The 121896-nt window shown below is 50.5% G+C and overlaps 1 protein-coding gene across 1 annotated transcript; it reads right to left on the bottom strand.

Annotated features, from left to right (window-relative positions):
- Positions 1-59650: 59650 nt before the first annotated feature.
- MDGA1 (MAM domain containing glycosylphosphatidylinositol anchor 1) lies at positions 59651-114175 on the bottom strand. The gene is made up of 17 exons (XM_090282334.1): positions 113178-114175; positions 86057-86196; positions 81414-81588; positions 79650-79846; positions 78714-78846; positions 78191-78460; positions 76042-76371; positions 73021-73317; positions 72217-72501; positions 70458-70609; positions 69120-69297; positions 68848-68871; positions 67724-67876; positions 67283-67417; positions 61027-61157; positions 60693-60801; positions 59651-60001 (listed from the first exon to the last, which is right to left on the bottom strand). The coding sequence occupies exons 1-17, from the start codon at positions 113242-113244 to the stop codon at positions 59910-59912; spliced, it is 2868 nt and encodes a 955-aa protein (XP_090138460.1). The 5' UTR covers positions 113245-114175; the 3' UTR covers positions 59651-59909.
- Positions 114176-121896: the final 7721 nt, after the last annotated feature.

Here is a 121896-nt window from a genome sequence, read left to right on the forward strand (position 1 = left end):
AAGCCTGGACACAGATGCAGGGCAGCAGTTGGGTTGTGGGGAGGCAGCTACAGATATGATGCTACAGGGGTGGGATGAGCAGAGCGTGGGGTCAGCAACCCCTCCCGTGGGAGGGAGGTGGACACCACAGTCACATAGCACTCCTTGCCCTCAGCTCCTCCGTGGCTACTAGGGCTCCTGGGTCTGGCCGCCATCCACTGTTGGCGACGTGTGTCACCCTGAGGTAGGCTGCCCACACAGCTGAGGACTGGTTCTTACAATCCGGAATTGGTTGTCAATGTTTCCTTGCCTGGGGGCACCACTTGGCCGCTGGCAAACTGTGGGGACCCATGAGGAGTATGAGTGTGTATATGTGCATGCATGCGTGTTGCTTCTGCCCTTCATCCTGGACAGTTTTATTCACCCCGGACCTCACCTTATTGCACTCAGGGAAACGTCTCAATAGTCTCAGGATACCGATCCTGTAGGTCCCCAGTACTTCCTGAAGAAGAAACAGGTTTCTAATTCCTCACACTCAGAGCTATGCAGCATCTGCCCAGCTGCCAGGGAGGAATCTTGGGCCCAGTCTGCATCCAGATGGGCAAGTGGGGTCATAAACAGACCACAAATGGGAGATCGAGAAGGAACAATGTTTATTGTACAACTAGTCAGTGCTGCCTTTGGACAAGGTGCTTCTCATGTTTCATCTCATTGGATCCTCACAGCATCTTTGAGAAAGAAATAATTCACATCACTTCTCCATGGGGGAAACTGGGCTCAGACAGCTCAGAATTTTTCCAGAGGTTTTGCACTACTAGGTCAGGGGCTGGGCTCAGATTTGAAACTGGGTCTCGAAGCCTGTGGTCTTTCCCCTACACTTCGCTGGTGGACAGGTCTATCCCAGATTAGCATCGAAGCCCATACTGTAAACTGGGTTCTCCCAGAAGCTGACCCTGCCATGAGGATTCGTGCCCAAGCGATATGTTACAGGAACGCTCACTTGGGAATCTGGCAAGGGGCGGGTGGGTGAAGCAGCACAGGAGAGAGGAAGAAGCCAAGCCCAGGGAGATTTCCGGCAGGGTCCTAACCGCAGCCAGAGCCCACGGAGCACTCTGGAGTGAAAATCACACCGTCGGGCTGGTCCTGCTTCACGGCTCAGGTGTTGGTCTTCTTAGTCTCCCCGCGGTCACTGGCTACAGGCTGCCTGGACATGTGTGGAGGGGAAGAAATGTACACACTGACACTCCCAGCTCTCCTCACAGGCCAGGAGGCTCCAGCCACCCAAGGGAAATGCTGGAAAAAGCCACAAGGCCAGACATTAGCTACAAAGCACACGAAGCTGGGGATGGACACACAGACCAGTTACAGGGCTTGGAGGAGGTCACGGCAGGGCCCCAGCAGTGTCTGCCACACTCGGCTCAACAAGCACGGAAGGGCAGGAGCACTGCACTGTGAGTCCAGAGGTGCTTGGTCTGATCCTGGGTCCTGTCACTGATTTTCTTTGCGTGACCTAGGAACACTGCCCCCGACCAACCTGCCCCCCACCATCCTGCCCCCGGGTCTTTGTTTCCTCATCTGTGAAATGAGAGGCTGGATTAGACTCATTCGTTCATTCATTCCATGAATATGCCCTGTGCACCTACTGTGTGCCAGGGATCATCAGAACACTGGGGAGACATCAGTGAACAAAAAAGACAACTATCCCTGCCCTTGGGGAGCTCACATTTTAGTGGAAAAAAGCTGATAGAGACAAAAGGAATATCTATGTTATATAATACATGAAAGGTTATGAGTGCTGAAAAATAAAGCAGGGTAAGAGGGAAAAGAAATTCTGGATTAGGGTGCAGTTACAATTTTACATAAGGTCATGAGGGTGACATTGGATGAAAGGCTGAAGGAGGCGAGGGCGCTATCTGGGGGAAGAGCATCCAGGTGGGGGTAACAGCCAGTGCAAAGGCCCTGAGGTAGGAGAGTGTCTATGTTTTTGAGGAGCCATGGAGAGGCCAGGGCAGCTGGAGTAGAGTGAGCTAGGGGAAGAGTGGTAGGACATAAAGTCAGAGAGGTAACGATGGGCCGGACGGTGGATCTGGTAGCTCATTGTGAGGGCTTGCATTTTCACTCTGAGTGAGATGAGCAGCCCTTCTGAGCAGAGGAGTGACATGACCTAATTCATGTTTTTAAAGAATATCTTTGGTAGCTGTGTTGAGAGTAGACCATAGGAAGTCATGGGCAGAATCAGGGATACCGGTGAGGAGGCTTCTACAGTCCTCTGGGGCAGAGGTGATGAGGCTGGACCAGGGAAAGGGCAGCGCTAGAGGTGTGAGAAGTGGGTGGATTCTGGATAGATGCTGAAGGTAGAGCCTGTGGGATTTGCTGATGGAACTGGCAAGGGTGTGAGAGACAGAGCGGAGTCAAGGATGCTCTGAGCATTGGGAAGGATGCTGTTGCCATTTACCGAGTAGGGGAAGATTCTGGGTGTGAAAAGTTTGTGGAGGAAAGACCAGGGGCTCAGTCTTGGACACACTGGGTTTGAAATGTCCATTAGACATCCTAGTGGAGACGTTGAGTCGGCAGACATACATATGAACTTGGAGTTCAGGAGCAAGGTCTGGGTGGTGGCAGTAAATCTGAGTCATTGACAAGCAGATGGCATTTCTAGCAGGAGACTGCTGGGGTCCCCAAGGGAGTGGGTGTAGGCAGAGAACAGAAAGGCATCAGTGACTGAGCCCAGTGCTGGAATGTTCAGAGGTCTAGGAGAGGGGAGGAGGGGACGCAGGAGGCCTAGAGGGGGAGTCTGGGAGGCAGGAACAGTGGAGGGAAGGGAGTAGAACCCTCTGGGCCCCTGAGCCTCTGAGCCTTGCTTTCTCATTGGCCGTGGGCCCCTCCCCACCTCTGATGGGCTCCTGACCTGGCCTCCAGGAGTCAGGTTAGAACTGCCCCTCTTTAAACCACAGCTGGTGTCTCAGACGCTTAGGGTCAGCATAAACTCCTTCCCTTCCTTTTACCTACCCATTAAGTGGGACCCACCCCCAACCTTCACTTAAGGTCAAATGCACAAGCTCTGGTTCTCTGTCCTCTCAGGCCTCATCCTCCAGCTCCTCAACCCTTCGGACCTGCTCAATAAAACACATTCCCATTTCCATATTCACATGCACACACCCACACAAACATCAACACACATATTCACACAGTACACACTCGCACACACACACACACACATGCACACTCATATACACATTCACCTAAGTACACCCAGAGCTTTTCCTTCAACTGGCATTTCTATCAGTGCTCTAGTCCACCTGTCCTTCTAGTCATGGCTTTCCGTGCTAGCTCCGCGTCCTGCCCCAGCTCTCCTGAGCCCACTCAGCTGTCCCGTCCCCTCGAAGTGTTTGTATAAAGTTTGCTGTTCATACAGCCTCAGCTGTGGAATGGGGGACTTTCCGATTTGGGAGCCCAGGCCTAGCTCCTTCATACTAAGTGGGGCCATTTAACCCACTCACCTCAGTTTCTTCAGCTGTACAATTGGGAATAAGGCAGGCCCCTCACCTTATAAGGTAGTGGATTAAGTGAAATCAGTTAGGTGTGAGGTCTTGTCAACTGAATCGAGGCGGGGAAAAGCTGGCCACTGACTTCACAGTGCCACCTTCCAAGGCCACCAGCCTCAGTGATCTGGAGCATTTGGGAGACATTTTGTCCTGTGAGAATATCACCAAGGGCTGCAGCTGGACGTCAGGCCAGGGTCCTGGCCTTCAGCTCACCCCAGATCCTTCAGTAACTTGTCTTGTCTTGTCCAAGGGTGACAGAAAGAGTGGCAACCTCTAGTCCCAATGCTCGGTCCTCACTGGTGCATCCAAGGTAGACTGTGCATGTCTACCCTCCACCCAGACACAAGACTCGAGACAAACACAGGGACAGTACAGTGCATGCATGCACTGACGGGGCAGGGACCAGATGGCTCCAGCCCACCCCTTTCTGAGGCCCTTCCACCTTCCCCAAGCCCCTGGGAGTCAGTGCTCCCCACTTCCCACCCGCCCGCATTTGTTATTGCACTTCCTACCCAGAGCTAGGAGGGGCCCTACAGGGGGTTTCCTCACCCTCCTCTCCTCTGCTTATAGGAAACCTGCGGAGCCCAGAGAGAGGACGCCGCTTGCACAAAGCCATGGGAGTTCATTAGTCAGATAAACTTCATCTAGGGAGGCTGCAATTCCCCACTCGGGGATTTCCCGCTGCACCTCAGCATCCACCACAGCCCTGCTTTCCTGTTTAAACGGGTTCTTTTTATAGGGGCACCGGGCCAGTAGTCAGAACTGGGCTCCAGTCCTGGCTCTGCCATAAGTGGCATGTGACTGTAGCCTCAAGGTCTCAGTTTTCTCAGCTTGAAAATGGACTTTTAAATTTCATTGCAGTTGAAAAAACAAACAGTTGCTCTTAGTGAAAATGCAGATTATAAACCAGCCTAGTCCCAAACCTCAGCTCGCTGCTAATTAATGAATGACATAAAAACTAAAATATCCTTTAACAATACCTCTACTAAATAAGTAAAAACAAAACCAAATGGCGCAAGCTGATGTTGGCTGGGCTGAGAGGAAACAGAAACATTGGCTAATAAATCTTCATGGTTCTGTTGTTTGGGCTGATGTTTGGAAGCCCAGTCCAGCAAAATGTAACAGGAGCTGCTGCCAGAGAGAACATTCTAGTCATACTCTTCAACCTGGCGGGTTATCACACATTGGGAAATAAATCTCATGGAAATAACACAAATGGAGAAAAGCAATTTGCACTAATATGGAATGTGAAAAAAATTAGGAAAGGTCCAAGCTGGTCACTAAATTATGGAACCTGTATGTGAAGGAATAGCACCCTGTATTGTGGCAGTGACTGTCGGGCGCTTCCCTAAAACCATCTCTCTTTCTGCCTCAGAAAAACTAGCAGGGTACATGGCTGCCTAGAATAAATATTTCCTTGTCCAACCTCCCTTGCAACTAGATGTGGCCTTGTGACCAAGTTCTGGCCAACGGGATGTAAGCAGAACAGTCAAATGTGACAGGTCATTACAGAGAGGGAATGTACTCCTCCACTGCCACCCCCACCATCCTCCTTCCTTCAGGATGGGATGCAGAAGGGATGGTTTGAGTCTCTGCAAACATCTTAAGGTATCTGGGGGAAGCAGTCTGTGGAGAATTGCAGAGTAACAGGAAAAAAGGAGCCTGGATTTCTCATTATCACTGAATCACCATATCAGCCCAGACCTCTTATTTCTAGAGTTTTTGCTTGAGAGATTGAAGGAAGCTTGGGTGTTTAAGTCATTGCTAATTTGGGTTTTCTGTCAGTAGTAGCCAAACTACATTCTCACTGATGCATACACAGAGGGAGAACATACTAAGCAGAAAAGATGAACGTAAGAGTGGATGTTCTTCATGGATTACTATGTAAGACATATGTTGATGCAGAGACCATGGTTGAGTGGACAATCATTCATAATAGTGTGATGGTGTTGATTGGATTTTTCCTGTAAAATACTTTAGTTGCTAAATTAGTCAGAAGAAGTTAGGTTATGCTGAAGTGACAAGTAACTCCTAAATCGTAAGGGATTACAACAATCAGGTTTAGTTCTCACTTGCTCTTCATGTCCGTCGTGGGTGTGCAGGAGGCTCTGCTCACCACGGCATCTCAGGGGATCAGGCTGGAAGAGAAGCTGTGCCAGAGGGAGAGAGAAAATTTTGAAGGGTCTTGCACCAGAAGTGAAAAGCACAGGCCTGGAAGTGATGCTTTCCCTTCTGCTCACAACTCATTGGCCAAGATCAGGCCCAGGACCTGGCACATTCACTCACCCACCCACCTGCTCACCCTCAGTGAGTCCTGAGAGTGCAATTCAACCACATGCCCAGAAGGTGGAGAGCTGGAAAAACTTGGCCAGTTGCACTAATGACTATCAGGGATGTGTAATGAAGAAACTTAAATAACACAACAATTTGTGAGATAATTTTTAGACATTGTTCTTCTAGGAAAAAACAAGTTCTGTTTCTACAAGCCTTTGTATTCCTGATTAGCACACGAGTTCCTTGAGTACAAGCAGTGTTCCTTTCTCCCTCATTCGCCATCGTAGGGCTGGGCCTGCTGAAAGCACAGTAACAGGCATTATCATCATAGCAATGGCACTGAGGTGCTCGCAGTGTGCTGGGCACTGTGCATTCTGACCACAACACTTACTAACATGCCAGGCAAGGTTTTCTTCACCTTTTATGGATTTATGCATTGAATCCTCACAAAAACAAAAAAATAAACAAGAACTTTGAGGTAGGTACTGTCATTATCCCTATCTTAAAGATAAAGACACTGAGGCACAGAGAGGTTAAGTGGCTTGCCTGGATCACCGCTAAGCAGAGGCAGAGCCAGGATGAACCTAGTGGCTCCAGAAGCTGTGCTATCCTGTGATTCTGCCCAATTCTGGAGGACAGGAATAAGGGTGGGAAAAGACAGGCTTCCCATCTCAGGGGCCTCACAGTCCACCGCCTGCAGAAGGACACCCTCAGTGGAGCCTCTGTGGTGAGCTAAATAATGTGTCCATGTCTTAATCCCTGGAACCTGTAAATGTTACCTTACTTGGCAAAAGGGACCCTACAGATGTGATTAAATTAAGGATATTGAGGTAGGGAGATTATCCTAAATTATCCAGGCAGGCCCAATGTCATCTGTAGCATCCTTATAAAGGAAAGAGAGAGACAGGAGAGTCAGAGATGTGATGATGGAAGCAGGGGCTGGAATGATGTGCCACAAGCCAAGGAATGTTGGTAGCCTCTAGAAGCTGCAGCAGACAAGGAATGGATTCTCCCTTGAGCCTCCAGAAGGAAGCAGCCCTGCTGACACCTTGATTTTAATTCTTTGGATCTCACTTTGAACTCTTGACCTTTAGAAATGTAAAAGATTAATTACGTATTGTCAAGCCTCTGAAGTTGTGGTGATTTGTTACAGTTGCAGCGAGAAAATACCCCTCCCCCCAACTCCACCATATCTCTCTTTACAGACACGGAAACTCCTGCATGCCCACTCATTCCAGCCTCCCATGTCTCCCTGGGCTGAAGGCTGAGAAAGAGATGGGAAGGACTGTCCCATCCCAGTTACCTTGGGATGCAACCTACATTGCCTCCCCTATTCCTGGGGTCCTGAGAAAAATCTTGACTCTGTCTCTAGAACAGGTCTTCCTGCCCACAGTTTTCCACATCATTCTTCCCCACCTGCTGGTTTCTCCTTTCTCCCACATCCAGCCTGGTTATCCATGACTCCCTGAGGCTGGTGTGCTGCCATGTCCTCACTGGCCAGGTTCCCGTTCTCTTTGCTGAGCCACCAGGGGAAGGGGAGCATGTGCCAGATGGGGACAGAGTCACAGAGAGACATGGCAGATGCCAGGCTGAGAGGTCAGCAGAGGTAAGGAGCAAGGGAGACAGGAATAGGCAAGGGCAGAGATACAGTGAGTCAGAGCCAGGAGAGGGGTGGCAGGAGGAAGAACTAGGCAGCAGAAGCACACAGCGAGCACATCCGTTTCCTTTATCCACAGCAAAAATGGTGGCACATACAAGCAAAGAGTAAGCAGACAACTGGTTTATCAGAATGGTCTCAGGCACTAATTCCTGGTCCAGTCACCTGTGTCAATGGCCAGGGCTCCACTTCGCAGCATAAAACACGTGCTCCTTCCCGTGGGCTGCAAGGCCTAGCATGCTTTGGCCTCTGGGTACACGCAGACCTCATCTCATATTCCCACCCCTGCCCCAGCCCCCAGTGTTCCAGCCTCTGTGGCCTCAGAGACTGCTGACTTCCGCAAGCACATTCCCACCTCATGGCCTAGCACGCCCTTCCCTTCTTCCACTTAGGTCTCTTTTCAGGTCACCTCCTTAGAGGGGCCTTCCCTGGCCATCCTTCCTAGAATGGCAGCTCACTACATCACTCCACAACTCAGGTTTTCTCCATGGCGTTTATCACCACCCGACACTAGACCACGTAGTGTCTGCCCAATTGGAACTTAATATCACTGATGTGTCCTGGTGTCTACATATTGTGTTGTATAATCTAGTAGCCATGGCCCTGGCTGGTTTAGCTCAGTGGATTGAGCGTCGGCCTGCGAGCTAAGTGTCGCTGGTTCGATCTTCCAGTCAGGGTACATCAGAGAAGGAAAACTCTGACTCCAAAAAACCTCCGCTGCCTTGCGGCATACCTCTTCAGGGGAAAGGCTAAGGGAGTAAACCCCGACAGAAAATCCGGAGCCGGAGTCCCTAAGGCGGTTTGACGTTGTAGTCAACACCGGCAACTCCTGCGGCGCACCTGAAGCCAAGCTGTATTGACTCCGTCTTTCCCTTGGACCCTTCAGCTGCGAAGAGAGGGGGGGTCTGCTGCATGGGCAACAGCAGACCCTCCATATCACCCTGCCCAGGCTCTGTAGCTTCAGCGTCATCGCAAGATGTCGATTCAACACGGGAGGAGACAGATACCGTGTCACTCCCGAGTCGGACTGCACAGCCATTCTCGGCGGTGCAGATAGACTCTTAAGAAGCTACACCATCGTCTCTCGAGACGGACGGCTGCCGACGACGAATCTAGTAGCCAGGAAGCCTGGTGACTATTTGGATTTGCATTTATATTAATTACAGAATTAAATAGAACGCAGAGCTCAGCTCCTCAGTGGCACTAACCACATTTCCAGGGCTCAGGAGCCACGTGTGGCTAGTGGCTACCAGACTGTGCAGACACGAAACATTCTCATCATCCTAATTTGGTGTCAAGTATCAACAAGTGTAAAGCAAGTGGAAGCACTGTGTAAGGTGTTTTGCCAACACAAGTAGCTTCCTACTGAGCAGGTCTAATTATGAGGCCCTGACCTTCCTTGCCTTCCGAGGCTCATAGCTTTGTCTCTGCCCTCCCTCTGTTGGGCAGGCTGTCTCCTGGACGCTACCACCCTACTGTGCTCACCTTCCTAAATTCACTTACTGGATTCTAACGGCCTCTCTCTGTGCCTTCCTGCAGCTGGGTGTACCTTTTATTTCTTTTGCCAGAGACGCCACAAAGGCTTCAGTCAATGTTGGGTCCCAGGGGAGTTTTCATCCTTGTCTGCTCTCCGTTCCCCTGGCATTCACAGTTTCCGTGCCTGGTCAGAGGACCTACATCTCCAAGCTGGTGGAGCCAGGTGACTGTGCCCTGTGGTTGCTGGGGCAGCAGGCCAGAAAAAAGAACACCTCTGTGTCTCTTGGTTTTACTGTCACATGGCTTTTTCATGCAGTCTTAACAATACAAGTCAACATGTAACCTTTAAAATTGTGGAAAAGACTCTGCTTTGGGGGATGCATATATATGCTCAGGGGAAGCCTTATGCTGCCCCATAGTACATTGCCCCCCTCCTTGGAGAGGCACTGCTGCCCTCCCTTCCTACCTCCATCTCTGTGGTCCTGGCCCAGGCAGCGGGACTCCAGGTGGGATGGAGGAGCAGGGCCCAGGCCAAATGAAGATAGAAGAGAAGGCACCAAGTGGGCTATGTATCTCCCCACAACCCCTACCCTAGTCTGCTTTGGATTCTGGCCATCTGGTCCATTCTCTAGGACTGTGCAGGAAGACACTCCTAGCTGTTCCCCTTGCCTTCAACCTCCCAGACACTTCTCCCCAGAGCTGTTGGGGAGTGGGCTCCTTCCACCCCCGGTGATGCCGGTAGGGAGAGCAAGTCCTTTGACAGTTTCTGGACTGCGCAAGGTGCTCAAGGAGGGCCAGGAACGTGTATGTACACTTACCGTGTCCAAGTCCGGAACTCTCCCTCCCTGAGGCTCCTTGCATGAGCTTGAACCAGAAATTGCTTTTTCCCAGGGAGGGCATCACCCACAGTCTTTGGGAAGCTCCTGATTGGAAATCAAACTCAGCTCCCGCCCCAGACACAGGTAGAATTGGTGGAGGTTGGTGTGAGCCAGTGGAGGAGTGCTGGGGGGTGGACGGCCTTCTCTCCCTGATGCCCTGAGACACTGAGAGTTGGAGTGTGTGAGGCCCAGTGCTGGGCATCCTCCACTCCCTTGGACAGGGCCTGGGGAAGCACCCGCCTCCAACCCCTTCCTCCCAGAGAAGCACCAGCACACTGGCTCATAGGACAATCCTATGGCTGCCATTGGCTGGAACGGGGAATGGCCTTCCTGTCACCAGAGCTTTGGCAGAAAAGCGCTCCTTTCAGACAGGTCCTCTGGGGAGTTTCTCCGTGACATGTGGTAACTCTCTCCACCCCACTGCAGTCCAGGACAGTGGCAGAACAGGATCGCACCAGGAACCCAGGCTGCAGCTCCTTTAATTCTCAAGTGTCTTTGCTCAGCACGCCATAGCTGCACTGCAAGGTCAAGAAGCCCTGGAGGCTTATCCTTCCACAGAGGAGGTGCTTAGCTCAGAGGGTACAGGGTTGTATCTGAGCTCATGCAGTAAATTAGGGCTAAGGTTTCCCGCTGATCAAACCAGCAACTTGGGTTTTATAAGCATGCGCTGGATCCGGAGTGTGTGCCCTTGCTCTGGCATTTGCACGTGTGGTGCGCACGATTGTTTGAATGGGCGCCTGGGTTCTCCTGTGGCTTCGGGTCAGCAGCCTGGCCTCTCCCTCCCCTCTGTCAGGAGCTGCTGGTCTGGCTGAAGCGGGGCCTTCCCAGCGCTCACATTTCTTCAGACGCTCCAAGCACCCAAATGCTTGCCTGGGGAAGTAGATGTCTGCCCATCTGCTGGCCTCCCAGCACCCAAACTCCCTACTTCTTCATGGCATCTCCCGGCGTGTGAGCCTGGTCAAATGGTGGAGTCCCAGCTCATTCTGGGAGCCAAGTGGGTACAGACAGCCCCCCTCCCCTGGCCCAGAAACTGGACTACGAGTACAGAAACCATCTTGCCAGAGAGTATTTTTGCCCGGGATTTTACTTTTTACATTAACAAAGAGTAGAGTTGATTAATTTTTTTTTGGGGGGGGGGGTACACAATCTTACAGATTTTAACACATGTGTAGATTCATGCAACCACCACCACCACAACCAGGACATGGAACAGTTCCATCACCCAACAGCCTCTCTCGCACTCTCCCTTTGCCCAGGGTCTTGACCTGGAGGGAGTGACACAGAGAAGTGGGGACCATTATAAATTGTTCACATTGCCAGTGTTCAGACATGCTGGTCTCCACGGGTGTCCGGTGTCCAGAGGCAGCAGCGTCCCTTGCCCTAGCATGACCGCCTCTGGGGTGACCTGGCTGCCCCCCACCCCAGCCTTTCTTTCTCCTGGCCAGTTTTTCCAGCCTGCTTCTCTAGCTGTCTCATCAATGCAAAGAGCTATGATGCATCCTTCCTATAAATCCCTTCCTTACTTGAGTTAGACAGAGCTTTTTTGTTTTTTACAGTTTACAGTGTGATCCCTGATGAATTCAGGTGGGCCTGGAGCCTGAGGAGACAACTCTCCAGAGATGTACAAGGCCAGAGAGATGTGGGATATTTTGGGGTTTCCTGGGAAAGAGGTGCTCTGTGTGTGTGTGTGGGGGGGGTGATGCCCCCAGATAGAGCTTTCACTAGAAGCCATGCACCTCCACCCCATACAGTAGCCCCATGTCTCTCTTGCCTGGGTCTTCCATCCCCCCTCCAACTAAGCCAGAGGCCAGAGACAAAACCCCTCAGTGAGGAAGAGGAGCCCCTGCTGGGAAAATCTGGGGGAGGGAATTATTTCCAACTTGGGGCCCCTCTGCAGGCTGGTGCAGGGGCGGCGTGGGGGGCTGTCCAGCTCCTCCTTCCCGGGGTTGGTGGGGGAAGGTTTCCATGGAAACAGCAGTTCTGGCATCTCCAGAGATTTGGGGAAAAACTGACTCTAAAAAATCACCATCTTCGTTTCAGGGGGGAGGGCAGCATAGCTCCGTGGAGAGGAGGGGAGCTTCAGGGTGAGAGGGTGCTGGAAGAAGAGCTGGTGTCCCCGCAGGCCCAGGCCTGCCCCCATCCGTTCCCGGAGCCCCCTCATGGGCGCTCAAGCTCTGCATTTTCTTCTGCCCCATCTACCTCGCTGCCAGCTCACACGCCTCCCGCTCTCTCTCCACTCGGCCCCCCTCCCTGTACTCCTGGCGGGATAGAGCCCTGGCCCAGGTCCCACTGTGCTCCTCAGCTCCCCATCCCCTGGCGAGCCTCACCCCCTCCAACACACACACACCCAGGCCCCAGCCCCCAGCGCACGGCCCCCTCCCCGGTACAGCCTTGGGGAGAGAAGGAGACGCAGGTGAAGCGACTCTTGCTGGGGAGTTAATCAAAGTGTCCGCAGCTTCTCCTGTTCCTGTCCCCTCCCCGGGGAGAGTTCGAAGGGGGGCGGGGACCAATCTATGTGTGACCGGCGGAGGGGCAGCATCGAGCATGCCAGCTTCAAGGCGTGCACAGACATGAAATCGACTGGAACACTTGCTTTTAAAATGACTTTTCCAGCAGTTTTCTTCCCTGGCCAGCATTCCCCATCTCTGTCAAGAATCTTCCTGAATTTCTGATGCTACGGTGGGCCTTTGCTAGCCTGTTCTGGAAAAAGAACTCACCCCTGTCCTTTCCATAGCCAGACCCCATCCCATACAAATAACCATTCGTTCATTCAATAGTTATTAACTGCTTCTTTTGTGCCAGGTACTGTTCTGGTGCTGCAGGCGCAGATAAGATGGGGGGTGGAGCGGGGAAGAAACAGACAAAAATCCCAGCCCTTGTGGAGCTTATACTTTGAAGGGGGGGGTGCAGGAAAGAGAGAGGGAGAGAGAGATAGAACAGATAAATAAGTAAAACACATCATATGTTAAATAAGATGAAATGATCTGGGAAAAATTAAGCAAGAAGAGTGATGCAGAACGTGTGTGTCAGGGCAAGGAGTGGGTGGGTTGCAATTTTTAAAATTATTCTTTAACTTTTCAATTATAGTTGACATTCAATATTATGTTAGTTCCAGGTGTATAACATAGTGGTTAGACATTTATGTAACTTACAAAGTGATCCCCCAATACGTCTATTACAGGTGGGTTGCCATTTTAAATAAGATGCTCAGGGAGGGTCTTACTGAAAGGAGAGGCTTGATAATGGCCAGTAGAGGATGATAGTGAGCCATACAGATTTCTGAGGAAGAAACACTCTCTGCAGAAGGAATAGCACATGCAAAGGCCCTGGAGGGGTGGGGGTGTGCCTGGCCTTTGCAGAGTAGCAAGGAGACCAGTGTGGTCAGAGTGGAGTGAGCAAAGGGGATAGCAGTCGGAGATGAGGTGAGGGGCAAAGGGCAGGGTGTGTGGGACAGGTGCTCTGGGCTTTGTGGGCCATTTTTGCTAGAGTAAGGTAAGGGAGGGGTTTTTTTTTTTTTTTTGGCTAGAATATCAAAGACCCTTTATCACCCAACCATAATTTGTGCATGTGATGGGCTCTTCAGCTCAGGTGGGAAGGACTATAAGGATGGTCTGAGCCTTTCCACGTTCTGATCACCCCAGATGATGAAGCAAAGCATGGCCTGCGCACCTGTGGTTACAACCCTGCTTAATTAATTCCCTTTGTCCCCCTCCGCATTTGAACTTGGACTCTGAAAGCACTATAGGCATGTGTCTGTTGATCACAATCCAGAGAGGCCCAGGGGCTGTTCTAAGGCCACACAGACAGGCTTCCTGCCCACCAACGGGCCTCTGCCCTTCCTTCTCTCCCTGCCCCCACTGGCACCTGCAGCATTGCGATGCTGGGCAATGCGGCAGCCTCTGTGTAATTACGGTGATGATTTCACAACACAGGGCTTTCCCTTTTCTTATCACCTCCCAGTGTGAAATAAACCGTTCAATAATTAATTGACAAAGATGAACTTGTTGTCCTCAGCCCAGCTGGGAGGGTGGGGGTTAGCCACAGCCTCTGCAGACAAATGATGTGAGAAGTAATTGCCCTAAAAGAGGAGGGAGAGGTATTAAGATCAGATTTGTAAGGTCCCTTCCAAGAGCCAGTGGGCACCAGACGTCAGCAACTGCTGGGATTTACGTTGCTAATTCATCACTAATTAATGCTCCAATTGGGCCTGACAGGGGGAGAAATAAATGCTGGGGCTTCTTCAGGGATAGACAGAGGCTGGGAGGAGAGAGAGACAAGGAGGGGAAGAGACACACAATGAAACACTCAAGAGGCAGAGAGATATGGGGACAAGAATGTGGGGTGGCCATGCAAAGACAGGGTTCCAGGGCCAACGTCCCAACTGTGTGTGTGGCCTGGATAGGCCACATCCCCTCTCTGGGCCTCAGTTCTGTACAGGAGCCTCCCCTTACCTTCGGGAGATGCATTCTGAGAACCCAGAGGGTACCTGAAACCACAGGTAGTACCCAACCCTACATATGCTGTTTTTCCTATACATACACACCTATGATAAGGTTTAATTTATACATTAGGCACAGCAAGAGGTTAACAGCAATAACGAATAATAAATTAGAATAATTATAACAATATACTGTAATAAAAGTTATGCAAATGTGGTCTCTCTCTCTCTCTCAAAATACCACCTCCGTGTGCTGTGCTCACCCTACTCGTGATGACATGAGATGATACTGTGCTGACGTGATGCGATGCAGTGCAGGGTGCCCTTGGCTGCTGTAAGGGGGACTTGAACACACTCACTGGGATACCGTGACAGTCAGTCTCGTAACGGAGACAACTACCAAGTGACTTATAGGCCAGGAACATATACAGTGTGGCTACTACACTGGACAAAGGGATGATTCATGTCCCGGGTGGGACAGAGCAGAAAGGCGTGAGATTTCATCATGCTACCTGGAACAGTGTGCAATCTAAAACTTACAAATTATTTATTCCTGGAATTTTTAATTTAGTATTTTCAGACTGAAATTGACCACAGGTAACTGAAACTGCTGAGAGTGAAGCAGTGGGTAAGGGGTAACTACTATAGTCTGTAGAATGGGGTTGGAAAATGAGCCCTGAAGTTCTTCCAGATCTGATATGCTACCAGCCTTAATTTCAGAATAGGCCATGTGCATGCGTGTGTATGTGTGCATGTGTGGGGGTATATGTGTGCATACGTGTGTGTGTGTGTGTGTGTGTGTGTGTGTACAAATGCTTAATTGCTACCACCCTGGTAGAGGCCATCATGGTCTCTTGCCTGGATTATTATATCTGCTTCTCCCTGTCCTCCCCACGGTTGTCTCTCCACACAGCAGCCAGAGGCATCTTTTAAAATAAGCCAGTTCAAGCGCCAAATCTGTGCAAACCTTTTCATCTCACTGGCAGTAAAAGTCAAAGCTGAAGCCCTGTGCCATGTGGCCATTCTTGCTCACCCTCTGCAGCCCTACGGGCCTCCTTGCTATTTCCAGAACATGGCAGCCTCTCTCACCTCAAGACCTCTGCACTCACTACTCTCATGGCCCGGAAAGTTTCTCCTCCACACGACCACATGGGTCACACTTCTTCGCTCAGGTCTCCGCTTATCTCCTCACAGAGGCCTTCCTGGACCACCCCATTGAAATGACCAGCCCCTCCCCCCATTATTATAGTGCTCATCACCACCTGACTTCCCTCTCTGTTTCGCATCCATCTCTCCACTCTGGAATGTCAGCTCCATGAGCAGAGACATTGTCTCTTTTGTCCACGGCCCAATCCCTAGCAGCTGGGTCAGTGCTGGGTCGCAGGTGGGATATTATTTCAGTGAATATCACTGAATTCCAGGATTCTATTTCAGAGAGGGTTTGGAAGATGTAAGACACAGAGAAGGCAAGCATGGGGGACGGAGTAAGACAGGACAGAGTTGAGGGTAGGTCACACGGGAGCTCTGTCTTTTGTTCCCTTGAAGGGGTCAGCAAAGGTGAGCAGGGACTCAGGACACGACTCAAAAATGATTGGGGGCAAAGCGACACCACCTGAATCCCGGGATGGTCCAGGCCTGTCCCCAAACATTGAGCCAGCTGGCTGCTGCTTTTCGTGGCACAGAAATGCTCTTCCAGGGCTGGGTCCTTCAGAAGGCACCCCACCACAGCTAGGGTGTTCCTGGCACCTCCCCCTAGTTTAAGAAGGGATGAAAAACCATCCAATTGCTACACAATAGGGGCCAGTTAAGTAAAATGAAGTCTGTCAATAGACTGGAAAATTAGGCAGGCACTTAGCAGGCTGATGAGGATTCTGTCGATACTTGTATGAAATGCTGTCATGAGATACGAGGAGGCCGCTGCATGGGAGACACGCATGGATTCACCTTCCCGCGGCATTTATGGTACACCTGCTGTGTGCTCGGCCCCCTGCTGGGCCCTGGGGCCCAGAGGTGGGGATGACTAACCCTGGCCCTCTCAGGACACACGCAGCAGGGCCTGCAAACAGATGTGCCCACCATCGTAGAGCGGCATACAGTCTGTCTCGAGGAGGGGGAGGCCCCATAGATCAAATCCTGGGCTGCCTCTTTCTGTCAAGGCAGCCTCACTCTGAGAAACCACCCAGAGACCACGGTGGGGTTAGGCAATGGGTTTATTGAGGGAAAAGGTGGGGAAGGGGGTAGGGGAAAGGCAGCTCCTGGACCAACTCAAGGGCCCGCAGGAGCAAGGGGAATGGGGAATGGGGAACGGGGAATGGGGACTCCTGGTCCTCCTTGTGGTCCCGGAGGAGTCCCACTGCACTTCTGCAGGCACCTTTCTTACACTTGTCAACCACACATTTTGGTGAGGATGAGTTTGCTTATCAACATATTCATCTGATTGCTCACCAACCCCCACCACCAGGTTAGTTAACATATTGGGCTAGGTCCATTACCATTTCCCCTGGGAATGGTTTCAGTCCATCAGCATATCTTTTGGGAACTGCTAAGCCTATCACCATATCTTTGGGAACGGCTGAGTCCAGGGCCAGGTTGATTCCCGTATACCAAAAGTCCAGGTGTGCATTCTAGCTGCCTCCATGTTCTGACAGCTAGGAGGCTGGGCAAGTTCCCAACAGCGCTGGAAACCCTTCCCCCTCATGGTGCCGTGGGAGTCATCAGCGGAATCCAGAGCCTGCAGTAATGCTGTGGGTCTTCCTTCAGTAATACTGCTGGTTACTACTGTCAGAACATACAGGCCGGTGGTTCGAAACAGGCTCTGGAGTCAGACGGCCTGAGTCCATATCTTGGCTCTCCCATTTAACCAGCTTTAAGCCTCTCAGTTTCCCAAAGTGTAGATAAGTGTGAACGTACCCGGCCTGTGGCGTCCCCGGAATGCCTTGGCTCATCCTTGCAAGGAGCTTAGTCCTGGCCCGCGCACCCTGAGAGCCCAGGGGGTGCCTTCGCCTCCTGGGGCCGCCCTGACAAGTACCACGGGCTGGGAGGCTGCGCTGCAGAAGTATATTCCCTCACGCTCTGGGGGCTGGCGGTCTAAGATCAGGCTTGGTTCCTTCTGAGGGCCGCGAGGGGGCATCTGTTCCAGGCTTGTCCCCTAGGGTCGGGGGTTGGCTGACAACCTTTGGCTTTTCTGGTAGATGGTATTTTTACACCTTCTTCCCTCTGAACATGTCTCTTTCTCTTCACGTGGCATTTTTTATGAAGACACTAGACATATTGGATTTAGGGCTCACCCTACTTCAGCATGACCTCATCTTAACTAATTATAACTGCAGCAACCATTTCTAAATGTCACATTCTGAGGTATTAGGAGGTTATGGCTTTAATATATAAATTTGGGGGGACATAGTTGAACTCCTAACAATGAGTGTCAGCAGTGGTTATTGAGTTTGGTGAAGGGGGAGCACACTTCTCTGGGAAGATGGGGAAGAGCTTCCTAAAGCAGCTGGTGCCTGGGTGAGGATGCGTCCACAAGGTGGAGGTGTGGGCCAGAGGGCAAGGCCATTCCAGGCTGAGGGCATGTGTCCACACACAGCTGTCAGGGTCTGGGAGTAAGTCGGGCTGTTATGAATGGTTAGGAAGGTGGTGTTTTGTACAGTCTAAAAGTCAGGGATTTGAGTAGCTTTGGGAGAGGTTGCACATGGCCCTAATGTTAGTCTGAATGACTTTCTCTTGGGTGTCTGACAGCTTAGAGTGGTGGGGGAAGGCCAGGAAAGGAGGGCAAGGGCCGGGCCGGGCCAGGCTGGGCTGTCTGGGGACATCAGAGAAGGGCAGGGCCCTAACTAGAAGGTCCTGTGAACACAGCGTTCCCCTGACCTCCAGCTGCAGCCCCGCAAAGTTGGAAAGCCCTTTGGCAGTGTCGTGGAGTGATGATGCTGTGATTGGCTGTGGCAGAGAGGGGCTGTCAGCACGGATCTGGGGTGAGAGGCAGTACTGAGAAGCGAGAGGGTGTGGGGTCTGCTTGCCCTCCTTTCTGAGTAGCAGTGAGCTTGGACCTTAGAGCTTGACCTTCTGGGGTTGGGCTTCCCAGACAGCCCGGGAAAGTCTCCCAGGCTGTTCCCTGCCCCCCACCCACACCAGGGTGTGGAACCTTGCTTCAGGGTAGAATTAGGAAACCTTCGCTGACCCACGTCTCTGAGGTTTCAGACGTTCCGTTTGTTCGCACAGCCCTTCACAGAAGGCAGGCTACGACAGGCACAGGCACACACGTGGAAGAGGGAAATGTTTTCTTTCCTCTTTCCTCCTCCCCCTCTATTTCTGAACTCAGATTCTTGCCCTTGAGAAGTCCCTTCAGCCACTTGCTCTTTCAATTCTGAGAGATGGAAGCCCCAGAGGTCCCAGGAGCACTGACAGGGATGACATCGTGGCCACTTCTAGGACCATCCCCACAGTGATGTGGGTTCTCCAGCTGCACCCTGTATTTATGCGTATTTTCCCTGCAGTTCCCTCCCTTTTCTCCTGTCCCTGGAAGAGGCAAACATCTCAGCACCCTCATGTCTGATATAAACCAGGATGATCTGCCTCTGGAGTGCCTGCTGTGACATCTTGGCCAAGCAGCTCCCTACCAGCCCATCCTCTGCAACTCCACAGTGTCCAGTTATCTGTCCTGTCTCCTGCAGAGAGACACCGGGAAATCCTATGTGACCACCTGCACAATAGCACCTTCTCCCCTGGGTCCAGTGAAAGAGCTCCATTCAGGAGACTACATGCCAGTTGCATGCATGTTCTGTTGTTCTACCCTTTGAAAACATGTTGAAATCTACCCACATTACGAGCACATTGGTTCTTCAATTCTCTAGCAAGGAATTTATCTTACAAACAGCTTCTCTGTCTTTGATTGGGTTCTCTGGAAAGAGTCTCTGAGGCAGAGGTTTGCATGCAGGACACTAACTGGGGGAGGTTCCTGAGAGCAGCACCTGTCCAGGAGTGAGGGAGGCAGGGTGGCCCGAAGGAGGAATGGAATGGCCACACAGACCCCACAGGAGCTCTGGGCTGGGATGGGGCTGCAGGGATGCCCCAAATTGGGGTAAGGGGATGTTTGTGGACTAGGCAGTGGAGGTTTATGCCCTAGAGAGGGTGTAGCTCTGAGCGAGGGTCAGGGGAGGGCAGTGCCTGAAGAGGTTTACAGCTGTGAGCTGTTGGCAGCCAGTGTTCCAGCAGCTGAGGAATGAGTGCCCGGTCCTGAAGGAGTCTGAGCAGTGCGTCATAATAGACACTCCACTTGCCTACATGACAAGGGTCACATGCACAGTGATGAGCATTGTAGCAATTTATTTAGCAAAAGGCTGGACAACGTCCATCCATAGGGACTTAGTTAAATAAATGATGATACATCTACAAAATGGAATACTATGCAGCCATAAAGAAAGTCAAAAGTATTAGGATACTGATGTGGAACAAGTCCCCAGACGCAGTCTGATGTGATGAAAGTAATGTGTAAAACAGCATAAAAAGAATGCTAGCATTTGCATGAAATCAGGGAAGGGTGGGAACATTATGTAAACATACTTTTGTGTAAGGATAAAATATCTCAGGTAAGGTTCATAAATACTAATAACAGTGGGTGTTTCCAGGTTGGGGAACCTGGTGGCTGGGGTCGGCAGAGAGGAAGACTTCACTGTAAACCCTTTTATATCTTCTGAATATTGAAACATGCAATCATATTACCTATTTACATAAAGTAAATTATTTACCTAATTATATGTATACATATTCAATTAAAAAAAATTCAATAAAGAGGTTTTAAAGAAGGGATGGAGCCTTTTAGAAGCCAAATGCTAGGGTAGATGGGGTATCTTGGAGACCAGTGGTGGCCCTGGGGGGACCTTCCCCTTGCAGGGAGCAGGTGGGTCAGTGGACCCAGGGAGAAGAGAAAATGAGCATCTCTCTCTGAATCGGTGAAAGAAGAGAGGCCTACTGTGAAGGTTTTGACCAAAGCCAGCTCCTTACAGGCTATGTGACCTTGGGCAAGGTCACCTAGGCTCTCTGAGCCTCAGTTGTCTCACTTGTTAGGTGGGGACACTATAAAATGCCAAGCTCCAATGAAAAAACAACACACTAGATGTGCAGTCAGTGGGGGTGTGGGGAGGGAAACAGAATTAAGTTCTGTAGCACAATGTCATTTATGGAAATTCGAAACATGTTCTCAGGCAAACCAACACCACGTGTTTAACAAAGATAGATATACATGTTGAAGAACATACAGCAAGTGCGTCAGAATGTGTGCTGGTGTCAGGGCGAGAATGCAAGTGGGGGTCAGGGATACAGGAGAGGAAAGAAAATGAAGACAGAGGGGCCTTGCACAGACCAATGAGAGTACATGGTAAGTCAAGGAGAATGATTTTCTCATGCTTGGCCCCTGAGGTCCCCTCTGCAAATGATGACTTTACAGGGATGTCTCAAGGGCTCCCTGAGAGGATCTTTGAGCCATGTCTGAGGACAGAGTGGGTACTTAAGTAAATCTTTTAAAAGTCAGAATCCTTACATGGGTGTTTTGTTACCTTGCTCTTCATTCTTTTCCACTTCAACAGCAACACACAAGTCAATGACTATGTGTTGAGCACTGGCACTGGAAAAACAAAAGTGACCACAGCAGTGTGTAGCAACACCAGAATTAATCCCAGGCCTGCCTGTCTACAAAGCCAAGATTCTTTCCTACCACACTGCAACATGTCCTTCAAACTTTTACCAGTGAAAATCCAGACACTCAGGTTAGTAATGTACCTGAGGGCTTACAGATGATAGAGGCTTGGGCCTAAAGGGACTTGGATATGGCTGGAGAGATTGGGCATGCTCATCTTTAGGGTGCTGGCATTAGAATAAACCATAATACCAGACCTGTCTTTTCTTTTTGGCTACTGTTAGGATTTTCTCTTTTTGTTTGATATTCTGCACAATGAGTTTCTCTTAATAGCCAAGGGCCGTCTTTAGGAAGCCCGTTAGAAACCACTGGTCTCTGAACCCACAAAGTTTAGACAGCCTGGCCAGGTGGTCTATATGAGACCTTTTTGTATTTATCCTGCTTTTCACTTGCTTCCTGTCACTGTGGATTGACATTTTTAAATCAAAATGGAAAGTTTCCAATCATTATTGCTTCAAATAATTCCTCTTCTCTGTTTCTCTTCTGAGACTCCAATTCATCCAGGACACCATTTTATCCTTCTTTCATATTTTATGTCCTTGACTTGCTGTGCTGCAATCAAAGTGCAATTTGCAGCTCTGGTCTCCACTTCATTAATTCTTTCTTCATCTATATCTAATCTCCTCTTTGACCCAGTCATTGGTTTTATTATGAGTTTATTCTGTCCTTTTAAAAAATCTGCCTTGACACAAAATAGGACTTCTGGCCAAAATGGAGGCCTACACAGACACATTGCATCTCCCTTCACAACTAAGAAGGAATACAACTACCTCAAAACTAGAGACAACCAGAAGTTCCAGAAAAATCAAGCTGCATGGAAGTCCAACAAAGATATAAAGAAGAAATACTCAACCTGACAGGTAGGAGGGGCGGAGCCAGGCAGAGAGGATGTGGTGTGGTGGCAGCAGCAGCAGCGGCAGTGGCAGGTAAGTGCAAGTGCAGTCAAACATTTAAAAAAAATCGAGCGGGACACCTGGGGAGCGCTCCCAGCACCAGACCGGACTGCACAGCTCACGGTCCGAAATAAAGCCTCATTGCTTCTAACTGTGCAACCAGTAGGGGTTGGGGTGGAGGAAGAAACTGCCAGTCTCTCAGCAGAGTCTGCTTGTTTAAAGGGCTTCCACGGTCCTAGAATACCCGCAGACCCACCCACTCTTGAAACAACAGCCAGGGAAACAGCTAGAGAGGCGCCAGTCCCATATGGAAGTGGGAGAAGTGCCTGGAAAAGGGGTGAGTTCTGAGCAAGCTGCATTGTTCCCTTTCATACCCCTCTCCCACACACAGCGCCACAAAGTGGCAAAGCAGGTCGCCCTGTACTGACGAATACCTAAGGCTCTGCGCCTTACAACATAACAGAAGCGACAGCTCTATCTAAGACACAGAGGCAAACAAACACAGGAGCCTGTCAAGATGAAGGGACAGAGAAGTATGGCCGAAAAGGGAAAACAGATCAAGGTTCCAGTAGGAGGACTAAGTGATGAGGAGATAGCCAACCTAACAGATGAGGAGATAGCCAACCTAACAGACACACAGTTCAAAACACTGGTGATAAAGATGCTCACAGACTTGACAGATATGCTTGAGTACAGCAAACATATAAGGGAAGAAGTGAAGGCTATGCTAAATGAAATGAAGGAAAATCCACACAAAACCAGTGGTGAAGGGAAGGAAAGTGGAGTTCAAATCAATGATTTGGAACATAAGGAAGAAAAAAACAGTCATCCAGTACAGAATGAGGAAACAAGAATTGAAAAAAACGAGGACTTAGAAACCTCTGGGACAGCTTTAAACATCCCAACATCCGAATCATAGGGGTGCCAGAAGGAAAAGAGGGAGAGCAAGAAATGGAAAGCTTATGTGAAAAATTAATGAATGAAAACTTCCCAAATTTGTGAAGGAAATAGACATAGAAGTCCAAGAAGCACAGAGAGTCCTCAAAAAGCTAGACCCAAAGAGGACCACACCAAGACACATCATCATTAAAATGCCAAAGCTTCAAGATAAAGAGAGAATCTTAAAAGCAGCAAAGGGAAAAGCAGAGAGTTACCTACGAAGGGGTGCCTATAAGGCTATCAGCTGATTTCTCAAAAGAAACTTTGCAGACAAAAGGGACTGGCAAGAAGTATTCAAAGTAATAAAAAGCAAGGACCTCTAACCAAGACTACTCCATCCAGCAAAGCTACCATTTAGAATGGAAGGGCAGATGAAGTGCTTCCCAGACAAGGTAAAGCTAAAGGAGTTCATCATCATCAAGTCATTATTATGTGAAATGTCAAAGGACTTATTTAAGAAAAATATGATCAACACTATGAACATTAAAATGACAACAAACTCATAACTATCAACAACTGACTCTAAAAAATAAAAACAAAACAAACTAATCAAACAACCAGAACAGGAACAGAATCATGGGTATGGGGATCATTTGGAGGGTTATCAGCTGGAGGTGGGAGGGGAGAAATGGGAAAATGGTGCAGGGACTAAGAAGCATAATTGGTTGGTACAAAATAGACAGGGGAAAATTAAGAATAATATAGGAAATGGTGAAGCTGAAGAACTTGTATGCACGACCCACAGACATGAACTAAGGGGGGTGGGATTGCTGGAGGGAAGTGGGATACTGGGCAGAGGGGAGTAAAGAGAAAAAAAATTGGGACAAGTGTAACAACATAATCAATAAAATGTACTTTAAAAATCTGCCTTGTTATTTTTCAGACCTTTGTTGCATGATTATCTTTGCCATTCTATTTTTAATTTTAAAAACATTTTATGCATAATTATTTTGTACAGTGTCTAATTATCCTAGTATATGAACTCCTATGGAATTCACATCTGTTGCCTATGGTTTTTGCTGACTCTCACTTACAGTGGCTCATTTTCATGAGTGTTTAGTGAACTTTGATCATGATTGTTTTTTGTTGTTATTGTTGGCCTTTTTATTTTCCTCATGTTTTCCTCCAGAGAGGCTTTGCAGTAGCTTTTGTTGGAAGCCAGGGAACACTGGCCACCTGAGTTCCTGCTTAAAGCAGGAGTGTCAGGTCAGTATCTCTGCCGTCCCTGAAGTTTTCCTGTTGTAGAGCTAATAACAGTATTGAGGATTCCCCTAACTGCTCCCAAGCCCCACATTATTAAATATGCTTTATTATCCTGCTCTCTGAACTAGGATCTGAGTGTTTTACATAGAGAAAGTGATTTGTAGTGTCTAGTCCATCACATTCTTGCCTGTGATGTGCCTAGACGAGAGGCCCAGGTTCAAGTGCTACTACAGGGGTTCAGAGCAGGACAGCCAGTTATCAAGGACTGGGGCATAATGGGGTGGGGAGGTGGGTTGCCAGATGAGCAAAGTCCCAGACATTTTCGCCCCTCAGGTAGTCTGGTCCAAAAGATCTGGGCGGGGCTCATGAGTTTTGACCGCTGCCACTGCCCCCCCCCCCCCAATCATATGTTTTCGATGCTGATGCTGCAAGTCTACTTCAAGAAACTCTGGGCTACAGCAATCAAAGAAGGCTTCATGGAGGAAGCTGGGTTTGGCCAGAATCTTAAAGGGGCTCAGTTGAAGGAAGCAGACAAGAACAGGGAATAGACAGCCTAGTTTGTCCAGAATGTAGAGTCCTGTCAGCAAGGCATGAAGTAGGAAGGGCCCAGATGGTGGAGATCCTGAAATCTCAGACCTAGGATTTGGGACTTTATCCCACACAACCTTGGGAACCACTGAAAGCTCCCAAGGGAGGAGATGCAGTGACAAGGGCAAAGCAGAATTTTAGGAAACAAAATCAAACATTAGGAACCTGAATGAACTGTATTCCTACAGTTACTGATTTACTATGGAGAATAATTAACTAAATCACACTGTTATTTTAATAGAGTCATGTTTATTTTGGTTTTGGTTTTGGTTTTCTTTTTTTAGAAAGAGGAACAGTGACTAGCTAATGCTCAGTGTTCTGGGCTGTCAGCTCCTGGAGCCTGGGGGAGGGAACTGAACAGGCAGACCAACGTGGCTTCCATGGCCTTACGACCTGCCACGGGCTGCATGCATTTTGTGGGTGTGGGCCCAGCAGGTCCTAATGGGACTCCTGAGGATGGGCCTTGGCTATTAAGAGGAACACATGCACCAAGGCCCATGTTCCTGCCTTAGACTCTGCAACCCCAGAGGGCAGGCAGCTGAGCTGTCATGTCACCTGATGGAGGACCTGAAATACTGCTGCCACAGTAAGGTACATGATAACAGTTAAACTGTAGTAATAGCTCACCATGCATATGAGATAGCTTACAGCTTACCAGCTGTTTCACCAACAGTACCACGTTTAACCCCACAATAATCCCAAGTGTTGGGCTCTCTTTCCTCTGACGAATGAGACTCAGAGAGGTTCACTGACTTGCCAGGGGTCACACAGCAAATGAGAAGCAGGGCTAGGGCTTGAACCCAAGTCTCCTGGTGGCAGTGAGAGTTCTGGCCGTTGTGCTTCCGGTAGTGGAGGAAATGGGGAGGGGAATTCTCACTTAGGGTACTACAGATGAGGCTAGCCATGTCCAGTTGAAGCTGTTTTTCCTGTACACTTGGGAAGTGTTTCTTGCTAGGTCCTGTTCATTTTCAAGGACAGCGCTTTCTCAGTACGAAAGCTTGGAAGGTGGTCTGGCCCTCTTCCTGACTCCACGCGGATGACACCTGATCCTCATGGGACAAGCGTTCAACAAGGGGAGAGATCCTGCCTCTTGAGCACATCCCTCCCTGTAGTCCTAGTGTGTTCATTTCTCACAAAGGGGAAGCCCTTTCTGCTGTCTGTCACCACAATCTGATTTTTTTGGTGTGGTGTGTGATCTCAAGTTCATCCATTTGCCTCCCTGGGCCCCTGAGCCTCAAAGAGTGGCTCACCAACCAGCAATATCAACATTGCCCGGGACTGGTTAGAAATATAGGATCCCAGGCCTTACACCAGACTCACTAGATCATGTGCACATTCAAACGGGCGAAGCCCTGGACTCTATCGTCTTGAAGTCCCTCCCAATTCTCCTGATAGAAGTTTTCAGAAGCTGGCTTCAGCACCTATTATGAAGAAAGTTCCCAGATTTCTCTATCTGGTTCCAGCAAACTCTCATTTGGGTTGGAAAAGAGCTATAAACTGGGAAAGAGCCAGAGTTTGAGCCCAGGGTGAGGGCTTAGGTCTGGAGTGGCAGGAAGCGCCCCTGACGCATAAAATGCCAGAGGCGAGTGTCCTGCCAGGCAGTGGCTGTGTTTCCAGGATCCTGCAGCTCCCTCCTTCCCAGACGTTCACTGGCTGCCTTTCTCTGACCCACCTCCCACAGTAGCAGCCCAGGGCTGACCAGAAAGGCAGAGAAGGGCCCTTTTGCTTGGTCACAAGGGGAGCTAGGTGGATGGTGACCCAGATAGCTAGAGACAGAGCTCACCCCCCCATGCTAGCTCAGAGTGCCTCAGCATCTTTGTGGCAGCAAGAGACTGAGATGTGTGTGTGTGCATGCATGCATGTGTGTGTGTGTGTGTGTGTGTGTGTGTGTGTGTGTGTGTGAGGGGTGAATCGCTGCCTCCTGAGAGGTCTTAATCCCCACCCCCAGCAGCACTGTGGGCATCATTGCCAGCAACTGCAGCCTCTCTTCAGAGAGCTGGCCCTGCAGCACTCTGCCCTCAGCTCACTGTAGGAGACCCCACCGCAGAAGAAGTCTCTGGGCTCAGAGGTTTCTTTCTGCTCCTCTGCGGGAACGCTGGGGAACCTTCATTCATGAGTTCATCACCCCTGGAGGCCACCTTCCCACCCCCGCCCCAACTACTATGTCTGCTTGTCCTTCCCAGGGACCCATGGGAGCCAGTGAAATGAGACGGGTGCCCTCGTAGGAGCAGCAAAATCCTGTGTCCCAGGAGCAGGAGTGTGTAGGGCAGCACCCCTCCTCCCAGGTCCACCATCCAGCCCCCCTCACTAACCTCCACAATAAGCACATACTGAGCTCTCCTGTGTGCACCCAACCCAGTACTGGCCCCAAACATATCAGACAGGGCTGCAGCCACCCAGAAGACAGGACAGACCGAAGAAGAAAGTTAGGCATGAGTACCAGAGGATGGGAAACAACCTCAATATGCAGAAATAGTGTGATGCTTATGTAAAGCATGATACATCCATGTTCTAGCTAACTATTGCTGTGTAATAAACCACTCCCAAAACTTAGTGGCTTAGGACAATGGCAATCATTTATTTTTCCCACATATCTACAATTTGGGCAGGGCTTAGCAAGGCAGCTGTATGCTCTCCGTGGCACCAGTCGGGACAGCTCAATTCAGGATGGAGGAGTCACTTAAAGGCAACTTCCTCACCTGGTGAGTTGGCACTGGCCTTCAGCTGGAGCTCAGTTGGGGTAGGGGCCTTGGACCTCTGCTCCTCTCCACATGAGCCTCCTCATGACTGCATGGGCTTCCGCACAGCATGGTGGCTAGGTCCCAAGAGGACAAGTCGTAGTTTTTGTGATTAGTCACGTAGTGTTTGGTGGAAGTCATAAAGGCCAGCCCAGGTTCCAGGATAAGGGACACTGCTATCGAGGTGGGGAAGAGAGGTCCTACAAGAGCTTATGAGGTGGGAACTACTGTTCAGCCATCTTCGAAAAATAAAACCTTCCACAAGCCATAATATGGAATACTATATGATCATTAAGAGATTTATATTATTGAATGATAAAGTAGTTATGAGACATTTGTGAAAAAGAGAAATTCTTGTGCATATTTATGAGAAATAATCTTGGAAGAATATACATCAAATAGCTAGCAATAGTTTTTCCTTTGCGCTTTTTGCTTTGTTCTTTCTCTCTAATTCATTGTCTAACTTTTTTTTGGAACAGGCATGCATTAATTTTCTAATTAAAAAATACTATCTATTTCTATGTTGAACAACAAATAACAACACAAAAGACATAATTAGGAAGTAAATGATATGAAACAAGTGAAGGGTCCGAAACAGAAGGAAGAGAAACTTCTTTCTTGCTGGACTTCTTGAAGGTTTTGATATTCTGATGTGCACCAGGAATCTACAAGGCGAGATTAGGTGATAAATCATTTTCCGCTTTTATTTGATCAAGAAAGAGTGTGAGCAGTGTGTGCATGGGTACACACGTGGAGTGTGTGGGTGTTGCATGTGCATTGCAATGTGCACGGGTGTTTTCTAGAACGCACCGGTGTGTGCGGGCATGGTGTTGTAAATCGTGTGCGTGTTGTTGTGAGTGTGCATGGGGTGTGGCATCTCCCAGAGCCCGCGATGCTCACGTAAACTTCGGGCACTCCCAGTCCAGACAGAGGTGCTCGTGAGCGCTGTGGAGGAAGAGGCAATTTCCCTCACCTGCAAACCCCTTCCCTCTGTTTCTGCCTCTTTTTTTCTCTCCCTGTGGTCTTCCACCTCTTTACTCTGCCCAGCTCACTAGCAGCCCTCAGCTCCTCACTCATGGCAGAGATTGGAGAGGTGAGTCTCCTTCCCCTCCCCTCCTGTTCCCTCATGCCTTCTCATAAGCCCATGACAAAAGTTGCAGGGCTTGGGTAGGGAAAGTAAGTTGAGAGAGAAACTACACTGGCAAAGCAGGAAATCAAGAGAGAGCTGGAAATTCCCAGAAAATTTGACAAATGGCATTTAAATCCCCCTCAACAGAGTTGTTCTATAGTAAGTACTTCAGCTGCTTGGTTCAGGTACATAGACAGGGGCCAGTGACTTGCGGTCATCGTTCTTTGTTGTTTTGTCATGACTCTTCCTCGCCAACCCTCTCACACATACAGGCCACGTCACGCACACCCACACTCAGCTCGGATTGTGACCACTTCCATATGAGCTCTGGGAGAAAAGAAGCCTTAACACCCAAGGATCAGACCAAGCTTTCCCCTCCCTAGAAAAATTCCCACACAGTTACACACAGAGACGTGGACAGGTAGGTTCCCAGCAACACTGGGAAAACAAGAAGTTTGAAAACATTAAATGTCCATGAATAGAAGAATGGATAATTTGCGGCACAGTTCCACAGAGAGATACTGTACAGCTGTAAGGATAAGTGAACAAGATCTACACACCTAACATGGACAAATCTCAATATAATAATATTAAAGAGAATAAGTAACAGAAGAATTGCACACAATGTGATATCATTTTATATAAAAATTTAAAACATGTAGAATATACCATGTGTGGTTTGGGGATGTAGGCATATAGAATAAAAGTATCTTTTTTTAAGCAGGGGAAAGATAAACAATACATTCGGGTTAGTGGTCACCTAAGAGTTATCAAAATATTTTCTCTGTGAACATAAGATGGGTGGTGAGAAATATACAGGAGAAATAGAAGGGCTATCAAGAGTGTTGCTAATATTAATTATCTATTGCTGAGTATCAGATTACCACAAAACTTATCAGCTTAAAGCAGTATACATTTATTATCTCAGTTTGATATGATCATGTGGCTTTTCTTCTTTGATCTGTTAATATGAAGGATTACACTGGCTGATTTTTGAATACTGCACCAGTCTGGCATTCCTGGGATAAAATCCCTTTGGCCATGATGTATTCTTCTTTTCATATACGTTGCATATTCAGTCTTTTGTATGTTGTTTAAGATTTTTGTTTCTATGTTCATGAGGGATATATTGGTCTGTAGTGTTTTTTTCTTCTACTGTCTTCCTCTGCTTTGGGCATTTGGGTAGCGCTAGTCTTATAAAATGAGTTGGGATGTTTTCCCTTCTCTTTTATTTTCTGGAAGAGATTGTGTAAAATTGGTGTTATTTCTCTTTTAAATGTTTATTAGACTTCACTAGAGGAACCAGCCAAGCCAGGAGATTTCTTTCTTTCTTTCTTTCTTTTTTTTTTAAGTTTTTAAACTATGAATTGAATTTCTGTAATGGATACAGGATTATTCTAGTTATTCCTAGTTGTTTATTTTTCTTGGGTGCATTTTGGTAGTTTGTGGCCTTTAAGGACTTGGTTTATTTTATGTAAGTCAAGGGTCATCAAATATTTTCTGTAAAGAGACAGAAAATACGGTAAGCATTATGGTCACACAGTCTCTGTTGCAGTTATTCGCCCCCGCCTTTGTGGTGTAAACGCTATGACTGAATGACTGCGGCTATTGTATTAGTTTGCTGGGACTGCCATAACAAATTACTAGACCTTGGGTGGCTTAAAATAACAGAAGTTTGTTCTCTCTCAGTTCAGGGGGCTAGAAGTCCAAAATTAAGGAGTCAGCAGGGCCATGATTCCTCTGAAGTCTCCAGGGGAGAATCCTTCCTGTTTCTTCCAGCTCCAGACAGTGTAAGTCCCATCTTTACTTCAGTCTTCGCATGGACTTCTTCCCTCTGTATCTCTCTCTATCTCTGTATCTAGACCTTCCACTCCTCTTCTTATAGGAACACCAGTCACATTAGATTTAGGGCCTATGCTAAACCCATGTAACCTCATTTTAACTAATTACACTTGCAAAAACCCTGTTTCCAAGTAAGGTCACATTGTGAGGAGTTTCTAGGTGAATATGAATTTGGGGGTGAGGGTGGGGACTATTTAAACCAGTACAGCCATGTTAAAATATGTTACAAAAACAGGGGGTGGGTCATATTTAGTCCAAGGCCATAGTTTGCTGACCTTTGCTCTATCTAAATTGTTAAATTTATGGACATCGAGATGGTTGTAGTGTTCTCTCATTATGATAAATTCTATGGGGTTAACAGTGACGTTCCTTCTTTCATTCCTGATATTGATAATTTGTGTCTTTTCTCTTTTTCTCGTTGTGAGTCTAGCTATAGGTTTGTCAATTTCATTGATTTTTTCAAAGGACCAGATTTTAATTTAACTGATTCTTCTCTATTGTTTTCCTATTTCCAATTTTATTGATTTCTGCTTTGATCTTTATTTACTCCTTCAGCTTACTTTGAGTTTATTTTACACTTTTTTTTCTAGTTTGGTAAGGAAGAAGCTTAGACTGATTTGAGACCTTTCTTCTTTTTTAATATAAGATCTTTAATTTTATAAATTTTGCTCTAAGCACTGCTTTAATTGTATACCATATGTTTTAATTTTTTTTTCAGTTTCATTCAGTTCAAAATATTTTTTCTTTCCATTAACCTCTTTAATCCATGAATTACTTAGAAGTGTGTGGTTTAATTTGCAAGTGTTTAGAGATTTTCCAATAGTCTTTCTGTTACTGATTTCTAGTTTAATTCACTATGTCAGGAAACATACTTTGAATCTGTTTTTTTAAAATTTGTTAACACAGATGTTCAACTTTTGGTATTGTCCCACAGATTCCTGAATCTGTTTATTTTAAAATCATTTTTGTCTGGTGTTCAAACTGAATAACTATTGATCACTAAAGTCCATTCACTCTTTCCTCTACCATCTCCACTTTACTATTGAGCCAATCCAGTCAATTTTTAATTTAGTTATTGTATTTTTCAGTTCTAAAATTTCTGTTTGGATTCTCTTCATACCTTCTTTTAATTTTCTGAGGCAGTCTACATTTCTATTTATTCCAAGAGCCTTCACCCTAACTTGTTGAAGCATGGTTATAATTGCTGCTATAAAATCTTTGATGATCCAACATCTGTATCATCTTGGGGTTGGCATCTGTTGCTTTTATTTTCTTTTATGAGTTAAGATTTTCCTTGTTCTTCACATGCCAAGCAATTGTGGGTTTTATCCTCGGTATTTTGGGTCTTGTTCAAATCCTAAAAAGTTTGTGGGTTTGATGTTGCTGCTGTTGTTGTCGTTAGGAGGTAATCAACCAAGTTAGGTTTAGGCTGCAACTTCTGACCTGCTCTCAGTAGGCTGCGATTCCAATGTCTTCTTAATCTTCAAAGTGTTTGCAATGTTTTAAGGGACAGTGTGTGTTTCCCCACTGGGACTTGGGTGGTGACATGTACTGTAGTTCAGTTCTTAAACCTGGATAAGCTGTTTAAGATCAGATTCAGGCATTCACAGCTCAGAGGCGAGGCCTGGAACTTATACACAACTTCATGGGATTAGTGTCTGAACTCCCTCTTCTTCACGATCCATGTGACAGTTTCCAGATCACTGGAGCCTCCCTTCCCAGATCTCTAGCCAAACATCTGGGATTTTAGTTTCCCCGCTCTGCTACATTCTTTCCACTACTGCCTCTGTGTTCAGTACCAAGTAGTGGGGAGACAAAAAAGAAAGAAAGGAAGAAAGAAAGAAAGAAAGATAAAAGAAAGAAATAGGAATTCACCCTATGCTCTCAGCTACTCTAATGAGACATGAGTTTCCCTCTCTCAGAGATTTAGGGACCTGACCTGCTGACTAAACTGCCATCACTGCGCCACCATCACCCAGTGCCACCACAGCATCACCTGGGAGCCGGGACCAGAAAAAAGATAGACCCCCCCCCCCAGGATTTTCCCTACTGTTGATAACCCATAGGAGCCCCCTTTCCCAGTCCTTGGTACAGAAATGGAAAGCTCATCATGAGCACACCCAGTGTGCACTTCTGACTTTCAGGCTACCTTTGAGTCCAAGATGGGCAATGCCAGAGGAGTGAGACTTCTAATTTTTCCTTACTGTACCTGCCACCATTTATTTTTCAGAATCCACTGATACTTTCTCCATGAATTCATGATTTATAGTTTACGCAGTGGAAGAGACAAGGTAGGGGTGTGCTTACTTTACCTCTTCAGGTAAAAACCCAGCTTTTTATTGAAAAGGAGCCATCCAACTCCATTTGCTGATGTCTGGAATTCCACCATTAGGAACCCCACCACAACAGCAGCCGTACTGGCAGTCCACTTCTAAGGACCATGTTGCCGATAAACTCACCCAACAAGCACCCCAAAGCACAAGCTGCCATAAACATACGCTGATGCAAACACCCAGGTCTCTCCCCTTCTCCACTCATTTTCTCTCCAGCCCTCTTATGTATTTAATAAATAAGGCAAGATTCCCACCCCCACCCCCACCCCCACCTTGAGAGAGAAGGGAGGAACTCTTTTCCACTGGCGACTCTGTCTCCCTGGTTGGGGTCTGGCAGAGCCCACAGAGCAGAGTGGTGAACCCAAGTCAGAACCTTGGAGAGTTCCCGCCACTCTTGTGGAAAGGAAGAAAATAAGAGCTATACAGTATTCCCTCACTTAACATGGGTACTACGTTCTAGACACACACCCCGCCCCGCAATAGGTGAAAATCTGCGACGTAGGAGCCTTATATTTATTTTAGTATTTCTATATATTTTAAGGCTTTATAAACCCTTCCCACACACTTATAAACCGTTCCCAGTCCTTTTCCCACTCCCTTATTAACCTTTTCCACACTTTTATAAACACTACTTATGTTCTTAAACATATTCTACACTCTTAAACCTACGTAACTTTAACATATGTACACAGTACCGCAAAATCCCACAATATAGCGAAAAAATCTGTGATAAATAATTAAGTATAGGAGAAACAAGATGGCGGAGGAGTAAGTGGAAGCTACACTAACTTCCTCCTAGAACTAGTCTGGATTTACAATGTAATTTTGGAGAAATCATCTGGAATAACGAACCGAACACCAGCTGGAGAGAAGTCTTATAACCACGGAGAGACAGAAAAGGCCGCTACATCACAACGTGACCGGTAGGGAGTGCGGAGACGTGGAAGGGCTGGCTGGGCTCCCACGGGTGGCAGCTGAAGGGGCTGAGAAACAGCTCAGCAGCCGGGGATTCCCCCTGAGAAGGGCAGGGTCTAAACCCCCAGCTGGGCTTCCCAGCCTACAGCGACAGAGTGGAAAGTAAAATAGTATCAGCTGTGAAAAGCGAAAAGCCACAGGCTTTCTTGCTAGCCGGAGAGAAACAGCAGGAGAAAAAGAGCTCTTAAGTGGATCACATACGAAAATATTTTGGCCACCACTTACCCTGGGCTCAAGCAGAGGGAAGGCAGAGAGGACTGGAGACACTTGGGGAGAATTTGGCACGGTGGCTTTGAGGGGAGAACTGGAGGAGCAGCTGACTGGGTCCCAGTGCTGACTCATCCCCAGTACTGCGGGTAGACCATTCCCCTCCAAGTGGCGTCAGCCTGAGGGGAAGCAAAAGCCCTGCCTACAGGAATTAAGCTGCCACACCCACAGTCCTTAAGCCTGACAGCTAATCACAGATTGAATAGATTAACAATCAAAGAAGACAGACAACAGCAGTAGATCCCTGGAAGTCTCCAACAGGCTGCCTAGGGCCAGACTGGTACATGATCTGACGCCACCAGAGGCAGATCCAGGAAGTGCAGATCATTCCAAGAAGCACCAACAAACAATAGGAGTCAAAAAAATGGGGAGACAGAGAAACAACCTCCCATCAAAAGGAAAGGTAGAATCCCCAGAAAGAGTGCTAAATGAAATAGAGGGGAGCGAACTATCAGATATGGAATTCAAAACATGGATTATGGAGAAGCTGAATGAGCTCAGCGGAAACTTCAAAGAACTCCAGAAAAACTACAAGGAACTCACAGAAAATTACGTGAGCATGAAAAAGGACATAGAAGCTATCAATAAGAGCCAGGAGGAAATGAAAAATACGATCTCTGAATTGAAGAACACAGTAGAAGGAATTAAAAGCAGGCTAGAGGAAGCAGAAGATCGGATCAGCGAGCTGGAGGACAACCTACACAAAAACTCCCAGACAATGCAACAAAATGAAAAAAGACTGAACAAGACTGAAGAGGTTCTAAGACAGCTGCAGGACAACATGAAACGCAATAATATCCGTATCATAGGAATTCCAGAAGGAGAAGAAGAAGAGCAAGGGATAGAAAACCTCTTTGAAAAACTAATGACAGAAAACTTTCCTAACATGACGAGAGAAAGAGTCACGCAAGTCCAGGAAGCACAGAGGGTCCCAATGAAGATGAACCCCAACAGGCCCACTTCAAGACACATCATAATTAAAATGCCAACATTCAAAGACAAAGAGAGAATCCTAAAAGCAGCAAGAGAGAAACAACTAATAACATACAAGGGAGCTCCAATAAGGCTATCATCAGATTTCTCAGCAGAAACACTACAAGCCAGAAGGGAATGGCAAAAAATATTCCAAGCAATGAAAAACAAAGGCCTACAACCAAGAATACTCTACCCAGCAAGGCTTTCATTCAAAATGGAAGGTGAAATAAGGAGTTTCCAAGACAAAAGAAGGCTAAAAGAATACATCTCCACCAAACCAGCATTGCAAGAGATGCTAAAGGGTCTGCTTTAAGAAGATGAAGAAACAGAGAGACAGAGAGGAACACGAGTACAAAGGGGGAAAATGACAATGAATAAGTACTGAAAGAAAGAAGGAACTTCTACCATTTGCAACAACATGATTGGAACTAGAGAGAATTATGCTTAGCGAAATAAGCCAGGCAACAAAAGAAAATTACCTTATGCTGTCACCTGTTACAGGAAACTAATGAACAACACAAACAAATGAGCAAAATTGAACCAGAGGTATGTAAACAAGGAATAAACTAACAGTAACAAAGGGGGAGATGGGAGGGAGAGAAGGGGTAAGAAGGGGAAGGGTCTAGTCAAAGAACATGTATGAATGACCCATGGACATGGACAACTGGGTGGGGACTGACTGTGGGGGGGGGGCAGGGTGCAGGGAAGCAAGAGGGGGAAAAAAAGTGAGACAACTGTAGTGGAAAAACAAACAAACAGAAAATTTTTTAGTGGGGGGGGAATAAAAATATAAAGAATAGAAATGCAAGTTCAGTGAATATTAGAAGGACAAGGATTTTCCTTCCGATAAGACAGTCCTACAGATTTAGAGACTTGTATGTGGGTTATGTTACATAAATTAACATGTGTTTTCTGTTTTCAAAGGGCATAAGCCTACAATCTCATTACCTGAGTGATTATCTGTATGCATAGGCCTCACTTAATCCTGTCTGCATTGCTGCCTCCTGAGACTCAATGGTTTGGCTGAACTAAGTGGCTGGGTTGGTGAAGAACGGGGTGGTCTGTGGGCTTCACTTTAAAACTGGTTTCTCTTTTCTATCCTAATGGCTTGGACAGAAAAAGCCCAGAGGCCTGAGATGGGGGAAACCTAAAATATTTCCCTCAGTCCAAAATAAGTATAATGGGCAAAAGGGTTTTGGACAGGTGAGATGTACCTGGCACACCTTCCTCCAAAGAAGCCCTTCTTTTCCCTAATGTGGGACATTGAAAAATTAATACCTGTCTTTTGTCATCTAGTGGTTACGGATTAAATGATGTCCTTTAACCCTGTTGCCCCCAGAATACAACAAGGATGCCAGCCTGTCAAACCAAGCATGCCGTTGTCCAGAGACAGCCAACCAACCTGGAGTCTGCACGATCCTTCCCCTTGTGGGAAGGCCACCCTCCCCTCCACATCCCCACTCTTATTAGGGATTTCTTGACCCACGGGTAGGTAGGACGACGACCATGTCCAGCTTGAAGCAGCTAGAGGAGCTCGAGACCTTCATCCATTGTCCTTTATAAGATTGTAAAGGGTCTTAAGTCTGAGAGGGAGGAATTGTTATTTTTTATTGTTAAAATATTTAACTAATTAATTAATTAATTTTAAAAAAAGAAGAAGAAGAATATATGAAAGGGTGAGGCGGGAGAGCTTGTATGTACGACCCATGGGCATGGACTTGGAGAGGGGATTGTTGGGGAAGGGGGGTGCTGGGCGGAGGGGAGCAAAGGGGAAAAAAAAATTGGAACTATTGTAACAATATAATCAATAAAATATACTTAAAAAAAAATAATTAAGTATAATATTTTTTTAAATCCCGCGATACAGTGAGGCCGCGGTAAGTGAACCGTGATATAGAGAGGGACTGCTGTAAACCTGGGTGAGCCTGTGGGACAGGGCTTCCCACTCTGTCATCATTTAATTACCTGTTTATGTGTCTGTCTCTATGGTTGGGGAACTTCTTCAAATGGGGCCAGAGTTTTGTTCCCTGCTTATCTCCAGAGTCCAGCACTGTGCCCCAGATTATTGCACAAGGTGGGGGCGGGGGGGGAGAGTATGGAGGATCATGCAGAAGGATTTATGGGAAGCCTAGAAGCAGTGCTCATTATTTTCACCCATATTCTGTTGTCCAAATCTCAGTTATGTGGCCCAACTGAATTTCAAGGGAGTCTGGGAAATGTAATCTTTGTGCATATCTGAGACAAAAATGACAAGGCTTTGTTGACTATATTGTATCTGTCCCCCATGCCTTACTCTTCTCAGCTCTGAACTTTTGCATATACTCTCCTTCCTATCTTGGAATGCTTCCCATCAGTCCCTGCCAAATCCTTCCCATTCTCAGAGGCCGTACTCAATCTTTTCCTTGAAGCCCTCCCTGATTGCTCTCTCCTCTGAATGGAATTACCCATAACAGATCATTTAACACAGGGTTACCTTAGCCCCTGTTGGTTGGTGCAGGTCTGAACAGCAGCTGTGGGACACAGCAGAGGCCATGCTTCATATATATATGTGTGTGTGTGTGTGTGTGTGTGTGTGTGTGTGTTCAAAAAGTGTTTGTTGGAAGTGAACATCAACAGAAATGGTACATATTGAAACCTGATAGGATACAGTAAGGAGAACACAGCATTACTTCTTTGTAATTCTTGCCAGACAAATTGAAATTGAGAAACGTTGTACAAAATAACTGACCGGTAATCTTCAAACATGTTGAAGTTATAAAAGTCAAGGAAAGATCAAAGACCTGTTTCAGAGTGAAGGAACTTCACATGATAGAGACATGGCAACTAAATGCAATGCCATTCTGGACTGAATCCGTTAGTTATAAAAGCCATTGTAGAGATAGCTGTCAGAACTTGAATGGGGTCTGAGGATCAGAAGGTAGCAATGTATCAGTTTTAATTTCTTGATTTTGGTGGTTGTGGTCATGCAAGTGAGTGCCCTTGTGTATAAAAAAATCCTTACATTTGAAGATGATAGGACATTAGGTATGCAACTTATTCTCATGTGTTTCAGAAAATAGTTCTTTGCACCATACGTCCAACTCTTCTGTGAGTGTGTCATTGTCTCAAAATAAAAATTAAATGCTTGTTGGAAGAAAATGTCAATAAGTCCCAAAACAGAGGCACAAAGGCACACTTCTCAGGCAAGCCTCCTCAGTCATCATCCACTGTGCCCTGACCAGTGGCTTCAGCACTAATTATCGCTATGGTGGCGCTGGCTGTTGATGGTCCACATTGCAGCCATTTCTCCTCTTTTTTCTCCAAGAACCCCAATTTTTATGGGGAAGGGTGTGCTCAGCAATGTGCCTAGCCTCAGAGGATGAGTCACCGGTCTAAGCTGGGTGTGACATCCCACCCCTCTTTGCCAAGCACCGCACCTTCTGTTCCAGGCAATGACATGCAGTTCTTTCAGACAAATCCTCCTTTGAAAAAAACAACTGGACAAAATATCTTTTAAGAAGTAAGCTCAAAAGCTTCAAAACAAGATGAAAAGGCAGGAAGGAATACCAACACTAAGCTAATTTGAGGATGAAAGTTTATAACCAGAGAGGTAAACACCAAAGCTGCTTATCTTAAGATTATTTGTAGACACTACACACTTGGGGTTTGGTTCAGGGGAATCTCCAGATGAGGGGCACAAAAGTCAGGGTCCACCAAGGCCCCAGGTGGGAGGATCTCCCAGGAGGCCATTCCCACATCAAGCTGGGGCTCCAAAGGGTGCGCCCTGGGATGAGAGTGCCAGACCTCGCAGTTAGGGGCGACTGCAGACCTGAGTTTCCGCCAAGGAGACATACGAGAAATCTGCTGGGCGCTTCCTGGAAAGGACGCTTCTTTTTGATGAAAGGAGATAGAGCACCAGGAGGGCTTTCTTCTTTTCTCTCCTTCCTTTCAGCTCCAGATGTTGCCTTGGGAAGATGTGATGTCATTCTCTGAAAGCCATCTTGTGACCACACCGAAGAGCCTGGGTCATTGATCACCCTGACACCAGCCACTTCTACATGTTTTGCTATTTGAGAAAAACAATCTAAAGCCACTTGGGTGTAATATTCTATTTCTTTTCAAGGAAGGCATCTCTCTGAACTGAGAAAACCACATACACAACCTAACTGCACAGTGGGGCACTTGCCCACTCTCACCTCTATTACTCACCCACCCTGAGAGCCACACAGAGAGAGCCGCTCTGTGAATCCAAGGGGCTCCCAGGCAGAACAAGGGAGGTGGCGGGTGGACAAGTAAAACCCAAGCTCTTCACTCTGTGGTCTCAGAAAGTTCACAGCTATTTATACACATCCCTCGTCTCCTCTGCCACAGGGCTGATGACATCCAGGGTTGAGAGGGGCATCCCAGGCCCAGGCTCTGCTCCCCTCTCTGAAGCGGGGAGACTGACCCCTGCTGTGCCTGTGTCTCAGGATCAGCGAAGGGCTGGGTGAGAAAATCTCTGTCCTATGTAACCTCTTACTTCTTGCTGGTGCTTAACACACGTCATCCCCTTTAGAGTAATCCTCAGAATTCCCATCCTCAGGAAGTCGGCGTTATTAATACCCACTTACAGACAAGGAAATGAAGGCTCCCCAAGCTTCAGTGACTTGCCCAAACCACACAGTTTAACTCAGACCTGTCCAACTCCAAATCATTGCCTGCAACCTCCCAGTGCACCCACCTCCTGCCTCCACCCCCACAGCAGCTAGTAACAGGGATGGGTAGGTAGACAGGCAGCTCAGGGGGTGGGAGTCAGGGCAGGAGCCAATCAAGGAAGACTTCTTGGAAGAGGTAGGGAAGGCCAGGCACTGGAGGCTGGAGAAGAATTAAAGACAGTTGCTCAGAAGCAATTGAGTCAGAGCCTTAGAGCTCGGAGGGAAGGAGTGTTGGGAGTGGGGTTGGGGCTGGCAGGGTGCCGGTGGGTATAATAGGGAGGGACAGAGAGTATAACCTGGAGTTAAGCACCCAAACTCAAGAGTCAGAGGGCTGGATTGCCTCCTAACTCTGCTACTTCTCAGGTGTATGACTCAGGGCAAGTTCTTTAACTTCTCTGTGCCTTAGTTTTCCCATTTGTAAAATGGCTGTGATAATAGCACATACTTTATTGGTCTTAGCGACAACAATGTCCGATACTTGGTAAGTGTCATCATCATAGCTTTCCTTCGTTGTAGCTCTCTCTGTTCACCTACAGATTTGTTGGCCACTCTGGGATACCCCAGAGAGCTCCTTAGTATGCCCCATCCCTCAAGGCCTTGGTCTTTCTGCTGAAAATGCCCACTGCCCCTAAAACTCCACCAAGTTGGGTTTCCCTCACCCCAGCGTCCCTCCTCCCTCTCTAATTCTATGTGGGGGAATGAGAGAGATAAGAACCAGCAGCTTCAATTAAAATGGAGTCGCTTGAACAATAATGGAAAAGTAATTGAGCTAAATTAAAATGTAATTGAAAAAAAAAAAAACAATCATGGCTTAACATGGATTTAGAAACCAGGCTGGGGGCAGGGGCCTCTTCATTCTCCAACATAAAAATCTCCTTATCTCTCCCCCATCCCTTAAGGGGCCTCATCACCTCTCAGTCCAGAGTCCCCACAAACTCCTCCCTTTCATCCTGAGCCTCCCTTTAGCTCCTCCAAGTTATCCTAGACAACGCTTCTCAATCAGTGGCAATTTTGTGAACACACACACTCCAAGGGACATTTGACAATGTCTGGAGACATTTTTGGTTGTCACAACCGGGTGGTGGGTGCTACTGACATCCAGCGGATAGAGACCAGGGATATAATGCCAGACAGCCCCTCACAGCAAAGAATTATCCAGCTCAAAGTGTAAATAATAGTGCTGAGGCTGAGAAACTGCCCTGCTAACCCCCCACTCTGCCACGGCCCCAGCCCTCAGCTAAGTGGCCTCTAATTTCCTCTCCTTTGTCGACATCAGGGAGACACCTCCCTTTTATGCGTCCCCTGAAAATCCCAAGACTTTGACCCTCAGCAGAGAGGGCAGATGTCCTTCCTTCCTGGGAGCCACCTAGCTCCAGCCCCCCACCCCCCACCCCAGGGGAATTCTCCATCATTCCTCTCTTTCCTATACCTTCCTTCCTCCTTTCCTCCTCCCTCTCACTCCCTTCCATGGGCGCATCTGGAAGCCAAGGAGTAGCCAGGATGAGTTTTTAAAGTTCCCTGCTATCCCTGTCACTCAAAAAGGCCTCAGAAGACTGTCCTTGGAGAGACCTTTCTGGGGGCCAGAAATACCACTGCTCCTCCGTGTCCTCAAGCCGCTCGCCCTCTGCCACACCTGAACGTGGACCTGCTGCCCGCAGAAGCCAGGCCTGGCTCCCCGCTTCCTCTCCATCTCCTTCCATCTTTTTCCTCTCCCACCCCCTCTTCCAGCTTGGGTGTGTGACTCCAGTGCAGGGGTGGGGACTTGGGGGGCTGGGAGGTGAGCAGGAGGTGCCTGTTTGGGCTCCTGATAAACTCGGGAGTCAGCTGGCGTGAAATGAAGAAATATGGCTCCCGGTAAATATTTATTTTCTATCAGAAATTAGCAAACCAAATGTAATTAAAAACAACACTGTGTGTGCCTTTCCACTCCCACCCCCAACCCCAAGTCTAGAAAATGACATCTCGGAATAGTGAGTCATGAAGACTGAGTCCTAATTAGCAGGCTGCTCCCGCTGCTGAGGCTGCCTCCCTCAGACTCTCCAGGAAGCTGCTGGTACCAAGCGTGGGCCCAGGCCATTGCAGCCTCTGCAGGTGCCCTCTCTGCTTTGGTCCTCACTCAGGTCTGAAAGGCTTGCACCCTGAGCAGGGCCAGACCAAAGTGGAGGGAGAGTGAGACAAACAGACCTCTCATCAGTGAGTCAGACAGGGGAGGCCCCCTCCTCTGCCTGGGGAGGGGCAGGAGTTGCTGGTTGAGAAAGTGGCTTTGGGAAACCGCAGAACCTGATTCCCTCACTGTCTAGCTGTGTGACCTTGGACAAGGCCCTTTAATTCTCTGAGCCTCCATTTCCCAACTTGTAAATTAAGTTTGGGTGGCCTGCCCTTCAGATTCACTGGATATGAGAACCTGCAGCCCCCGGGAGGGCAATCAATGATCAAGAATTTCCCAATGCCAAGAACATGCCGCTCTTAGAAGCTAAGAGTGTTTTCACTCATGACATGTTAAGTTAGTAGGTCCCTGCCACATGTAGGACACTGTTCTGGGCTGTGGGGGCAGAGCCGTGATCCACACAGACAAAATCTTTGCTCTCAGGACACACTGTCTGCATGCAGTAGGCATGGCACACAGCAGGTGCTCAGGGGCTGAGTGTGTCTCTCCTGCAGCCTCCCTCCACCCGACATCCCAGCTAACAGTGTAGGCACCACCAAGGCTGGGTAATAGCTACTCCTCTTTGCTGAGCACCTACTGTGTGTCTGGCACTGTGCTGGGTGCTGCTCCTGCAGGGTGGCTCAGCCAGCGGGCTTGCTTCCAAGTCTAAAAAACATGTGGCCTTGGGATGAGGTGCAGGGTGGGCAGAGACCCCAACTCTCCCTTCTCTCTACCTCCCTGAGCCCAAGCTGTGGGAGTAGTTGAGACTCACCTTCCAGAAATGCTGTTTGCTTTCTGTCAGCACCTCTATTTAAAAATCCACAATGTCCTAGTGTCAGTCCCACTCACAGGCTTTCGGCAGCCCACTTTTCTGACCCGGACCACACAGCCCTGACTTGGCCACTGAATGAAACACTGTTGGAGTCCACCTTGATCCCCTCATCATTCCCTGAAAGGCACCAGCCCAGCTTCCACTACCACAGTGCCTCTTTGCCTGCAACCTCACTCTGGAGCAGCCTAACCATCCTTCTATGCTCACAAATGCCACCTACTGTAGGAAGCCTACCCTGATTGCTGGATCTGTTTAACTCTGTCTGCTCCCGGGGCTGGCTTCCTTCAGCTCCGTGTGAACTCTCTTTTGGACACTTGGCACAGGCCACCTGGTATTAGGAGTTCCAGTTCATGTGTCCAGGCATTAGCTCATCACAAGAAGTTTACCTCCTTCCCTCCCCAGACCTGGGACAAACTATTTAACTTCTCTGAGCCTCAGTTTTCTTGTCTGTACATCATGGGTGATATTAATAGAATCTTATTGCATGCTTGTTTTAAAAAATAAAAGAGATAAGCTAGATCAACTATTTGACAAGATGCCAGGCACAGAGAAAAGGAAGGAGACAGCTGTTTCCCATCACTGGCAACTATGACAGGGTCTTCCCAGGCCCTGTCCTTCTGGGATTGGCATCCCTTTCTTCTGGAGGACTGATCTCACCTGTCTAGCTCTGTAATTCTGCCTAGAAGAGGGCGTTAATCATGTCCCCCTCTCTTGGCTATTGATGATGTGCTGAAGAGTGTGTCATGAGGAAGAGTCTCATAGTGCCTGCCGTGTGCAGGAAGAGGGTCTGAGAGACTCCAGTCAGTGGACAGCAAAGTAGATACCAGAGAGAAGATGACAAAGCAACTGGAATCCAGTTGCGCCCAAGGCTCTCCTGCCTGCATGTCCCTCCCTTCCTTTGATCCCAAATCCTCCCCAGAAGTCCCCCTCCCCACTTTTCTGCCATAGTTCAATCATTTAAGCTGGATTTCTGTCATTTGCTCTCCATCAAGTCCTGGCCTAGGCAGAGCCACTAGGAAATCATCTTTCCTCCTGAGAGAAGGCACAGGACTTCCTGGACAAATATACCTTGGGTGGAGAAGGGAGGTGAGGGGGCACTGAGACTCTCCCTAAGGGTGCTTCCTCTTTTCCTTCTTTACAAAAGATGCAATAAAAAGAAACAGCAGCCCCAACGAGGGAAATTACTTATTAAGAAGAACTTCCCAATGCCAGGAGCGTGGGGCTCTTAGAGGCTGGGAGTGTTCATGGCCGCAACGTGTTAAGTTAGTGGGGCGGGGGGACAGAGGGTTGCTGCACAGGGAGGAGGCTGTTCATGACACCCTCAGGAGCCCTGATGCCTCAGCTGGGGTTCAACTGCTCCTCTCTACCCCCCGGCCACATTCAGCTGGGGGTGCTCCTAGGAGGCAAGGGGGCTGGCAGGGGCATCCATGGAGCCAGCGGAGGTGGGGTGGCTGTGGGCTTCCTGTCTGTTTGGGTATCATTTTCCTGCCTTCTTCAGACTGCTCAAGGAAAATTACCTCCCTAATCGGCTCTTCTCTCCAACAAGCTGTAATGAGGCTAAGCTTCATTCCAAGGGTGCTTAACCACCCACTGCCGTCACTGAATGCCATCTGTGGCCCCTGCCACAGTCAATGCCCACGTCACAGGGGCCTGAGAGGCAGGGGAAGGAGAACCAAGGGTCTTGCCTTGCATTAGTCTCAGCTGTCCAGAGGCACTCCTCGACTGGAGGAAGTAGAAGGAGCAAGGAACCTTGTCCTTGGGGAGCTCTGGTCTGAGTGGAGAGGGGGCCTTGCCCTCAGGGAGCCTCAGTCTCAGGGGAGACACAGCCCGGCCCTCAGGCCCTCAGGGAGCCCCAGACTGAGGAGAGACGCAGCCCCGTCCTCAGGGAGCTCCCAGAATTACAAGGATATACTACTTATCTCTGGTTCACTCATCCAATCAGCAAATACTTAGGGAGACTCTACCATCCGTCATGCTTCGTTTAAAGCACCAGATTGGAGGCACAGCTGTGAACGAAAAGAAGGAAAGTACCTGCTTTCATGGAGCTCACATGAGCAGGAGGGAGTCACCATCCCCCTCTTCCCAACCCCCTGCCCTAAGCTTCCGGTCTGGAGCCAAGACATGGACCGCTGCAGACCGCCTTGCAGGAAAGGCTGCATTAAAATGTAAAACTCAAATCCTATAACAGAATCCGAAGTGTAAATAAGAGGATTATAACTTCCTTGATGTAGTCTGAGTTTCAGACAGTGAGCAGCTCTCCTCCAAAAGGTGATGGAGAGATCCTGATTCCTTCGATCCCCCTAGTGGGGAAGACAGCCCCCTGTCCTACAGGCTCAAGCCTGGAGTGGCCTCATCACTTCCTCCCACATCCTACTGTACACCTGGCACTGTACATCCTGATGCAAAGAAGGCTGTGAAACAAGGTGCGCCTGGGTCGCTGTGCGCTGTGGGGCCTCAGTCCCATCATCACGAAGGACGGAGAATGGATTTGCAATCTACTCCTGTGTGAGACTTGACCTTACCTGTGATTTAACTGGGCAGTCAGCTCCTGGAGCCAAGAATCTCGTCTCCTCTATTTGTCCCCACACTTGGCACAACACTGGGCCTTCATGGTGCCTCTGGGTTCAAATGTTGATTCAGAAATAGGAGATTCTATAATCAGTTATCTAGTGGAGGGAAACAAACTTAATGGCTTAGAAAACAAGAACCATGTTATTTGGTCCCAAGCCTCAAGGTCAGCAATTCGGGCTGGGTTCTTGCCTGGGGTCCCTCCTGTGGCTGCAGCTGGTGGCCTGACTGGGGCAGAATGGCTTCAGATGAGCTCATATGTGTGGAGGTCTGTGCGAGCGGTCAGCTGGACCTTGTGTCTCCAACATCTGCAGGACAGCTCATCCCTTCATAGTCTCAGGGCAGCAGGAACATGAGAATGGAAGTGCAAGGCCCTTGCGGCCCAGGCTTGGCAAGTTGCACATCACTTCTGCTGGATTCTGCTGGTCAGAGCCCACCCAGATTAAAGGGCAGGGAAGTAGACTCCATCTCTTAGTGGGAGTTGCAAAGAATTCATGGCCACTTAAAATCTGCCATACCCTTGTGGTTATCTATTGCTAAGTAACAAAGACTGTAAAACTTGGTGACTTAAAACAATAACATTTCTTTTGCTAATGAATCTTGGGCAGGATTCTTTACTTCTCCCAGCATCAATTAGGGTGGATTCAAGGATGGGGGGCTGCAGTGATTTGAAGCTTGCTCAGTCTTGTGCGTGGGGGCTGATGCCAGCTATTGGTGAGGGGAGACAGGGTCCCAGGCACAGTGGTTTCACAATCTATTGGCGGAGGCAGTCCCAAATCTGCCCAATTTTAAGAAGAGGGGAAATAGATCCATGAGAAGTAATCAGGTCTTGAATGAGCTAATATAGGATCAGAAAGATTGCTGCAGTCAATTTTGGAAAACACAACCTACCACATGCTCCTTGATTCTTCATTCATCCAATTTATCACACATTTGTGGCACACTTGCTGTGTGCCAGGCATGGGGTCAGAACCTCTCACACAAATTCTCTGCTTCCCCAAGGAAGTGAGTCACCTTGACACCTGAAGGGTGGGAGACTGACAGCTTTCCTTCAAGGGCATCAGAAGGGTGTCCAGAGGAGATGCCAGCACTGGTGTTCATCACACAAAAGGACAAAAGGAGACTGTACATCTCAGCAGGCAGGATTCTCATTAGAACCTAAGAAGGATTTTTTAAAAGATTTTATTTATTTATTTTTGGAGGGAGGAGGAAGAGAGGGAGAAAAAAAAGGAGAGAAAGATTGATGTGAGAGAGAAACATCGATTGGTTGCCTCTCGAACATGCCCCAGCGGGCAACCCAGGCATGTGCCCTGACAGGGAATCGAACTGGCGACCTTTTGCTTTGCGGGTTCATGCCCAACCAACTGACCCACACTGGTTAAGGCCTAAGAAGGATTTTTCTAAGTGAATATTTGTTCTGAGAGACATGTTCTCACTTGCCATTGTCACCTTTCTCCCTTCTTCCCATGTCCTTGGGTTCTGTAGAGATAGCGGACATAGGGGGAGGGTGGATCAGCTCAGAGCCCACCAAATGTGATGTCATTAGTGCTCTTTGCTCTTCAGTTTTGATTCATGTCTGGGCAGAGCAGGTGTCACAAAGCTTGGTTGTATTTGAATGTCTATACTTGCCTTGTTCTCCCACTAGACCACAAATAGCATGAAATCTGGGGCCTTGGCACCTGGCACAGTGTTTTCTGCACAGTATGGATTTATACATGTTTGATGAATGAATGAATAAATGAATGAATGAAAAAAATCAATGACTGCTATATGTACCTCATGAATGTTCTTACTTTCTTTTACAGTAAAATATATATCATTTATAGTTGAACACATAGCAAACTAGAATGAAACATGCATTTCCCAGCATCCTTTAGAGTTAGGAATGGTTGTATAACTAAGTTCTGGCCAGTGAGATGTGAACAAAAGTGTGACATATGTAACTCCCAGATCATATCTTTAAAAGATACTAGGCCCTCTCTTGCCCTTCCCCCTTTCCTCCCACTGAAATGCAATGTGGAGGGGACATCTTAGAACACATGGATAAGAGAACACCCCAGGTGAGATGAAGCAACAAGCTACAAGGATCCTGGATTCCTAACATCTTGAAACTGCCATCCTAGCCTGGGACTACTCAGACTGTTACGTGAGAGATAAATAAATTTCTATTTAATTTAGCCACTATTGTGTGGAGTCTCTGTTAGAGCATCTGAATCTCTATCCTAATTCAAGAAGGTAAATAGATGCAAGAGTGAATTAATGAGTAAGTGAATGATTGATTAAGTGAATGTCTAAATTGTTGTTGTTATGATGACAACAAAAAACACATAATACAGTCATATCTCGGTACTCATCGGCTTTAGGACTCATCAAGCCTGGTACTCGTTGCACTTCGCCAAGAAAAAATGTTTCAGCATTCAGTGCTTGCTCGCCACTTGTCACACTTGCTCGAACTGTATGAGTCATGACAGCGCCCCACAACAGAAAATTCCTCATCAGTCGTCACTTGCTCACCACTCATCAGAGTGAATCAATGACGTGTACTGACTGAGGTACAACTGCACCTCATTTATATAAAGCTTTAACTGTAGTGACATTTACTTAGTGAGAAGTGTGGAGGGTGTGGTTTCAGGGATGATGCAACAGCTCAACAGTCATCAAGCACCCCAGGCTCATTCCACTTGTTTGCTCCACCATCTACTGAGTGTTGGTTTTTATTCGTGGGCTGGGTGCCTCATGGTCACAAGACAGCTATCACTGTTCCAGACATTATGACCTCGCACAATCATGCCCATGGGCAGGAGTCAGGGTGAGGGCCAGGGTGGGAAGATAGGACTATCCTTCTGAGTTTCCTTCTTTCCACAAAGAGGAGACGCATTCCCAAAAGCTCCCAGCAGATTTCATCATATCTTTTTGGTCATAACTGGGTCACATGGGCCAGCTCTAGCTGCAAAGGAGACTGAGAAATGAGTGCCTCAGGTTTTCAAGCTCTATAGTGGGTGAATGAATGAATGAATGAAGGAACGAACACTATATGGTAAAAGTGCAACTATGTCCTTCTCTGTCCTAGAAGTTGGAAGAATTCCCAGGGTCAGGATCCAGAAAGGGAGGAGCAGACAATGGAGGGAAAGGGACAGAGATTCTCCTGGGGTTTAGAGGCAAGAAGGTCAGAGTTCCTGGGGTCAGGGTGGGTGGGGATGGATCCAGAATGGAGAGGGCACCCGGAAGCTGGGCACAGTGACCATCAGGGAAATAGGGGAGAAAGAAATCCACCTTGGCCTGGAGAGGATGCCATTCCTGGAAAAGGGGATAGGGCTTACTTAGTCAAGCCAAAGAACCTGGTTAGGGCCTGTGGGGGCTGGCAAGGGTGTTGGGTCTCAGATGGGGGCAGTGACCCTCAGATTAAACAAGTGTTGCAGGAATCTATCTTCTGCTAACCCAGAGATACAAACAAAAAACAGTTTTGGCTATTAGTGATGGTTCCTTGTGCCCAATTATTCATCTTGATAACGAATAAAAACACAGAACACAGGAAGTCAGAGCTTTAGGACCCTAAGAAAACCATTTATTTCAAACTCCTTCTGTTTTGCAGGTGGAATATTGAGGTCCAGACACAGGAACAAAAGAAAGTCTACTACAGAGCCTGGACCAGAACCAGATTCAAAGACCTGAGTGAGGATCCTTCCCACTGGGCATCACACTCTTTCTCCATGCAGAGCCATGGCCTCCGTGGAATGACAGGGTGGGTTGGTTTCCCTAGCCCATTCTGTAATGTTGGGGGTGCAGAACCGAGTTCCCACCCCCATTTTACCATAGCTGTACCCCCACCATCACACAGGATGCAGAGGGTTGGGAGAGGACAGTAGCTGGCCAATGGGGAATGACCTGTCTATAAGGTGCTGAGCTCCCAGTCACTGACACAGTTCAAGCAGGGCTGGGGGAAGATTGTAGGAATGACTTTGGCCAGCCATTGGAGGGCGTGGTCCGGCATTCCCTTAGCAACTTCTTCAAACTGCCTCAATTCTCACCAGCCAGGAGGGGCCGAGTCCTGCTCAGGCCTGGAGGCAACAGACACCTCTGCCAGCCCTTTTGTTCCCATGGTGACAGGTAGGTGGGAGAGAGAGAGAGAAAGATGTATGAAGGTATGACTCTGTGCAGTCAAGGCAGGAAGGAAGGGCAGTACTTCCTCAGAGTCAGGCCCCTCAATAGAGGCTGAGGATCAGGACTGAGAAAAGAGACGTGGACCCCACCCCACCCCGACAATCACCACTCCATGGGCCAGAAACCACCAGGATTCTGTACACATCTCTCACCAGAATCCTAAGGGGAAGAGTCCTCTGGGACATGAGGGGATAGAAGATCAATCCATCCAGAACGTTTTCTGTCTCTCAAGTTTTAGACAAAGAGAAGGCCCCATAGTCCCACCTTAGGAAGAGGGAATGTGGGGGCTCCCCTCCCACTGCATCCCAAGTTGTCCCCATTTCTGGACCCAGGGTGAAGAGGGTGAAGGAATAACTCTGAGACCCAGTATAGGCCCCACCTCCAGCCTTACTCCCGGAGCTGGTGTTCGGTGCTGGTCAATGACCTCCTGGGAACCTTCTGGGTTTGCTGGGCCACCCCCACCACCGAGGATAGAAGGGCCAGATTGGACAGGGCTTTTATGACACCTCTGGGGAGCCGTGGAGGGCAAGACTGCCTTTGGCCCCCTATCCTAGCAGCGCCATGACCCCGCCCCTCCCATTTCCTTGCAGCCTCCTTTGGTCTGCAGCCACCCTCCTGCAGACTGTTGGCCTTACCCCCTCTGTATTTGGCTCTGCCTTCAGATTTGACATCTACTCCACCCTGCCAAGACCCCCCTGCCTCAGAATGCTCCCCGCTCTGTATTTGGCTCTGTCTTCAGATCTGACATCTACCCCACCCTGCCAGGACCCCTCTGCCTAAGAGTGCTCCGCCAGACCCCCGAGCTGGCTGGTGCTGCCTGCACAGCAGCTGCCCGCCCCTGGGCACGGAGCCCAGAGCCTGGAGCCTGCTGCCCCCTCACCCGCCCCACCCAGCTCAGCAGCAGCAATCAGATCCCTGCTCACGCCCGCCAGGGCGCCCCACTAAGACTCAGCCTTGCCTTTTCTGCCACCTGCCTGCCTCCTGGTGGGGGAGGGGCTGGTTCAGGGATTGGGGTGTAGAGAAGGAGCAGGCTGACTAGCTTCCACTTAGGTCTGGGAAATGCAGAGTCTTAGTGGGGGAGGGGAACAGAGACAGACACACAGAAACGGGGTTAGGTCACTGGGGTTGCAATGTATGCTACTGTGGGGGTCCCCTTCCTCTGTGTTGCTTAAGAACACCTCACCCCTCATTTCATTGACTCCCAGAGCTAAAAGAACCTTCAAGTTCAAACTTCCCCATCCCCACCCCCAGTTTACAGGGAAACTGAGGCCCAGATAGGGCTGGCTTATATGAGGTCACAAGCCAGAATTTGGATCCAGGAGTTCCTGTCCCTCCTCACAGTCCTCAGCTCCTCTCTCTCCCGGTCCCACAGAATCAGGACCCCTTCTCTGACCCTAGTCTTGGGGCAGAGATCAGCAGAGGCCTGGATGCTTCTAGTCAAGGTTCTGAGAGTTTCCAAGGGGCTTTCTGCATGCTGGGTGGGGAAGGAGTGTGGGCGTTCTTGGCCCACCCCCCAGGTCTCCCCAGGCTGCAGAGACCAGCCCTCCTGGCTCCCACCATGGCTGTGTCTGCCCCTACACTCACCTGAGCTAGAGTGAGACCTCATTCAATGGCCCCACATTCAGGGATGGAAGGAGACACAGTGCTACAGAGAGGCTGCCTGTGCCTCAAGTGTCCCAAAGAGGCATGCACACACACTAACATGTATGCATGCACACATGCTAACATGTATGCATGCACACACACACACAGGTGTCAGGCTTGTCTCCAATGTTAGTGTTTGTTCTGGAAATAGCATTATCCTCCTTGGGTTTTTTTTTTTTTTTAATTTTAGAGAGAGAGGAAGGAAGAAAGAGAGAAGCTTCGATGTGAGAGAGAAACATCGATCAGTTGCCTCCCATCTGTGCCTGACTGACCAGGGATTGAACCCACAATTTAGGTATGTGTGCTGACCAGAAATCGAACCCAAAACCCTTTGGATGTATGGGGTCATGCTCCAACCAACTGAGCCACTTGGCCTGGGCTCCTTGGGATTTTCTTATTCAAAGTTTGGTCTGACATCCTCACCTCCTCATCCCTGGTGAATGCCACCCAATTCTTTACTCATTCCAATTGTCTGAGCATTTGCATTGGAATAAATCAGCAGGAAAAGATTTCAAGGTCGAAGTTCAAAACCCTTTCCCAATCTCTGTGATACGTAGTTATAAAAATAATGCTAGGATCAGAAAGTGACCTTTATTTGTAGTCTATAGTTCTTGATGATTCCTGGCTTTTCTTTTCTCAAGAAAGATTTTTTTCCGGGTTTTTAAAAATAATACATGTGAGTCAGAAGCATCTGCAATTTCACCACTGAGATAACAACAGCTAACCCAGTGAATGTTCTTCTAGACTTAAAAACATTCACGCACTCACATATACGCACAGATGTTTCTAAATAAAATAATGGGATAGTAACAGGCATGCTCTTTTCGAATCCATCTTTCTCTTCCAACATTACACTGTGGACTTTTTTCAATGGCAGCAGAGACTGACTCCCTCTGTCTGGACACTTGACACTTGGAGCCTCTCTGACTCATCTGTCTCTCTACTTCTCACCACCTTGCAGCCGGGGGTAAACTGGAGGTTGGTTGTGGGGGACGGGGACACTTAGAGCGGGTTGTAATTTGGGCAGCAGGTGTAGATGGCATAAGGCCTTGCAAAATGCTGAGTCCCCCTCGGTGCAGCTTTGGCTGACCTCATGGGCCTGAGAGAAAACAGGAAGCTTAAAACATTGTTAAACACCAAAATTGCTAAAGGGACAGAGCGATGGCTTCAGTGGTAGGATTTGCATGGGGGGGGTGGTGGTAGTGTGTGGCTGCCAAGTTGACCTCAGAGCAGGGGGACACGCTGGGCACTGGCAGGACTGCATCCCCAGGAAAGATGAATTTGGGAGCAGGGGTTCATTCGAGAAGCAGTTTGGAGGGATGCTTCTACGGAGGTCAGGGTGACTTCAAGGAGAAGACTTTCAACTTTTTTCTTGGATTTGTTTATACCCAGCTTCTTTCTAAAAAGGTGTGATAGTCACTTTTCACAAAGGACATATGTGAAAAGGTCAGGCAGCTAGAAATAGAAAATTAGGACCAGGGACAATTTCTATCTGAAGGGGAGGGCTACCCGGGAAAAGGCCCTGCTTCTCCAGCCCCTGCAATGAGTTGGTGAAAAAACCAGAACGCTCCCAAAGGGGAGGAAGGACAGGAGGGCATCTGGCTGAAGGAACACTGCACCAGAAGTCCAATATTTAGATCTGCCACCAGGTTCTTCCCTTTCCTGATTTTATGAGTTTGGGTAACCAGAGTTCCTTTTTGAGCCTCAGCTTCCTCATCCGTAAACATGAAAATAAAAATACCTGAGTCATCATGAGTAACACAAGACTGTGTTCCTATGAGTTACCTGATTTACCTGTGTGGTTTCCACAGGGACCTGCCCTTGGACGGGGTCATTTTCATGGTGCACACACTGCACAACTGTGCTCCTGAGAATGGATCATCACAGAGGAGGGTGAAAGAAGGAAGAACCAAGGAGGTATGTTTGTGGTGCCTGCCAGGCCCCTGGCCCTCTGAAGTGGGCCCACCACAGCCTTTCCAGAAGCAACAGCCCCCAGGCAGCTATGTTTTTTATCCATGACCCCTTCCTCCGACCCAGCTGATTGGATCATAGGTGGCACCTGACCCAAGGGTAGCCAACAGCAGGTTGCCAGTGATATATGTATAACTGGGCACAACATGGTGGGCCAATCCAATGGGCCTTTTCTCTAGAGAGGCTGAGTCAGTGAATGCTGGGAGCTGCCACTGGCAGGCTGTGAGGGAAAGTCAGAGCCAGAGAGCTCATGATGCCAGGGAAGCTGAAGTCATAGAGGCAAACGTGAGTCAGGGGAGGGCACAAAAAAGCAGGTGCTGGAAAGTAGCTGAATCATGCTAGGGTGGTTATCTGTTGCTGCTGTAATAAACTGCCCCCAACCTCAGGGACTTAAAACAACAATTATTTTGATTACATCCCGACTTCGTGGGTCAGGAATTGGGCCAGGCTTGGCTGGGAGATTCTTCTGTTGCATGTGGCATCGACAGAGGTATTCAGCTGGTGGACAGGATGGTCTGGAGGGTCCCAGGAGGTTTTATTCCCATGTCTGGTGCTTTGAGGTGGCTAGAAGGCTGGGCTCAGCTGGAACAGTCAGCTTCATGTGGCCCCTCCAGCATGTCAATCTGAGGGGAGTTGGACATCCAATATTGTGGTTCAGAGTTCCCAGAGAGAACATTCCAAGAGGCCTGAGCTGAACGTCACGTTCTAGTGGCCAAACAAGTCACAATGAGCAATCTTGACTCAAGAGGAAGGGAATTAAGACTCCTCCCCCCTATGAAAAGAGTAACAAGGAATGTATGGCTATCTTTAGTCTGCCACAGCTGAGGAGCCATCAACTCCTAAAGCTACCTTGAATCCAGAATATCCATTTGGTTCCAGAAACCCACCTCTGTTACACCTCTTGTGTTTGGATTTCTGAGCACGTCTGCCCGCTCACTGCACAGAGCCTCACAATAATGCTCCTGTGGGTCTCTCTTCCTCGGACCCAATGAGCCAACCCAATGCAGTGCAGGGTCCAAGCTCTAGAAAAGCAATCCTGGGTGTGGCAGCAAGAAGCTACCCAAGGTGTGAGCTGATAAAGATGGGGTAGAGAGTCCCTAGTCCTGTCACCTTTCTGAGGTTCAGTTTCCCCATCTGGAACATGAAAATGAAATTATTTGCTTTATCTCCGAGTCATTATAACTAAGTAGCACAGGAGACTTTCTTCCTATCATTTGCCTGATCTCTCTGTAGTTCCTATCATGGCACCCATGCCCGTGATTTGGGGTCACTTCACAAACCTTCACAGGAGAGTGCCCCCCTCACCACTACCTTCCCCCAGGGCCTAGGTAGTTGAAATAAATGACTTTAAGGACTTCCCAGCTCTGAAATTCCAGGATTCTGAGAAGTCTCGAGGAAAGGCAAAGATTGGCACGATGATATAGGGGCAAGTGGGTAGCTAACTGGTGATGAGTAAGGGAGGCAGCCCAAGGAGAGTGCAGAGCAGGGTGTGTGGACCCAGGAAGGAACACAGACGCGAGGGGAACAGGGCATGGAGGAGGGATGGTGGGCTTGGGAGCTGGAAAGTGAAAGGGCAAAGTTAGTATGAGTGGTTGGTCAACTTTATTCCTCCTTATTGTCCTTTTCCCCCTTTCCTTGAAGCTTCTAGGGTTTGTTTGTTTTTTTCCACCCCTCTAGGCCTTCGCATATTCTGTTCCCTCTGCTTGGAAGATACCTTCTGCCCCAGTAGCCTAATTCCAACCATTCTTCAGGTGTCTCCTAAACTCTCTCCTTTAGAGAAGTTTTCCCTGAAGCCTCAACCCAAATAAGAAAGCCTCTTCCTTCCTTCCACAGCATCAGTCTTTCTTTGCAGCCCTAACTGTATTCACAATGATACACTTCCCAGTGTATCATTAGCTCAGTGTCCATCTCTCCCACTAACCGGGAGCGTCCATGAAAGCAGCATTTGGCTAGCATTTGTTGAAGGCACAAATGAATGAGGACAGCTGAGGTCCCTGTATGGGAGACCAGGACGCAGGTCCCCATGGTCTGAGTGGCAGAACAGGATCCATGACAGCAGGTGCCAAAGAGAAAAAGGGCTTCCCCCAGCGGCCTGAGAGGAGCCCCAGCCTCTCCCCTGCACCCCCTCCCAGCCTGGCCTGCTCCCTCCCCCGGCGTGCTGCCAAAACACACAGCCTGACCCGGAGCACTAGAACACTGCAGCTTTATTGAAACAACCGCGTCCGCAACTAGAGGTTACATCAGGGGGGCTTGGGGTCAGAGTCAAAGGTGGGACAGAGGCTGGGGTGGAGACAGAGAGCAAGGCAAAGGGGTGAGGACAGGGTTGTGTGACTAAAACAACCCCAGTACCTTTCACCCATTAATGAGGGTCTCCTGTTGTGCTTTGACCTTGGTGGTGGGTGGGCCTGGGCATGGGGGTGTGGGGCTTCTCTCCCAAGTTCGTGAGGCCTCAGGGCTGGAGCAGTCCCCTCCTTCCCCTGCCCTTTCTCCTGGGTTTGGGATAAAGGCCTTGGTGAGCCAGCCACCTGGGGCAGGAAGGGTGCTGGAGACCATTGAGGCAGAGGAGCCAGCAGAATCAGGTTGAAATGGTGATTATGTGGGTGGCTGTGGGGGTGGGTGCCAGGAGGGAGAGCGTTTCCAGTCAGGGTCCTGGGAAACGAATGTGGGTGACTTAAGGGAAAGAAGGTGATGGGGGGCAAGTGCCATCTCCCTGGGCCTCAGGTTTTTCACCTGTACAGTGGGGACACCAGATTAGGAGGTCTCTATGGCCCCTTCCAGCATTGAGGGTCAGGGGATCCTCAGGAAAGAAGGATCCTTCTGCCCCAGCAACACACCCTCACACACCCTCACACACACACACACACACACACACACACACACACACACACTTATGCTCAGATATACACTTAGCACTGACTTAATGGGGGGGGGTGCTTACCCTGCCTTTAGAAATGGGAAGGGCCCCCAAACCCAGAACCTCAACCAATGGTCCTACAGGGACTCTCTGAAGCAGGTTTACCCACCTTTTCCTGGGGACAGATCCTGAAAATACTCCCTAGCCCCTTGAGATGTCCAGGGAGAAGAAAACGCCAGGATTTGGCCTTGCTCCCTCTGTCCCTCCTGCTCCTTAGGGGCAAGTCAGCAGGATGAGGACACCAGGAACGCTGACCATCGTTCCCAGCCCAGGCTTGTGTGAAGACAGAGGAGAGAAAAGAGGAAACAGTCCCTTCTTTCTGAGAACCCGGGGGAGGGACACGCAGCCACAGCCAGTGTAGGCAGAGGAAGGAAGCCTCTGTGTGGCACCCAGGCCTGGCCTGGAATGACAGTTCAGAACTTGGGACAGGGAGACAGTACAGAGCCCCATAACATCGGTAGCGTTTGTTCCATACCCAGAGACAAGGCAGTTTGACCAAGCTCCTCATTGCTACCTGACAGGAGACCCCAGGGGCAGTGGCCATTGGGGTGACAACCTCAGGGCTCTCGTACCTGGCTTCCAAGGCTAGCTCCACACTAACTAGCTATGTGACCAGGGGCCAGTCCCTTCCCCACTCTGGCCTTCACCCTCCTCGTTTTCACCACGAGGAAGGAGTATGGACTTCTGAGGCCCATCCCAGCACTGACAGCCTGAGCCAAGGGCTTTCTCGGAGCACAGGAATAAAGGAGGAAGAATGAGAAAGAGGTGCCAGGGCTGTGTCCCAGAGGCCAAAGGTGGGAGGAGCATCCTAGGGAAAGGGGGTTTGGTCTGCAGGCTTAGCTCGCGGCACCCCAGGCGGCTGTCCAACGGCCCCAGCGACAGGACAGTTAAGCTGAGCTGCCCCCTCTCTTACCTGTACAGCACCTGGCCCCAGGAGTCCCTTTCTCCCCTAGACACCAACCTGGAGGGGATAGGGTGGAGGGATCCTAACACCCTGAGAGCTGACCCTGGACTCCCAGTTTTAAGGCCACAAAATGCCTCGGCCACCCTGACCTAGAGGGCGAGACTGCCACTGGGGAGATGCACTGGATCCAGCCAGCCTGGTCTCCCCTGGTCTGGGGGTCTTCATGGGCCACCTATCAACATACAGACGCTGACACCCACTGGCACACAAAGATGCACAACACAAGCGACACTGATACGGAGGCGCTGACTCCCAGGCACACACAAACACACACCTGTGTTACCCGGGGGCACACAAGGCACTCATTCTTTGCAGACCTTCTGGCGCAACACAAGTACACACAGACTGGCACACCCTGGCACCCACAGAACACACCGTTCGTGCTAGCACACACTGACACCCACATCCCCTGTAGGCCTGCCGGCACACAGACACATATACACCAACCTCAGCCACCTGCACACGAGGACCAGGGACGTCGGCATCTCATCAGGCACACCCCGTTAGCACAGGTCTGGTCACCTGCAAGTCAGGGCTGCCCCTGGCCCCCTACAACCGCCCTGCAGCGGTGCTGCCTGTCACCTCCTTGCCTTGCATTCTCTGTCTGTGTCGCCAGGTCTCCTTTCTCCAGACCAGAAGCTCAGGAGCCACATGTATGCAGTTCAGCTCAGCTGACGTATGTCAAGCACCTTTTCTGCATCAGACGCGATGGATATGGAGGTGAACGGGGGAGACAGGGCTCCCATTGGGGAGCAGCCAGGGCAGGGGACAGGTATACTCAAAGGCTGTCGCGGGAAGCCGGCCTGGGGTGCCAGGGAGCTCAGGGAGGAAGTGCTTGGGGCCATTCTTCTCTGGGTCCCCAGCCCCAGCCCAGAGGGCACAGAGGAAGCACCGGCAGGGGACAGGCTAGTAATCCCACCTTTGGGTTCTCCTAAGGAGGTTTTAAACATTTCTGATATCAGATCACATGACAGTCCAATTAAATCAGAACCTCTGGGGTAGGGCCCAAGCATTGGTGCTTTCTCGGAGAAGCTCTGGTGGTTCCAACCTGCAGCCAGGCTGGGAAGCACTGATTTAGATAATATTCCATCCCACTGGGCAAAGCCCACTGAGTGATTTCCAGAGCAGGCCCTCTTGTGCCAGCCATGAAGTTGGGATTGGGGGCAGAGGGTTGGAAGGCTGAGGAGGAGCTCACAGTCTAGTTGGGACAACAGACCCTGCACAGATGGGACAAGTAAGAAACAATACCCAGCAGGTGTGATGGAAGCACGTTCTGGGAACCTGGAGCCACTCATTTCGGACAGAGGCCTTGGCTGGGCCAGGAAGGCAGCCAGGCGGTTGGGTATCAGCAGACCTGCTCCAGCCCTGGCCCAGGGCCCACCAGCTGTTGGTGGTGATGGCGGAGTGGGGAGATGGGCAGCGTTTGTCTCGGTTCCCCGCCTGCCTCCTGGCATTGCTACCTTCTCTACAGCTATCCCCACCAAATGCTCCAGGAGAAGCCCTGTGACCTCCCCTTCCAAAGGTGCTTGCATTCCAGTAGGGTCATCTGTAAGCTCTTTGTCATCCATAGAGAATGAAGGTAGGAATGCACATGGTGGCAGGCAGTCTAAGACTACAGAATAGGGCTAGAAGGGGTCTATTTGGCCAGCTCCTCACATGCCTTCCTGTCACTCATGAAGATGGACATACATGCTGAGTACACAGCTGCTCCCAGGGATGAGGTACAGACCCAACCTCACGAGCAGATACACCTTACTGCACACAGACTCATATTTGCACACACTGGTGCCCAGAGATGTACCCACAGGGCTACACTGACACAAACAGGAACACACACACACACACATGCACACACCCACAGAGACACAGGCATAATGACTCGTCCTGGAAGGCGCCAAGCCTCCTCTCTCCCACGGACAGCTGGGTGGGGGTGGGGGTGGGGCTCAGGGGTGATGTTGAGGAAGAGACGTCTAGATCCCATCATACCCAACTCAGGCTCCCTACCAAGGGCCCAAGGACAGGGAGCCCTTTCACAGCTGAGGGACATGAGCTCAGCTCTCAGGGAACAGGGTGACCAGCAACTGCCCCCCCCAACCCCCAACAAACCCTTCCTCCTTCGCTGGCCCTCAGGGGGGACAGGAACAGCAACCAGACAGCACTTCCAGTGGAGGAGGGCAGGGGCAGTCTTCCCCCACACACCCTCCCATCCAGGGCACCCCCTCATGCCAAGTATATAAGAAATGGAGGCTCCATTCTACTCCCCAGCTCAGTGTCCGATATGGGGACACAAAATTGTGAAATCAGGACTTGTCCTCTGCCCCTTTCAGAGTCAAGCCTAAGCCCAGAAATGGCCTGGCCACCGCTCCCCTGGCTCTCCAGAGATGCAGCTGGGGGCAGAGGTTAGACCAGCCTGAGAGGATGGACACTGTGCTCTCAGGAATCCAGAAGCTGCAGCAGGAGCTGGGGGTAGCGGGGGAAGGTGTCAATCTTCAGACTGCCCAGGCCCAAGACCCCATGCTGGGTCTCTTCAAAGGGGGCATAGAGAGGGGGGAGTATGACATCCCAGGAACAGGTCAGGGGATCTGAAAGAGTCTCCACTTTCTAGCCCTTGCCCCAGAAACAGAGTTGCAAGCAGCAGGTGCCTCACCTTCCTTACTGTCCTCTGCACAGGGACATTCACAGAGCTCACAAAGTGTCCCCTGGCCCCCTCTGATCCCAGCCTCCCCCACTCCAGGGAGTCCCAGAGTCTGGTTAAGGGCAGGGCCCTTGTGTCTCCTCCCTTTCTGGTAAAGCCACAGGGCTGGAGCTCAGCCTTATGTTAGGGACAAAGTGAGGGCAGAAACACATGACAGGTGCAGCCAGGACAAGCCTAGGTGGCAGCAAGGTCCCTGGGTGGAAGACACCATTCAGGTGAGTCTCCCGTCTCTGCAGTAAAGAAGGTGCTGGCTGGCAGGTCGGATAGAAACTTGTGCTTTAATATCTCTGTGTGTGAGTGTGGGTGTGGGTGTGTGTGTGCGTGTGTCAAAAGACTGTCTGCAGGGCCTCCGCGCCGGACCTCTGCCCTTGTTCTCTGCTCATCCTCGCAGCCAATATAGGCCCCCTTCCTGGTGGGTCAGTCCTGCCCCAGGCACCCCGGCTGGCGGGGGTCAGTCTTTGGTACGATGCCGACACTTTGGTGTGCCAGGGGCGGGGTGGGGGGCCACGCAGCTCTCATCATCTCTGCAACGCCAAGAGGAAGATGACCGTGGGCCCCCAGAGCTGCAGGTGTGGCTGGCAGGGCACTCCACTGCCCGGCATCACCACCACTGCGACAGGAGAGAAGGGAGACAGACCAGGGCTCCAGTCAGTTTGGGAGGACCAGGGAGTAGCAGGCAGGCAGGCAGGCAGGCAGGCAGGCCGTGGGAGGGCCAGTTACTTCGCCCCCTCTCTCTGGGGACCTAAAGGTAGGCATTGTCTATGCACTTAGCATGGGCTTGAGCTGGTGTGCCGTAGGGGTTAACTCAGCCTGCTGGGGTCCAAGTCCTGGCTCTGTGGGAGCAATTTACTCGACCTCAGTCTCCTCATCTGTAAAATGACTCTCACAGTAAGAGGTCCCCCAGAGGACTGTTTTGAGGATTGAATGGTTCACGCATATTGTATCTTGCCTGCTACAGAATAACTGCTCAGTAAACTTGAGCTGTTATTGCAAACAGCTGGCCCCCCAGGGGAACCTCTGGATCCATGCACAGAGATGTACCCAGACACAGGCACGGGAGGCACTCGGGTATGAAAATAGCTCAGCACACGCACAGGAGGGCAGGATCTGGTCCTCTCCTTGTCCTACATATGCCCCACAGCCTGAGCCAAGACGGAGCCCAAGTGTTCACATAGTCACTGACACACACAGCCTGTCACCCAGCCACTCCAACCTCCCATTCAGACACAAACACTCTCCTCCCCCAACACAGGTGCCTACCCACAGCTCCCCACAGATTCACACCCCCTTTCAGTCGTCACCTTTATTGGGATCCATCTGCTTCCGGGGACACTCCCCCTTCTTTAGTGTGACATCATCTATGGCGATATCCCCCAGGTAGCCCGAGCCTCGAACCCCCTCAAAAATAATCTGCGGTGGGGTCAGAGAGCAGGGAGCAGGGGTTAGTGAGGTGCTGCCAGACAGACCGCCACTCCTTCCCCTCAGTGCCCCTGGAAGCCCCCCATCCCTCACCCTGCCTACTTTCCCCATAGGCTCCGAGGAACAACAATAAGCTTTCCACAGTGATTCCTGGCCAGAGCAACTGTCCAAGGCCTGGAAGAGCCTGTGAGGGACCTCTGGGCCCGGCAGACTCACCTGGAAGGGCCCGCTGGGGTTGATGGGCACATGGGCCTGCTGCCACACGTTGCCCTTATTGCCGCTGAGGGACCAGGCATGCGTGTCCAGGGCCCCCTTGTTCCGAGACCGTACCAGGAGGTTGAGGGAGCCTGTGGTGGGTGTGAAGAAAGGGGGCCAGTGAGGTCTGAACAGGGACACCCTTCCCCTTCCTCATTTACCAAGCCCTCCTCTTCCACCACTGCCCACAGCACTGTCCTTCACCCCATTACATACTGGTTTGATGTCCCATTATCTCAGGGCCAAGGGGAGGGGCAACAGCTAACACAGGAAAGAAACAGCAGCAGGGCTTCAGTTCACCAGGACAGTCTGCAAATTTTCTTGCAGTTCTTCCCTTCTGTCCTGATCAGCTAATCCCCCACCCTCAAAACACACACACACACCACCATTGCCCCTCTAGACAGGGAACTTGTCCCAGGGTGATGGGGCCTACGTCTGTGTGCACAGCAGGATTCCAAAACACACAATGCAGATCCATGGCAGTACATGATACGTGGGATGATTTCTGGAGGTATAGGAATAGACTTTAAAATTTTTAATACTTATATGTATGTTTAAGAGGTGACTAAAACTAGCCCTTCAAACCCATGATTTCTCTAATAGTAATGCTTAGGACAAAGCAAAGAAAAAAGGAATGAGTTGATTTAAAGAACAAGATTAGTATATGTGCCACAGAGCTGTGGTAAAAAGAATGAAAGTGAAATTTTGGAAGCATCAGTCTGTGGGTGCTGAGCCCATGTGCCCACAGCCACAGGGCCTGGAGTTCTGGAGGTGCTGAGGGACACTGGGAGTGGGGCGGGGGAACCGTGGCTTGGCTAAGACCACCTGGACCATACCATGCCTCCTTCCGGGCTCCTCCAGCCCCCAGGGACATGAAAGACCTGGCTCAGAGGGAAGAGGAATCAACTTAGATGGCGCCTGGTGGCTGACATTTCCATAGCGCTGCCCACAGACAAAGCCACACCATCTGTGACACCAGATAGACAGACCCCCAATGGGGGAGGGCCACCAAATGTTACCTGCCTGAGATTAAAGGAGTTGACTTGGACCAAGAAGAGCCTGCAAAACACAAGGTCTGGGGACAGCTGGTGCCAAGAGCTGCCAGGTAGGGTGGGAGGGGAGAGGAGGGACAAAGATAGCAAGAAACACCCCCTTCCTCACCAGCAGATGGAGTCACGAGAGGGCTGCCACCACCACCCAGTGGGCCAGGAGGTGCCATACTGGCTTCAGCAGGGCTGAAGCCCCGGTGCCTTCTGGGCTCCCCACCAGCCCCAAAGGGACTTCTTTCTCTTCTTTTTCTTAGAGATCTTCCCCTGCTCCTTTGCCCCTGGGGATCCAGCATCATTCATACCTGTTTTTTCCTTCTCACCACCCTGCCCCAAGGACACTAATGGGGAAACCAGACCTTTTCACTGTTGAAACAAAGATTGAATTTCTAGAGACTTCCAACCAAGATGGAGGCCTAGACAGACACACTGCATCTCCCTCCACAACTAAGAAGGAATACAACTACCTCAAAACTAGAGACAACCAGAAGTTCCAGAAAATCGAGCTGCATGGAAGTCCAACAGACAAAGATATAAAGAAGAAATACTCATCTAAAGAGGTAGGAGGGGCGGAGCTGGGGCAGAGAGGATGCAGTGTGGTGGTGGCAACAGCGGCTGCAGCGGCAGACCGGGGGAAAGCACAGTCACACATTTTTAAAAGTTGGGAGGGACACCTGGGGAGTTGTCCCAGCACCAGACCAGACCAGACCGCGCAGCTCACGGTCCCAGCACCGGGGAAAATCAAGTCTCATTGCTTCTGACTGTGCAGACCAGTGGGGGTTGGGGTGAAGGAAGAAACTGCCGGTCTCTCAGTCAAGTCCACTTGTTTAAAGGGCCCCCACAGTCCTAGAACATCTGCAGGCCCACCCACTCTGGGAACAACAGCCAGGGCAACAGCTAGAAAGGCACCAGTCCCATATGGAAGTGGGAGAAGTGCCTGGAAAAGGGGCGAGTGCTGAGCAAGTGGCATTGTTCCCTCTCAGGCCCCTCCCCCACATACAGCACCACAAAGTGGTGAAACAGGTTGCCCTGTACTGACGGATATCTAAGGCTCTGCCCCTTACAATGTAACAGGAGCGACAGCTCTACCTAAGACACAGAGGCAAACAAACACAGGAGCCTGTCAAGATGAGGAGACAGAGAAGTATGGCCCAAAAGGGGGAACAGACCAAGGTTCCAGTGGGAGAACTAAGCGATGAGGAGATAGCGAACCTAACAGATGAGGAGATAGACAACCTAACAGATGTAGAATTCAAAACACTGGTGATAAAGATGCTCACAGGCTTGACAGATATGCTCAAGTACGGCAAACATATAAGGAAAGAAGTGAAGGCTATGCTAAGTGAAATGAAGGAAAATCCACACAAAATCAATAGTGAAGCAAAGGAAAGCGGGGTTCAGATCAATGATTTGGAATACATAGAGGAAAAAAAACAGTCAACCAGTACAGAATGAGGAAACAAAAATTGGAAAAAATGAGGAGAGGCTTAGGAACTTCTGGGACAGCTTTAAACGTGCCAACACCCAAACCATAGCGGTGCCAGAAGGAGAAGAGTAAGAGTAAGAAATGGAAAGCTTATGTGAGAAAACAATGAAGAAAAACTCCCCAAATTTGGCGAAGAAAATAGACATACAAGTTCAGGAAGCAGAGAGAGTCCCAAACAAGGTAGACCCAAAGAGGACCACACCAAGACACATCATCATTAAAATGCCAAAGCTTCAAGATAAAGAGAGAATCTTAAAGGCAGCAAAAGAAAAGCAGAGAGTTTCCAACAAAGGGGTGCCTATAAGGCTATCAGCTGATTTCTCAAAAAAAAACTTTGCAGGCAAGAAGGGGCTGGCAAGGAGTATTCAAGGTGATGAAAAGCAAGGACTTATAACCAAGATTATTCTACCAAGCAAAGCTATCATGTAGAATGGAAGGGCAGATAAAGTGCTTCCCAGACAAGGGAAAGGTAAAGGAGTTCATCATCACCAAGCTATTATTATATGAAATGTCAAAGGCACTTATTTAAGAAACAGAAGATCAAAACTATGAACATTAAAATGACAACAAACTCACAACTATCAAAAACCGAATCTAAAAAATAAAAACAAAATCCAACTAAGCAAACCAGAACAGTAACAGAATCATAGGTATAGTGATCATTTGCAGGATTATCAGCTGGGAGGGGAACAGGGGAGAAATGGGGAAATGGTGCAGGGATTAAGAAGCATAATTGGTTGGTACAAAATAGACAGGGGGAAGTCAAGAATAATATAGGAAAGGGTGAAGCCAAAGAACTTGTATGCATGACCCATGGACATGAACTAAGGGAGGTGGGCTTGCTGGAGGGAAGGGGGTTACTGGGCAGAGGGGAGCAAAGGGAAGAAAAATTGGGACTACTCTAACAACATAATCAACAAAATATACTTCAAAAAAAATTAAATTTCTGTCCCTTCCCTGAGTACCCCATCAGCTCCAAGATCCCCCCTGCTCAGGGGCTTCCTGATAGCCTTTCCCAGGTGTCAGCCAGGGCCCAAGACCTTCAACCTCCCTTAAGAGTGGTCCTGCTCACTGCATTCTTCCCCCACATTCCTCACCTCCTCCAAAGCCAAATGCAACAGTATGCTTGAGTCTGGACATACTCCAGCTTTTCAGCCTCTGGACTTTGGCCTAGGCTCTTTCCAGTGCTTGAGATGTCCTTCCCTACCACATTCCCTTAGCTAAATCCCTCCTGTGCTTCAAGGTCTCTCTGAAATGTCACCTCCTCCCAGAAATCTTCCTAGGCTTAAGCTGGGAGTTCTCTATGTTTCCTGGGAACTCTCAGTCCTTAAACTGCAGTTGTCCAGGCCCAGCCTGCTCTCTGCTCAGGGGTGTGACAGTCATTGGGATTCCCATCTTCTCTTCCCTATGACTCCTTGAAGGAAAGTCTCCATCCAATTGCTATTGGTTCTCAACTGTCATCAAGAGAAAGGACTTTTATAGATTCTTAGGATTAGAAGTTACCTTGGGGTTTATCAAGTTCAGAGCTCCCTATCATTTGTTTATTTATTCAACTAATTGAGCACCACTAGGTGCCAGACACTATTCTAAGCACTAGAGATACATCAGTGAATAAGACAAAGACCCCTGCCCTCCTGGAACTTGTGCTCTCTTGGTGGTAAGCATTATAAAGAAAATAATTCAGGGATGGGGCTGTCAGAGACCTCTCTGAGGAGACCTGAATGAGGGAAAGGGAAGAATGTTCCAGTCCAGGGGAACATCATGAACAAAGTCATCTAAGGCAGGGACCTGCCTTGAGTATTTAAATAGAAGCAAGGAGACCAGTGTGCTCAAGCTAAGTGTTAGGCAGAGGAAGAGCAGCAGAAAATGAGGTCAGAGAAGTCAGCAGGATACGATCAGGTATAGGAGGCCTGGAGGAGATGGTGATGGAAGGGGACAGAGCCAGGAGTAGCATGACATGGACAGGGGTCCATCCCCTCCACAGCACCCTGCCAGGTATCCTCCTGTCTGGGGACAGGGCAGCTCACTCCTTTGCTGGGCACATCTAATGCTTAGAGGGTCTTTTTCAGCTGGAATCAAATCTGCTCCTGGGAAGCTTTCACTGACAGTTTGTGCCAGCCCCTGAGAAACACCAAGCAAGCTCTGGAGCCCAGACTGCTCCCGGTTACCCCAGCACCCCAGCTCACAAGGCCTGACTTCCCGGGGCTCTACTGGATCCAATATGCTCCTCTTAGCAGCTGGGTCCCCCATGTCCCTCCTGAGTTGGGGATAAAGTGACCAACTCTCCAAATGTGCCTGTGATGTGGGACTTTCAGTGTTAAATTGGGAAAGGCTGGGGCAAAGCAGAATTGGTTTGCATTGGTTACTCGAAGCTTCTCACCAAGTCCAGACCCAGCCATGGGCACACTGGCCTATGTGGATGGTCTGCAGGCCCCTTCCATCCCACCCCATGCCAGTTCATTGGTTCAGCCTGACCCATCGTGTGAGTTGTGGAGACTTCTCCATAATGAGCCTTGAGGTCCACACTTAATGAAAGTCCTTTCCTCTACTGTGCAGCCTTGGAAAACAATTAAGTGTTGTGTGGCCTGATGAGGAACGGTCACTGAGATGCACGGTTCAGAGGAAAAACAGGCTCAGAACAGTGTGTGTAAAATTGAGGAGGGGGCATAATATATGGGCACTGCTTCTCCATGCATAAAGTATTTCTGGAAATTTCCCCCCAAATCTAGTACATTGATTGCCTCTGGGGTTGGGCTATAGGTGGCAAGAGGACTGGGATGGGGAGGACTCTCTTCATGTACTCTTTTGTACCTTTTGACCCATGCAGAATACATTACCTTTCCTGTAAGTAAACAAGCAAACAAAAAAATTTTTTTAAATGTCAATTCCTCAGCAGAGTCTTCTATAACCAGGCCTCAGGGTCGGTCCCTATTACCAGCTGTCTTGGCCTCTGTCCTTCTGCTGTGGACATGTGTCACAGTGGCCACTGAATCTTATCTGGTACAATTAGTTGTTTAATGTCTGTCTCTAACTTGACTGCAGGTGCCAAGAGAATGGCAAACTTGTCCATCCAGTTTACTGCAGCACCTGATGCCCAACACAGAGCAGGAGCTCTGGAAGCAAAGGCTGCATTGATGAATTAGTTCATTGATTAATGTGACCCTTCTACCAAGGCCATGTCTTTCCAAAGAGCATTCCTTAGGTTCACACCCACACTTAGAAAGCAGGACTTCCTCTCACTGCTCACAAAGCAGCGCACTTCCAACCCTGTGTTTAGGGTCTGAGGGAGTCAGACAAACTTAGGCGCTGTGTGATCTTGGACAAATGCTTAACCTCTCTGAACACCTCCCTCACCTTGTGGTTGTGAGAGATAATGAGACCACAGATGCACAGAACCCAAGACGTCGCCTGGCACCTGGCAGACAATCAAATCCAGTCACGTCTTAGCCGTCTTCTCCATCCCCTTCAAGAACCCCATCTCATCCCGCTGGAGCCATTTTCCACCCAGTCTCAGGAAGCCTTGATCATCTTAAAACCTCACACAAGCTAGCTCTGGACCTTCCCCTCTGCTCAGCTTCAGCCAAGGTGGGAAACAGGCCACACCTGAGCAGGTTCCTAGCCTCCCGTGGAGCCCCAGTCCCTGCCCTAGCACACCCAGGACAGACTGCCTGGCCCCCTGACTCACCGATGTGCTTCCCGTACATGTGGTAGAAGAAGGAGACGCAGTAGAACTTGGCGCTGGCATTGTACAGGGGACTCACCAACCGGGCGCGGTCCCCCAGCTCCCGGGGCCTTGAAGTCTCAATGAACATGTAGTAGCCTGCAGGGGAGGGGGAGATAGCCAACAGCCCCCTCTTCTCCCCACCCAGGCCTCTTTCCACCTCATTCCTTCCCTGCCTTAGTCTCAGCTACATGAATACCAGGGGCCTCACCCCATCGCACCCCATCCTCCTTGGCTCAAATCTCAGGGGTCTAGGCCAGTCTTTGTGAGCTCTTGGCTCTACTGAAGATCCTCTTCTTCCTGAGCCTCTGTCAGGACGGGGCCGCATCTCCCCTCAGGCTGGGGCTCCCTGAGGCTAGACCCCTGAAGCAGTCCTCTATTCCTAGCAATCAGCCATGTCCTCACCCTCAGGGGTGCCGCTGATGTCCGTCGGGGGACCAGTATTGGGAGAACGCTTGGGGTTCTGGGTTAGGGCATTCTGCCGTGTCCAGTCAAAATTGTCTGTCAGGTCCTGGGTGTAGCCACAGATCTTCTCATCCTCAAAGTGGCAGGTGTTGTCTGTGTTGGGATGGGGAGGGGGGTGAGACAAGAGGGTCAGCCCCCTGAGGTCCACTGGCCCAGCTTTGCCCTCCCTGGCCACCCCTCCCAAGGTGTGGGCCCAGGATTCCAAGGCTTGAGAAGCCAGCAACAGGGTCTCTGACTAATTTGTTCCCATAACAGGACTTCTTAATCTTTTTGCGCCACCACAGGTCCTTCTGGCAACTACTGACGTCTAAGGACCCCATCTCAGAAGAATGATTTAAAATGCATAAAATGAAATACAAAGGAATGCACAGAATATCAGTTATACTAAGAGTGTTAAATATTTTTAAACAAATTTGTGATACAATAAGAAGGTTTCTTTATTATCTAATTAAGTCAGGAGATCTAGTGTTAGGTCTAATAACTGCAGTAGTTTTGAAATACTGATGGATGTAAATGATACTGAGAAGTAGCTCCAAGAACTTTACGGTGATGTGAAAACATCAGATTTCTGATGACAAAGTCACAAGTACTGATTGCACTACTATGGTTGGTTGCCTACATTCATCATTGAAGGAGCTGTTACATTTCTGCTAGAAAGTGGGAAAAATAAAGAAGTGTATGCCCTTCCAGGTTCCAGGTTCACAGACCCCCTGAATTCTGTACACAGATCCTTTGGCGGTCCATGGATCTCAGGTTAAGGACACCTGCCCCAGAGAACAGGGGATGTATATTAGCCTGGCCTTTCTTTTAAAAACAGTGTGAGTGGTGCTGAGTGAGGCCGTGAGTTACAGATGTCCCCTGACTCCAACCCTGTCCCCCACCTCTGAGGCCCAGAATAAACCCTGGATGCAAACATCTCCAAGCCCAGCCCTGCTCCTTTCTGCTTCTCCTTCAAGCTGCTGGCCTCCATCCATTTTCTCCGGGTATCTCTTCGGGTCCCTTCCTCCCACCAGGGGTGCTTTTGTGTCTCTGAGGAAAAGGAAAAGTGGAAAGGAGTGTCTCACCTGACAGACTGGGAGAGTTGATGGCTGAGAAAGCAAACAAGATAACAAAGTCAGAATTGAGTGGGGTTGTGCAGAGGGTGCCTGAGTTTAGGACCAGGGGCAGGGTCCCCAGAGCCGGGACAGGGAGTCAGAAGGACCTTGCCTATAGTGACAGAGCAGGGCATTGCACAGTAGGGAGCCCCAAGCTCAGGAACCCTGTGGGGAGGGTGGAGGAAGTCTCCTGGATATAAGATGGGCCCACCCTTCCCACCACCACCACCACCACCACCTACGTTCTGTGTAATGGATGATGCGAGAGGCCATGTCACCGGCCCCAAAAGTGGTATAGGGTGTGAGGCGGACCTCGTAGCTGTGGGGCACGCGGAGGTCAGTCAGGATGTACTCCAGCAGCTGCCCCTTGTCCACACGCCGCACTGGGATGGCTTTCACCATGGCATTGTGCTGATTCAACTGCAGATACAGGGAGTTCCCAGATGCTAGGCAGGCCACATCCTCCACCAGAGCACCAGCCCAGGCCCTGGTGTGACTTTGGGGGTCAGCATCAAGCAGCAAAAAGAGCAAAGGACTAGGAAGCCAGGCCCTCAGTTCCCTCATCTGTGGGACAAAGCAATCGCCCCTTCCATTCCTCCCTCTCAGGGCTGTCTTAATAATAAATGATAGCAACACATATCGAACACTTAATATGTGCTAGGCACTAAATGGTGTGCAATTATTAACTCATTTAAGCCTCAAAATAACGATCCTGTGAGGCAGAATACTGTAATTTTACACCCATTTTATAAATGACAAAACTGAGGCCAAAGAGATGTAGCTTGCCCACACTCATACAGAGCTGGATCCTCGCCTCGGCAGCCTGCCCAGAGTCACACTCTTACCCTCCACCAAAGCGCCCTGTGGGCTTGTAGAACCACATGAAACTAGACAGGATATGAAACCAGCACAGTGGCTCTAGCTTTGCATTTTTGAGACCCCGTAGGTGAGACTTAAGCTCATGCCTTAAGTTTCTGCCTTAAGCTTTTTAAAAAAAATTATTTTTATTTTTTAAATTTATTTTTATTGTTTTTCTGTTCCAGTTGTCCCTTTTCCCCCATTGCTCCCCCCGCGCCCAGCCCACCCCTTCTCCCACAGTCAGTCCTCACCCCGTTGTCCATGTCTGTGGGTCATTTATACTAATTCCTTTACTAAACCCTTCCCCTACTTACCCCCCTTTTCTCCCTTCCCCCCTCCCCCTTGATAACTGTTTCTCTGTTCCTTGTTCCATGTCGCTCATCTGTTCGTGTTGTTCATTAGTCTCCTGTATCAGGTGGTATCATATGGTATTTTGTTAAGCTTTTGACATAAGAGTAGATTCTGCATTTTGTGAGCCCCCTCCCCCTCCATTGACCCCTGCCCAATTCTCAGGGCTCTGCCCAGAGCATGGGTCCAGAGTGGTCCGAGCCCTAGTGCCTCCAAGCTCCTGCCGCTGTGTCCAGAACACTTCCTCTCTGGTACGGAAGGGCCGTCTATAAGAAGGATCAGTGTGTCCCACCCCCATCTCCAACCCCTGTCCCTGCCTTGATGAGCACCTCCAGGGTCAGCTGACGCCGGGGCCCCTGCCGCCCTTGGCCCACCTGGCGGACACTGAGTCTGTAGTTGAGCACGGGGTCAACAGCATCAGGCTCCCTCTGGGTCCACTGCAGCACGTAGGAGTAGTTCTTGGACAGCTTGTGGCTGCGGGTGGGGTTGGGGGTGTCGAAGTAAAACTCCGGGCTGTAGGCTTTGGCTAAGAGGGCAGGGAGGGGGGCATGGGGCCATGAGGGTGGGTGACGGGGAGAGACACAGAGAGAGGAGGCACGGGAGAGGATGGAGTGAAACAGAGAGAGGGGATGGTGGAGACAAAGAAGGAATATTGTGAAGACCGGAGATGAGGGGAGAAGAGGGATTTGGGAAGAATGAGGGTGTGGGAGGGGGTAGGGTGGGAGATGGAGAAAAGGGAGATTGAGAATTCCAAGAGGTGGTGTTGGCGAGAATGGAGCAGAAAGGCCAAGGAGAAATTTGGGGAGACAGAGGAAATATTGGAAAAGACATAAGAAAGGATTGGGGGAAAGACAGGAAGAAGGGCCATGGCATTGAGGTAGAAGGAAGAGACGAGATAGGAGTCGGAAAGAGAGAGGCAAAACGGTGGGGAGACAGGGAAAGTGTGGAGAACAGGGGAGGGGGGAGGAGGTGGGAGATGTCACAGGGGCCTCTGGCTGGCAGGGTTGGGGAGGTGGCCAGTGACCTGTGGTGCTAGCCCCCTGCTGCTGAGTGAGGGGAGCCAAACAAGAGCTAAAGGAGCACCCGGTCAGCCTGGGGCTGTCGGGAGGGCTGGGAGTGTGGTGGAATGGGGCACAGGCCTGTTCAAGGTTCTTCTAGGGCCAGCACCACCAGCTCTGACAGGGAACCGGCCCCCACCCAATGGAGAAAGAGAGACAAGGAGGGCAACCCCCTCAGCCCCTCTCCATTCCCCTCAGCACAACCTCCACCCCTTTCTGACGCACCCACTCGCGTCCGCAGCCCCATCAGCCCACCCAGGAATGACTTGATGAGATGGGGCTGAGAGGGATTTCTGGGCACCGAGGGGCCTGAAACTCGAGGGTGACCGCTCAGGAAATGTGGGCGGGCTGGCACAGCACGACCCACGAGGTTCTAGATACATTATTGAGGGTCGTCTTCTCTCCCTTAAGCTATATAGCTCAGGCCCTTCGCATGGGGCCCGCGGTCCGGAAAAGAGGAGGTTTCCCATTCCCAGTCTCTGGGACCAACGACGAAGGAGGAAGGGTTTGAAACTTGGCGCCCGAGACGTGCGGTGCGGAGGGCTTGAGCGGTTGAGTCTAAACCGGGTGTAGGGGGGACTGGAGGGGCCTTCTACGGGAACCGCGGGGAGCTGAGATAGGATTGGATAAGGCTAGAAGGGGTGGAGCCTTTCTGTGAGTCTGGGCCCTTAAAAAGGAAGGGTCCGGGCCTGGGGCCTGCCAGGCTAGAAGCGTGGGGCGTGGGCGTGGTCAAGGAGGGGCCTGGGAGGGGCGGGGCTACAGCGTCCAAGGAAAGGGGCTGAGCTAAAACAGGCGGGGCTCACAACAGGTATTGGCGGGTCTTGAAAGGGGAAGGCCTAGACTAGAGTGGGCATGAGTGGAGGGGCAGCGCTGTAAGAGGTCATGGTGGGATCCGGGTGGGATGGGCGGTGTCTAGGCCTGGCAGGGCCGGGTCTTGGAAAGGCAGCGGCCTAAACTTGGTGTAGGAGGGCAGGAACACAGCGGTGCGGGCCAGGGGTGTGCAGGACTGGAATTGGGGCGGAGGCTGGGCCCAAGTGGGTTTGGTTTGGTGGGGTGGGACCTACGGGACGCTCACCCGAGACCTGGAAGAGGCAGACCGCGGAGCCCACGTCGTTGGAGACGCTGCACTCATAGCTGCCGCTGCTGTCGCGGGTGACGGCGTCGAGGCGAAGCTCGGAGTGGTCAGGGGCCTCGGCGGCGACAGGGATGGCGGGCGGCGGAGGCAGCAGCTGCCCTTTGAAGCGCCACACAGCCGAAGCGATGCGCTGGGGGCTGCCTCGGAGGAGCGAGCAGCGCAGGAGCACTGGCCGGCCCAGAGCCTGGCGCACGTCCTGGGAGCTGGGCTCCACCTCCGGTGGGACTGGGGGCGGAGGCGGGGATGGCGGTCAGCCTGGCCGAGGTGGGTCTGAGGAGCAGCCCCACGGGGAAAGCGATTCACTCATCCCTACTGCAGTGCCCCTCACCCTGGAAAGGTGTCAGGGCAGATACACACTCGCAATACACATGCAGATACCTGCTCCCTCTTGGCCATTCCTTCCAGCCATGCATCCCAGACTGGGCTTCTATTCATGCCTTAAATGGTTCCCTCACACCCCATATAATGAAAAGCAGCATAACGTCGGGATTTAGTATCACATCCCTGCAGTTAGATGCCCTAGGTTCAAATCCCAGTCCCGCCCCCAATTAGCTGTGAGAACACTCAAGTTACTTAACCTGTCTGTGACTTGGTTTCCTTATTTGTAAAAATGTGTCAAGGTATCAATGAAGGTTTGGGGGTATCAGCAGTAGGTGGAGAGGTTTGGCTGGACTGGGGTGGGTGAAGGGGTGAAGAGGAGGTAGGCCTGGCGAGGACAGGGATGACAGCTCGGGAGGGACTCACACTGCACGTTGAGCTGCACCTGGGCTTCCCGGGGGCGCACGTTGAAGCCATTATAACGAGCCGTCTGGCAGCGGTAGGTCCCACTCATGTCGCGGCTCACTCGCTCCAGCCGCAGCTTCCCGTCCGCAGTCTCCTCCAAAGGCAGCCCCGAGGGCAGAAGAGCAGCCTCCTTGTCCACGCGGGACCAGAGCACAGGCGGTCGTGGTTTCCCCCGCACCTCACACTGCAGCTCCGCGGGTGAGCCCTCGCGCACGGTCACCACGGCCCTGCCCTTGGGCACGCTGATGGTAGGTGGCACTGGAGGGGAGGACGGGAGTTAAGAATACCCCTGAGCCGGCCTTTGCTGTGGGGCTTCTGCTTCCCTTCCCCTAGATGTGACACCCCCTTCCCCATCCCGGATGTCCCACAGATCTCTCAGTATCTCCAAGCAGAACTCACCTCCCTAATTCCTCTCCATCTTCTGGGTCTCTACCTCAGGCTCTCCCAACTCAGAAAGAGTTGAAATTGTCTTGGCCTACTCCTTCTTTTCCCTTACTCAACAATACTACTTTTGGGAGATTCCATCTTAAACAATTCTACTAAATATCTCTTCCCTCAATCTCCTCTCTCCTGCCCACCGATCCTGCTCTAACTAGTTAAAGCCACCATCTTCTCTTTCTGAAGTGTTATTATAGATCGTTAGTTTGTACCCCCAACATCCTTACACTTTCGTTCAAAGTAATAAAAGACACACGGCCAGAATAAAGACTGTGTCTCCCAGCCTGCCTTATGGCTACCATAAGACTAAATTCTGGCCAGTGGGATCTGACAGAAAACAAATATCTTTAAAGGAAGAAGCCTCCTTCCTGCAGGCGGGAATGCAGGTTGATGACTACAGCTGGAACTGCCATTGTGGAGAAGGAGGCACGTGCTAAGGAGAGCGGAACAGCAAGACAAGATGGAGTGTGGGCCCTGAGGACTTGGTGGAGCAGGGCTGCTATTCCAGCCTGGACTGCTCACTTTTGCATGAAAAAGAAATACACAGCTAGTTTATGTAAGCCACTTTTTTTTTTTTTTTTTGTAAGCCACTTTTATTTAGGGTTTTTCTATTACTCACAGCCAGATCTAATCCAACCCAACATAATGCCCAAATGGAGGGTCTTTTTAAAGGTTTCCATGGGTCCCATCCCACAACACATCAAACAAATTAAAATGCCCTACATTAAATATAAATTGCAAATAACTCTACAAGGCATGCTGAGGTTCAGTTATCTAGTTAGCATAATTTATACTCTATAAACATTTATACATTTGTTGGCTTTAATTTTGCAGTTTTCTCTTTGTATTTTGGTACCAATTAATTTATTTTTCCAGGTATAAACCATTTCTACAGACCCTTAAAAAGCCTCAATGCCCTAAGCATTAGGCTTATGAGCCAAATGGAGGAAATGGCCCTGTGCCCCATTGATTTCCTGTTTCTAAAACATCCCAGTTCCCAACCCTTCTTTACCCCCACAAGTTAATGAGCTGTTTCACCTGCTCTGAGGCTGCACCATCCTCAGGTTAAAGCTCAAACTTCTTGGCTTTGGAAACAAGACCTCTGTGCTCTGGCCTCTGCCACCCCCAGCCTCATCTTCCCTCTCTCATTCTGTGTCCCAGCTGAGAGATCCACTTGTAAAGAATATACTCCCTGGACAAGCCAAGTTTCATACACCTTGGGGGTTTCCCATCCCTTCTCTCCTGGGCTTGCCTCCCAACCTAGCAAATGTGCACATGGAGTATGGCTTGCTCCTCTGTGAAGCCTTTCCTGGCATGCTCTAGCAGCCTGGGAACCTTTCTCTTGTGTCCCCACAATGCTTTGCAGGCCCTGTCTTTAGCTCCCGTGTCCTTTCTAAGCTTTGCCTTTCCAATTCCCGCTTTACCCCAACAGGTGTCTCCCAGACTAGGCAGTGGGCTCTGAAGAGGGGGCTGTGGTCTTTCTCTGGGTTCTCGGCTCCTCACCCAGGGCCTGGCACACAGCGATTGGCAAAACAGATTTGTGGGATCTGTGCAGGCCACTGGGAAAGCCCAGCTCAGGTCAGTCTCCTTCTGGAAGCTTTAGCTGGCCCCTCCAGCTTCACCTGGCCTCTCCCTGTGCAAATGTCAGGATAGAAAGGGCCATCAAGACCATTTGGTTCAATGCCTTACAGAAGAGAAACTGAGACCCAGAGAGTTAAAAGAGGCTTAACCAAGGTCAGCCAGCTCCTCAGTGCAACGTGCTTGGGACTAGAGATGAGATTCTAGAGACCCTCTCCAAAGCCATCCCCTCCAAACTCCTGTCATTCTCAAAGTGCAAAACCTTCAGGGGAAGGGCTGAGATCAGGCTCTGAAAGGAGACTGTCTGGATTCAAATCCCAGCTCCACCACTTACTGTTGTGTTACTGTTTAAGTTTTGAAAACTCCCTGAGCCTGTTTCTTAATCTCTAAAAATTGAAAATAAACTATCTACCCCATAGGTAAATCATGAAGACAAATGAGATAAATATAAATCATCAGAACACACAGTAAATATTCAATAAATGTTAGCCATTATTTCATTATTGTTATTTATTATTATTGGAATAGAGAACCGAATCCCCTGTATAATCTGCCCCCTGCTGACCTCTCCACTCTCCTCTCACTCAATTCTCCCAGCCACACTCTCTTTCCTTCAGCTCTCCAAATAGCCCACACACTTCCCTTCCTCAGTGCCTTTTTACATGCTGGTTCCTTGGCTTGCCTTTCTCTTCCATACCCCCTTACTCTCCTTTGCCTAGTAAAATTCTGCCCCTCCTCAGGTCTCAGATCAAAGATTCTATCTGAGGAAGCATTCCTGACTCTCATGTATCAGTTTGTGGTAATTTATTTATTTGTGAGACTATCTGAAAAATGCTTGCTCTCCTACTTAGTTCCACGCTCTACGCCAGCACTTAGCACCTCCCATTTGCAAGCAGCTGCCCCATCTCCACTCTGTGGGCCTCTCCAGCTCCCTCACATCTTCCCGCTTGCCCTGTAGCTGCCCACCTGTCTCAGAGGAGATGTTGACCTCAACACTCAGGTCAGGTACAGGTGCTCCTGGGAAGGAAGCCACACACAGGTAGGTGCCATAGTCGCTGAAGTGCAGGTCAATGAGCTCTAGGCTGCTCGTGACAGCGGGCAACTCAGGATCATTTCGGGTCACCAGCAGCCTCTTGGACATACGTGCCGGCTTGCCGTTCTTGAACCACTGGTAGGTCACCTTCTCCTGGGGCACTGCATCTACATGGCAAGACAGCTTCAGGTCCTGGCCCAGCTGTATGTTCTCGCTTTCTTTGATCACGTCTGGGGTGATCTGGAACGTAGCATTCTTCATGGCTGCAGGTGAATGGGGAAGACAAGGTGTTTGGGGCTGGCCCAAGGCCAGGGTCTATGTCCCACCGCTATCCAGACCCAGCTCCTCCCCTCAAAGTGACTTTCCTGCAGGTTGGGAGCTACATGCTCCCACCACCACCACCACAAAACCCACCATTTTGATCATTCAGATGCATTTTTAAAAGTTCAAAAAAGCTTGCTATAGAAAAGTGGATTTAGTAATCATAAAGTCACCACTGATTGAACATACATGATGTGAGAGGCACTGTTCCAGGCACTTTATAAGGGTTTACTCATTTAACTCATCCCACAACCTGTAAGAAGGTATTTTAGTGTCCCCATTTTACAAGGAGGGAACAGAGGCTCAGACGACTTAATTTGGAGCCTGTGCTCTTAACCACTACAATACTTTATCTGTATTCTTGTTTTAAACCTTGAACAAACAAAGTAAAAATCTGGGAAGGATGCACCAGAATGTCACAGTGGTTCTATCTAGACAGTGAGACAGAGGGGAGTTGAGGGGAAATTTTAATCTGCACATTTTACCATTCTGTGCTATTTAACTCTTTGTAGTGAGTTTGTGTAATTTTTATAATAAAAGCCCAAATACAATAATTTTACATGTAATTACATTAAAGCATAGAGTTTAGAAAGAAAAGGGTCTGGCCTCTTTTTAAATATGAATATTGTTTAATATAGTCTTAAGAGTTAGACAGAACTCTTAATATTGGATGCTAATTGCACAGGAAACAGGTACAACAGCCAGAAACCAGGACTGGGTTGGGCTGGGTAGGCTGTATGTTACCCTAAGCAGTGACCACTAAGTATTTGATATAAATTGAGATCTCATCAACCCAGGTTTTAAAGGCCAAATGAAAACAGGTGGAGAATCTTCTGATGGGAAAAGTACAATCAGAGGAAAATATAGTTATCAGATAGCCACAATCTTGCTACCTTCTTTCTTGCTCTGGTTAATTAAAAGTCACAGAGAGCTAACTTGTGAGGAGAGTCAGAGAGAGAGACTGGTCAGTGAAAGAGAAAAAAAAAAAAAAAAAAGGAGCTCATTTCTTCAGAAGACTCTGAGTTGAATTTGGCAGAAGCTATATTTTACTTTCAGGTGCTAAAGAGCTAGAAATAGCCTGTATCTTTACAAAACATATAACAAACAACCAAATGAACAACCTAAAGTTACATAAGCAGAAGAAATTAAGGTTTTCTCCTTGAAGCAGAGTAGCAAGATCCAGATCATACCAAGCAGCTAAAGCTAGTGACTGAGGCTGAGGTTTAGTAAGGAAAGTGTACTTCTTTAGATTGTGCTCTGTTTTGTATCATTTTTACATTTAATAATTATCTTCAGATTTACTAAAATGCTTTGCTAATAAAGACTACACATGAGGTATGTGGAAATGTTTTATTTTCACTTTAATTCAGCGGCTCATGTGAAAACCAGTGTACAAAAGGAAAGCCAGAAAATTTCAAGACTCAAATCCATATTTAGCTTTTTGCAACCTCAGTTTCCCAACCTAAAAAAAAAAAAGGTATGTACTAAATACTAGACCTTCTTACCTCTTACATTGCTGAGGTTATATTTGGAAATGTAGATTGTAAATTGTAAATAAAGCCTTACACAAATTTTAATCCTGCTCTCTTCCGGCAGACATCTAAACTGCAGGGAAATGAAAGTGCCTGGAACATGCCTCTTCGGCATATATCACCTACCAAGAGGAAGAAGACAGGCCCCTGTCCCATTTCATTGCTGGTTCTTACAGGACAGGGACTCTGTTTCCCTCAAAGTTCCCTCCCACCCCGCCGAGCCACGTACATCGCACAAGCAGGTTGACGGTCTTCTTCGCAGGGTTGCCCACATTGTTGGTGGCTGTGCAGTTGTAGTAGCCAGAGTCCAGGGCCTGCACTGAAGGGATACTGAGGGTGCCACCCTGGGCCAGAGCCCCCAGGGGCAGCGGGCCTGGCCCATGGGACCACTGCAGCTGGGGTAGGGGATCTCCGCCTGTCAGCAGACACTGCACGGTCACATTCTCCCCAGGGTTCACCACCAGAGTTTCATTCACAGACAGCTTCAGGGCTGGTGGTGCTAAGAGGATAAGGGGGTAGGGTCTTAGGGGATCATGAGGCAGGGCTGAATGTGGGGATACAGGGAGCTAGGAAAACCATGGGGGTGAAGAAAGATGGGGGATAAGGACGAGGAGAAGGCAGGGAGCAGGCAGAAGGGAGGAGGGGATACACTAGTGGTGATGTGACTAGAGTCCTCTGCGGGGTGAGGCACTGGCTTCTGATTGGGGCGTCAGCTCAGGTGGGCAAAGGTAAGGGCAGGAAGGTGCCTGTACCCGTGGTGTTGGTGAGCCGGAAGGTGATGGCCTTGTCCGGGATGCCGCACACATTTCGTACAGACACCTGGCAGGTGTAGCTGGCGTAGTCCTGGGGCCGAAGGTTCTTCAACTTCAGGACCTTGGTCTCCCCCTGGGCAGCAGTGGACCACCGGTGTGAAGGGTCTGCTTGAGGCTCCAGGGACCCCTCACATACTTACCCAGCACCAGAGGCTAAAGCAAATTCCTCTTCTAATTTCTATCTTTCCCAGCCTCCACCTCATTTATCCCCAGCGAGCCTGAGTCTGGGGTGGATGCTACACTCTTCAAACCCTGAGCTTCTCTGGGTCCGAGGCTGCCCTGGTGCACACTGGCCAGGACCAGGCCTCAATCTCTCCACTTTGGGAAATGGAAGGGTAAGGAGGGAGCCCTACCACCCACACAAGCATGGAACTGGCCCCACAGGCCGTGACCACAGGTGACACTCTTGACAGCCACCTAGGAAAGCCACCTTTGAAAGCCCTCCCTGGTAGGATGGTTTCATCACCATGTCCTAGCACAGTATGGGGATTATGGGAAGTGGATTCACCACTGCATCTGCCCACGGGGTCCCAATACTCTGACAGCCAGCAGTGGGCAGGGATCACTTGCCTGCCTCTAGAGGGTGATCCCTTTCCAAACTGGCAATGTTCCAGATGGACATGTTGCCGTAGGGACTCTCCTGTCCCCATCACTGTTCCCTGAGCCTTCTGTCCCAATTTCACCTGCCCCAGGGTGTCTGAAGCCCAATCAAGATACATGCTTCTGATGTCAGAACAGAACTGCTTTAGTTGGAGCAGTCCCAAGAACTCCTGAGGGTGGGGCCTCAGTCCCTGTGCCCCTCTCCCTTGTTGAGTGCAGGAGGAAGAGCGTAAGGTGAACCATGAGGAGACCAGGCCAGCTACTGCCCATCCTGACCTGAGTATAGAGGGGCTCATAGATGTCGACTCCATTGTCTTGGCTGTGCGACAGGGTGTCGGAGCCCCGCTTCCAGATGAAGCGCGCAGGCGGGTTGGAGTTGACAGTACAGCGCAGGAACACTGTCTTCTCCTGGTAGAAGTTGCCTCGGACATCGCTCACTGTCTGGTGAACCGTCAGCACCGGCTCGTCCAGGTCTGCAAGGGCACAAGCCTAATGGAGTTAGGACTGGGCGACCCCAAGGTTGGGAGTTTGGGTCCTCAGAGAAAGCTGAGTCACCCTAAAGGATGCTTCTAGAGAGCCAGGTGCTCTCCCAATCCTGCAAACTTGACCACCCTTTAGAATTAGGGGACTGGACTTGGGAGGAAGCAGTTGCAAGACTAGAAATCAGGAGACCCTGGTTCAAATCTCAGGCTAGTTATTAATTTGTACTGTGACCTAACTCCCTTCTTTGCCTGTTTCCTCGCTGGCAAATTGGACTAGATTGGTAGTTCTTGCTCCTGTTTGCACAATAAAATCACATAGAGATTTTCTTTTTTAATATCGATGCCTGGAAGAGCTCACTAATGGTGTCAGAAATCAGAAGAGTGATTGCCTCTAAGAAGATCACTGACTGGGAGGGGGCATTAGGAAACTTTCTAGGGTCCTGGAAATTCTCTTGATTTGGATGATGTTTACACACGGACATACATATGTAAGAATTCATTAATCTGTACATTTAAGATTAGGGTCCTCTACTGGATGTAGGTTAGTCCTCAATCTTTAAAAAAAACTCCAATGCTGGGGCCCCAACCCCAACCAATTATATCAGTCTCTGAAGTAGGACCCAGACATCAGTATTTTTTAAAGGGATCCTCTAGAAATTCTAATGTGCAACCAGGATTGTGAACCAAAGGCACCAACAATTCCACATTCAAACATCCCACAATGAATGTTCCAACATCCGAACATTCTTTCCTCCTTCCGCAGCCCACTTAGATAGCAGTCATGACCAGGGCTGTGGGCCGAGGTGGGGCAGTGGTGAAGTCCCGGCCATGCCTGCCAGCCCCTTCCAGCCCCAATAACTCGAGAAACAACCCTCAGCCCCAGGGTCTGTCAGGCACCTAGGTGGCTGATGTGGGACAGAAGAGAGGGTCTGGGGTTTCCGGGCTCACCACTCTACTGGGCCCCACTGGGGCACTGTGCGGCCTATTTAATGGGTAGGTTATTGTAGACATTAAGGTGGTATCAGACAGGCCCTTGGGTGCAGCCCCACAGGTGCCGGGTTCTGCGTCAGCTGGACAGGCACAGAGGTGAGTGGCGAGCAGGGAGATAGCCTCCTGGGGTTAAGGGAATATCCATGGAGGCAGCTAGGGGCTAGAGGCTCCCCATTCAAGCAGCATCAAGGACTGAGGGGTGCTTGCTCCTGCTTGGGGTGGGGTGAGGGAGTTTCAGAGCTGCCGTGGGGGAAAGCAGAGGCATGAGATGCTGTGCGAAGGGGCACTAGCACCTCCGTCTCTTCATCTGTGTAATGGGGTAATCCAGCTTGCCCCGCCCTCCCTGACCATGTTACAGGGATGTTGCGAGGTTCATGTGGGACTACAGATGGGAGCGTGAGCCTGACGGGGTAGCACTCAGCGAAGGGACAGCAGAGACGCCCCTCTTTAGCATGGAAGAGACAAAATCTCTACTGTCCTCCTCCACGGAGGTGTCGGTTGCCCACAGCCCACCCACCCTGCGCGGGGTTGTCCCCCACCAGGATGGTCAGGGAGGGCCCCGACTCACACTGCACGTCCACGCGGATGGACTTGATGGCCGGCACTCCCACGCCGTTCTCCGCTTTGCAGTAGTAGCGGCCACCCTGTGTGCGTGCGATGCGCTCAATGCGCAGCGTCTCATTGAACACCGACGTCTCCTGGAACTTGTCTGACGCACTGCCCGCCGTCTTGGTCCACCGCACCTGGGCAGGCAGGGCGGGGCAGAGTCAGACGCCGCAGTGGGGGTTGGGGGACCTCCGGAATGAACTAGTCAGTATGTCTCTCCTCTCACCCCCATGGTTTCTCACAGGTGCACGTGGGGCATCCACAGGCCTAGGAAACTAACCTAGACAGACTTGTGGGGATGTACAGGCAAGGTAGGATGCCTCAGCCAGGAGCCTGGGGAATCGGGGGTCAGTTGGATGGGGCTTTAAAGAAGGAAGTATGTGCAGTAGTCAGGAGCATGGATTTGTGGGCAAATTGCCCAACCTCTCCTGCTTTCCTCTTCTCATTTGTAAAACGGAGAATATTACCCTCTCTTAGGGTTACTGGGAGGATGTAATTAATGTATACTTAGTGCCTGGAAGACTAAGGTTACTCATCTCTCAGCTTCATATTTCTCTTTTGTGCAAGAGGGCTATGTGGCACCCAGCCTCCAAGATGGCACCAAATGATCCACCTCCTGGTTCTCCCACTTTGAGGCACAGATGGTCTGTGTGACCAATAGAGTACAGCAGGAGTGATGGTATGTCACTCTCTTTATCAGGGTATAAAAGACTGTGATTCCCATCTTGATGGCTTTCTCAGGTCACTGCTCTGGGGAAAGCCAGCTGTCATGTCATGAGCAACCCTATGGAGAGGTGCACAGGGGAGGAAGGGAAGCCTCAGGTCAACAGCCACAGAAGCTGGCACGGGGGAAGGGGATCCTCCATCCCCAGTCAGTCCTCAAATGACTACAGCCTGGTCTGAAGCCATGGAGTCAGAACCAGCCACTCGGGCATTCCTGTCCCACAAAAACTAGAAGACCGTAAGTGTTTGTTGTTTTAAGCCCCTACATTTTGGAGCACTTGTTATGCAGCAATAGAAAACTATAACTATTATGTAGCATAATACCCACTTTGCAGGTTCATTAATGGAGGGGGCCCTGCTATGTATACTAGTCACTCAACTAATGTCTATTATTAACATTGCCTTAGATTATGGGACACTTTCAAAAGATCACACAAGAAACTGGAGCTACTATTCAGATTACCAGGGGTTTAAGAAAAACTGACCAGTTCCAGATTACTAAATTCTAAGGATTGGAGGATGATGTAGTGAAGCTTCCATCTTAATGTGGAGGAGAATTGCTTGTTACCGAGTCAGGGCAAGGGCCTGAGCCTGGTGACTAGGTCAGGCCATAGGTCACAAAAACAGAAAGGCTGGGAGAAGTAGGTGACAGGGAGGGGCCACTGCAGGCCATAACATTGCTACTCTTGTCCCCTCACCACCCTCAACTCTACCCTCGTGGATTTAGAGCTTATGAAACTTGGGGAAGGCTGCAGGCAGCCTCAGGCAATCCATACTTAGGCTAGAGAGTGCATTGTACTTGACTTTTCTCTTTGCACTTGACTTTTGTGGTTTTAACATGATTTGTCTAGATGGGGTTTATTTACATTCTGCTTAGGACATGGTTTGCTTAATCCATTTGAGGGTTCATACCTTTCTTCCAGTCTACAAAATTCTCAGCCCATTGCTTCCTCTCAGCACTGTCGCACCTAGAATACCTAAGTTTACGGTGTTGCTTCTCATTCTCTCCTCCTGTCTTCCAGCTTCCTTTTCACATCTCCATCTCTTTGTCTTCTCCAGTGTGCACTGGGGTTGATTTCCTCAGATCTAGTGCCTAATTCATTCATTTTCTCTTTAATTTTCTCTATGGTATTAAGGCCAAATTTTTCAGAATCTTACTTTGTTTTCTAAAATTTCTATTTGCTTTTGTTTCCATATCTAACTGATCAGGTTTTACAACCTCCTGCCTTGTACATTCTAGTCCTCCTATTACCTCTTTAAACATTTTAAATGCTTATTTTAAAGATCCTTTCAAATTGCTCTGCTATCTGTTTCCTTTGATATGCATTGTTCAATTATTTGAGTATATGAACTGGCTCTCCTGGTGCTGTATTTTTAAATGAGTTTTAAAACTTTACTGCACAGGCTTGTAATCAGTGGGAATTATCTTCCACAGAAGTCCCACTCAGGCTCTGACAGACCTGTCTGTGGTGTAGCCTTATGGTTGCCTATGGCCAAGATACATGGGTTCACGGGTTCCAATCAGTTTTTCTGTTAGTTTCTCAGCTTAGGGTTTCCTCACCACATGGATAATGCAAGACACAGACAGACTTAGGGTCATGCTCTCTCACAGATGATGGTTTACTCCCACATCCTGAAACAGAGAGTTGGCTCCCTGCTGTGACTTTGGGCTGCGGGACAGGGGTCTTCTGGTCCCCAGTTACAGGTGGTTCCACTCTTGTCGAGCTTCCAGCTTTAGACAGAGTCCAATTCCAGTTTCCAGCCACAGACGGCCCGTGGCCTCAACTCAATCCCCTCTGTGTGTGCATTAATACTAGAACCTGAGTCCAAGAAGTCCAGGTCCTTTTAAGGACCAGGTTCTTCCACTTCTGCTCACTGCCATCACTATAGAGTCCTTCTTCATTATGGCCCCAGGGATTCCCTCTCTCTTGATATACAGAGTGAAGAATTCCATGCCCACTCAGTCCCCCATTCCGACACAAAGTGAGCCATGAGATGATGCTGCTCCCCTATAAGACCAAATGCTCCATGACGACAGGAAGTGCAGCTGTATCCTCGGGCCCCATCACAGTTCTTGGCACATAGCAAGTACCCAACATATATTTGATGTAATGAAATGAATGAAAAGGAAACTAGAAGGCACTTCAGGAGAGCTGAGTGGCACAGGTTAAAACCGGAATGAAAAGGGTGTACTTGGGCAAGTTCGACTGGAGCACAGGGTGTGAGGCAGATGGCAGTGGGAGATGAACCAGGAAAGGCAGGTGGGGGCCCATTGTGGGAGGTCTTCAGTTCTACCTCCAGGAGCCTGCACTGGGTCTGGTTGGTAATGGGGAGCCATGGAAGGTGTCTGAGCAGGACAGTGATATGATGTAGCAGGCTGGAGGATGAAAATTCTGGGATCAGGGTGCAGGAATGGATCAGAGGGGGAGATTTGAGAGAATGTGAGGCCAATTAGAGTCTACTGCAGTGGACCAAAGAAGAGGACTGAAGGTCTGACCTAGAGGAGTAATGAGGAATAGAGAGGAGAAGACCTACGCAAGAGCATAAAAAGAAAAGTGTCAGAGGCTGCTATGTGTCGGAAATGAGATGGGACAGAGTCAAATAGGAGCCCAGGTGTTTGAGCCTGGGTAGCAGGAAATACAATGAAACCATGGATAGAAATAGAAAAACGAATGCATGTACATACAGCCGCAACCACAAATGACTCACACATGTGATGCACAAGGGGACACACACAGATGGCCAGTGTGGCCTCAGGGAGAGATGGCCCAGCTGCCTCCCTGGCATCAGGGAGAACCATGCCTAATAGTCACACCTGACACCAGCCTGAAGATTGGCAGCACAGTTTCCACTTCTAAATAAACCTTCAAGAAGGAGCAAGCCAGTGCTCATAGTTCCAGGTGAGAAGAGTCTTTAGGGGTTTCCTTGTCCATCTGCTTATCTCAAGGCCAAACCTACTAAAGCCATCCCTGTTCCCAAAATTATCCTGATAAAAGGATTTGGCATTTCACTCTCCTTCCTAGGATCCAATCTAAACCTTTTCTGCTGCTCTTAAAGGTCACAGCAGCTCACCAGCAAATTCCACCCATCCCTCCATCCCACTGCCTCCTGCCTCCTCTCATTGGCTCTCAGTGATAACCAGCCTACACTCCCTGTCTGAACCATTCAGTTTTTCTGGAACAAAATTCACCTGGCATTTCCAGATACTCAGCATCTGTTGCTTTCTAATTGCTTTGAGCCTTTTAACCTCAAGAGTGTAGGGCTTGCCCACCAGAAGCCTCCTGTAGTAGAGATTGTATTATATGTTCCTGGAGCCCCCAATCCAAAGATGAATACACTGGGACAAAGTGTGCCAGGCTACAGAGAACACTGGTCCTGGATGCAAATTCTGCTTCTACCTTCACAAGAGCTGTGTGACCTTGGGAGTTTACCCAACCTCCCTGAACCTCTATTTCCTCAGCTGCAAAGTGGGGCCACAAATGCCTTCCTCATGGCATGGTTGTGAGGAACCCAAGAGAAAACACTGGAGAAAGCACCTAGCACAGTGCTGGGTGCACTGTCTACTCTCAAACAGAGACTGAGGTGCATCTGGGGGTGTGTCTGCTCACCTATATGAGGGATGCAGTGGAACTGACTAACTGACATTCAGTTTTTCCCCTCTGCCATCCATGTTTTCAGGTGAATAAGCCCACAGCCTCTAGCCCTTCCCCAGAGTTCATTTTCCAGCTATTTTCCCAGCCCTGGATCCTGTCTTCTGTGTATTTGCCGCTGTCACCTTGAATCCCCTATGCCTGCTGCAGCTTCTCAAGCTCTGATCCCAGAGTGGGGGTGGAGTGAGGAGGGGAGGGCAGAAGAGGCTGGCGCAGCTGGACGGGGGCTTACCTGGGGCCGAGGGTGTCCGGTGACCAGGCACTGCAGCACAAGGGTGTCGCCCTCCCGGATGGTGTAGACGCGCTCACTGATGTTGTCCTCTTTCACCACACACGCCTGGCCCGCGTGCACAATCTGGGCCTGGGCTGGAGCTGGCAAAGAGCAGGGAGGTTTAGGCAAGGGACACCAGGGCCAGAGGGGGAGTCTAAGGTTCCCTCCTGAGTATGTCAGGGGGAGGGAACAGCCCAGGTCATTCTTCAGAGACCTGACCCCATTGACCTCAGGAAAGAACTCTCCCAGAGCTCCCCGCCAGAACCAGAGGGGCCAGGAACTCAGAAAGGGGACAATTCTTCCTCATCCCAACCCCATTGCAAGAGATCTGTGCTCATCAATGAGTTGATGAAGGTGAGGGGCTTTGTAATCCAGACAGATTGCTTTAGCAGCCCCCTGTAGTAGAGGTTGCTGGTGCTTCACCCAGCTCCCTGCACCTGGCCAGTGCACCCATCCCCAGCTGCTCCAAGGGTAGCTACCAGGTACACAGAGCTCACCTTCCCCGGGGAATTGCCGTTAGCCAATGGGAGCTGCCTGGTCCAGAAATGTCTAGGATTTGATGACCTGTAAGGTCTTTTTCAACTCACACTTTCTATGAATTTTGTAATCAGCATATAATCTCTATATAAGATAAACCCTAGAATCTTCGGAATGGGTCTGACACTGCTGCCCCCTGCAATGAAAATGCATGGTCACCTCCACAACACAGAAGAGAGAGCCGTCTGTGGCCAGTCTCCAGGAAAATCTCATCAGGAAACAACCCACCAATGCATGACATGCATTGCTGAGAAGACCAGGAGGCCACATGGATGCCTCTCAATAAGGAAGACATTGATTTAGCATGCTCCCATGGAAGATAAGCTATAAGCTTGGACCCTGTGGCTTGCCCATTGCCAGGCAGTGTTATAATGACAGAAGCTTTGGTGATTGATAAGGAATATTGAGAAAGAGATGGAAAGCTAAACTTCCTCAGGGCTCAGCCAGCACAGGCCAGAAAAGATGGGGCCTGGCCAGCAGACACAAGGCCTCTTGTCAATTAACAGGCACTTTTTCTCACTGGAGATGGGGCTATGAGTGGGCATCATGGATGATGACATTATTAAGATTATGCAACCCCCTTTGATGACATTATTAAGACTGATCAACTCTAAAATGATAGAACTACTTTGGAACAGAGTTTGGCTAAACAAGTGTGTACCCATGACGTAGGAGTCCCACTGCTGGGTACGTACCTGATAGAAGTGAGTGCTTATGACAACCAAACAATGGACTGTTCGTAACAGCTTTATTCATTATAGCTCACAACAAGAAATAACCCATACTCCACCAAGGGCAGCAAAGGTAAATAAATTCTGGTATATTTATACAATGGGATATTACACAGAAGGGGGAAATGAGCTATACTGGTAGAACAGAAACACTAGTGAATCCCACAGGCACAATGTAAGTGAAAGAACTTGAATACAAAAAAAGGAGTATACAGTTTTATCTATTTGAAATTTAAAAATGGAGAAACCAATCCTTTTTATTTAAACATTTTTTAAAGATTTTATTTATTTTTTTTTAGAGGGCGGGGAGAGGGAGAGAAACATCAATGTGTGGTTGCCTCTCATGCACCCCCAACTGGGAACCTGGGCTGCAACCCAGGCATGTGCCCTGACTGGGAATTGAACCAGTGACTCTTTGGTTCACAGGCCAGTGCTCAATCCACTGAGCCACACCAGCCATGGGAGAAAAACCAATCTTATAGTAACGGAGTCCAAACAGTGGTTGTCCTTGGGTGGGGGCAGGATTATTTACTGGGAAGGGCACAAGAGAACTTCCTGGGGAGAAGGTGGGATCCTATCTCATGAGAAGAAAATATTCTACCTCTTAATCTGAGGGGTGGTTACACAGGTGGATACACATGTAAAAATGTATCGTTATTTGCTTAAGATTTTACAGTATCTATGTTACATTCCAATTTTTAAAAAAGCATCCCCCTTCCTTTGATGACACTGCATGTTGAGGTTCCCTGTTTCCTCTATGTCACTAACCATTAAAATTCATCACACTCTTTACTCTGACTCCTACTTGATGAGCCACTTCCCATGGCTGACCTCTTCCAGGCATAGTTATTCCTTCTGGAGGAGTTCTGACTAGAGCAAAGCACCCAGACCTCCTTGATCTTGGTTAGCATTTCAGTGTGTCCATCACCCCCCACACATACACACAGAGTTTCCTTAGGATGAGTCAGTTCCCCCACTTTGCTCAATGCTGGAATGTCTGGAACAGTGTTTCTGACCCTGAACGAGCAGAAAAGCCCAGCCGAGCGGCAGGCCCCAAAGGGGCTCAGTCCCACTTAATCTTAGGCTCCCTCTCCACACACCCCAGGATGGCACTGCCAACAGCAGCATCTTCTCATTCCAAAGGCAAGCCGGCCTGTGTCAAGAGGGCCCATGACATAATCCTTTCATTCAGTCTGTCAAACAACAAATGCTTCGGGTCTGCTGCTGTGCTGTGTGTGGAAGAGGCTGTCATGAAAAGCAAACAAGGACCAGCTCTGAAAGAGCATCTTTGGGGAGATGGACAGCAAACCAGAAAACAGAAATGAACAGGATGGTTTCAGAGTGTGCTGAGTGTTCAGACGACTCTAAAGCAGAGACATGTGACAAGGGCAGAGGGGAGACCTGCTTCGGAGAGATGGAAAGAGCTGACATTCAGAAATGAACTCCTGGCTCTGCTACGGACTAGCTGGGTGACAATGGGCAAGCTACTTAATCTCTCTGAGCCTCAGCCTCTTCATGTGTAAAATGGAAGCAATAATGCCTTTTTCCAGGGCTGGTGTGAGGGTTTAAGACAATATATGTAAAACATCTGGCCAGACAGCATGTGCTCTCTCACTAAATGGAGCAAGAGATGGGGACAGGAGGGTCCCCTCTCTGGCCCCCTCTACGTCCTAGAAGCGGAAACACTCAAAACAGACATTAAACCCATGGGGAGTTTTCATGAACATGGTCAAGACTCATGTTGAGGGCTGTGCAGGGCTTCAGATGGCTTTCAGCAAGTTGTTTTAATGACTTTCTGCAAGTTAACTTAAGCCTTAGTGTTCTCAGCTGTAAGATGGGGCTGTTATGAGGAATAAATGAGTAAACTCATGTAAAGTGATTAAAACAGTGTCTGGATCTAACCGTGTCAGCAAGCATTTTTATTCTATAAAAATGATCCTGCTCTCCTCTCAGGAACCCACCTCCCAGGGGTCTGAAGCCCTTTGCATGACAGGACCCTGGCATTCCCGGGTCCACTGTACGTTTCCAAGGTCCTCGCCTCAGTTCTGAGAGGCAGAAGGAGCATGTCCTATTTTCCCTCCTTTGGCAGAGAAGGAAACAGAGACCTGGAGAAGCAAACGTCCATGTCACTCAGACGCAGGACAGTAGTAGAGCTGGGACTCGAACATAGGCCTTCCACCTGGTAGCTTGGAACTCAGTTCACTGTCTCAGTCATCCTCAGACTCCCCACTTCCGCCTGTGTCACCAGGGGAGCCTGTCTGAGCACAGATCCCGGGCCCACGTGGAGCCACCAGCTTTGACTCTCCAGGCATGGGTCTCAGAGTTTGTATTTGTAACATGTTTCCAGGAATTTTGGAGGCATCACAGGATTTGATCATCTCTGCTTGACATCACATTGGTGGATAGAAAACAAAACAGGATCTTGGAACCAAGTATGTTTCCCTGCCTCTGGTCTTGAGACTTTTCCTATGTCACTCTCTGAGCTCTTGAAAAAAGGAAAACCGTGTCCCCCAAGCTGTGTGCCATAGAGTGTTCATCGATAGCCCACCACCAAATAAGGACATTGCATCTCCTCTCTCAGTCTCAGCACACAACAGTCTATTCTTAAAGGCTCTGAAAAGTCCTGCAGTAAACACTCCCGTTCACTTGGTTTAATCCAGCGCTTTCCAAATGTATTTGACCATAAAGCCCTTTCTTCACAGAGTTATCTCTGAACATCTTGAGAAACAGAAGTGTTGTAGATAACAAGAGGAGAAGTGCTGATTCGATGCTCAATACAAAACTAAGGCTATGGAGTCAAATAACGACACACACACACACACACACACACACACATACCCCAGTCCCTTGGCTGAGAATAGTCAAGTGGCATGAGAGATGTCACACACGAGGCAACATCATCATGAGGATGGCTGAGGCAGAATGTTTCTGGCCAATCAGTTCACTCCTTTCTTCCTCCAAAAGTAGACACTTCAAACTGTAGATGGGGGTGGGGACTGCCAGCACCCATCAGGTCCAGCAAGGAAGCCACAAACTCTCAAAACTCGAGTAAAGGCTAATTCCAACTTGCCCACTGGCTTCCGAAAAGAGTGCTCACTGGAACCTAGAAGGGGAACTTCATCAAATGCGTGAGGGTGCCACAGTACGTGTGGAGCCAAATTAGGCAAGCAGACAACAGAACGCATGGAAAACCTGAATTTAAAGCCTCAGTAGCTTTCCTTCAGGTTTCCTCTTCCGCCACATTTGGAAAGTTCAGTGGTAGCCAAGTGGGGGCTGTCATCCTCCTGCCTGCTCCTGACTCTTTCAGGGAAAGTGCACAGGCTGGGGAAACTTCCAAACAGAGCAGAGTCGGGGAAGGGCAGGGAGCGAAAAGGAGAAGGGGGGCTGCAGACTTCCCCACCTGGAGTTGGTTCTATCTGCCCAGTTGTCAGATGGCAGGGCAACTACCACCCTAACAGCCTCCCGCAAGCATTGCTGCGTGTTCTGGGCCAGGCAATATGGAATCACAATCTGTGCTCTGGTCCTGGCTTCCACAGTCATCCAACAGATCCTTATGAGTGGGAGGGGCTGAGCTTCGTGCTGGGGTATGGGGAGCGGTGGCACCAGGCGCTGCCTTAGGGAAGTGTGTAGTATAGAAGAGCTGGGGTGAGGCCTGTGGAGAGGCAGAAAGGAAGCAGGGAGGGATTGCTATGGGCTGGAGTTATGTCTCAGGTCTCCCCCCTGCAGCACCACAGTGTACACGTAACGTAACAATTTACTCTGTGCCAGGATTGCATTGAGTATTTTATATCTTGCTTATAACAAGCTTATTATTGTTCCCACTTGTCAGATGAGGAAGCTGAGGCTCGGCAAGTTTAAGTCAGTTGCCCAAGGGATGCCCTTCTGGTTGGGAGTCTGTCTGACTCTCTCTGACTTTTGTGCTCAGCCCCATGCGTTTCCAGTTCCCAAGTGCCCACACAGTGCTGAGTACACGCGGGACTGAGTCACTGGTGGGCCATTCCTGCACAGCGTCCTTGGAAACTAACCCTGCCCTCCCAGCCCCTAGTATGCACATGTTTATCTATCCCTCTATGCTTGTAATGCAAATATACACTTAATACTTTAGTGAGGTTAACAGTGCTGAAGTATCAACAGGCTTTTCTCTTTTAATTAGCTGCTCAGAGAATGGTGGCTGGGGTCTGGGAGGAGGCTCTGCACCTCTCCTGTGGACCTTCGACCACAGATGATGCCTGCCCTCTGTGCTCTCCACAGTGGGGGTTTGCCCTGTCCTCCCCACCAATCAAGCTGGCTTCAGAGCTGGCTGAAGCTGGTCTTCTGTTCACAGCCATCAAGGATGGGCCAGGTGACTTCTCAGGAGCACTCCAGGTCTAGGGGAGGCTCCAATTCTATGATGGAAATAGTCCCACCCATCCTGCATCATCTCCTTTGGCCTCACCTTCAGGCTGGTCATCTGTAGGGGATGCAAAGCACCCTACACCTTGTCCCCTGCTGGGCATTCTCTCAGGTCATTAGGTCTTGGTCCAAACCAGTTCCTCTCCATTCTCCCTCTCACTCCTGGCCTCCCAACCCTTCCAAGGGCACACACAGTCCCCTGTTAAGTGTGCCGCTGATTCAGCAATTCCTCTGGAGCACTTCCTGAGCACCTATTATGTGAACTGTCCTGCTCTCAGCGCTAGGACGCAGAGCCAAATGAGGTCCAGCCCTCCTCGCTGAAGAAGCTCTGCTCTCGCCTTGCTGCAGCCCACATTCAAGTCTGTTCACTGCAAGGGCTTCTTTGCTCATCAGAACAAACCCTGTTGGACCAACCTCCCTTTTGGCTGCAAAAATCTCTCCCCAGCCCCAGTGTGTGTGTTGCTGGCCTCTGGCTACACGGGTGCTGTCACTGAGTACGGAGAGTAGGCACAGCTGAGAGTATCAGTGCACAGGCTGCCACCCTGTCACCATAATGGAGCATAAAATCTAGCTGTGTTGTCATAGTCAGATGCAGGGCCTGCTGCTGCTTGCCCAGCCTGCGACCATTGACGGGGCCGGGGCCCATTTGCAGAGCCTAATGCTTCTGGCAGAGCCTGGCACGCCTAGCGGCCCTCCTCTGCTGGAAGTGTGGTCAGTCCATCTGTGCCCCAGTCCCTAGGAATGTTCAGCACCACTGCATCCACTTCCTGGCCTCATCAGAAGGCACACAGGTTTTGGGAGCACCAGCTTATGCTCACAGACTCTCCCTCGTCTGCATATCAGTGGAAGTCTAATCTGCACCCCACGTATGGAACACTGGGACCTCAGGACAGGCCACTGGGAAAGTCCTGTAAATGAGGCCTTGGAGGTCCCAGTGGGAAACTATAAAGGGATTTTCTCCCTGGTGGGCTCCAGAACACCAGGATCAAAATTCTCAAAAGTGAGGGGACTTAGGGCAGCTCTAACCAGTGTAGGCAGGACACTCAGGAAGAAAGCAGAAAGGCACCTGCCACAGGCCGGGGCCAGGCAGCACTTTATCCAAGGCTGTGACTGCCAGCCTGAGGGGCTGCCCAGATGGTTTGGTGGGAGAGACAGGAGGTAAGGCTCTATCTCTCACCTCATGACTACCTGACCTTGGGCAAGTCATTTATTTAACCTCTTGAAGCCTTGGTTTCTTCATCTTCAAAATGGGAATAATACGGCATCTGAGGCTCTAGTGGTAATAACTTTTACGTTGTATGGAATAAAAAGATAATGTGCATTGGATACAATGACTATTACCTAGTAGGTGCTCAATCAATATGTATCAATTTCCTTTCCATTTGATAATATACCAGGACCCTCTGGAAACTTGTTCCAAGGGCCTGCAAGAGGAAAACATATAACTGAATGAAGTCTACTTTGTGGGGAATGCCAAGAGCTATCATCTTGAGAGACCAGAACATTGAGGTGGGCTGAAAGAGGTAATGCCTGGGAGAAAAGCGCTCCCCAGGAGGACAAACAGGATGACAATGGGAGAGAGAGGCTCCACCTCTCAGGGCAGAGAATGGCTTCTAGAACCTAGGACCTGAGCCTGCCTGGCCTAGGGATATGGGGCCCATGGACACATGGTTACTCATGTAAAATTTTCCTGCCTGGCCCTGGCCAGGGGGCTTAGTTGGCTGGAGCATTGTCCTATACACCAAAAGTTTACAGGTTCAATTCCCGGTCAGGGTGCATACCTAAGTTGTGGGTTTGATCCCTGATTGGGGCGCTATGGGAGGCAATTGATTTGACATTTCTCTCTCACATCGATGTTTCTCTCCCTCTCTTTCTCCCTCCCTTCTCTCCTCTCTTAAAAAAAAAAAAAAAAAATCCTCAGCTAAGGATAAAAAAATTTTCCTGCCTGGGTCCCAGCTACCCAGACCCACCAAGCTCTGCAGGTCCTGGGAACCCCATCACCGCAGCTCACGTGGCCCTGGGCTCTGAAAGTGACCCAGACTAGATATGACCAAGTGCCCATGTGCCAAAGCATACCTACTGACCCAAGCCCATAGGGGGAGCAAGGCTTGAAGAAACACAGCCGTGGGCTTGGGGTTCTCATCCAGGCCATTGCAGTAATTGCCGTGTGGTGTGGGACAAATCATTTAATCCTCTGGTCTAGAGCTTGAGTTTCCTGACTGCAAAATGGGCATAAGAGGGTTTCCTATCGTAAGTGCTAAATACTATAAGAATGGCACTTACCAAGCACAGCACAGGCTGCCTCACAGACACTCCCGGAGTGTGGTTAGAAGGGGGCAGAATAAACTCGTACCTCAGGTGTGTCCAGCAGGAGCAGGTTCTCAGAGTCTGAGAGTCGCAGCATCATTGCAATGTCCAATGAGGACCCCAACATCCCCCCGAGTGACCCTGCCCCGAAGATCCTGAGGCTCCAGTGTGCCTGTGACCAACACTAGGGATAGGGCACATCCTGGTGGGCCCAGAGACACACTGCCAGGTCCAGACCCCCAACCCAGAACATGGAGTCCTGGGTCAGGGAATGGAGGGAGCTGTGGCTTTGCTGAAGCAAAAAACCCCAAAGCCTCACCTGACCCAGATGCCCGGTGGCTTCCTCCGAGCCTCACTTTGGAAGTACAAGGCACAGCCTGTGGAAGCTAAGGGGAGACACAGGGCTGAGGCACTGGGTTTGGGCTGAAATGAACATTTGGGGACACTGGGCCCTCAAAAAGGAAAGGACGGAGGCAGGTGGGGAAGAGTCTTTTCCAACCAAATCTGCAAGTACTGCCTGAAGGCTCCACTCCAGCACTGAACTTGACTCAACCCAAGTTTGCCAAATAAGACAGAGACCAATAATATTAGGCTGATAGTGTCTTAAGTGAGATGACATACCAGAAAGTGACATGTAAACTGTAAAGTCCGGCACAAATCAGGTCTCATTAGGAGCTGAAAGATCCAAATGTGGCTTCAGGAAGTGAAAACTGTAAGTTAAGAAACAGGCCATAATGCACCTATCAAACCAGTGGAAATAAATTAAAATGATAAAAGCCATTGTGGCTGGGCTGTGCACAAGGCCGGCTCAACCCTTCTGTAGCACAGCCTGGCGGTGCAAAATGAAAACCATAAAACTGCTCCTATCCTATGACCTATTAGGCACTCTCACTTTGGGAACTAGGCCCCAAGGAAATAATTTAAAAGGAAAAAGTAATTCACACAAGGATATTCATAGCAGGGCTATCTAGAAGAAAGGAAAATTGGCATCTGCCCAAACATCCAGCAAATGGAGAAATGGTGACCAATGCACGCCCGTCGATGCAGGGGGTGCCCGGAGGCCATTAAAGTGACAGGTCTGAGGGCTCAGTCAATACCCGGAGATAAAGTCGTCCAAGAAAGCAGAAGAGACCACTGTTTACTGCTATGTAAAAACATATTGACAGGTGTGGGCAGAGAATTTAGAATGAATGGTTGATGTTTGATGGTCACTGGGTTCCCTTTCTTTTTCCCTGTGAGGTTGTTTAAGTGGGTAATAATAACAATAGCAACCCTGAAAGCAAAATCAATCTTGCAGCTTGAGAGCGGGCGGGGCCTAAGACGCCAGCACAGAGGGTAGGGGAAGGGAGGACAGCACTTCTGGCCAGTCGGCTACCAGCAGGCAGCGCTCTGATGCCCCCACCCCAGGTCACTGGGGGTTCCCAGGCACCGCCCCACCCAGCTGTGGGTGGGATTATGGGTGCCACAGGCCAACTGCCTAAAACCCCTTACAGCTGCCTCTGCAGAGTTCCTGCAGCCCGGCCTCCATCCCAACTCAGGAGGCGGGAGGGGGGTGGCTCCAAGGTTAAAATCCAGGGAGCCACACACAGGGCCCTGATCAGCTTTATGCCTCGCTTCTTCCACTGTCCTCAGGAGGGCAGCCCTTGTGCCCTGCAACACCCCCACCCCTAGGCCTGAGAGCCACCCTTCACCCACTGGTTAGTGAAAACACACTGTCCCCTGCTGACAGTGTCAACCAGAATCCTAGGAGCGCCCCCTCCCCCTCGCCCCCCCACCTCTCTTTCTTCCACACCCCACACCCAGTCTATCAGCAAGCCCTCTCAGCCTCTCAGCTTGACCATCAAAACTGATCCTGATTCTGACCCCTCAGCCACCACCTGCCTGGATTATTCCAGCAGCCCCCTGACTGGTCTACCCGGCTTCCTCCCTTGCCTGGTACGGTCTGTCCTCCACACACAGCCAGAGGGATCCCACTTCTGCTCAAAACCCTACCTTGGCTCCCAACTCACCTGGAGTCAAAGCCTATGCTTTTCAATAGCCTGTCACACCCAGTCACGGACTCCCTTCCCCGCCTAACGCTCCCTGACCCTCACCCCCATCGCTGCTCTCCGTAGGCCAGGCCCACTCCCACCAGGGCCTTTGCACCTGCAGCTCCCTCTGCTGGATGCTCTTCCCCAGATTCCCAGGGTTCACCCATCACTGCAGCTCTCTTCCAGAGAGGCCTTCCCCCATCACCCAATTGAAGAGAGCATGCCACTGGCCCGCCCTCATCACTCTCAGTCCCTTTCCTTGCTTTGTGCGTTCTTCCTGACACTCGTCAACACCTGGTGTAATAAACTGTCACTTGTCTATTCTCCGTGTCCCTTTCAAAAGGTGAACACCCCTGGGAGGGAAAGCATGTTATACCCATGAAAGGGATGAACAATCTTTTTTTACAGAGTCACTTCAAGAAGCATGAAGTTTAGGAACATATTTTCTTTAGCATCAGGTATATTTATAAATCAAGAAATGCCATACCTGCCTGCCCCCTGCTTAATTATTCTCATTTTTCTCTCTATCACTGAAGGGCTTCTCTCCTTTTTAGGCCAAAATTTTAGAAACCACGTAAGTGGTGTGCACTGTAGGGTCTGATTATAACGCTGAGCCTCTGAACAACCTGCAGATGACTTGAAACCCAGCAGGTTTGGGGAGAAAAGTGAAGTACTTGGGGTTGGGGGAAGCCAGCTGCACCAGAGTTCAATCACAGCCAGGCATGGAAAAGTCACTGCCATTAGGAGGCTCCTGGGGGCTAAGGATGGGGAAGGAGGGACTGTACCTCAGGAGCAAAGTGAGGTCTGGAGTGGGAGTCGTAGAGGTAGCAGCAAAAGGCTGAAGGCAAGCACACCTGTCTCTTCATCTATGAAGTAGCTCAAAGGGGATGTTTCTGCTCTGAAGAACCCGAAGAGGAAAATGGGAGGGCTGGAATTCTGCCACCCTTCCTCCTGGATCAGGCTCTGGATCTTGCTCCCTCTCTGTCAATATTATGTCACTTGCCCATACCCAGAGCCTCACATTTCACTTCCCTGGTGGCAGCTTCTGTGACTTATCAGCTTCCTGAGCCAAACTGGGTGCTGAGTCACTCACTTAGCAGGTCCTCCTCTGAATAGCTGGAGTATTTACTCCCCACATGCCAGGCACTGGGCTAAGAATGGCTTTCCACAAGCTCCCCCATTTCCTCTTCACCACAGCCCCCCGAGGAAGGTGTTATTATTATCACCACCTTGTGCATGGGAAAACTGAGGCACAGAGCATAACCTCCTCAGGATCACACTGCCAGTGAGTGGCTAAGGCACAACCTGAACCCAGATCTGGTTCAGAAGCTTCTACTCCTATCCTTCAGGTCACGCAGCCTCCCTATACTCCCACCTGAGCCAGACAGATGATTATTCATCAACTTTAATATATTTAGTTGCTTGCTTCTGAAATTAGACCTTGATGGTGTCATGGAGCCTGGCAAGTCATGTGCCACCGCTGATCTCAGAGCTGCTAGTCACTGACACCTCAATGTGAAGAACTTCTCCAGTTATTCCTCCCTGGGGGTGATGACAAATGAGGGAAGGAAGGTGGGGGGGGGGGGTGCGTGGGGGAGGGGGTGGGCTGCAGGACCACTTGACTGACCCTTCCCAGAATCCTCCTCTGTGGTTGCCATGGCGCCACCTCTGCAAAGGCCTGGGCCCTGGTAGGAAGGGGAGAGTGAGGTGGGGCTATAGGAAGTGACCCAGAAGAAAAAGAGCTAGCCTGTTTATAGCATCCCTCTGGAAAAATGGGGCTGAGGAGCCATCAGACCTGAGGCCCTCAACAGGGCCACCCTTGGTAGAAGGGAGAAGTGATTCCAAGAAGGGAAAGACTGAGCAGAGATGGGTGAAGGAGCTGACAGAAGTATGTGAAAGAGTGGGGGGAGCTTCAGCGAGGAAACTGAGGCACACAAAGAAGACCAGACCCTGAAAGGATGGGTACTTGGCAGCACTAGCCCAGCACCCAACAAAGAGTAGGCACTTAATAGAAGTCAGCTCAAAAGAAGCTTCCTGGTTAGGACACCAGTGAACCCCAATTTGCTCAGACCAGGAACAAAGCATGAGCACAGCATCATGGAGGTGCGCTCAGGGCTCCTGTGGTGTGGGGCTCTCAGTGAGGGACACCCGCCCTGCACAGATATTTTCCAAGGTGCCAGGTCCCCCCAAGCAACTCTGTTCCGGCAAAGCTGGCTGCGGAGGGCTTCAGGAGAAGAATAGGCCCCCCCTAGCCACTCAGCCCAACTGGGGCCACTGTGCCCATGCGCCCAGCCCAGCCCCCACCCTGGCACAGGCGCAGCGGGTGAGCGCACGCCTGGCACAGTCCCCAGTGCCTGGGAGAGAGGCTCCAAGTGGGCGGCTTTGTGTTTTGTGAAAACCAAATCCACAACTGATCTCTCCAGCCAAGCAGGGCCTGCTGGGAAGGCTGGCAGGCCTCTCTTCCCGTCCCCCTGCTGGGGCCCACACTCCCCCAGGAACCAGGGGGAGCTCCAGCTGCCACCCTGGCTGGCATGGGGGCTGACAGGGACGAGCTTGCACCCAGCTCTGGAGTGCCAGGGTTCACCCCCTCCCCACCCTGACCCCCTTCCTGTCTGGAATAAATTGGAATACAAATCAGAGGAAAACGCTTTCTTCTGTTTGAACAAATTGCTATGGATTCCTCCCTGTCTCAGGTCAGGGCTCACGATGGGGGATATTTTCACTCGCCGACTGCTAATAGACTCAGGAGAAGCTGCTGGATCGATAGAGGCCGGGAAAATTAGCCCAGAGCTCCAGGTCAGCCTTGGCCTGCCCCTGCCCCCACTTCAGGACTCCTAGAAGGGATGGGGGCAGCCATAACCCAGGCGGAGAATAAGCACGAGCTGATGGCCTGTTCCCGCCCCCTGCCTGGGAACCAAGGCAAGGGCACCCAGGAGGGGCAGTGGGATAAAGAGGGACCCAGAGAAGCCCCCAAAGAGGTCTATACCCCCCACAGTCAAGTATAACCTCCTGAACATATCCATGTATATGCATACCTTCAGCACATGCATGCCCACGTTATTTACATGTGTACAGAAGTACAGTGTACATGCACAAAGTAGAGAGACTATGGGGAATGTATTTCAGCTCCTGTCGAGGTACCCCGTAGAAGCCAATGGTTCTATACACACACATGCACACACATACACATATGGATGCACACACACTCTCCTCAGTATATTAGAGCCCAGATCTGCTGTGGACGATGGATGTGGAAGAGATGGTTTGTTTACTGGGCAGGCAGAGCAGTGCTACTAGCTTGGCATGACCTTTACCTCTGGCTACTGGTTTCTGCCTCTAAAAACTGAGCATTTAGGGCCAGGTGACCTCTAAGCCCATTATGTCTGACCTTTTCAAAATTCCAGCTGGGCCACCTATTATTGGCTGTGTGGCCTGAAGACTTCTCTTGCCCTGTCTCAGCCTCAGGTTTCTCTTCTGACAAATGATGAGGCTGGCCCTGAGATATCCCCTGGCTTTGTCACTCCACAAGCCTTTGTCTGGTTCTCTGCTGGGTCTTAGCACCCAGAACAGTGCCAGACACACAGACAATGCTCAAGAAAGTTTTGATTAATTAATTAATCAATCTCAGGTGCCAGTTGGTAGCGAAAAGACTGAGATACATTCACAACAGGATGGAGGTACCACTCTGATCTGGACTCATAAGGTCCAGGGGTCTTCGGGGAGCAGACCAGCCAGGTCATGACCCACGGGAGGTTTCTTTCCTGCAGAGGGAAGTGGACAGAATGCAGTCAGCCTTATTACCCACACAGAACCCTGCCTGCAGAGAGAAGGGGCAGTCTTCTAGTCTCAGAGATTGTCCCCACCTCCTTCTTAGTTTTTAACTCAGCGGGTGAGGAGCTAATGATGGTACCTCATGACAATGCCCAAAGGACCATGGAGACCCTGGGTTTGTCCTCAGTGAACCCCGCCCAACCCTGATGTCCCCAGGTGTGAGACCCCTCAATCCTTCAGAGAGAGTCTGGATTCTACCAGGAAGGTCTTAGGAAAATCAACAGGCTGGAGTACTGGTCACAGAATCCAAGGAAGTAAATGAGGAGCTTGTGGATCTCGTGGCTGCAGGAGAGTTTTCTGCCTGGAATCAGGGCTTCTACATGCAGCCCAGAGGACAAGACCTTCAAACAAAGGGCTCAGCAAAACAGGCTTGGTTCTGAAAAAGCAGGACAAAGGCTTGGGCAGGATGAAGTCTAGGCCGTCGCCTCCTCTGACCACTGCCATGCACAGCAGCAGCTCCTGAGGCTAGAGTCCCACTGCCTGCTTGTACAGCGGCTACAAGCACCAGGGATTAACATGCCCAGGAGCAGCCTGCAACCAGCGACAGATGGGAGTGGGTGTATACCTGCCCCAGCTCCCTCACCACGATGTGTTTTACAGTGTCCCAGAGATCCCCAGTGAGACATGGAGGTGACTGGCTTGACAATGGTTCCCTTTGCTTCCCCATCTCACATCCCCATTTCCCTACCTGAGCTTCCTTAGCTCACCTCCCAAACAAACTACCTGCGCTTGGTGCCTTATCTCAGCATCTGCTTCTGGGGAACCCAAACTGAGACCATGAGTCCAAGCCAATTCCGATCATCACGGTGTCCCGTATTAAAGCTCTCACGTTGCCACAACCTAGGGCCCTCATCTTGTCCCACAACCACACGCGCATGTGCACACGCACACTCTACCTCCATCCACCGCTTCTCTGGAAGCCTCCTTGCCGGAATCCCAATGCTTCAAGATCCAGCTCATCTGATCAACCTGAGCCACTGGGAAAAGGCTCGAGGGCAGCACGGTATGCCCAGAGCAATGTCCTGGAAACTGGGGCTGTGTTACTGCTGGGTGACTTGTTGGTAAACCTCAAGGGGACCACAGGCAGTGTGACAGAGACTAGCAGCAAACTCCAGGTCATACTGCCAAGCTGGTCACCTCCTCCACCCACAAAAAGGGGGCTCCCAGGGCCTCCCTGACATTTCATTAAGGGAGTCTAGCATCCAACCAGGAGTCCTGGACCCAGAAAGAGCCCCCCTATTTTGTAGTCTGGATGCAAGGAGGCCTGGGAATAAGAAATGGGGCTTGCAGCAGTGAGGGGAGTATTATAGAGATGCGGGCATAAAATGAACTTACAAATACCATGTAGACATGCCCTGGCTTCTCCTGAGCCTACAAGATTATATAGGAGAATAAGAAAAATCCAGCTATCAAGTCCCTTGACACAGCTTTTAACTTCAGCCTTGGGACTTAATTGCTGTATGATCTTGACAACCCATTTACCTTCTCTGGTCTCAGCCTCTTCCTGCACTGAAGCTCAAAGATCACCTTCTGAGTCACTTGGGGCCAATGGCAGACAGCTGAGTGAGCTCACTCCTTCCTCCACCCTCAGGCCCCAACTCACGGCCTTCTCTGTCTCTACCCTGTGGCCTTATTCCAGAAAGGAGAGTAAAGCCAGGCCTTACCACAGCCCAGAACTTTAGCTGGCCTTGGACACCTATATATTTTGCTAGAAGGTAAACTGACCTCCCCAAGGTCACCATTTTACCAGAACACCAGAACCAAACTCAGGTAGATGAGGCCACCAGAATCTAGCTTCCTCCCCACATCTGCCTTCCTGACATCCCTCTCAGAGATGGGAAAGAGTGCCTCATTAAGAGTTTCTTAAGAATCACACAGGGAAAGTCTCAGGGCCAAGGAGATATTCAAGTTCAGCGTGGAGGCCTTAGCTCCTGAATCTTTCTGACAAGAGGTTATGTTACAGCAAGTTGAATTAAGGTCAGACAATGAGAAGAACTTCCCAACAGCAAAGTACCAGAGACACTGAGCACTCCCCAGGTCTCACGTGGGCGTTGGCCTGCCAAGAGCCAGAAAGATGCGCTAGATCATCTCTACAGTACTCTCTGGTCCATGGCTTCTGGCATAGCCCCTTAGTTTCTGTTCCCCCAAATCAGGAGGGTCCACAGAGCTCTCCTGTGGCTGATACTGAAAGGAGTCACTTGCCAGAGGAGAGAGGTACCAACCAGCAGAAATCAACAATGTCACAAGGTGTGAACAGGGTGTGGGGTGGGGAGGAGGGAAGGAGGGTGCTGGCAGACAGGAAGCTGGGACCTTGCATGAAGGTCTGAGTGACCCCAAGCAAGTCTCTCCCCTGCTCTGGGTTTCAGTCTTCTCTAGTTCTTTTTGGGCATCCTCAAAGCAGCCAGGGCCCTGCCCCCCACCCCACCCCACCCCACCCCACCCTGCAGAGCTAGGCAGCAGAGTGGTGGAAAAGACGGGGGAGGACAGCGGTGTTCACATCTATCTAAATCCTCCGTCGTTTCAAGAGACACCAACTGACCCTGAGGAGGGGACCTGCCGTAAAGACTGCACGTTACCTACCCAACAGCCACTCTCCCCTTCTCTCTAACTAAACCCTGATGTTCTCCTAGGTGAGAATGTGCCCTTCTCAGCCTCATTTGCAGCGAAGAACGGCTCATGAGATACAAGCAGAAGTCATGGAAAGGGGGTTTCTGGAAAAGCTCTTTAAAGGAAGCTGACTCAGCTGGTAGGCCCGCTCTTTTAAATGTCCCTCCCTTCATCCTACCTGGAATGTGCCATGATGGCTGAGCCCCAGCAGCCCTTTGGTGACTTTGAGGCAAAATGCCTGAAAGCAGGGGTTCCCAAGCTTTGCTGCACATTGGAATCACCTGGGGATCTTTAAAAAAAAATGCTAATAGCTGTTTCCCACTCCCAGATATTCTAATTTAATTGGTAAGAGGTATGACCTAGGCCTTGGGACTTTTAAACACTCCTCAGGTAATTCTAACACGAAGCAAAGTTTGAGAATGAGCCCCGTAAGCAGAGCAGAGCAACAAGCTGAAGGAAGCCTGGCTCTCCAGTGACCAAGGAGCCACCATAGCAGCCACAGGTAGCCTAGCTCTGAACTTCAGAAAGTCAACTTTAATTTGTTGCAGCCTCTGTCACCAGGTTTTTGTTTCTAGCAACAGAAAGAGATTCCTAACTCCACAGCACAGCCCAGGGAACAAAAACCAGCTGATTCTGCCCTGAGGAACCTCACACTCAGAGCAGCAGGCAGGCACTAGACTTGGCATGAGCCAGGCTTGAGTTCAAATCCTGACTCCGCTACCTGCCAACTGTAGGGCCTTTGGCAAGTCACTCAAGCTTCTCCATCTGAAAAATGAGGACCCTGGAAAAGGCTGCCTTCTCCCACTCCACTGCAAGCTCCGGGGGTGCAGGTGCCCTTCACCTCTGCAGCCACAGCACCCACCACCCTTCCAGATGCTTAGCAGGTACTCCTGAACTATTTGCTTGGGTTACACTGAATTGCCACAATGTAGTCCAGTTCTGAAATTTTCATTTATTTATAAACCAAACAGGGAAGAGAATAAGCAAAAGGGACACATTTCCAAAAGGTAACAGGGTTTACCTATTGCAAATCCATGAACGCAGCATTTCTGGGGTAGTTTCTTTCAGTCTCTCGGGTTTGGGACCGAAAATTCCCTGGTTAGAAGCAGGGCGAGGGGTTGGTATCCCAAGCTTCTGACCTGGACCTTCCAGTTACCACTATTAAAATAGAAAGTCTCCTTGTTCATAATTTTTAAAATAACAAATGTGTGTGTGTGTGTGTGTGTGTGTGTGTTTTAAAGACCTCAGGGTCCACCTGAGCTTGGCTGAAACAAAGCTTGGGCAGTGACCTGGAAAACCCAGAACTGCCCGCAGAAAGCCCCAGGGCAGAAGACAGCTGTTTGGGCCTGACTCATTCCGATGCACTGTCTACACCAGCTGTGCCCGAGCACCAACTGGAGAGCTCTTGCGACCACAGCTGCCTTGACACAACCTGCAGAGTTTCTGATTCAGGAGGTCTGGGGGTTCAGTCGGGCATCTGTTGTTGAAAAACTCTCCAGGTAGTTCTGACAGACCACCAGAGCTGAGAGGCACTTCTCTACACAGCTTCCAATCCTCCAGATAATCAAAGCCTGCTTTGGCTGAGTTTCTGGGACTGGAAAGGAACCAAGAAGAGCCTGAGGTGGAATCTCCAAAGCTGGCTAAGTCATGCCTGCCAAGTCACCCCTTCCCCCTGACCCTCCTGCACCCTTGCACTGAGGTCACTAACCCCAGCTTCCCACAGGCCCACGGCTGGGCCTTCTTAGGGGACCTGCGGTCAGTCACCTTTGCTGGGCTGCCACATCTCTCAAAAGCGCAGCCCGCAGCTCTGGCTTCCGCATGCCACCCACACCCGGGGCTCCCTAACATCTGCCTGCCACCCCCTCTGCTCTCCTGAAACACAGACCCCATAGTTTGCCTCAGAGTTTACCAAGTGCTATCACTTGGACTCCTCTCTAACTCCAAGGGGTAGGTGTGTCTGAACCAGTCTTCCAGGTAGGGAAACTGAGGCTCAGCGAGGTGAGATATTGGCCCAGGGTCTCTCAGAGGCTGCACACTGCCCACCTTGTCCTCCAACCCAAGTCTGCCCATGTGTGTCCAGTCCTCCTTCCTGTATGCCCTTGCCATCCAGAGACTGGCCCACGCGCCTGCAACACTGGCATCACCCCAGGAGTAACGCAGACTCTTGGCCTCGCCCAGGCCCACTGGATCAGGACCTGCAAACCCCTAGCGCCTTCTTGTTGGACATTAAGGGGCTGCTCTTAATGTCCACCCTGCCTTCCTGCCAACCTCCCAGTCCCCAGATGGCCCTACCTCTGCTTCCTCCCCCACCTCAGGTGCCCTTCCTCCCTCAGACTCTGTCGCTTCCCCTGGCTTTCCAGTCCCTGTCCCCTCACGGGTCTCCTCCTACCTCCCTGAAGCCACCTGTTCTGTCTAGTCTTTCTCCTCCCACTCCAGGGTGCTGGTCTCAGCTCAGTGTCCCCTCTCATGCCGCTCTCTCTTTCCTGGCAATTTTATTCCACTTCCTGGTTCAGTTCTGTGCACACAAACCCAGATGTGCAAATCCACCTCTTCATAGCGGATCTGCGTCCTGAGCATCAACACACTTCACCAGCCCTGGCAAGATCTCTCCCAGACCTCTCACACCACAACCCCATGACGTTCAAAATGCACTGGCACTGTCATGAAAATAAAGCTATTTATTGTGGCCTCGCTAAGCGCAGGCACAGTGCTCAGGCTTCCCAGGCCCTGTCTCATCACAAACCCATGCAGCGGGTGGGCGGGAACAACGGTCTCCATTTGAGCTATGGACAAGCCACCCCTCAGGAAGCAGATGGAACTTGGGCTCTCACAGCTGGTTGCGGGCAGAGCCGGGGTTCAGACCTGGGTTCTCACCAGAAGTCCAGGCTCTGAACTGCTTCACTGCATTGCCCCAGACCCGTCTGACTTCCCATGCCTTTTGCTCTCCCTCAATGCCATGGTGTGCCAAGCCTCCCAACACCAAACCTCAGGGCCATTTTCAGCTCCTATCCCCTGCCTGAGCTCTTCCTGAAGCATGTTTAGGACCTAAAGATTGTACAGTCTCACTTCTCACCTTTTACCAGTCTCTAACTGGCTTCCTTCCCCAATACACAACCCCTTACAGTCTATTCTCACATGACAGCCAGCAGGATTCTATTAAGAAGGTGTCAGTTCATGTCCCTCCGCTGCTCAAAACCCTCTGTGGCTCCTCACCTCACTCAGGACAAAAGCCAAAGTCCCCACATAGCCTTACACAGGCCTTATATAGCCTCCAACAATCTGGCCCTAGCAATTCTCCCCATGGCTCCCTCCACTCCAGCCATACTGACTCCTCCTGTGGCTAAACAAGACAGGCATGCTTCTACGCCAGGGCCTTTCCATTGGCTATTCTCCTACCTAGAATACACTTCCTGCAGGTATCCACTGGGCTTCCTCCCTCTTCCCCAGGCATCTTCAGATCTCTGTTCCAGGGGCATCTATTCAAAGAGTCCTCCCCCAGCCACTGTATATGAATTTGAACCATAGTCTACCACTCCTTGCCCCTTGGGTGCTTTATCCCTTTTTCATAGAACTCATCACCATAGGATACATCACATACTTATTCATTGACCTGGTTACTGTCTGTCTCCCCTCAATATGAATACAAACCCTAGGAGAGCAAGAACTTGTGTCTCCCCATATATCTCAAGCTCTATACAGAGTCTTTACTCATATGTTTGTGGAATGACTGCAGTTCTTGAACCCAGTCGCTCCTGTCCATTCTCACGGCCATTACCCTGGACCAAGTTCTCACTATGACTTCCCTGGACAGCTGCAGACCTCCTGACCAGTCTCCCTTCTCCTGACCCTGGCCTCCTCAAACATACTGCTGCATGGCCACCTGGCCTGAAACAGAGCTCACATCAACCTGTCTCCCTGCTTAAGGCCCTCCCAACAGCTTCTCCCAAACCCAGGATTCCAGCCTACTCCCCGCAGGCAAAGGCTTTGCCATCAGCAGATCTGATGCCCAGCTCTGCCATGTGGACAAGGAACTTCACCTTCCCGAGCCCTCAGTTTACTCGTGGGCAAATGGGCTACGCACGCCTCTCGCAGGTGCTGCAGCAAGGATGAATGAAGACAGTGCACATTCATGATCTCTGCTTGGCAGTAAACAATAGTGATTTTTATTATCATGCCTTGACTGTTTCAACTCTGATGGTCTCTATTCCCTTGCAACCTATGCCCCAGCCCAGCAGAAGGATACTGTTCCCCACACACACCCAGCTTCTTTCTCCTCTGCGCCTCTGCCTCCTCCTGGGGCGCCATTCTCAGTCCTTTCTTGTCTTTGTCGAGGACAGTTCAAGTGCCCCCTTCTCCACAAGGCCTTGAAAGTCATCTCCCTCCCCTTCGAATGCCCACAGCCCTTAACCTGCCCTGGCCACAGGGCACCTACCAAGACCTTCCAGGAACCACCATCTAGTATGCAAGTCCCCACCCTTCTCCTTGAGGGCAGAACCTCCACCTCATTCATCCCAGAGACCTGTCAATTCCCAGAACAAGGCCTTTCTTAAGGGCGACACTAAGTAGATACTTAATGAATGGGGAGGAGCAACCCTACTGCTTTCCTGCCCCCAAATCAGAAGATCCACTGGGATGGAGTCTCAGAGCCATGTCTTACTAGCTGTGTGACCAGCTGTGTTTCTTCCTCTGTTAAATGGGGGCAATCGGACCTGCTATGCTACCTCTCAGAGTGTCATGTAAGCAATGCAGGGAGGGCTGTGAAACCATATGGTAAGGCGTGTGGCACTTACACACCTCTCCGGGATTGTTGTTATAACCAATGATTCTCCCTGAAAAGTTTGTTCCTCTTTGCACAAAAACATGCCTGAAAGAATCGTCACTAAGGGCATGGCAAGATGTCAAGTGAATTTTACTCTCTTCCTTATATTTGTATGTATTCTCTGATTGTTTTGCAAAGAGGTGTATGTTGTTCATAGACCTGGGGAAAAGGGAGATTTCGTTGTTTTGGTTTTTTAAAAAATCTTATTTATTTATTTATTTTTTTAGAGAGAGAGGAAAAGAGGGAGAGAAACATCAATGTGTGTTTGCCTATTGCACACCCCCAACTGGGGACTCGGCCTGCAACCCAGGCACGTGCCCTGACTGGAAATCGAACCAGCAGCCCTTTGGTTCACAGGCCAGCACTCAATCCACTGAGCCACACCAGCCAGGATTGTTTTTGTTTTTTAAATGATCACTTCTTTGAGTTAGGCAGTATGCTTGCCTCTATTTCAGAATTTAAATGCAAAAGGGGCCCCTTTAGTGGCTAGTACCTGCCATCAGCAGATGCATGCCTGCAAAACAGGATCTTCTGACGATGTGGGGGAAGAGGCAGGGCAGGAACACACCCCAGGTTCACAAAGAGGCTACGCTGGCAGGGCACCATTCTCCACTCTGCACACAGCCCCACCTGGATAGAAGCCCACCATCCGTCCCCATAGGGCTCTCCCCTGGCCTAGAGGGCAGGAAGTATGACTTTGGCCACAAGTGAATGTCCTGGGACACTGGGAGAGGAAACATGAGAGCTGGAGGGAGGCAAGAGCTGCAGAAGGCCTAAGGTGCCCACCTTGGCTCCAGGCTAAAGAATTAGAATGTCTCATCTTTCCTGAGTCTTGAGGCCAAGGGAGCCTAGGAGAAGCAATTAGCAATGTGGTGGCCAAGCCCGCCCCCTGCTGGCAACATCTGGAGTGGCAGTGCCCGGTGTACAGGGCTGGGTCCCCAGGCACACATCCCAGAACCTGGAGCCTAGTCAGGCTATGAACAGAGAGGCAGGTAGGAACCAGGCAGGGCTCTTCCAAGACCGAGAGGCCCAAGGTTCCATCTTCCAGCTCCCCTATCTTTGCTAGGTGGGCATCTCCTGGCCCAACCTCCTTGAGCCCAGCCACAAGGGGATGCAAGGCTGGAGTGGGGATGGGGAGGAAGGCAGAAGATTGGGGGCAGCGTGGGGAGGATGTGAAGTGCAGAGGAGGGTGCAACACACTCCTGTCTCTGTCTTGCTCCTCCCAGGTGCGTCTGTGCCTCCCGGGCAGCCACAGAAGCCATGGCTGCTACCACTGCCCAGATTTCCACTCCCACACCCAGGTATTGATTTCCTGCATCATTCATTTGCCGGCCTTGGCTGCTGTGATTAGCTCCCTCCATTCTCCCTATGGAGCCCCCCCGCCCGTCCCTCCATGTTCCAGAAAAGCAGAGCTAATACCAGGCTTTAAATGAGGCTTTGCCACCCGGCCCCAGCAGCTCACAGCCAAGCCTGGCCAATTACAAGGAGGTCCTTGGCATGTCCACAGCCCGCCTCGTCAAGGGCGCTTTCCTGACTAATAAAACCCTTTCTAACCACCCCCACCACCCCCCAGGACCCCCACCAGCCAGGAAGCACCGATTCATAGAATGAAAAATCTTGCAGATCTTGACCCTTAGGGGGCTCTTAGGTCTGACTCTGGAACTGGAGAGCCCTCAGGCAGACTCAGGGGCCAACACCAATTGACAGGTGTACAGACAATGCTGGCAAAGCAAACAGAACAGCCTGGATTTGGGGACACAAAGCCCTCGCCCTCATGCAGTTGTTCTAAGTGACAAGGAAGGAAGGACAGAGGCATGGACCTTCTTGAGTACATGTGGAAAACCCTAAGCTTTCTGGTAGCCCTTAGGGTACCAGAGTTTTCTGATGCAATGCCTTCTCCAAGGGGAGAGTAATATCTGGACAGGCAGCTTCAGGACACAGAGTAGAAATTCTAGTGAAAATCCCAAGAGTACTCACACCTAGATCAACACCCAGAAGACGGCACTGGGAGACACACTTCCTGAAATTCCCTCTCCGCACCCCTCAGAGGAGGGAAAAAAGCCTGACTTGGTGATAATTCTGTAAGCTATGTTGCTCTTGTCAAATTATTCAACATCTGTCTTCATGTTCCCACAAAAATTAGCATAGGATAGTAGTTTCTGATGACACCTTTAGTGAAATATTTTGACTTCCACTAGTAAGTTGCAAACAACCTGTCTTAAGGATAATGTCAATTCCCACTTCTGCATATTAAATAATCCAGAGGTTTGTTGTGTTTTCATAAGGGAGAGGAATCCCTTCAACCTGCCCCTGGTGGGAAGTCCAGCAGCTATGGGAGGAGATAAGGAGATAAGGAAGCCAGAGAAAGCTGCTTCTGGCTTCTGATGCTGCCCTCACAAAGGATACTCCTCCTTCACTGGGCTACTGCCTTTGCCCAGAACGAAGCCTCTGGGGCCAGCCCACCATCCTGGGCTGCCAGAAAGCAGCTTATAGGATCTACCCTGGAGCACAACAAACTGGGCCAGGAGATGGGGAGGTGAGGAGGAAAGAGGGAACCAGCTCCAAATGGACCATCTGGTCTAGTACTCGGCTGCTGTAGCATCTGTGCCCCAAAGAAGAGCGAAGCCACCTGGCCAGGCTGAGAGCGCTTCCCCAGTCCTATTGCAGACAGCGCAGCTCAGAGCCGGCAAGAGAATGCTCAGAGGGAAGCCTGATATAGGGCTCCGGGCCCCTGGCTTCCACCAGCCTCAGCAGCGAGTCACAGGTCCAGCCAGATTCTGGCCGGGTTTGCCCTCCACATCCTGCTCTTCCTCTCTTCAATTCAACTTCCAGGTTTGCTAAGCTGCCCTCCTTCAGCCACACTGGCCTGGGACAGAGTGGAAAGAGATGAGGGTTTCCTCCCCAGGGCACACTTCTTTTGTCTGTGTGTGGGGGGGGTGTCTTGAGTAAAAAGTGCCTCCATCCTTACTGCAGGGGCAGCACTGGGCTTCCAGCTTCTTCCCTCTTCTCCCTGAGGTCCCCTACAACCGCCAGCCTAAGACTCCCTGACAAACCCAAAGCAGAGACCCTCAAAGAATGCCAAACTACCCTGCAGCAAACCATCTCAAACAGACAGACTTCCTGGAAAGAAAGAATTTGACGAAGCATTTCTTCAAACTCCTCCCAAACCATGGCCCTACATTTTTGCAACAAATATTTGCTGAGCTCCTGCTGCATGCAGGCACCATGCTGGGTGCTGGCATACAGTGATGGACACTAGTGACCATTTCTTACCCCACATTCCACTCTTTCTCAATTACTTCACCTGCTTTGGACAGAGAGGGAAAGTGGGGGAGGGAGCAGAAAGTGAGTTCTCCATACTATTTCTTACCCTAGACCGCGCGCTGCAGCGGTTCTCCCTTCTGCTGTATCTGGCCAAAGCTTCTAGAATCACAAGGAACTCAGTAGCTCCTTGCCACCCTCCTCCTCATACTAGGTCTTCCTCTCTCTCCATCCACCTCCGTAAAGACTTTCCATCCAGCAATTTCCCTGAGGCCCCCGTCCTCCCTGGAGCCACATTCTCAAAGGGCAGGTGGAAAGAAAGTCATCCAGGAGTCCAGGGTTGGCCCCAAGGCACACAACCCACCTGACTCACTCTGAGTGAGAGCAGCTTGGACTCAGGCACATGGAGGGGAGAAAATACCAAGAAAAGGGAGCAGCCCTGGCTGGTGTGGTTCAGTGGATTGAGCGCCAGCCTGTCAACTGAAAGGTCACCAGGTCTATTCCGGGCCAGGTCCCCAGTTGGGAGCATGCAAGAGGCAGCAGAGCCATGTTTCTCTCCCTCTTTCTCTCCCTTCCCTCCCCTCTCTGTAAAAATAAATAAATAAAATCTTTTGAAAAGTACTCTGAAATCAGGGTCTGCAGAGATCACTGCACCTCTCTCCCACTCCCTGCCCTCATCACTGGGGTTTCCAGGCTGGACTCCGAGGAGCTTCTTCTTTAAAATGTGCCCCCATGCAGCCCTGGAGAAGACTGGAGAAGGTGGAGGGAATGGAGAAGAAAGATGGGCAGAAGATGATGGGCTTGCCAGATCCACTCAAGGGCACTCAGAGGGAGGACAGGGTGGAGGACCCCAGCAAACGGAAAGGCTCTCAGTCACTCTCCAGAGCTCCTTGGGGTGTGGTGAGAAAGAGGAAAAGGACTCATTGATGTCCCTCTTTAGGTTACCTCTTAAGGAAACAGAGAGGCTGTAGGGAAATCTTCAGGAGAAAGAAGAAAACAACACCCCCACCCCCCCACCCCCATCCCTGATGTCTTTCCCTACACTGGAGAGGCTGAGGCCTCTGGGACCTCTTCAGTGACCTCCTCTCCATAACTCAGCCTCTCTCAGTCCCTGATACATTCTTCCTCTTTCTTTCCTTTTCTAGCCTATGTAAAGGGCCAGGCAGTAAGAGACACAAACTAATTAAGAAGCAGTCTGGCCAGATGCCTGGGCCAGCCTCCCCAAGGAATTAAGCCCAAGCCAGCTAGCAAGTCACCTTCCAGAAACCCCTCCTGGCACCCGTCCCTCTTGTGAGGTACCCCCAGAAGGAAATGTTTAGCATCTGCACCTGAGGCTGGTAACCAAAAGTGTGCATGTGTGTGCATGTGCGTCTTTGTGTTGAGCGGAAAGGGACAAAGCCTCTGGCCCCCACCAATAGGAAAGCAAACTCTCCCCTGATCGCTAAAGGCAAGTAAGTAGGCCCTCAAGCTCAGAGAAAGAACAAGTATGCGCCCCACTCCAGCTACACATCATTACAAAGTGGCCTAGACAGACCGCCCTGCAGTCAGGAGAAGGGCCACTGGGCCCAGAGATTGACTTTTTGTGTTGTGGAATAAGGGCATTTCGGGCTCTAGAACTCGGAGGGAGGGTTCCTGAGAGGGATGACGCCTGCTCTCGGAGCTCTTCCCAGGGAAACCCACGGGAGAAAAGGAGAAGGGGTGACTGGAGTCCCCTTGGCGCCCTGGAGCGAGGAGTGGGGACGCGGGAGCAAAACTGCAGGGCAGGAGGGAGAGTTTGGACAATCGAATTTGCGTTTCCTGGAGACTGTGTGTGTGTGTGTGCGCGCGCGCGTGTGTGTTCCTGGAGACTGTGTGTGTGTGTGTGTGTGTGTGTGTGTGTGTGTGTGCGCGCGCGCGCGCGCGTGTGTTGGTGTGTGTACAGGGAGAAGGAAGGTGGGGCTGGGGTTTTGTAGCTGGGAACCGGGGACAGGAAGAACTGGCTAAGGAGAGGTTCAAAAAGGCATGACGGGGATTTCGGCGCCGGATCTAGGCGATACGGCATCCGTTTGGGCAGTTAAAAAGCGAGTAAAAGAAGCGAAGCCTCCCGGAGATCGGGGAAGGCAGCCCTGGGCTCCACGGCGGTGCCGGCAGCCAGCTCTCCCGCAAGCCGCGCGCAACTCCGGGTTGCGCATCGCTCGGCTCGGCTTCCACTCCGGAGGCCAAGCCGGGGTAGAACCAGGTTTCGGTGCAAGCCTCTGCCCCAGCCCCCGGGGTGGGATCTGTCGGAGTCTCCGGAGACGACTGGGTGCTCTCCAGGGTACCGAGCCACTCCCGCCCCTGACAGGGTTTGAGAAAGTGGGTACTTCCCCCTGGTATCGCCAGCTTCAAGCCAGACCCGACGACCCGTCTCCATGCTCCAAAGCAGCTAGCTCGATCTCCTCGCGCCCTGGAAAAGGGCGGGGACCCGGGCATCCACTCCAGAGTGCGAACCGGGGTCCCCTACCAAACCCCGGCAGCGCGCACTTTGCGCCTCTTGCAAAGTTTCCGCTCGATGCTAAGCCGGCGTGCAGCGGGACAAGGGCTCTTACCGTAGACTCCTTGTCCTCGGCAGTGGAAAGGGATCAGAGCCAGAAGTAGAAGGCAGGTCACCTCCATGTTCACGGCCGGTACTTCATCCCCGCGAGGCGGCGCAGCCCGAGAGGCGGCGGGGGGCGCATCCGCTGGGGCCCCGCGATGCCCCCTGCGTCTTCCCCTTCTCCGAGAGGCGACGGAGGGGGCGGCTCCGGCGACGGAGACCAGGAAACTGAGGAGGAGGCGGCGATCTGGGTTTCTCCTCCGGCGGGGCCGCTGCCCGAGTGAGGACGCAGGGGGCGCTGGCCCGGCCCCTGGTGTCTCCACACGCCCGGCGCAGCAGCCAGCGCCCCGGCCCGAGGAGCCCGGCCGCCAAGTCTTCCCCGGGTCCCCAGGGCTCTCCTCTCAAGGTACTGGGCGCCAGAGACCCACTGCGTCGGCGGTGGCGCTTCTATCCAACAGGCCAGAGACGACTGATAAACTTGTCGTTTTTCCGCCCAGGGGACGCCCCTCCGCTGAGCGGGGCGGGGAGGCCGGGGCTCCGTACGGGTTAATCCGCTGTCTCCAGTCCTGCGGCGTGTGCTCTGGGCTCAAGGGCCCGATCCAAAGGGGGCGAACAGGGCGCCCTCCCGGGGGTGAAGGAGCACCAGCCAAGGCTCTCCCGAGCGGAGGAGCAGCGTGGGCTGGGCTCGGCCAAGGGGAGAGAGCCACGGGGCCCTGGGTCCAGGAAGTTAGCTGAACCACCAAGGAACCCCGGGGAGGAATCGCGCCCGGGCGCCCCACGAGAATCTGGAGAGCAATTCCAGTCAAGAGAGACCCCAGAAGGCGGGGAAAGAAGGAAAGTTTGAGTCGTTTGAAAAATATTCGCGCTCCCGCCGAGGCCGGGGCTGCAGCGCGGGCGCCGTTCGCCGCCTTCGCTCGCCGCACTCGGCTCCCGAGGTCTGGCGGCGGCCGTAATGCTCCCGAGCTCGGTGCTCTCTGGAGAGCGGGTCTGCGCCGCGCCCCAAGTTGATCGTCCCCGCCCCCGCCCAGCGGCCTCCGCCGGCGGGGACCCAGAGCGGGCGGGGTCGGGCCGGGCTCCGGGGCGCGGCGGCCGCTGGGCTCTGGGCCGCGGGAGCGCTCCGCTCGTTCCGCAACTTGGGCTTCACTGTGCTGCTTTTTCCCCACTCCGAGCTTTTCATACCGCGCTTCCCCCTCCTCTTCTTCCCTCCCTTTCTCCCTTCCTCCCCCCTCCTCCCTCCTCCTCGCGTCTCCGCGTTCGGGCTCTCGCTCTCCCACCCTTTGTCGCTCGCTCTCCGGTTTGATTCCCCTCCAGTTAAAAAAAAAAAAAAAAAGGGAGCCAATTAAAGGCAGCCCTGCTCGCCCGGTCCAGCCTCTGTCCAATTTCCTCGCCTCCCCCAGGACCAATTAGAGAAAACAAAACAGGGATGGGGAAGCAGACTCTCCCTCTCTCCCTCTCTCTCTCTCTCTCTCTCTCTCTCTCTCTCTCTCTCTCTCTCTCTCTCTCTCGCTATCCCCCCCACCCGCCCCTCCTCCATGTCACCCTTTCTCCGCCACCCCCACCCCACCCCCCGGCGGGAAAATGTCAGAAAGCAGAAATGGATCCATCTATCCCGAGGACAGTGGTGGAGGGACGTGGGTTTCGGCGCGGGCTCGGTAGTCGCTCGCTCGCACACGCGCTTTCTGCCCGCCCTTGCAAACCCAAACCAGCTGCCCGAGCCGGGTGCACCGATCCAGTGCACTCGCCGGGCAAGGACGGCCGCTCGCCCCGGGGACCCAAGCCTGCGGGGCACTGAACACTTTGTAAATGTTTTGCACTTGTGGGAACGGGACTGAAGGCGGGGGGTCGGAGGGAAAGGCCGGGGCGCCTGCGTTTCTCCGGGTCCTGCTGGTGCGCGAGCCGGTTTCCTGCTGTCGGTCTGCAGGGCTGTGTACGCGGCCCCGGAGTCCCTCCGCCCCCGGCCGAGCCCCCGCCCCTTCCCAGGCCGCCTCAGCCTCTCCCCGCGTAGGGCGTGGGGCCCCCGCCTGGCCGCTGGCTAAGGGAGCATGCTTAGGGCTCCTGCCCTTGCCTCGGCCTACAGGTTGCCAACAGGTTTGTCCACAGAACCCCAATGCCAGAGCTACCCCGGGCCATCTCCCATGCTCCCCCAGCTCCCCGCTTTCGCCATCCAGCCTCTCTCAGGACCGTAGGCGCCCCCAACCGCCCCAGGGCGCACTCCCTTCGGCCAGCTGAGCCCGGGACCGCTCCAGTTGCTGGGGTCTGGCACTCCGGGACTCCGCTACTTCAACGGAGCCCCTCCGGGAGCAGGTGTGGGGAGAGCGCTCCGCCCAAACGCCGGCGCGAAGGAGTGTAGATTGGAAAGCAAGGCGGGCGGCCACCCCCGGGTCTCTGACCGTGTCCCCTACTCAGGTCCTGCTAATCTCACCTGCTCCACCTGTCGCCATTATTAATCTCGGTCTGCGCGCAAGAATTGTATTAGGGCGGCGGGTGGGAGCGCGGATAACCGCAGTAGCCAACAATCGTGAAGATTATCAACCCTCCGACCCCCAGCCTCCAGAACTATTCAGTATCTTGGCTGTGATGCTGGTTCCAGGACTCTGCATTTGTCAAAACTCAAAGAACTGTACACACACACACACTTAATATTTTTGTATGTAAATTAAAACATGTTTTTTTTTAATAGTAATAATTACCACTTCTTTCCCAGGCCCATTTCCTGTTGGACCCCTTCTCTCCTGACTGTCCAGGGGCTGACTCCCACAGAAGGACCTGCCCCCAAATCCAGGGGCAGGAGTGAGAGGTGTCAGGAGAAATTCAAGGTGGCATGGGTGGGAAGTAGTATCATCAGCTGAAACTTCAGCTCCCTTTCTGTCCACCTTGGGAAGTCTGAAAACATCTGAAGAATCCTATTCTCTAGCCTACCTCCACTTAATTGCACCTCCTTCATCCCCTCCCCGCTTTTCTCTCTCCTTCCTTTCATGTGAATCTAAGGCTGGATAAGGGACCCATACCCATCAGATGCCAGCTAAAGATTTGTTAAATGAATGAATGAACCATGCCTATCATAGGTCAGATGCCACAGACCTAGGATACCCTCAGGGCAACCATTCTTTCTACCACTCCCCATGCCTCAACCATTATCCAAGAGAAAAATCCATTTTCTGCCTCCACGGAGATACAGAAGTATACAGCTTCTTCCCACCCACCTCCCCCACCGAGTCTGAAAAGGAAGTGGCACCAGCTAAGGGTGCAATGATGAGCAGCTTCTTTTATTGTCATCTTCTTCCGATTATTTAAAAATTCCTAGAAATTCTCCCTTCTTCCAGGAAGCTTTCAGAGAGTGATCACAGTGATTGCCTCCCTCCTTGGCTTGGCGGGTTCTGAGTTGAATGAGCCCTTATCTGTGTCATAGGAACCTGCCTTCCTGTTTCCCAGTTAGCTAGTCCAACCCCAAACAGCAATTAATTGCTCTTCTTTGGCTTTGGGTGCATTATGGGGGGACAGGGAACCCCACTGATTCAGCTGACATTCTCTTGAGTTTGTCATCTCAGAACACCTACACTGGCCTGGAGGAGAAAGAAGACTCCTGATGGGGAGGGGGAGGAGAGGGGAGCAGAAGACCAAATTGGAGGCAAGCTGGGATTGAACATTTGCTGTAGCTAATCCACTTGTGAATATGCTGCAGCTAATTGTATGCAGTGTAAATACCTTGACAGCCTGTTTGCTGTGTCTGTAAATTCAGTCATCTCGTTCCCCAAGTGTGCCCCGCCTGCTGCCTCTGCCAGAGCCGTCTGTCTGACAATGGGAGGCGACGAAAAGAAGGAAAAGAGCATTAGCCTTGGGAGCCATCAGTCCTGCCTGCCAGTCCTAACCTCTCCAGACCTCAGTTTCCCCAGCTGTAAAATTAGAAGGATCTCAACTTCTCAGAGTGGTTGGGAGACGAAATAATAGCAGACACCACATGCCAGCCACTGTTCTTAGCCCTTTATGTGTATTAACTGTTTAATCCTCATTACAACTATGTGAGGTAGGGCTGTTATTCTCAGAATAACAAAGATTTAGTGACTCAGGTAGCTGCTAAAGGCCTCACTGGGCTTTGATCTAGGTAGCCTGGCTCTGTGTGCGACCTTGCTCTTTCCCACTGTTCTCTACCAAAGAGACCTAAGGGCTTATGTGCCTAGTAAGTGTTTTTTACAAGAAGTGTTTTCTATTTCCTTCACACACAGAGAACAACTCTCTGGGCCCCAGACTGGGCAGCTGGGGAGTGGGGCAGACAACTAGACCACTGGACCTGAGCACACCGAGGTCCGAGGTCTGGAGGCTCAGTGGTCAGCATACAACTGCCAATTCTTGCATTCCACTAAAGATGCTCCAAGAAAAATCCTGTTATTTTTTCCTAGAGAAAGCCCAGCCCTTGGGCTCCAGGAGGCCCCGGGAACTAGCTGCTGACTGGTGACAGGCCAGGGAACCAGGACCAGGAGCCCCAGACCTTGGTGCAGCAGGGCAGCCGGGGGCTTTTGTTGTGAGAGTGTTAGTAGGAAGCTCCCCCATCTCCTCTGCCTCTCACTCACCTCCAGAAAGTCAGAGACTGGAAGAGGAGAGGAAGGAAGAAAGGAGGAGTCTTTGAGGGGATGTTGTCTTCACCTCGCACGGGAAATTATCTCTGAAAATCGTACAGTGGCAGGTATCGATTCAATCTAGGGCAAGACACTTTCTGATCAGGTGGCAAAGCTGGCTGGGAGGGGATGAGCAACGAGGAGAGTTATGACCCCACTGAAAGATTGGTTTATTAAACCGGGCTCTAACAAATAGCCAATTAGTTTTTCCAGCTGCTAATTAGTAAGCAGTTAACTCCTGTTATAAATCGTGCTGCTGCTTAACACTAGTGATAATGCAATCCGTGATGACATCTTCAGAGAGGAGGGGTCTCAGAGACTTCTGTGACCTAGGGTCTGTAGCCTGTCTAACCCCTCTTCACTCATACCCTCAGCAAGCTCTCCCCTAGTGGAATGCTGGCTTTAGGAGATCAGGGAACCTGTCTGTATGTTCACCATTCATTCATTTAACAAATATTTAATGGGCTCCTACTACATGCCAGGCACTGCTCTAGGCACTGCAATTCAATGTGAACAAAACAGACAGGAACTCCCGCCCTTTTGGCAGTTACATTCTAGTGAAGAGACAAACAATAGACTAAGTAAATAAGGAAAATAAATAGTATTTAGATGGTAAACAAAATATTAAAGCTAGGAGGAGGAGTAGAAAATGTGAGAGTTGAGGGCATTTGAGTCTTGACGTTGAAAAAAAGAAGGATCGGACAGTGTCACTATCTGGGTGAAGAGCCTTGCAGGGAGAAAAGCAGCAAGTGCAAAGGCCCTGCGATGGTGAGGGGGTGTGGCTGCAGCTGGGTAGGTGAGAGGAGAATAGTAGGAGCTGAGATCAGAGGTAAGGGGGCACATCATTTGGGTCCTAGAGTCATTGTGGGATGCAGGGTTTGAACAGAGAAGGGACAGGATCTGACTGTAATTTAGCACAAAACTCTGAGTCTGTGTGAGGAATTGATTGAAGGGTGCTATAGTATCCCTAGCACTTGGCACTCAGTGGGTGCTAAACAAATGCTTATCATATGAATATTGATGGAGCTACATTGTAATTCTGGGAACCTTTGAAAATCCAATCTATTTTCATTCTCTTGTAAATTCTTTTACCACCATCACTAAAGTGCTCTCAGCTTTGAACTTTCCAAGGAACTCCACGCCCATTGTTCTACTTGGTCCTTAAAACATCCCTGTGAGGTAAGACAGGTAGCTCCCTCCATCTTACAGATGTGAAAACTGAGGCAAAGACATTCACTGACTGGCTTAACAGTGGGTTACTGAAAATTCCAGTCCTAGAATGATGGGGGTGGGGGATACAAAAGATACAGGGGTCCCTCCCACTCTCTGGCCACTGTGTCACAATTGTGCCCTGCCTCACTGGGTGATTGTTCCTCTCTGTGCTCCAGATTCTCATTTCTACAGTAAGCAGATATGCCGGGACTGGTTCTAAGACACCCCCCACCACCACCACCAAGCCCAGACTCCAAAGCCTTGTGAGCTGTGTGTCTGAGCCTTGGTATCTGGATGCCACCATTTCCCATGTAGGGTCCCTGGGGCTGTCCCAAGCTCCTTTTGTCCACAGTAATGTTGGAACAGGGGAAGTTTTATTTAACTTTTAAGCTGACAGTTCAGTGGATGAAAAGTAATTTGGTTTTAACACCAGTTTGGCAAGCACATGGTCTTCCTACTCTGAACAGGTGCAAGGAGCACTGATTTTTACCCAACTCTGCTTCCCTGTTGGGTGGTCTGGGAAAAAGGTGACCGGGCTGGAAAAGTCAGGTTCTCTGGACTATTTATTTGTTCATTAAATAAATATTTGTTGAGTCAGGCATTTTACCTACATTGTACTGGGCACCCTGCTGGAGACATCCACTAACTAACAACGCAGCCTTGCCCTTGGGGAGCCCCCATCTGAGGGGGGGACACAGCCCCGTCCTCAGGGCTCCCTACTGAAGTGGAGAGAATGCTATCACAGGGCTGTAGATCCCAGTATGAAAATAGAGCCAGGATACAGACCTAGGAAACAGTGCACTGCAGCAGTAATGGGGTGTTTACTACTTGGGTAAGGGCGAAGGGGGTGGGGAACAGGGAAGGCACGGGGCCTTTTGCTCTGACTTCTTGGCTCCTGCCGCAGTGTGGTTTCCTACCCTTTAAGCATGATTACCTGCAGCCTTCCAAGTGTCAACCAAGCCCGAGGGAAGCAGCGTGCTCCTTTATTTGGGAACTTTCTCCTCATGGAAATGTCTCTCTGGGCTCCTGGAAACCAGGAGGCAAGACTGAAGTTGGCATGGGGCAGTCAGTGCCCACTCTCTCTGGGGGACAGGCTCCACTCCAGCAAGAAGCCCCTCCTTACCTCACACCACTGGCCTCCCTAGGAAAGACAGATGTGGCCAAGGGGACTGCAGAACACCTGGAGATCTGAAGGCCCACCTGTTAGTCCAGTCTCATGGATGTCATCCCCACCCTGGGCTTAGAGAGACATCTGTGCAGTGTGCTCTTTCCACATGTGCTGTAAGCTCACAGGCAAGGTGGGTGTGTCCCACAACACCCAGTGCTGGGCTGAGCACAGGGTAACCCTTCAATGTCTGCTCATTAAAATGAATTGAGTTGGATACCCTAACTCAAACAAAAGTCGGCTCTGGGCAAGTCCTGAATTATCAGGATAGGGGAGGCCCAAATTAGGGGTTAGGGACAAACAGAAATCATGAATATACAAGAAGTGTTTGCATATGTACAGGTTGAGGGGAAGCAAATTCCTAGGGAAAGGAAGTAGGCAAGTGAGGGGTAGAATGTTCTGGGAAATCCCATGTAACTAAGTGGCAGGGGGAAGTGACCCCCACTGTTTCCTCATCCGGATGTCTTCTAGGAGGGTGCCTGGATCGGTTGTGTTTCTTGAAAGCGTGGGGCTCTGCTAGGTTGAGGTTGGCTCTGTCCTCTGGCATCTGCCCCCAGGGCCCCAGCAGCCCCATGGAAGGCATCAAGTTTCGCTGAGCTGGTCTTCCTCACCTTCTCCCAGACAGCTCTTCAGAAGCAGGATCAAATGTTCTCAAGCTTGAAAGGACAGGCTGGGGGGTGAGGGGAAGGAGGGGAAGGAGGGAAAGGGAGGGGAGGTGAAGCTGAGGTCACTGGAGGGGAGCGACAGGCAGGGCCCAGGCAGGGCCGGTGATTCTCCTTGCTCCCTTCCTGTTTAACCTCCTCAGCAAATTCTTTTTTTTTTAGCCACCACTTCTTTTTGACCCATGCAAGGGCGGGCGGGGAAGGGGGGCGGATCTAGAGTGGGATCAATGTAGACACACACACACACACACACCCGCTGCGTGGCATGAACACACACACACACACACACACACACACCCGCTGCGTGGCATGAACACACACACACACACACACACACACGCGCGCGCGCTGCGTGGCATGAACTATAGGGGGCGCCATTCACATAGAATACGACAGGCACGGCTCCTACCTCCACCCCCAGAGTGCAGCGTGGTGGCCCTGCCGCAGCTCCCTCTGCTCTGGCCAGACCCGTGGCATCCAACGCTGCGCCTCACTCTCTCGCCCTGGACCCCGCCTCCCGCTCCTCCTTTTCGCTACCCATCCCAGCTCCCTCTGGCCGCAAGCTCTTCTCTGGTCCCTCTAACGCTAGGTCGCTAGGTCGGGCCTAGCTTGCAGGTTGCTGGGGGAAGGGAGGGGTTCCAGGCCCCGCCTCGCACTATTGTCATTCCCGACACACCACGAGCTCAGGGGACACTCTTACTGTCTTTTGATTAACTCCACTCATTATCTGGTTCCCTGGCTCTCCACAGGGATCCCCCATGCCACCGTCCTGGGGGCCCTCAGGAGCCATATCTGGCCCCAGGTGTAGCAAGGGGGACTCTAATTGACCCTCTCACTCAGCCCCATGAGGAAGATGTAATCCCACTTCTCTTCCTTTCCATTCCGTACCCCAGGGCTGACCTGAAGGAGCGTGCGTATCACAATAAACAAACAAAACAAAACCAAAAAACATAAAATGCCTAACCTAAAGGCCACTTGCCCTCACAACCACTCTACGAGGTAGGTAGATTTATTATCCTTTTAGAGATGAGAGGACTGAGGAACAGAGAGGTTCAGTCACACCCCCAAGGTCACACAGCT

This window comes from Furipterus horrens, unplaced genomic scaffold (genome assembly GCF_987537825.1).
Source record: "Furipterus horrens unplaced genomic scaffold, mFurHor1.1.pri manual_scaffold_6, whole genome shotgun sequence".
NCBI lineage: Eukaryota > Metazoa > Chordata > Mammalia > Chiroptera > Furipteridae > Furipterus > Furipterus horrens.

What these genes read in the sequence shown, in the direction of transcription:
- MDGA1 (XM_090282334.1), bottom strand. Translation starts at nt 113,244, where the DNA reads ATGGAGGTGACCTGCCTTCTACTTCTGGCTCTGATCCCTTTCCACTGC. An exon ending in CTGCCTCTTCCAGGTCTCGG is followed by an intron (nt 70,610 to 72,216) that starts GTGAGCGTCCCG and finishes CTGCCCTCTTAG; the next exon opens with CCAAAGCCTACAGCCCGGAG. An exon ending in CATGTACGGGAAGCACATCG is followed by an intron (nt 61,158 to 67,282) that starts GTGAGTCAGGGG and finishes CACCCACCACAG; the next exon opens with GCTCCCTCAACCTCCTGGTA.